The following is a 141,865-nucleotide window of genomic DNA, read 5'->3' as shown; positions in this document are numbered from 1 at the left end:
CTCTTTAATTGTCTCTTTAATTGTCTCTTTCACTGTCTCTTTAATTGTCTCTTTCACTGTCTCTTTAATTGTCTCTTTAATTGTCTTTTTCACTGTCTCTTTCACTGTCTCTTTAACTGTCTCTTTCACTGTCTCCTTAATTGTCTCTTTAACTGTCTCTTTCCCTGTCTCTTTAACTGTCTCTTTAACTGTTTCTTTCTCTTTCACTGTCTCTTTCACTGTCTCTTTAACTGTCTCTTTAATTGTCTCTTTCACTGTCTCTTTCACTGTCTCTTTCTCTTTCACTGTCTCTTTCACTGTCTCTTTCACTGTCTCCTTAATTGTCTCTTTAACTGTCTCTTTCCCTGTCTCTTTCACTGTCTCTTTCTCTTTCACTGTCTCTTTCACTGTCTCTTTCACTGTCTCTTTAACTGTTTCTTTTTCTTTCACTGTCTCTTTAACTGTCTCTTTCTCTTTCACTGTCTCTTTCACTGTCTCTTTAACGGTTTCTTTCTCTTTCACTGTCTCTTTAACTGTTTCTTTCTCTTTCACTGTCTCTTTTTCTTTCACTGTCTCTTTAACTGTCTCTTTCTCTTTCACTGTCTCTTTCACTGTCTCTTTAATTGTCTCTTTCACTGTTTCTTTCACTGTCTCTTTCACTGTCTCTTTCTCTTTCACTGTCTCTTTTACTGTCTCTTTCCCTGTCTCTTTCACTGTCTCCTTAATTGTCTCTTTCACTGTCTCTTTCACTGTCTCTTTAATTGTCTCTTTAATTGTCTTTTTCACTGTCTCTTTCACTGTCTCTTTAATTGTCTCTTTAATTGTCTTTTTCACTGTCTCTTTCACTGTCTCTTTCACTGTCTCTTTCCCTGTCTCTTTCCCTGTCTCTTTCCCTGTCTCTTTAATTGTCTCTTTAACTGTCTCTTTCACTGTATCTTTCACTGTCTCTTTCTCTTTCACTGTCTCTTTCACTGTCTCTTTCCCTGTCTCTTTAACTGTCTCTTTCACTGTCTCTTTAACTGTCTCTTTCACTATCTCTTTAATTGTCTCTTTCACTGTCTCTTTAATTGTCTCTTTAATTGTCTCTTTCACTGTCTCTTTAATTGTCTCTTTCACTGTCTCTTTAATTGTCTCTTTAACTGTCTCTTTCACTGTCTCTTTCACTGTCTCTTTCCCTGTCTCTTTAACTGTCTCTTTAACTGTCTCTTTCACTGTCTCTTTCTCTTTCACTGTCTCTTTCCCTGTCTCTTTAACTGTCTCTTTAACTGTCTCTTTCACTGTCTATTTCTCTGTCTCTTTCCCTGTCTCTTTAACTGTCTCTTTCACTGTCTCTTTAACTGTCTCTTTCACTGTCTCTTTCCCTGTCTCTTTCACTGTCTCCTTAATTGTCTCTTTAACTGTTTCTTTCTCTTTCACTGTCTCTTTAATTGTCTCTTTCTCTGTCTCTTTAATTGTCTCTTTCACTATCTCTTTAATTGTCTCTTTCACTGTCTCTTTAATTGTCTCTTTCACTGTCTCTTTAATTGTCTCTTTAATTGTCTCTTTCACTGTCTCTTTAATTGTCTCTTTAATTGTCTCTTTCACTGTCTCATTAATTGTCTCTTTCACTGTCTCTTTAATTGTCTCTTTAATTGTCTTTTTCACTGTCTCTTTCACTGTCTCTTTAACTGTCTCTTTCACTGTCTCTTTCACTGTCTCTTTCCCTGTCTCTTTCACTGTCTCCTTAATTGTCTCTTTAACTGTCTCTTTCCCTGTCTCTTTAACTGTCTCTTTCTCTTTCACTGTCTCTTTAACTGTCTCTTTCACTGTCTCTTTCACTGTCTCTTTAACTGTCTCTTTCTCTTTAACTGTCTCTTTCACTGTCTCTTTCACTGTCTCTTTAACTGTCTATTTCACTGTCTCTTTCACTGTCTCTTTAACTGTCTCTTTCTCTGTCTCTTTCTCTGTCTCTTTCTCTTTAACTGTCTCTTTAATTGTCTCTTTCTCTTTAACTGTCTCTGTCTTTTTCACTGTCTCTTTAACTGTCTCTTTCCCTGTCTATTTCTCTGTCTCTTTCACTGTCTCTTTCTCTGTCTCTTTCTCTGTCTCTTTAACTGTCTCTTTCACTGTCTCTTTCACTGTCTCTTTCCCTGTCTCTTTCTCTGTCTCTTTAATTGTCTCTTTCACTGTCTCTTTCTCTTTCACTGTCTCTTTCACTGTCTCTTTCACTGTCTCTTTCCCTGTCTCTTTCCCTGTCTCTTTCCCTGTCTCTTTAATTGTCTCTTTCACTGTCTCTTTCACTGTCTCTTTAACTGTCTCTTTCACTGTCTCTTTCACTGTCTCTTTCTCTTTCACTGTCTCTTTCACTGTCTCTTTCCCTGTCTCTTTAACTGTCTCTTTCACTGTCTCTTTAACTGTCTCTTTCACTATCTCTTTAATTGTCTCTTTCACTGTCTCTTTAATTGTCTCTTTAATTGTCTCTTTCACTGTCTCTTTAATTGTCTCTTTCACTGTCTCTTTAATTGTCTCTTTAACTGTCTCTTTCACTGTCTCTTTCTCTTTCACTGTCTCTTTCCCTGTCTCTTTAACTGTCTCTTTCACTGTCTCTTTCACTGTCTCTTTCCCTGTCTCTTTAACTGTCTCTTTAACTGTTTCTTTCTCTTTCACTGTCTCTTTAATTGTCTCTTTCTCTGTCTCTTTAATTGTCTCTTTAACTGTCTCTTTCCCTGTCTCTTTAACTGTCTCTTTAACTGTTTCTTTCTCTTTCACTGTCTCTTTAATTGTCTCTTTCTCTGTCTCTTTAATTGTCTCTTTAACTGTCTCTTTCCCTGTCTCTTTAACTGTCTCTTTAACTGTTTCTTTCTCTTTCACTGTCTCTTTAATTGTCTCTTTCTCTGTCTCTTTAATTGTCTCTTTAATTGTCTCTTTCACTATCTCTTTAATTGTCTCTTTCACTGTCTCTTTAATTGTCTCTTTCACTGTCTCTTTAATTGTCTCTTTAATTGTCTTTTTCACTGTCTCTTTCACTGTCTCTTTAACTGTCTCTTTCACTGTCTCTTTCACTGTCTCTTTCCCTGTCTCTTTCACTGTCTCCTTAATTGTCTCTTTAACTGTCTCTTTCCCTGTCTCTTTAACTGTCTCTTTAACTGTTTCTTTCTCTTTCACTATCTCTTTAATTGTCTCTTTCACTGTCTCTTTAATTGTCTCTTTCACTGTCTCTTTAATTGTCTCTTTAATTGTCTCTTTCACTGTCTCTTTAATTGTCTCTTTCACTGTCTCTTTAATTGTCTCTTTAATTGTCTTTTTCACTGTCTCTTTCACTGTCTCTTTAACTGTCTCTTTCACTGTCTCCTTAATTGTCTCTTTAACTGTCTCTTTCCCTGTCTCTTTAACTGTCTCTTTAACTGTTTCTTTCTCTTTCACTGTCTCTTTCACTGTCTCTTTAACTGTCTCTTTAATTGTCTCTTTCACTGTCTCTTTCACTGTCTCTTTCTCTTTCACTGTCTCTTTCACTGTCTCTTTCACTGTCTCCTTAATTGTCTCTTTAACTGTCTCTTTCCCTGTCTCTTTCACTGTCTCTTTCTCTTTCACTGTCTCTTTCACTGTCTCTTTCACTGTCTCTTTAACTGTTTCTTTTTCTTTCACTGTCTCTTTAACTGTCTCTTTCTCTTTCACTGTCTCTTTCACTGTCTCTTTAACGGTTTCTTTCTCTTTCACTGTCTCTTTAACTGTTTCTTTCTCTTTCACTGTCTCTTTTTCTTTCACTGTCTCTTTAACTGTCTCTTTCTCTTTCACTGTCTCTTTCACTGTCTCTTTAATTGTCTCTTTCACTGTTTCTTTCACTGTCTCTTTCACTGTCTCTTTCTCTTTCACTGTCTCTTTTACTGTCTCTTTCCCTGTCTCTTTCACTGTCTCCTTAATTGTCTCTTTCACTGTCTCTTTCACTGTCTCTTTAATTGTCTCTTTAATTGTCTTTTTCACTGTCTCTTTCACTGTCTCTTTAATTGTCTCTTTAATTGTCTTTTTCACTGTCTCTTTCACTGTCTCTTTCACTGTCTCTTTCCCTGTCTCTTTCCCTGTCTCTTTCCCTGTCTCTTTAATTGTCTCTTTAACTGTCTCTTTCACTGTATCTTTCACTGTCTCTTTCTCTTTCACTGTCTCTTTCACTGTCTCTTTCCCTGTCTCTTTAACTGTCTCTTTCACTGTCTCTTTAACTGTCTCTTTCACTATCTCTTTAATTGTCTCTTTCACTGTCTCTTTAATTGTCTCTTTAATTGTCTCTTTCACTGTCTCTTTAATTGTCTCTTTCACTGTCTCTTTAATTGTCTCTTTAACTGTCTCTTTCACTGTCTCTTTCACTGTCTCTTTCCCTGTCTCTTTAACTGTCTCTTTAACTGTCTCTTTCACTGTCTATTTCTCTGTCTCTTTCCCTGTCTCTTTAACTGTCTCTTTCACTGTCTCTTTAACTGTCTCTTTCACTGTCTCTTTCCCTGTCTCTTTCACTGTCTCCTTAATTGTCTCTTTAACTGTTTCTTTCTCTTTCACTGTCTCTTTAATTGTCTCTTTCTCTGTCTCTTTAATTGTCTCTTTCACTATCTCTTTAATTGTCTCTTTCACTGTCTCTTTAATTGTCTCTTTCACTGTCTCTTTAATTGTCTCTTTAATTGTCTCTTTCACTGTCTCTTTAATTGTCTCTTTAATTGTCTCTTTCACTGTCTCATTAATTGTCTCTTTCACTGTCTCTTTAATTGTCTCTTTAATTGTCTTTTTCACTGTCTCTTTCACTGTCTCTTTAACTGTCTCTTTCACTGTCTCTTTCACTGTCTCTTTCCCTGTCTCTTTCACTGTCTCCTTAATTGTCTCTTTAACTGTCTCTTTCCCTGTCTCTTTAACTGTCTCTTTCTCTTTCACTGTCTCTTTAACTGTCTCTTTCACTGTCTCTTTCACTGTCTCTTTAACTGTCTCTTTCTCTTTAACTGTCTATTTCACTGTCTCTTTCACTGTCTCTTTAACTGTCTCTTTCTCTGTCTCTTTCTCTGTCTCTTTCTCTTTAACTGTCTCTTTAATTGTCTCTTTCTCTTTAACTGTCTCTGTCTTTTTCACTGTCTCTTTAACTGTCTCTTTCCCTGTCTATTTCTCTGTCTCTTTCACTGTCTCTTTCTCTGTCTCTTTCTCTGTCTCTTTAACTGTCTCTTTCACTGTCTCTTTCACTGTCTCTTTCCCTGTCTCTTTCTCTGTCTCTTTAATTGTCTCTTTCACTGTCTCTTTCTCTTTCACTGTCTCTTTCACTGTCTCTTTCACTGTCTCTTTCCCTGTCTCTTTCCCTGTCTCTTTCCCTGTCTCTTTAATTGTCTCTTTCACTGTCTCTTTCACTGTCTCTTTAACTGTCTCTTTCACTGTCTCTTTCACTGTCTCTTTCTCTTTCACTGTCTCTTTCACTGTCTCTTTCACTGTCTCCTTAATTGTCTCTTTAACTGTCTCTTTCCCTGTCTCTTTCACTGTCTCTTTCTCTTTCACTGTCTCTTTCACTGTCTCTTTCACTGTCTCTTTAACTGTTTCTTTTTCTTTCACTGTCTCTTTAACTGTCTCTTTCTCTTTCACTGTCTCTTTCACTGTCTCTTTAACGGTTTCTTTCTCTTTCACTGTCTCTTTAACTGTTTCTTTCTCTTTCACTGTCTCTTTTTCTTTCACTGTCTCTTTAACTGTCTCTTTCTCTTTCACTGTCTCTTTCACTGTCTCTTTAATTGTCTCTTTCACTGTTTCTTTCACTGTCTCTTTCACTGTCTCTTTCTCTTTCACTGTCTCTTTTACTGTCTCTTTCCCTGTCTCTTTCACTGTCTCCTTAATTGTCTCTTTCACTGTCTCTTTCACTGTCTCTTTAATTGTCTCTTTAATTGTCTTTTTCACTGTCTCTTTCACTGTCTCTTTAATTGTCTCTTTAATTGTCTTTTTCACTGTCTCTTTCACTGTCTCTTTCACTGTCTCTTTCCCTGTCTCTTTCCCTGTCTCTTTCCCTGTCTCTTTAATTGTCTCTTTAACTGTCTCTTTCACTGTATCTTTCACTGTCTCTTTCTCTTTCACTGTCTCTTTCACTGTCTCTTTCCCTGTCTCTTTAACTGTCTCTTTCACTGTCTCTTTAACTGTCTCTTTCACTATCTCTTTAATTGTCTCTTTCACTGTCTCTTTAATTGTCTCTTTAATTGTCTCTTTCACTGTCTCTTTAATTGTCTCTTTCACTGTCTCTTTAATTGTCTCTTTAACTGTCTCTTTCACTGTCTCTTTCACTGTCTCTTTCCCTGTCTCTTTAACTGTCTCTTTAACTGTCTCTTTCACTGTCTATTTCTCTGTCTCTTTCCCTGTCTCTTTAACTGTCTCTTTCACTGTCTCTTTAACTGTCTCTTTCACTGTCTCTTTCCCTGTCTCTTTCACTGTCTCCTTAATTGTCTCTTTAACTGTTTCTTTCTCTTTCACTGTCTCTTTAATTGTCTCTTTCTCTGTCTCTTTAATTGTCTCTTTCACTATCTCTTTAATTGTCTCTTTCACTGTCTCTTTAATTGTCTCTTTCACTGTCTCTTTAATTGTCTCTTTAATTGTCTCTTTCACTGTCTCTTTAATTGTCTCTTTAATTGTCTCTTTCACTGTCTCATTAATTGTCTCTTTCACTGTCTCTTTAATTGTCTCTTTAATTGTCTTTTTCACTGTCTCTTTCACTGTCTCTTTAACTGTCTCTTTCACTGTCTCTTTCACTGTCTCTTTCCCTGTCTCTTTCACTGTCTCCTTAATTGTCTCTTTAACTGTCTCTTTCCCTGTCTCTTTAACTGTCTCTTTCTCTTTCACTGTCTCTTTAACTGTCTCTTTCACTGTCTCTTTCACTGTCTCTTTAACTGTCTCTTTCTCTTTAACTGTCTATTTCACTGTCTCTTTCACTGTCTCTTTAACTGTCTCTTTCTCTGTCTCTTTCTCTGTCTCTTTCTCTTTAACTGTCTCTTTAATTGTCTCTTTCTCTTTAACTGTCTCTGTCTTTTTCACTGTCTCTTTAACTGTCTCTTTCCCTGTCTATTTCTCTGTCTCTTTCACTGTCTCTTTCTCTGTCTCTTTCTCTGTCTCTTTAACTGTCTCTTTCACTGTCTCTTTCACTGTCTCTTTCCCTGTCTCTTTCTCTGTCTCTTTAATTGTCTCTTTCACTGTCTCTTTCTCTTTCACTGTCTCTTTCACTGTCTCTTTCACTGTCTCTTTCCCTGTCTCTTTCCCTGTCTCTTTCCCTGTCTCTTTAATTGTCTCTTTCACTGTCTCTTTCACTGTCTCTTTAACTGTCTCTTTCACTGTCTCTTTCACTGTCTCTTTCTCTTTCACTGTCTCTTTCACTGTCTCTTTCCCTGTCTCTTTAACTGTCTCTTTCACTGTCTCTTTAACTGTCTCTTTCACTATCTCTTTAATTGTCTCTTTCACTGTCTCTTTAATTGTCTCTTTAATTGTCTCTTTCACTGTCTCCTTAATTGTCTCTTTAACTGTCTCTTTCCCTGTCTCTTTAACTGTCTCTTTCTCTTTCACTGTCTCTTTAACTGTCTCTTTCACTGTCTCTTTCACTGTCTCTTTAACTGTCTCTTTCTCTTTAACTGTCTATTTCACTGTCTCTTTCACTGTCTCTTTAACTGTCTCTTTCTCTGTCTCTTTCTCTGTCTCTTTCTCTTTAACTGTCTCTTTAATTGTCTCTTTCTCTTTAACTGTCTCTGTCTTTTTCACTGTCTCTTTAACTGTCTCTTTCCCTGTCTATTTCTCTGTCTCTTTCACTGTCTCTTTCTCTGTCTCTTTCTCTGTCTCTTTAACTGTCTCTTTCACTGTCTCTTTCACTGTCTCTTTCCCTGTCTCTTTCTCTGTCTCTTTAATTGTCTCTTTCACTGTCTCTTTCTCTTTCACTGTCTCTTTCACTGTCTCTTTCACTGTCTCTTTCCCTGTCTCTTTCCCTGTCTCTTTCCCTGTCTCTTTAATTGTCTCTTTCACTGTCTCTTTCACTGTCTCTTTAACTGTCTCTTTCACTGTCTCTTTCACTGTCTCTTTCTCTTTCACTGTCTCTTTCACTGTCTCTTTCACTGTCTCCTTAATTGTCTCTTTAACTGTCTCTTTCCCTGTCTCTTTCACTGTCTCTTTCTCTTTCACTGTCTCTTTCACTGTCTCTTTCACTGTCTCTTTAACTGTTTCTTTTTCTTTCACTGTCTCTTTAACTGTCTCTTTCTCTTTCACTGTCTCTTTCACTGTCTCTTTAACGGTTTCTTTCTCTTTCACTGTCTCTTTAACTGTTTCTTTCTCTTTCACTGTCTCTTTTTCTTTCACTGTCTCTTTAACTGTCTCTTTCTCTTTCACTGTCTCTTTCACTGTCTCTTTAATTGTCTCTTTCACTGTTTCTTTCACTGTCTCTTTCACTGTCTCTTTCTCTTTCACTGTCTCTTTTACTGTCTCTTTCCCTGTCTCTTTCACTGTCTCCTTAATTGTCTCTTTCACTGTCTCTTTCACTGTCTCTTTAATTGTCTCTTTAATTGTCTTTTTCACTGTCTCTTTCACTGTCTCTTTAATTGTCTCTTTAATTGTCTTTTTCACTGTCTCTTTCACTGTCTCTTTCACTGTCTCTTTCCCTGTCTCTTTCCCTGTCTCTTTCCCTGTCTCTTTAATTGTCTCTTTAACTGTCTCTTTCACTGTATCTTTCACTGTCTCTTTCTCTTTCACTGTCTCTTTCACTGTCTCTTTCCCTGTCTCTTTAACTGTCTCTTTCACTGTCTCTTTAACTGTCTCTTTCACTATCTCTTTAATTGTCTCTTTCACTGTCTCTTTAATTGTCTCTTTAATTGTCTCTTTCACTGTCTCTTTAATTGTCTCTTTCACTGTCTCTTTAATTGTCTCTTTAACTGTCTCTTTCACTGTCTCTTTCACTGTCTCTTTCCCTGTCTCTTTAACTGTCTCTTTAACTGTCTCTTTCACTGTCTATTTCTCTGTCTCTTTCCCTGTCTCTTTAACTGTCTCTTTCACTGTCTCTTTAACTGTCTCTTTCACTGTCTCTTTCCCTGTCTCTTTCACTGTCTCCTTAATTGTCTCTTTAACTGTTTCTTTCTCTTTCACTGTCTCTTTAATTGTCTCTTTCTCTGTCTCTTTAATTGTCTCTTTCACTATCTCTTTAATTGTCTCTTTCACTGTCTCTTTAATTGTCTCTTTCACTGTCTCTTTAATTGTCTCTTTAATTGTCTCTTTCACTGTCTCTTTAATTGTCTCTTTAATTGTCTCTTTCACTGTCTCATTAATTGTCTCTTTCACTGTCTCTTTAATTGTCTCTTTAATTGTCTTTTTCACTGTCTCTTTCACTGTCTCTTTAACTGTCTCTTTCACTGTCTCTTTCACTGTCTCTTTCCCTGTCTCTTTCACTGTCTCCTTAATTGTCTCTTTAACTGTCTCTTTCCCTGTCTCTTTAACTGTCTCTTTCTCTTTCACTGTCTCTTTAACTGTCTCTTTCACTGTCTCTTTCACTGTCTCTTTAACTGTCTCTTTCTCTTTAACTGTCTATTTCACTGTCTCTTTCACTGTCTCTTTAACTGTCTCTTTCTCTGTCTCTTTCTCTGTCTCTTTCTCTTTAACTGTCTCTTTAATTGTCTCTTTCTCTTTAACTGTCTCTGTCTTTTTCACTGTCTCTTTAACTGTCTCTTTCCCTGTCTATTTCTCTGTCTCTTTCACTGTCTCTTTCTCTGTCTCTTTCTCTGTCTCTTTAACTGTCTCTTTCACTGTCTCTTTCACTGTCTCTTTCCCTGTCTCTTTCTCTGTCTCTTTAATTGTCTCTTTCACTGTCTCTTTCTCTTTCACTGTCTCTTTCACTGTCTCTTTCACTGTCTCTTTCCCTGTCTCTTTCCCTGTCTCTTTCCCTGTCTCTTTAATTGTCTCTTTCACTGTCTCTTTCACTGTCTCTTTAACTGTCTCTTTCACTGTCTCTTTCACTGTCTCTTTCTCTTTCACTGTCTCTTTCACTGTCTCTTTCCCTGTCTCTTTAACTGTCTCTTTCACTGTCTCTTTAACTGTCTCTTTCACTATCTCTTTAATTGTCTCTTTCACTGTCTCTTTAATTGTCTCTTTAATTGTCTCTTTCACTGTCTCTTTAATTGTCTCTTTCACTGTCTCTTTAATTGTCTCTTTAACTGTCTCTTTCACTGTCTCTTTCTCTTTCACTGTCTCTTTCCCTGTCTCTTTAACTGTCTCTTTCACTGTCTCTTTCACTGTCTCTTTCCCTGTCTCTTTAACTGTCTCTTTAACTGTTTCTTTCTCTTTCACTGTCTCTTTAATTGTCTCTTTCTCTGTCTCTTTAATTGTCTCTTTAACTGTCTCTTTCCCTGTCTCTTTAACTGTCTCTTTAACTGTTTCTTTCTCTTTCACTGTCTCTTTAATTGTCTCTTTCTCTGTCTCTTTAATTGTCTCTTTAATTGTCTCTTTCACTATCTCTTTAATTGTCTCTTTCACTGTCTCTTTAATTGTCTCTTTCACTGTCTCTTTAATTGTCTCTTTAATTGTCTTTTTCACTGTCTCTTTCACTGTCTCTTTAACTGTCTCTTTCACTGTCTCTTTCACTGTCTCTTTCCCTGTCTCTTTCACTGTCTCCTTAATTGTCTCTTTAACTGTCTCTTTCCCTGTCTCTTTAACTGTCTCTTTAACTGTTTCTTTCTCTTTCACTATCTCTTTAATTGTCTCTTTCACTGTCTCTTTAATTGTCTCTTTCACTGTCTCTTTAATTGTCTCTTTAATTGTCTCTTTCACTGTCTCTTTAATTGTCTCTTTCACTGTCTCTTTAATTGTCTCTTTAATTGTCTTTTTCACTGTCTCTTTCACTGTCTCTTTAACTGTCTCTTTCACTGTCTCCTTAATTGTCTCTTTAACTGTCTCTTTCCCTGTCTCTTTAACTGTCTCTTTAACTGTTTCTTTCTCTTTCACTGTCTCTTTCACTGTCTCTTTAACTGTCTCTTTAATTGTCTCTTTCACTGTCTCTTTCACTGTCTCTTTCTCTTTCACTGTCTCTTTCACTGTCTCTTTCACTGTCTCCTTAATTGTCTCTTTAACTGTCTCTTTCCCTGTCTCTTTCACTGTCTCTTTCTCTTTCACTGTCTCTTTCACTGTCTCTTTCACTGTCTCTTTAACTGTTTCTTTTTCTTTCACTGTCTCTTTAACTGTCTCTTTCTCTTTCACTGTCTCTTTCACTGTCTCTTTAACGGTTTCTTTCTCTATCACTGTCTCTTTAACTGTTTCTTTCTCTTTCACTGTCTCTTTTTCTTTCACTGTCTCTTTAACTGTCTCTTTCTCTTTCACTGTCTCTTTCACTGTCTCTTTAATTGTCTCTTTCACTGTTTCTTTCACTGTCTCTTTCACTGTCTCTTTCTCTTTCACTGTCTCTTTTACTGTCTCTTTCCCTGTCTCTTTCACTGTCTCCTTAATTGTCTCTTTCACTGTCTCTTTCACTGTCTCTTTAATTGTCTCTTTAATTGTCTTTTTCACTGTCTCTTTCACTGTCTCTTTAATTGTCTCTTTAATTGTCTTTTTCACTGTCTCTTTCACTTTCTCTTTCACTGTCTCTTTCCCTGTCTCTTTCCCTGTCTCTTTCCCTGTCTCTTTAATTGTCTCTTTCACTGTCTCTTTCACTGTCTCTTTCTCTTTCACTGTCTCTTTCACTGTCTCTTTCCCTGTCTCTTTAACTGTCTCTTTCACTGTCTCTTTAACTGTCTCTTTCACTATCTCTTTAATTGTCTCTTTCACTGTCTCTTTAATTGTCTCTTTAATTGTCTCTTTCACTGTCTCTTTAATTGTCTCTTTCACTGTCTCTTTAATTGTCTCTTTAACTGTCTCTTTCACTGTCTCTTTCACTGTCTCTTTCCCTGTCTCTTTAACTGTCTCTTTCTCTTTCACTGTCTCTTTCCCTGTCTCTTTAACTGTCTCTTTAACTGTCTCTTTCACTGTCTATTTCTCTGTCTCTTTCCCTGTCTCTTTAACTGTCTCTTTCACTGTCTCTTTAACTGTCTCTTTCACTGTCTCTTTCCCTGTCTCTTTCACTGTCTCCTTAATTGTCTCTTTAACTGTTTCTTTCTCTTTCACTGTCTCTTTAATTGTCTCTTTCTCTGTCTCTTTAATTGTCTCTTTCACTATCTCTTTAATTGTCTCTTTCACTGTCTCTTTAATTGTCTCTTTCACTGTCTCTTTAATTGTCTCTTTAATTGTCTTTTTCACTTTCTCTTTCACTGTCTCTTTAACTGTCTCTTTCACTGTCTCTTTCACTGTCTCTTTCCCTGTCTCTTTCACTGTCTCCTTAATTGTCTCTTTAATTGTCTCTTTCCCTGTCTCTTTAACTGTCTCTTTAACTGTTTCTTTCTCTTTCACTGTCTCTTTCACTGTCTCTTTCCCTGTCTCTTTAATTGTCTCTTTCACTGTCTCTTTAATTGTCTCTTTCACTGTCTCTTTAATTGTCTCTTTAATTGTCTCTTTCACTGTCTCTTTAATTGTCTCTTTCACTGTCTCTTTAATTGTCTCTTTAATTGTCTTTTTCACTGTCTCTTTCACTGTCTCTTTAACTGTCTCTTTCACTGTCTCCTTAATTGTCTCTTTAACTGTCTCTTTCACTGTCTCTTTAACTGTCTCTTTAACTGTTTTTTTCTCTTTCACTGTCTCTTTCACTGTCTCTTTAATTGTCTCTTTAATTGTCTTTTTCACTGTCTCTTTAATTGTCTCTTTCACTGTCTCTTTAATTGTCTCTTTAATTGTCTTTTTCACTGTCTCTTTCACTGTCTCTTTAACTGTCTCTTTAACTGTCTCTTTAATTGTCTCTTTCACTGTCTCTTTCACTGTCTCTTTCTCTTTCACTGTCTCTTTCACTGTCTCTTTCCCTGTCTCTTTCACTGTCTCCTTAATTGTCTCTTTAACTGTCTCTTTCCCTGTCTCTTTCACTGTCTCTTTCTCTTTCATTGTCTCTTTCACTGTCTCTTTCACTGTCTCTTTAACTGTCTCTTTTTCTTTCACTGTCTCTTTAACTGTCTCTCTCTTTCACTGTCTCTTTCACTGTCTCTTTAACGGTTTCTTTCTCTTTCACTGTCTCTTTAACTGTTTCTTTCTCTTTCACTGTCTCTTTTTCTTTCACTGTCTCTTTAACTGTCTCTTTCTCTTTCACTGTCTCTTTAATTGTCTCTTTAATTGTCTCTTTCACTGTCTCTTTAATTGTGTCTTTCACTGTCTCTTTAATTGTCTCTTTAATTGTCTCTTTCACTGTCTCTTTAATTGTCTCTTTCACTGTCTCTTTAATTGTCTCTTTAATTGTCTCTTTCACTGTCTCTTTAACTGTCTCTTTCACTGTCTCTTTCTCTGTCTCTTTCCCTGTCTCTTTAACTGTCTCTTTCACTGTCTCTTTAACTGTCTCTTTCACTGTCTCTTTCCCTGTCTCTTTCACTGTCTCCTTAATTGTCTCTTTAACTGTCTCTTTCCCTGTCTCTTTAACTGTCTCTTTAACTGTTTCTTTCTCTTTCACTGTCTCTTTAATTGTCTCTTTCTCTGTCTCTTTAATTGTCTCTTTAATTGTCTCTTTCACTATCTCTTTAATTGTCTCTTTCACTATCTCTTTAATTGTCTCTTTCACTGTCTCTTTAATTGTCTCTTTAATTGTCTCTTTCACTGTCTCATTAATTGTCTCTTTCACTGTCTCTTTAATTGTCTCTTTAATTGTCTTTTTCACTGTCTCTTTCACTGTCTCTTTAACTGTCTCTTTCACTGTCTCTTTCACTGTCTCTTTCCCTGTCTCTTTCACTGTCTCCTTAATTGTCTCTTTAACTGTCTCTTTCCCTGTCTCTTTAACTGTCTCTTTCTCTTTCACTGTCTCTTTAACTGTCTCTTTCACTGTCTCTTTCTCTTTCACTGTCTCTTTAACTGTCTCTTTCTCTTTAACTGTCTCTTTCACTGTCTCTTTCACTGTCTCTTTAACTGTCTATTTCACTGTCTCTTTCACTGTCTCTTTAACTGTCTCTTTCTCTGTCTCTTTCTCTGTCTCTTTCTCTTTAACTGTCTCTTTAATTGTCTCTTTCTCTTTAACTGTCTCTGTCTTTTTCACTGTCTCTTTAACTGTCTCTTTCCCTGTCTATTTCTCTGTCTCTTTCACTGTCTCTTTCTCTGTCTCTTTCTCTGTCTCTTTAACTGTCTCTTTCACTGTCTCTTTCACTGTCTCTTTCCCTGTCTCTTTCTCTGTCTCTTTAATTGTCTCTTTCACTGTCTCTTTCTCTTTCACTGTCTCTTTCACTGTCTATTTCCCTGTCTCTTTCCCTGTCTCTTTCCCTGTCTCTTTAATTGTCTCTTTCACTGTCTCTTTCACTGTCTCTTTAACTGTCTCTTTCACTGTCTCTTTCACTGTCTCTTTCTCTTTCACTGTCTCTTTCACTGTCTCTTTCCCTGTCTCTTTAACTGTCTCTTTCACTGTCTCTTTAACTGTCTCTTTCACTATCTCTTTAATTGTCTCTTTCACTGTCTCTTTAATTGTCTCTTTAATTGTCTCTTTCACTGTCTCTTTAATTGTCTCTTTCACTGTCTCTTTAATTGTCTCTTTAACTGTCTCTTTCACTGTCTCTTTCTCTTTCACTGTCTCTTTCCCTGTCTCTTTAACTGTCTCTTTCACTGTCTCTTTCACTGTCTCTTTCCCTGTCTCTTTAACTGTCTCTTTAACTGTTTCTTTCTCTTTCACTGTCTCTTTAATTGTCTCTTTCTCTGTCTCTTTAATTGTCTCTTTCACTATCTCTTTAATTGTCTCTTTCACTGTCTCTTTAATTGTCTCTTTCTCTGTCTCTTTCTCTGTCTCTTTCTCTTTAACTGTCTCTTTAATTGTCTCTTTCTCTTTAACTGTCTCTGTCTTTTTCACTGTCTCTTTAACTGTCTCTTTCCCTGTCTATTTCTCTGTCTCTTTCACTGTCTCTTTCTCTGTCTCTTTCTCTGTCTCTTTAACTGTCTCTTTCACTGTCTCTTTCACTGTCTCTTTCCCTGTCTCTTTCTCTGTCTCTTTAATTGTCTCTTTCACTGTCTCTTTCTCTTTCACTGTCTCTTTCACTGTCTCTTTCACTGTCTATTTCCCTGTCTCTTTCCCTGTCTCTTTCCCTGTCTCTTTAATTGTCTCTTTCACTGTCTCTTTCACTGTCTCTTTAACTGTCTCTTTCACTGTCTCTTTCACTGTCTCTTTCTCTTTCACTGTCTCTTTCACTGTCTCTTTCCCTGTCTCTTTAACTGTCTCTTTCACTGTCTCTTTAACTGTCTCTTTCACTATCTCTTTAATTGTCTCTTTCACTGTCTCTTTAATTGTCTCTTTAATTGTCTCTTTCACTGTCTCTTTAATTGTCTCTTTCACTGTCTCTTTAATTGTCTCTTTAACTGTCTCTTTCACTGTCTCTTTCTCTTTCACTGTCTCTTTCCCTGTCTCTTTAACTGTCTCTTTCACTGTCTCTTTCACTGTCTCTTTCCCTGTCTCTTTAACTGTCTCTTTAACTGTTTCTTTCTCTTTCACTGTCTCTTTAATTGTCTCTTTCTCTGTCTCTTTAATTGTCTCTTTCACTATCTCTTTAATTGTCTCTTTCACTGTCTCTTTAATTGTCTCTTTCACTGTCTCTTTAATTGTCTCTTTAATTGTCTTTTTCACTTTCTCTTTCACTGTCTCTTTAACTGTCTCTTTCACTGTCTCTTTCACTGTCTCTTTCCCTGTCTCTTTCACTGTCTCCTTAATTGTCTCTTTAATTGTCTCTTTCCCTGTCTCTTTAACTGTCTCTTTAACTGTTTCTTTCTCTTTCACTGTCTCTTTCACTGTCTCTTTCCCTGTCTCTTTAATTGTCTCTTTCACTGTCTCTTTAATTGTCTCTTTCACTGTCTCTTTAATTGTCTCTTTAATTGTCTCTTTCACTGTCTCTTTAATTGTCTCTTTCACTGTCTCTTTAATTGTCTCTTTAATTGTCTTTTTCACTGTCTCTTTCACTGTCTCTTTAACTGTCTCTTTCACTGTCTCCTTAATTGTCTCTTTAACTGTCTCTTTCACTGTCTCTTTAACTGTCTCTTTAACTGTTTCTTTCTCTTTCACTGTCTCTTTCACTGTCTCTTTAATTGTCTCTTTAATTGTCTCTTTCACTGTCTCTTTAATTGTCTCTTTCACTGTCTCTTTAATTGTCTCTTTAATTGTCTTTTTCACTGTCTCTTTCACTGTCTCTTTAACTGTCTCTTTAACTGTCTCTTTAATTGTCTCTTTCACTGTCTCTTTCACTGTCTCTTTCTCTTTCACTGTCTCTTTCACTGTCTCTTTCCCTGTCTCTTTCACTGTATCCTTAATTGTCTCTTTAACTGTCTCTTTCCCTGTCTCTTTCACTGTCTCTTTCTCTTTCATTGTCTCTTTCACTGTCTCTTTCACTGTCTCTTTAACTGTCTCTTTTTCTTTCACTGTCTCTTTAACTGTCTCTCTCTTTCACTGTCTCTTTCACTGTCTCTTTAACGGTTTCTTTCTCTTTCACTGTCTCTTTAACTGTTTCTTTCTCTTTCACTGTCTCTTTTTCTTTCACTGTCTCTTTAACTGTCTCTTTCTCTTTCACTGTCTCTTTAATTGTCTCTTTAATTGTCTCTTTCACTGTCTCTTTAATTGTGTCTTTCACTGTCTCTTTAATTGTCTCTTTAATTGTCTCTTTCACTGTCTCTTTAATTGTCTCTTTCACTGTCTCTTTAATTGTCTCTTTAATTGTCTCTTTCACTGTCTCTTTAACTGTCTCTTTCACTGTCTCTTTCTCTGTCTCTTTCCCTGTCTCTTTAACTGTCTCTTTCACTGTCTCTTTAACTGTCTCTTTCACTGTCTCTTTCCCTGTCTCTTTCACTGTCTCCTTAATTGTCTCTTTAACTGTCTCTTTCCCTGTCTCTTTAACTGTCTCTTTAACTGTTTCTTTCTCTTTCACTGTCTCTTTAATTGTCTCTTTCTCTGTCTCTTTAATTGTATCTTTAATTGTCTCTTTCACTATCTCTTTAATTGTCTCTTTCACTATCTCTTTAATTGTCTCTTTCACTGTCTCTTTAATTGTCTCTTTAATTGTCTCTTTCACTGTCTCATTAATTGTCTCTTTCACTGTCTCTTTAACTGTCTCTTTCACTGTCTCTTTCACTGTCTCTTTCCCTGTCTCTTTCACTGTCTCCTTAATTGTCTCTTTAACTGTCTCTTTCCCTGTCTCTTTAACTGTCTCTTTCTCTTTCACTGTCTCTTTAACTGTCTCTTTCACTGTCTCTTTCTCTTTCACTGTCTCTTTAACTGTCTCTTTCTCTTTAACTGTCTCTTTCACTGTCTCTTTCACTGTCTCTTTAACTGTCTATTTCACTGTCTCTTTCACTGTCTCTTTAACTGTCTCTTTCTCTGTCTCTTTCTCTGTCTCTTTCTCTTTAACTGTCTCTTTAATTGTCTCTTTCTCTTTAACTGTCTCTGTCTTTTTCACTGTCTCTTTAACTGTCTCTTTCCCTGTCTATTTCTCTGTCTCTTTCACTGTCTCTTTCTCTGTCTCTTTCTCTGTCTCTTTAACTGTCTCTTTCACTGTCTCTTTCACTGTCTCTTTCCCTGTCTCTTTCCCTGTCTCTTTAATTGTCTCTTTCACTGTCTCTTTCTCTTTCACTGTCTCTTTCACTGTCTCTTTCACTGTCTCTTTCCCTGTCTCTTTCCCTGTCTCTTTCCCTGTCTCTTTAATTGTCTCTTTCACTGTCTCTTTCACTGTCTCTTTAACTGTCTCTTTCACTGTCTCTTTCACTGTCTCTTTCTCTTTCACTGTCTCTTTCACTGTCTCTTTCCCTGTCTCTTTAACTGTCTCTTTCACTGTCTCTTTAACTGTCTCTTTCACTATCTCTTTAATTGTCTCTTTCACTGTCTCTTTAATTGTCTCTTTAATTGTCTCTTTCACTGTCTCTTTAATTGTCTCTTTCACTGTCTCTTTAATTGTCTCTTTAACTGTCTCTTTCACTGTCTCTTTCTCTTTCACTGTCTCTTTCCCTGTCTCTTTAACTGTCTCTTTCACTGTCTCTTTAATTGTCTCTTTAATTGTCTTTTTCACTGTCTCTTTCACTGTCTCTTTAACTGTCTCTTTCACTGTCTCCTTAATTGTCTCTTTAACTGTCTCTTTCACTGTCTCTTTAACTGTCTCTTTAACTGTTTCTTTCTCTTTCACTGTCTCTTTCACTGTCTCTTTAATTGTCTCTTTAATTGTCTCTTTCACTGTCTCTTTAATTGTCTCTTTCACTGTCTCTTTAATTGTCTCTTTAATTGTCTTTTTCACTGTCTCTTTCACTGTCTCTTTAACTGTCTCTTTAACTGTCTCTTTAATTGTCTCTTTCACTGTCTCTTTCACTGTCTCTTTCTCTTTCACTGTCTCTTTCACTGTCTCTTTCCCTGTCTCTTTCACTGTATCCTTAATTGTCTCTTTAACTGTCTCTTTCCCTGTCTCTTTCACTGTCTCTTTCTCTTTCATTGTCTCTTTCACTGTCTCTTTCACTGTCTCTTTAACTGTCTCTTTTTCTTTCACTGTCTCTTTAACTGTCTCTCTCTTTCACTGTCTCTTTCACTGTCTCTTTAACGGTTTCTTTCTCTTTCACTGTCTCTTTAACTGTTTCTTTCTCTTTCACTGTCTCTTTTTCTTTCACTGTCTCTTTAACTGTCTCTTTCTCTTTCACTGTCTCTTTAATTGTCTCTTTAATTGTCTCTTTCACTGTCTCTTTAATTGTGTCTTTCACTGTCTCTTTAATTGTCTCTTTAATTGTCTCTTTCACTGTCTCTTTAATTGTCTCTTTCACTGTCTCTTTAATTGTCTCTTTAATTGTCTCTTTCACTGTCTCTTTAACTGTCTCTTTCACTGTCTCTTTCTCTGTCTCTTTCCCTGTCTCTTTAACTGTCTCTTTCACTGTCTCTTTAACTGTCTCTTTCACTGTCTCTTTCCCTGTCTCTTTCACTGTCTCCTTAATTGTCTCTTTAACTGTCTCTTTCCCTGTCTCTTTAACTGTCTCTTTAACTGTTTCTTTCTCTTTCACTGTCTCTTTAATTGTCTCTTTCTCTGTCTCTTTAATTGTATCTTTAATTGTCTCTTTCACTATCTCTTTAATTGTCTCTTTCACTATCTCTTTAATTGTCTCTTTCACTGTCTCTTTAATTGTCTCTTTAATTGTCTCTTTCACTGTCTCATTAATTGTCTCTTTCACTGTCTCTTTAACTGTCTCTTTCACTGTCTCTTTCACTGTCTCTTTCCCTGTCTCTTTCACTGTCTCCTTAATTGTCTCTTTAACTGTCTCTTTCCCTGTCTCTTTAACTGTCTCTTTCTCTTTCACTGTCTCTTTAACTGTCTCTTTCACTGTCTCTTTCTCTTTCACTGTCTCTTTAACTGTCTCTTTCTCTTTAACTGTCTCTTTCACTGTCTCTTTCACTGTCTCTTTAACTGTCTATTTCACTGTCTCTTTCACTGTCTCTTTAACTGTCTCTTTCTCTGTCTCTTTCTCTGTCTCTTTCTCTTTAACTGTCTCTTTAATTGTCTCTTTCTCTTTAACTGTCTCTGTCTTTTTCACTGTCTCTTTAACTGTCTCTTTCCCTGTCTATTTCTCTGTCTCTTTCACTGTCTCTTTCTCTGTCTCTTTCTCTGTCTCTTTAACTGTCTCTTTCACTGTCTCTTTCACTGTCTCTTTCCCTGTCTCTTTCTCTGTCTCTTTAATTGTCTCTTTCACTGTCTCTTTCTCTTTCACTGTCTCTTTCACTGTCTCTTTCACTGTCTCTTTCCCTGTCTCTTTCCCTGTCTCTTTCCCTGTCTCTTTAATTGTCTCTTTCACTGTCTCTTTCACTGTCTCTTTCTCTTTCACTGTCTCTTTCACTGTCTCTTTCCCTGTCTCTTTAACTGTCTCTTTCACTGTCTCTTTAACTGTCTCTTTCACTATCTCTTTAATTGTCTCTTTCACTGTCTCTTTAATTGTCTCTTTAATTGTCTCTTTCACTGTCTCTTTAATTGTCTCTTTCACTGTCTCTTTAATTGTCTCTTTAACTGTCTCTTTCACTGTCTCTTTCTCTTTCACTGTCTCTTTCCCTGTCTCTTTAACTGTCTCTTTCACTGTCTCTTTCACTGTCTCTTTCCCTGTCTCTTTAACTGTCTCTTTAACTGTTTCTTTCTCTTTCACTGTCTCTTTAATTGTCTCTTTCTCTGTCTCTTTAATTGTCTCTTTAATTGTCTCTTTCACTATCTCTTTAACTGTCTCTTTAATTGTCTCTTTCACTGTCTCTTTCACTGTCTCTTTCCCTTTCCCTGTCTCTTTCACTGTCTCCTTAATTGTCTCTTTAACTGTCTCTTTCCCTGTCTCTTTAACTGTCTCTTTAACTGTTTCTTTCTCTTTCACTATCTCTTTAATTGTCTCTTTCACTGTCTCTTTAATTGTCTCTTTCACTGTCTCTTTAATTGTCTCTTTAATTGTCTCTTTCACTGTCTCTTTAATTGTCTCTTTCACTGTCTCTTTAATTGTCTCTTTAATTGTCTTTTTCACTGTCTCTTTCACTGTCTCTTTAACTGTCTCTTTCACTGTCTCCTTAATTGTCTCTTTAACTGTCTCTTTCCCTGTCTCTTTAACTGTCTCTTTAACTGTTTCTTTCTCTTTCACTGTCTCTTTCACTGTCTCTTTAACTGTCTCTTTCTCTTTCACTGTCTCTTTAACTGTCTCTTTCACTGTCTCTTTCTCTTTCACTGTCTCTTTAACTGTCTCTTTCTCTTTAACTGTCTCTTTCACTGTCTCTTTCACTGTCTCTTTAACTGTCTATTTCACTGTCTCTTTCACTGTCTCTTTAACTGTCTCTTTCTCTGTCTCTTTCTCTGTCTCTTTCTCTTTAACTGTCTCTTTAATTGTCTCTTTCTCTTTAACTGTCTCTGTCTTTTTCACTGTCTCTTTAACTGTCTCTTTCCCTGTCTATTTCTCTGTCTCTTTCACTGTCTCTTTCTCTGTCTCTTTCTCTGTCTCTTTAACTGTCTCTTTCACTGTCTCTTTCACTGTCTCTTTCCCTGTCTCTTTCTCTGTCTCTTTAATTGTCTCTTTCACTGTCTCTTTCTCTTTCACTGTCTCTTTCACTGTCTCTTTCACTGTCTCTTTCCCTGTCTCTTTCCCTGTCTCTTTCCCTGTCTCTTTAATTGTCTCTTTCACTGTCTCTTTCACTGTCTCTTTAACTGTCTCTTTCACTGTCTCTTTCACTGTCTCTTTCTCTTTCACTGTCTCTTTCACTGTCTCTTTCCCTGTCTCTTTAACTGTCTCTTTCACTGTCTCTTTAACTGTCTCTTTCACTATCTCTTTAATTGTCTCTTTCACTGTCTCTTTAATTGTCTCTTTAATTGTCTCTTTCACTGTCTCTTTAATTGTCTCTTTCACTGTCTCTTTCTCTTTCACTGTCTCTTTCCCTGTCTCTTTAACTGTCTCTTTCACTGTCTCTTTCACTGTCTCTTTCCCTGTCTCTTTAACTGTCTCTTTAACTGTTTCTTTCTCTTTCACTGTCTCTTTAATTGTCTCTTTCTCTGTCTCTTTAATTGTCTCTTTAATTGTCTCTTTCACTATCTCTTTAACTGTCTCTTTAATTGTCTCTTTCACTGTCTCTTTCACTGTCTCTTTCCCTTTCCCTGTCTCTTTCACTGTCTCCTTAATTGTCTCTTTAACTGTCTCTTTCCCTGTCTCTTTAACTGTCTCTTTAACTGTTTCTTTCTCTTTCACTATCTCTTTAATTGTCTCTTTCACTGTCTCTTTAATTGTCTCTTTCACTGTCTCTTTAATTGTCTCTTTAATTGTCTCTTTCACTGTCTCTTTAATTGTCTCTTTCACTGTCTCTTTAATTGTCTCTTTAATTGTCTTTTTCACTGTCTCTTTCACTGTCTCTTTAACTGTCTCTTTCACTGTCTCCTTAATTGTCTCTTTAACTGTCTCTTTCCCTGTCTCTTTAACTGTCTCTTTAACTGTTTCTTTCTCTTTCACTGTCTCTTTCACTGTCTCTTTAACTGTCTCTTTAATTGTCTCTTTCACTGTCTCTTTCACTGTCTCTTTCTCTTTCACTGTCTCTTTCACTGTCTCTTTCACTGTCTCCTTAATTGTCTCTTTAACTGTCTCTTTCCCTGTCTCTTTCACTGTCTCTTTCTCTTTCACTGTCTCTTTCACTGTCTCTTTCACTGTCTCTTTAACTGTTTCTTTTTCTTTCACTGTCTCTTTAACTGTCTCTTTCTCTTTCACTGTCTCTTTCACTGTCTCTTTAACGGTTTCTTTCTCTTTCACTGTCTCTTTAACTGTTTCTTTCTCTGTCACTGTCACTTTTTCTTTCACTGTTTCTTTAACTGTCTCTTTCTCTTTCACTGTCTCTTTCACTGTCTCTTTAATTGTCTCTTTCACTGTTTCTTTCACTGTCTCTTTCACTGTCTCTTTCTCTTTCACTGTCTCTTTTACTGTCTCTTTCCCTGTCTCTTTCACTGTCTCCTTAATTGTCTCTTTAACTGTCTCTTTCCCTGTCTCTTTAACTGTCTCTTTAACTGTTTCTTTCTCTTTCACTGTCTCTTTCACTGTCTCTTTAATTGTCTCTTTCACTGTTTTTTTCACTGTCTCTTTCACTGTCTCTTTCACTGTCTCTTTCACTGTCTCTTTCACTGTTTCTTTCTTTTTCACTGTCTCTTTTTCTTTCACTGTCTCTTTAACTGCCTCTTTCTCTTTCACTGTCTCTATCACTGTCTCTTTCACTGTCTCTTTCACTGTCTCTTTAACTGTTTCTTTCTCTTTCACTGTCACTTTTTCTTTCACTGTCTCTTTAACTGTCTCTTTCTCTTTCACTGTCTCTTTCACTGTCTCTTTAATTGTCTCTTTCACTGTTTCTTTCACTGTCTCTTTCACTGTCTCTTTAACTGTCTCCTTCTCTTTCACTGTCTCTTTAATTGTCTCTTTCACTGTCTCTTTAATTGTCTCTTTCACTGTCTCTTTCACTGTCTCTTTTACTGTCTCTTTCTCTTTCACTGTCTCTTTAATTGTCTCTTTCACTGTCTCTTTCACTGTCTCTTTTACTGTCTCTTTCACTGTCTCTTTAACTGTCTCTTTAATTGTCTCTTTCACTGTCTCTTTCACTGTCTCTTTAACTGTCTCTTTAACTGTCTCTTTAATTGTCTCTTTCACTGTCTCTTTCACTGTCTCTTTAACTGTTTCTTTCTCTTTCACTGTCTCTTTCACTGTCTCTTTAACTGTCTCTTTAATTGTCTCTTTCACTGTCTCTTTCACTGTCTCTTTAACTGTCTCTTTCACTGTCTCTTTCACTGTCTCTTTCCCTGTCTCTTTCACTGTCTCCTTAATTGTCTCTTTAACTGTCTCTTTCCCTGTCTCTTTAACTGTCTCTTTCTCTTTCACTGTCTCTTTAACTGTCTCTTTCACTGTCTCTTTCTCTTTCACTGTCTCTTTAACTGTCTCTTTCTCTTTAACTGTCTCTTTCACTGTCTCTTTAACTGTCTCTTTCTCTGTCTCTTTCTGTCTCTTTCTCTTTAACTGTCTCTTTAATTGTCTCTTTCTCTTTAACTGTCTCTGTCTTTTTCACTGTCTCTTTAACTGTCTCTTTCCCTGTCTATTTCTCTGTCTCTTTCACTGTCTCTTTCTCTGTCTCTTTCTCTGTCTCTTTAACTGTCTCTTTCACTGTCTCTTTCCCTGTCTCTTTCTCTGTCTCTTTAATTGTCTCTTTCACTGTCTCTTTCTCTTTCACTGTCTCTTTCACTGTCTCTTTCACTGTCTCTTTCCCTGTCTCTTTCCCTGTCTCTTTCCCTGTCTCTTTAATTGTCTCTTTCACTGTCTCTTTCACTGTCTCTTTAACTGTCTCTTTCACTGTCTCTTTCACTGTCTCTTTCTCTTTCACTGTCTCTTTCACTGTCTCTTTCCCTGTCTCTTTAACTGTCTCTTTCACTGTCTCTTTAACTGTCTCTTTCACTATCTCTTTAATTGTCTCTTTCACTGTCTCTTTAATTGTCTCTTTAATTGTCTCTTTCACTGTCTCTTTAATTGTCTCTTTCACTGTCTCTTTAATTGTCTCTTTCACTGTCTCTTTAATTGTCTCTTTAATTGTCTCTTTCACTGTCTCTTTAATTGTCTCTTTAATTGTCTTTTTCACTGTCTCTTTCACTGTCTCTTTAACTGTCTCTTTCACTGTCTCCTTAATTGTCTCTTTAACTGTCTCTTTCCCTGTCTCTTTAACTGTCTCTTTAACTGTTTCTTTCTCTTTCACTGTCTCTTTCACTGTCTCTTTAACTGTCTCTTTCTCTTTCACTGTCTCTTTAACTGTCTCTTTCACTGTCTCTTTCTCTTTCACTGTCTCTTTAACTGTCTCTTTCTCTTTAACTGTCTCTTTCACTGTCTCTTTCACTGTCTCTTTAACTGTCTATTTCACTGTCTCTTTCACTGTCTCTTTAACTGTCTCTTTCTCTGTCTCTTTCTCTGTCTCTTTCTCTTTAACTGTCTCTTTAATTGTCTCTTTCTCTTTAACTGTCTCTGTCTTTTTCACTGTCTCTTTAACTGTCTCTTTCCCTGTCTATTTCTCTGTCTCTTTCACTGTCTCTTTCTCTGTCTCTTTCTCTGTCTCTTTAACTGTCTCTTTCACTGTCTCTTTCACTGTCTCTTTCCCTGTCTCTTTCTCTGTCTCTTTAATTGTCTCTTTCACTGTCTCTTTCTCTTTCACTGTCTCTTTCACTGTCTCTTTCACTGTCTCTTTCCCTGTCTCTTTCCCTGTCTCTTTCCCTGTCTCTTTAATTGTCTCTTTCACTGTCTCTTTCACTGTCTCTTTAACTGTCTCTTTCACTGTCTCTTTCACTGTCTCTTTCTCTTTCACTGTCTCTTTCACTGTCTCTTTCCCTGTCTCTTTAACTGTCTCTTTCACTGTCTCTTTAACTGTCTCTTTCACTATCTCTTTAATTGTCTCTTTCACTGTCTCTTTAATTGTCTCTTTAATTGTCTCTTTCACTGTCTCTTTAATTGTCTCTTTCACTGTCTCTTTAATTGTCTCTTTAACTGTCTCTTTCACTGTCTCTTTCTCTTTCACTGTCTCTTTCCCTGTCTCTTTAACTGTCTCTTTCACTGTCTCTTTCACTGTCTCTTTCCCTGTCTCTTTAACTGTCTCTTTAACTGTTTCTTTCTCTTTCACTGTCTCTTTAATTGTCTCTTTCTCTGTCTCTTTAATTGTCTCTTTAATTGTCTCTTTCACTATCTCTTTAACTGTCTCTTTAATTGTCTCTTTCACTGTCTCTTTCACTGTCTCTTTCCCTTTCCCTGTCTCTTTCACTGTCTCCTTAATTGTCTCTTTAACTGTCTCTTTCCCTGTCTCTTTAACTGTCTCTTTAACTGTTTCTTTCTCTTTCACTATCTCTTTAATTGTCTCTTTCACTGTCTCTTTAATTGTCTCTTTCACTGTCTCTTTAATTGTCTCTTTAATTGTCTCTTTCACTGTCTCTTTAATTGTCTCTTTCTCTGTCTCTTTAATTGTCTCTTTAATTGTCTTTTTCACTGTCTCTTTCACTGTCTCTTTAACTGTCTCTTTCACTGTCTCCTTAATTGTCTCTTTAACTGTCTCTTTCCCTGTCTCTTTAACTGTCTCTTTAACTGTTTCTTTCTCTTTCACTGTCTCTTTCACTGTCTCTTTAACTGTCTCTTTAATTGTCTCTTTCACTGTCTCTTTCACTGTCTCTTTCTCTTTCACTGTCTCTTTCACTGTCTCTTTCACTGTCTCCTTAATTGTCTCTTTAACTGTCTCTTTCCCTGTCTCTTTCACTGTCTCTTTCTCTTTCACTGTCTCTTTCACTGTCTCTTTCACTGTCTCTTTAACTGTTTCTTTTTCTTTCACTGTCTCTTTAACTGTCTCTTTCTCTTTCACTGTCTCTTTCACTGTCTCTTTAACGGTTTCTTTCTCTTTCACTGTCTCTTTAACTGTTTCTTTCTCTTTCACTGTCACTTTTTCTTTCACTGTTTCTTTAACTGTCTCTTTCTCTTTCACTGTCTCTTTCACTGTCTCTTTAATTGTCTCTTTCACTGTTTCTTTCACTGTCTCTTTCACTGTCTCTTTCTCTTTCACTGTCTCTTTTACTGTCTCTTTCCCTGTCTCTTTCACTGTCTCCTTAATTGTCTCTTTAACTGTCTCTTTCCCTGTCTCTTTAACTGTCTCTTTAACTGTTTCTTTCTCTTTCACTGTCTCTTTCACTGTCTCTTTAATTGTCTCTTTCACTGTTTTTTTCACTGTCTCTTTCACTGTCTCTTTCACTGTCTCTTTCACTGTCTCTTTCACTGTTTCTTTCTTTTTCACTGTCTCTTTTTCTTTCACTGTCTCTTTAACTGCCTCTTTCTCTTTCACTGTCTCTATCACTGTCTCTTTCACTGTCTCTTTCACTGTCTCTTTAACTGTTTCTTTCTCTTTCACTGTCACTTTTTCTTTCACTGTCTCTTTAACTGTCTCTTTCTCTTTCACTGTCTCTTTCACTGTCTGTTTAATTGTCTCTTTCACTGTTTCTTTCACTGTCTCTTTCACTGTCTCTTTAACTGTCTCCTTCTCTTTCACTGTCTCTTTAATTGTCTCTTTCACTGTCTCTTTAATTGTCTCTTTCACTGTCTCTTTCACTGTCTCTTTTACTGTCTCTTTCTCTTTCACTGTCTCTTTAATTGTCTCTTTCACTGTCTCTTTCACTGTCTCTTTTACTGTCTCTTTCACTGTCTCTTTAACTGTCTCTTTAATTGTCTCTTTCACTGTCTCTTTCACTGTCTCTTTAACTGTCTCTTTAACTGTCTCTTTAATTGTCTCTTTCACTGTCTCTTTCACTGTCTCTTTAACTGTTTCTTTCTCTTTCACTGTCTCTTTCACTGTCTCTTTAACTGTCTCTTTAATTGTCTCTTTCACTGTCTCTTTCACTGTCTCTTTAACTGTCTCTTTCACTGTCTCTTTCACTGTCTCTTTCCCTGTCTCTTTCACTGTCTCCTTAATTGTCTCTTTAACTGTCTCTTTCCCTGTCTCTTTAACTGTCTCTTTCTCTTTCACTGTCTCTTTAACTGTCTCTTTCACTGTCTCTTTCTCTTTCACTGTCTCTTTAACTGTCTCTTTCTCTTTAACTGTCTCTTTCACTGTCTCTTTCACTGTCTCTTTAACTGTCTATTTCACTGTCTCTTTCACTGTCTCTTTAACTGTCTCTTTCTCTGTCTCTTTCTCTGTCTCTTTCTCTTTAACTGTCTCTTTAATTGTCTCTTTCTCTTTAACTGTCTCTGTCTTTTTCACTGTCTCTTTAACTGTCTCTTTCCCTGTCTATTTCTCTGTCTCTTTCACTGTCTCTTTCTCTGTCTCTTTCTCTGTCTCTTTAACTGTCTCTTTCACTGTCTCTTTCACTGTCTCTTTCCCTGTCTCTTTCTCTGTCTCTTTAATTGTCTCTTTCACTGTCTCTTTCTCTTTCACTGTCTCTTTCACTGTCTCTTTCACTGTCTCTTTCCCTGTCTCTTTCCCTGTCTCTTTCCCTGTCTCTTTAATTGTCTCTTTCACTGTCTCTTTCACTGTCTCTTTAACTGTCTCTTTCACTGTCTCTTTCACTGTCTCTTTCTCTTTCACTGTCTCTTTCACTGTCTCTTTCCCTGTCTCTTTAACTGTCTCTTTCACTGTCTCTTTAACTGTCTCTTTCACTATCTCTTTAATTGTCTCTTTCACTGTCTCTTTAATTGTCTCTTTAATTGTCTCTTTCACTGTCTCTTTAATTGTCTCTTTCACTGTCTCTTTAATTGTCTCTTTAACTGTCTCTTTCACTGTCTCTTTCTCTTTCACTGTCTCTTTCCCTGTCTCTTTAATTGTCTCTTTCACTGTCTCTTTAATTGTCTCTTTAATTGTCTCTTTCACTGTCTCTTTAATTGTCTCTTTCCTGTCTCTTTAATTGTCTCTTTAACTGTCTCTTTCACTGTCTCTTTCTCTTTCACTGTCTCTTTCCCTGTCTCTTTAACTGTCTCTTTCACTGTCTCTTTCACTGTCTCTTTCCCTGTCTCTTTCACTGTCTCCTTAATTGTCTCTTTAACTGTCTCTTTCCCTGTCTCTTTAACTGTCTCTTTAACTGTTTCTTTCTCTTTCACTGTCTCTTTAATTGTCTCTTTCTCTGTCTCTTTAATTGTCTCTTTAATTGTCTCTTTCACTATCTCTTTAACTGTCTCTTTAATTGTCTCTTTCACTGTCTCTTTCACTGTCTCTTTCCCTTTCCCTGTCTCTTTCACTGTCTCCTTAATTGTCTCTTTAACTGTCTCTTTCCCTGTCTCTTTAACTGTCTCTTTAACTGTTTCTTTCTCTTTCACTATCTCTTTAATTGTCTCTTTCACTGTCTCTTTAATTGTCTCTTTCACTGTCTCTTTAATTGTCTCTTTAATTGTCTCTTTCACTGTCTCTTTAATTGTCTCTTTCACTGTCTCTTTAATTGTCTCTTTAATTGTCTTTTTCACTGTCTCTTTCACTGTCTCTTTAACTGTCTCTTTCACTGTCTCCTTAATTGTCTCTTTAACTGTCTCTTTCCCTGTCTCTTTAACTGTCTCTTTAACTGTTTCTTTCTCTTTCACTGTCTCTTTCTCTTTCACTGTCTCTTTCACTGTCTCTTTCCCTGTCTCTTTAACTGTTTCTTTTTCTTTCACTGTCTCTTTAACTGTCTCTTTCTCTTTCACTGTCTCTTTCACTGTCTCTTTAACAGTTTCTTTCTCTTTCACTGTCTCTTTAACTGTTTCTTTCTCTTTCACTGTCACTTTTTCTTTCACTGTTTCTTTAACTGTCTCTTTCTCTTTCACTGTCTCTTTCACTGTCTCTTTAATTGTCTCTTTCACTGTTTCTTTCACTGTCTCTTTAATTGTCTCTTTCTCTTTAACTGTCTCTGTCTTTTTCACTGTCTCTTTAACTGTCTCTTTCCCTGTCTATTTCTCTGTCTCTTTCACTGTCTCTTTCTCTGTCTCTTTCTCTGTCTCTTTAACTGTCTCTTTCACTGTCTCTTTCACTGTCTCTTTCCCTGTCTCTTTCTCTGTCTCTTTAATTGTCTCTTTCACTGTCTCTTTCTCTTTCACTGTCTCTTTCACTGTCTCTTTCACTGTCTCTTTCCCTGTCTCTTTCCCTGTCTCTTTCCCTGTCTCTTTAATTGTCTCTTTCACTGTCTCTTTCACTGTCTCTTTAACTGTCTCTTTCACTGTCTCTTTCACTGTCTCTTTCTCTTTCACTGTCTCTTTCACTGTCTCTTTCCCTGTCTCTTTAACTGTCTCTTTCACTGTCTCTTTAACTGTCTCTTTCACTATCTCTTTAATTGTCTCTTTCACTGTCTCTTTAATTGTCTCTTTAATTGTCTCTTTCACTGTCTCTTTAATTGTCTCTTTCACTGTCTCTTTAATTGTCTCTTTAACTGTCTCTTTCACTGTCTCTTTCTCTTTCACTGTCTCTTTCCCTGTCTCTTTAACTGTCTCTTTCACTGTCTCTTTCACTGTCTCTTTCCCTGTCTCTTTCACTGTCTCCTTAATTGTCTCTTTAACTGTCTCTTTCCCTGTCTCTTTAACTGTCTCTTTAACTGTTTCTTTCTCTTTCACTGTCTCTTTAATTGTCTCTTTCTCTGTCTCTTTAATTGTCTCTTTAATTGTCTCTTTCACTATCTCTTTAACTGTCTCTTTAATTGTCTCTTTCACTGTCTCTTTCACTGTCTCTTTCCCTTTCCCTGTCTCTTTCACTGTCTCCTTAATTGTCTCTTTAACTGTCTCTTTCCCTGTCTCTTTAACTGTCTCTTTAACTGTTTCTTTCTCTTTCACTATCTCTTTAATTGTCTCTTTCACTGTCTCTTTAATTGTCTCTTTCACTGTCTCTTTAATTGTCTCTTTAATTGTCTCTTTCACTGTCTCTTTAATTGTCTCTTTCACTGTCTCTTTAATTGTCTCTTTAATTGTCTTTTTCACTGTCTCTTTCACTGTCTCTTTAACTGTCTCTTTCACTGTCTCCTTAATTGTCTCTTTAACTGTCTCTTTCCCTGTCTCTTTAACTGTCTCTTTAACTGTTTCTTTCTCTTTCACTGTCTCTTTCACTGTCTCTTTAACTGTCTCTTTAATTGTCTCTTTCACTGTCTCTTTCACTGTCTCTTTCTCTTTCACTGTCTCTTTCACTGTCTCTTTCACTGTCTCCTTAATTGTCTCTTTAACTGTCTCTTTCCCTGTCTCTTTCACTGTCTCTTTCTCTTTCACTGTCTCTTTCACTGTCTCTTTCACTGTCTCTTTAACTGTTTCTTTTTCTTTCACTGTCTCTTTAACTGTCTCTTTCTCTTTCACTGTCTCTTTCACTGTCTCTTTAACGGTTTCTTTCTCTTTCACTGTCTCTTTAACTGTTTCTTTCTCTTTCACTGTCACTTAACTGTCTCTTTAACTGTTTCTTTCTCTTTCACTGTCTCTTTCACTGTCTCTTTAACTGTCTCTTTAATTGTCTCTTTCACTGTCTCTTTCACTGTCTCTTTCTCTTTCACTGTCTCTTTCACTGTCTCTTTCACTGTCTCCTTAATTGTCTCTTTAACTGTCTCTTTCCCTGTCTCTTTCACTGTCTCTTTCTCTTTCACTGTCTCTTTCACTGTCTCTTTCACTGTCTCTTTAACTGTTTCTTTTTCTTTCACTGTCTCTTTAACTGTCTCTTTCTCTTTCACTGTCTCTTTCACTGTCTCTTTAACGGTTTCTTTCTCTTTCACTGTCTCTTTAACTGTTTCTTTCTCTTTCACTGTCACTTTTTCTTTCACTGTTTCTTTAACTGTCTCTTTCTCTTTCACTGTCTCTTCCACTGTCTCTTTAATTGTCTCTTTCACTGTTTCTTTCACTGTCTCTTTTACTGTCTCTTTCCCTGTCTCTTTCACTGTCTCCTTAATTGTCTCTTTAACTGTCTCTTTCCCTGTCTCTTTAACTGTCTCTTTAACTGTTTCTTTCTCTTTCACTGTCTCTTTCACTGTCTCTTTAATTGTCTCTTTCACTGTTTTTTTCACTGTCTCTTTCTCTTTCACTGTCTCTTTCACTGTCTCTTTCACTGTCTCTTTCACTGTCTCTTTCACTGTTTCTTTCTTTTTCACTGTCTCTTTTTCTTTCACTGTCTCTTTAACTGCCTCTTTCTCTTTCACTGTCTCTATCACTGTCTCTTTCACTGTCTCTTTCACTGTCTCTTTAACTGTTTCTTTCTCTTTCACTGTCTCTTTTTCTTTCACTGTCTCTTTAACTGTCTCTTTCTCTTTCACTTTCTCTTTCACTGTCTCTTTAATTGTCTCTTTCACTGTTTCTTTCACTGTCTCTTTCACTGTCTCTTTAACTGTCTCTTTCTCTTTCACTGTCTCTTTAATTGTCTCTTTCACTGTCTCTTTAATTGTCTCTTTCACTGTCTCTTTCACTGTCTCTTTTACTGTCTCTTTCTCTTTCACTGTCTCTTTAATTGTCTCTTTCACTGTCTCTTTCACTGTCTCTTTTACTGTCTCTTTCACTGTCTCTTTAACTGTCTCTTTAATTGTCTCTTTCACTGTCTCTTTCACTGTCTCTTTAACTGTCTCTTTAACTGTCTCTTTAATTGTCTCTTTCACTGTCTCTTTCACTGTCTCTTTAACTGTTTCTTTCTCTTTCACTGTCTCTTTCACTGTCTCTTTAACTGTCTCTTTAATTGTCTCTTTCACTGTCTCTTTCACTGTCTCTTTTACTGTCTCTTTCACCATCTCTTTAACTGTCTCTTTAATTGTCTCTTTCACTGTCTCTTTAACTGTCTCTTTAATTGTCTCTTTCACTGTCTCTTTCACTGTCTCTTTAACTGTCTCTTTAACTGTCTCTTTAATTGTCTCTTTCACTGTCTCTTTCACTGTCTCTTTAACTGTCTCTTTCTCTTTCACTGTCTCTTTAATTGTCTCTTTCACTGTCTCTTTAATTGTCTCTTTCACTGTCTCTTTCACTGTCTCTTTTACTGTCTCTTTCTCTTTCACTGTCTCTTTAATTGTCTCTTTCACTGTCTCTTTCACTGTCTCTTTTACTGTCTCTTTCACCATCTCTTTAACTGTCTCTTTAATTGTCTCTTTCACTGTCTCTTTAATTGTCTCTTTAATTGTCTTTTTCACTGTCTCTTTCACTGTCTCTTTAACTGTCTCTTTCACTGTCTCCTTAATTGTCTCTTTAACTGTCTCTTTCCCTGTCTCTTTAACTGTCTCTTTAACTGTTTCTTTCTCTTTCACTGTCTCTTTCACTGTCTCTTTCTCTTTCACTGTCTCTTTCACTGTCTCTTTCACTGTCTCCTTAATTGTCTCTTTAACTGTCTCTTTCCCTGTCTCTTTCACTGTCTCTTTCTCTTTCACTGTCTCTTTCACTGTCTCTTTCACTGTCTCTTTAACTGTTTCTTTTTCTTTCACTGTCTCTTTAACTGTCTCTTTCTCTTTCACTGTCTCTTTCACTGTCTCTTTAACGGTTTCTTTCTCTTTCACTGTCTCTTTAACTGTTTCTTTCTCTTTCACTGTCACTTTTTCTTTCACTGTTTCTTTAACTGTCTCTTTCTCTTTCACTGTCTCTTTCACTGTCTCTTTAATTGTCTCTTTCACTGTTTCTTTCACTGTCTCTTTCACTGTCTCTTTCTCTTTCACTGTCTCTTTTACTGTCTCTTTCCCTGTCTCCTTCACTGTCTCCTTAATTGTCTCTTTAACTGTCTCTTTCCCTGTCTCTTTAACTGTCTCTTTAACTGTTTCTTTCTCTTTCACTGTCTCTTTCACTGTCTCTTTAATTGTCTCTTTCACTGTTTTTTTCACTGTCTCTTTCTCTTTCACTGTCTCTTTCACTGTCTCTTTCACTGTCTCTTTCACTGTCTCTTTCACTGTTTCTTTCTTTTTCACTGTTTCTTTTTCTTTCACTGTCTCTTTAACTGCCTCTTTCTCTTTCACTGTCTCTATCACTGTCTCTTTCACTGTCTCTTTCACTGTCTCTTTAACTGTTTCTTTCTCTTTCACTGTCTCTTTTTCTTTCACTGTCTCTTTAACTGCCTCTTTCTCTTTCACTGTCTCTATCACTGTCTCTTTCACTGTCTCTTTCACTGTCTCCTTAATTGTCTCTTTAACTGTCTCTTTCCCTGTCTCTTTAACTGTCTCTTTAACTGTTTCTTTCTCTTTCACTGTCTCTTTCACTGTCTCTTTAATTGTCTCTTTCACTGTTTTTTTCACTGTCTCTTTCTCTTTCACTGTCTCTTTCACTGTCTCTTTCACTGTCTCTTTCACTGTCTCTTTAACTGTTTCTTTTTCTTTCACTGTCTCTTTAACTGTCTCTTTCTCTTTCACTGTCTCTTTCACTGTCTCTTTAACGGTTTCTTTCTCTTTCACTGTCTCTTTAACTGTTTCTTTCTCTTTCACTGTCACTTTTTCTTTCACTGTTTCTTTAACTGTCTCTTTCTCTTTCACTGTCTCTTTCACTGTCTCTTTAATTGTCTCTTTCACTGTTTCTTTCACTGTCTCTTTTACTGTCTCTTTCCCTGTCTCTTTCACTGTCTCCTTAATTGTCTCTTTAACTGTCTCTTTCCCTGTCTCTTTAACTGTCTCTTTAACTGTTTCTTTCTCTTTCACTGTCTCTTTCACTGTCTCTTTAATTGTCTCTTTCACTGTTTTTTTCACTGTCTCTTTCTCTTTCACTGTCTCTTTCACTGTCTCTTTCACTGTCTCTTTCACTGTCTCTTTCACTGTTTCTTTCTTTTTCACTGTCTCTTTTTCTTTCACTGTCTCTTTAACTGCCTCTTTCTCTTTCACTGTCTCTATCACTGTCTCTTTCACTGTCTCTTTCACTGTCTCTTTAACTGTTTCTTTCTCTTTCACTGTCTCTTTTTCTTTCACTGTCTCTTTAACTGTCTCTTTCTCTTTCACTTTCTCTTTCACTGTCTCTTTAATTGTCTCTTTCACTGTTTCTTTCACTGTCTCTTTCACTGTCTCTTTAACTGTCTCTTTCTCTTTCACTGTCTCTTTAATTGTCTCTTTCACTGTCTCTTTAATTGTCTCTTTCACTGTCTCTTTCACTGTCTCTTTTACTGTCTCTTTCTCTTTCACTGTCTCTTTAATTGTCTCTTTCACTGTCTCTTTCACTGTCTCTTTTACTGTCTCTTTCACTGTCTCTTTAACTGTCTCTTTAATTGTCTCTTTCACTGTCTCTTTCACTGTCTCTTTAACTGTCTCTTTAACTGTCTCTTTAATTGTCTCTTTCACTGTCTCTTTCACTGTCTCTTTAACTGTTTCTTTCTCTTTCACTGTCTCTTTCACTGTCTCTTTAACTGTCTCTTTAATTGTCTCTTTCACTGTCTCTTTCACTGTCTCTTTTACTGTCTCTTTCACCATCTCTTTAACTGTCTCTTTAATTGTCTCTTTCACTGTCTCTTTAACTGTCTCTTTAATTGTCTCTTTCACTGTCTCTTTCACTGTCTCTTTAACTGTCTCTTTAACTGTCTCTTTAATTGTCTCTTTCACTGTCTCTTTCACTGTCTCTTTAACTGTCTCTTTCTCTTTCACTGTCTCTTTAATTGTCTCTTTCACTGTCTCTTTAATTGTCTCTTTCACTGTCTCTTTCACTGTCTCTTTTACTGTCTCTTTCTCTTTCACTGTCTCTTTAATTGTCTCTTTCACTGTCTCTTTCACTGTCTCTTTTACTGTCTCTTTCACCATCTCTTTAACTGTCTCTTTAATTGTCTCTTTCACTGTCTCTTTAATTGTCTCTTTAATTGTCTTTTTCACTGTCTCTTTCACTGTCTCTTTAACTGTCTCTTTCACTGTCTCCTTAATTGTCTCTTTAACTGTCTCTTTCCCTGTCTCTTTAACTGTCTCTTTAACTGTTTCTTTCTCTTTCACTGTCTCTTTCACTGTCTCTTTCTCTTTCACTGTCTCTTTCACTGTCTCTTTCACTGTCTCCTTAATTGTCTCTTTAACTGTCTCTTTCCCTGTCTCTTTCACTGTCTCTTTCTCTTTCACTGTCTCTTTCACTGTCTCTTTCACTGTCTCTTTAACTGTTTCTTTTTCTTTCACTGTCTCTTTAACTGTCTCTTTCTCTTTCACTGTCTCTTTCACTGTCTCTTTAACGGTTTCTTTCTCTTTCACTGTCTCTTTAACTGTTTCTTTCTCTTTCACTGTCACTTTTTCTTTCACTGTTTCTTTAACTGTCTCTTTCTCTTTCACTGTCTCTTTCACTGTCTCTTTAATTGTCTCTTTCACTGTTTCTTTCACTGTCTCTTTCACTGTCTCTTTCTCTTTCACTGTCTCTTTTACTGTCTCTTTCCCTGTCTCCTTCACTGTCTCCTTAATTGTCTCTTTAACTGTCTCTTTCCCTGTCTCTTTAACTGTCTCTTTAACTGTTTCTTTCTCTTTCACTGTCTCTTTCACTGTCTCTTTAATTGTCTCTTTCACTGTTTTTTTCACTGTCTCTTTCTCTTTCACTGTCTCTTTCACTGTCTCTTTCACTGTCTCTTTCACTGTCTCTTTCACTGTTTCTTTCTTTTTCACTGTTTCTTTTTCTTTCACTGTCTCTTTAACTGCCTCTTTCTCTTTCACTGTCTCTATCACTGTCTCTTTCACTGTCTCTTTCACTGTCTCTTTAACTGTTTCTTTCTCTTTCACTGTCTCTTTTTCTTTCACTGTCTCTTTAACTGCCTCTTTCTCTTTCACTGTCTCTATCACTGTCTCTTTCACTGTCTCTTTCACTGTCTCCTTAATTGTCTCTTTAACTGTCTCTTTCCCTGTCTCTTTAACTGTCTCTTTAACTGTTTCTTTCTCTTTCACTGTCTCTTTCACTGTCTCTTTAATTGTCTCTTTCACTGTTTTTTTCACTGTCTCTTTCTCTTTCACTGTCTCTTTCACTGTCTCTTTCACTGTCTCTTTCACTGTCTCTTTAACTGTTTCTTTTTCTTTCACTGTCTCTTTAACTGTCTCTTTCTCTTTCACTGTCTCTTTCACTGTCTCTTTAACGGTTTCTTTCTCTTTCACTGTCTCTTTAACTGTTTCTTTCTCTTTCACTGTCACTTTTTCTTTCACTGTTTCTTTAACTGTCTCTTTCTCTTTCACTGTCTCTTTCACTGTCTCTTTAATTGTCTCTTTCACTGTTTCTTTCACTGTCTCTTTTACTGTCTCTTTCCCTGTCTCTTTCACTGTCTCCTTAATTGTCTCTTTAACTGTCTCTTTCCCTGTCTCTTTAACTGTCTCTTTAACTGTTTCTTTCTCTTTCACTGTCTCTTTCACTGTCTCTTTAATTGTCTCTTTCACTGTTTTTTTCACTGTCTCTTTCTCTTTCACTGTCTCTTTCACTGTCTCTTTCACTGTCTCTTTCACTGTCTCTTTCACTGTTTCTTTCTTTTTCACTGTCTCTTTTTCTTTCACTGTCTCTTTAACTGCCTCTTTCTCTTTCACTGTCTCTATCACTGTCTCTTTCACTGTCTCTTTCACTGTCTCTTTAACTGTTTCTTTCTCTTTCACTGTCTCTTTTTCTTTCACTGTCTCTTTAACTGTCTCTTTCTCTTTCTCTTTCACTGTCTCTTTAAATGTCTCTTTCACTGTTTCTTTCACTGTCTCTTTCACTGTCTCTTTAACTGTCTCTTTCTCTTTCACTGTCTCTTTAATTGTCTCTTTCACTGTCTCTTTAATTGTCTCTTTCACTGTCTCTTTCACTGTCTTTTTTACTGTCTCTTTCTCTTTCACTGTCTCTTTAATTGTCTCTTTCACTGTCTCTTTCACTGTCTCTTTTACTGTCTCTTTCACTGTCTCTTTAACTGTCTCTTTAATTGTCTCTTTCACTGTCTCTTTCACTGTCTCTTTAACTGTCTCTTTAACTGTCTCTTTAATTGTCTCTTTCACTGTCTCTTTCACTGTCTCTTTAACTGTTTCTTTCTCTTTCACTGTCTCTTTCACTGTCTCTTTAACTGTCTCTTTAATTGTCTCTTTCACTGTCTCTTTCACTGTCTCTTTTACTGTCTCTTTCACCATCTCTTTAACTGTCTCTTTAATTGTCTCTTTCACTGTCTCTTTAACTGTCTCTTTAATTGTCTCTTTCACTGTCTCTTTCACTGTCTCTTTAACTGTCTCTTTAACTGTCTCTTTAATTGTCTCTTTCACTGTCTCTTTCACTGTCTCTTTAACTGTCTCTTTCTCTTTCACTGTCTCTTTAATTGTCTCTTTCACTGTCTCTTTAATTGTCTCTTTCACTGTCTCTTTCACTGTCTCTTTTACTGTCTCTTTCTCTTTCACTGTCTCTTTAATTGTCTCTTTCACTGTCTCTTTCACTGTCTCTTTTACTGTCTCTTTCACCATCTCTTTAACTGTCTCTTTAATTGTCTCTTTCACTGTCTCTTTCACTGTCTCTTTAACTGTCTCTTTAATTGTCTCTTTCACTGTCTCTTTAATTGTCTCTTTAATTGTCTTTTTCACTGTCTCCTTAATTGTCTCTTTAACTGTCTCTTTCCCTGTCTCTTTAACTGTCTCTTTAACTGTTTCTTTCTCTTTCACTGTCTCTTTCACTGTCTCTTTCTCTTTCACTGTCTCTTTCACTGTCTCTTTCACTGTCTCCTTAATTGTCTCTTTAACTGTCTCTTTCCCTGTCTCTTTCACTGTCTCTTTCTCTTTCACTGTCTCTTTCACTGTCTCTTTCACTGTCTCTTTAACTGTTTCTTTTTCTTTCACTGTCTCTTTAACTGTCTCTTTCTCTTTCACTGTCTCTTTCACTGTCTCTTTAACGGTTTCTTTCTCTTTCACTGTCTCTTTAACTGTTTCTTTCTCTTTCACTGTCACTTTTTCTTTCACTGTTTCTTTAACTGTCTCTTTCTCTTTCACTGTCTCTTTCACTGTCTCTTTAATTGTCTCTTTCACTGTTTCTTTCACTGTCTCTTTCACTGTCTCTTTCTCTTTCACTGTCTCTTTTACTGTCTCTTTCCCTGTCTCCTTCACTGTCTCCTTAATTGTCTCTTTAACTGTCTCTTTCCCTGTCTCTTTAACTGTCTCTTTAACTGTTTCTTTCTCTTTCACTGTCTCTTTCACTGTCTCTTTAATTGTCTCTTTCACTGTTTTTTTCACTGTCTCTTTCTCTTTCACTGTCTCTTTCACTGTCTCTTTCACTGTCTCTTTCACTGTCTCTTTCACTGTTTCTTTCTTTTTCACTGTTTCTTTTTCTTTCACTGTCTCTTTAACTGCCTCTTTCTCTTTCACTGTCTCTATCACTGTCTCTTTCACTGTCTCTTTCACTGTCTCTTTAACTGTTTCTTTCTCTTTCACTGTCTCTTTTTCTTTCACTGTCTCTTTAACTGCCTCTTTCTCTTTCACTGTCTCTATCACTGTCTCTTTCACTGTCTCTTTCACTGTCTCCTTAATTGTCTCTTTAACTGTCTCTTTCCCTGTCTCTTTAACTGTCTCTTTAACTGTTTCTTTCTCTTTCACTGTCTCTTTCACTGTCTCTTTAATTGTCTCTTTCACTGTTTTTTTCACTGTCTCTTTCTCTTTCACTGTCTCTTTCACTGTCTCTTTCACTGTCTCTTTCACTGTCTCTTTAACTGTTTCTTTCTCTTTCACTGTCTCTTTTTCTTTCACTGTCTCTTTAACTGTCTCTTTCTCTTTCACTGTCTCTTTCACTGTCTCTTTAATTGTCTCTTTCACTGTTTCTTTCACTGTCTCTTTCACTGTCTCTTTAACTGTCTCTTTCTCTTTCACTGTCTCTTTCACTGTCTCTTTAATTGTCTCTTTCACTGTTTCTTTCACTGTCTCTTTCACTGTCTCTTTAACTGTCTCTTTCTCTTTCACTGTCTCTTTAATTGTCTCTTTCACTGTCTCTTTAATTGTCTCTTTCACTGTCTCTTTCACTGTCTCTTTTACTGTCTCTTTCTCTTTCACTGTCTCTTTAATTGTCTCTTTCACTGTCTCTTTCACTGTCTCTTTTACTGTCTCTTTCACTGTCTCTTTAACTGTCTCTTTAATTGTCTCTTTCACTGTCTCTTTCACTGTATCTTTAACTGTCTCTTTAACTGTCTCTTTAATTGTCTCTTTCACTGTCTCTTTCACTGTCTCTTTAACTGTTTCTTTCTCTTTCACTGTCTCTTTCACTGTCTCTTTAACTGTCTCTTTAATTGTCTCTTTCACTGTCTCTTTCACTGTCTCTTTTACTGTCTCTTTCACCATCTCTTTAACTGTCTCTTTAATTGTCTCTTTCACTGTCTCTTTCACTGTCTCTTTAACTGTCTCTTTAATTGTCTCTTTCACTGTCTCTTTCACTGTCTCTTTAACTGTCTCTTTAATTGTCTCTTTCACTGTCTCTTTCACTGTCTCTTTAACTGTCTCCTTAACTGTCTCTTTAATTGTCTCTTTCACTGTCTCTTTCACTGTCTCTTTAACTGTCTCTTTCTCTTTCACTGTCTCTTTAATTGTCTCTTTCACTGTCTCTTTAATTGTCTCTTTCACTGTCTCTTTCACTGTCTCTTTTACTGTCTCTTTCTCTTTCACTGTCTCTTTAATTGTCTCTTACACTGTCTCTTTCACTGTCTCTTTTACTGTCTCTTTCACCATCTCTTTAACTGTCTCTTTAATTGTCTCTTTCACTGTCTCTTTCACTGTCTCTTTAACTGTCTCTTTAATTGTCTCTTTCACTGTCTCTTTAATTGTCTCTTTAATTGTCTTTTTCACTGTCTCTTTCACTGTTTCTTTCTCTTTCACTGTCACTTTTTCTTTCACTGTTTCTTTAACTGTCTCTTTCTCTTTCACTGTCTCTTTCACTGTCTCTTTAATTGTCTCTTTCACTGTTTCTTTCACTGTCTCTTTCACTGTCTCTTTCTCTTTAACTGTCTCTTTCCCTGTCTCTTTAACTGTCTCTTTAACTGTTTCTTTCTCTTTCACTGTCTCTTTCACTGTCTCTTTAACTGTCTCTTTAATTGTCTCTTTCACTGTCTCTTTCACTGTCTCTTTCTCTTTCACTGTCTCTTTCACTGTCTCTTTCACTGTCTCCTTAATTGTCTCTTTAACTGTCTCTTTCCCTGTCTCTTTCACTGTCTCTTTCTCTTTCACTGTCTCTTTCACTGTCTCTTTCACTGTCTCTTTAACTGTTTCTTTTTCTTTCACTGTCTCTTTAACTGTCTCTTTCTCTTTCACTGTCTCTTTCACTGTCTCTTTAACGGTTTCTTTCTCTTTCACTGTCTCTTTAACTGTTTCTTTCTCTTTCACTGTCACTTTTTCTTTCACTGTTTCTTTAACTGTCTCTTTCTCTTTCACTGTCTCTTTCACTGTCTCTTTAATTGTCTCTTTCACTGTTTCTTTCACTGTCTCTTTCACTGTCTCTTTCTCTTTCACTGTCTCTTTTACTGTCTCTTTCCCTGTCTCTTTCACTGTCTCCTTAATTGTCTCTTTAACTGTCTCTTTCCCTGTCTCTTTAACTGTCTCTTTAACTGTTTCTTTCTCTTTCACTGTGTCTCTTTCACTGTCTCTTTAATTGTCTCTTTCACTGTTTTTTTCACTGTCTCTTTCTCTTTCACTGTCTCTTTCACTGTCTCTTTCACTGTCTCTTTCACTGTCTCTTTCACTGTTTCTTTCTTTTTCACTGTCTCTTTTTCTTTCACTGTCTCTTTAACTGCCTCTTTCTCTTTCACTGTCTCTATCACTGTCTCTTTCACTGTCTCTTTCACTGTCTCTTTAACTGTTTCTTTCTCTTTCACTGTCTCTTTTTCTTTCACTGTCTCTTTAACTGTCTCTTTCTCTTTCACTGTCTCTTTCACTGTCTCTTTAATTGTCTCTTTCACTGTTTCTTTCACTGTCTCTTTCACTGTCTCTTTAACTGTCTCTTTCTCTTTCACTGTCTCTTTAATTGTCTCTTTCACTGTCTCTTTAATTGTCTCTTTCACTGTCTCTTTCACTGTCTCTTTTACTGTCTCTTTCTCTTTCACTGTCTCTTTAATTGTCTCTTTCACTGTCTCTTTCACTGTCTCTTTTACTGTCTCTTTCACTGTCTCTTTAACTGTCTCTTTAATTGTCTCTTTCACTGTCTCTTTCACTGTCTCTTTAACTGTCTCTTTAACTGTGTCTTTAATTGTCTCTTTCACTGTCTCTTTCACTGTCTGTTTAACTGTTTCTTTCTCTTTCACTGTCTCTTTCACTGTCTCTTTAACTGTCTCTTAAATTGTCTCTTTCACTGTCTCTTTCACTGTCTCTTTTACTGTCTCTTTCACCATCTCTTTAACTGTCTCTTTAATTGTCTCTTTCACTGTCTCTTTCACTGTCTCTTTAACTGTCTCTTTAATTGTCTCTTTCACTGTCTCTTTCACTGTCTCTTTAACTGTCTCTTTAATTGTCTCTTTCACTGTCTCTTTCACTGTCTCTTTAACTGTCTCTTTAACTGTCTCTTTAATTGTCTCTTTCACTGTCTCTTTCACTGTCTCTTTAACTGTCTCTTTCTCTTTCACTGTCTCTTTAATTGTCTCTTTCACTGTCTCTTTAATTGTCTCTTTCACTGTCTCTTTCACTGTCTCTTTAATTGTCTCTTTCACTGTCTCTTTCACTGTCTCTTTTACTGTCTCTTTCACCATCTCTTTAACTGTCTCTTTAATTGTCTCTTTCACTGTCTCTTTCACTGTCTCTTTAACTGTCTCTTTAATTGTCTCTTTCACTGTCTCTTTAATTGTCTCTTTAATTGTCTTTTTCACTGTCTCTTTCACTGTCTCTTTAACTGTCTCTTTCACTGTCTCCTTAATTGTCTCTTTAACTGTCTCTTTCCCTGTCTCTTTAACTGTCTCTTTAACTGTTTCTTTCTCTTTCACTGTCTCTTTCACTGTCTCTTTAACTGTCTCTTTAATTGTCTCTTTCACTGTCTCTTTCACTGTCTCTTTCTCTTTCACTGTCTCTTTCACTGTCTCTTTCACTGTCTCCTTAATTGTCTCTTTAACTGTCTCTTTCCCTGTCTCTTTCACTGTCTCTTTCTCTTTCACTGTCTCTTTCACTGTCTCTTTCACTGTCTCTTTAACTGTTTCTTTTTCTTTCACTGTCTCTTTCACTGTCTCTTTAACTGTCTCTTTCTCTTTCACTGTCTCTTTTTCTTTCACTGTCTCTTTAACTGTTTCTTTCTCTTTCACTGTCTCTTTCACTGTCTCTTTAATTGTCTCTTTCACTGTTTCTTTCACTGTCTCTTTCACTGTCTCTTTCTCTTTCACTGTCTCTTTTACTGTCTCTTTCCCTGTCTCTTTCACTGTCTCCTTAATTGTCTCTTTAACTGTCTCTTTCCCTGTCTCTTTCACTGTCTCTTTTACTGTCTCTTTCTCTTTCACTGTCTCTTTAATTGTCTCTTTCACTGTCTCTTTCACTGTCTCTTTTACTGTCTCTTTCACCATCTCTTTAACTGTCTCTTTAATTGTCTCTTTCACTGTCTCTTTCACTGTCTCTTTAGCTGTCTCTTTAATTGTCTCTTTCACTGTCTCTTTAATTGTCTCTTTAATTGTCTTTTTCACTGTCTCTTTCACTGTCTCTTTAACTGTCTCTTTCACTGTCTCCTTAATTGTCTCTTTAACTGTCTCTTTCCCTGTCTCTTTAACTGTCTCTTTAACTGTTTCTTTCTCTTTCACTGTCTCTTTAATTGTCTCTTTCACTGTCTCTTTAATTGTCTCTTTCACTGTCTCTTTCACTGTCTCTTTTACTGTCTCTTTCTCTTTCACTGTCTCTTTAATTGTCTCTTTCACTGTCTCTTTCACTGTCTCTTTCACCATCTCTTTAACTGTCTCTTTAATTGTCTCTTTCACTGTCTCTTTCACTGTCTCTTTAACTGTCTCTTTAATTGTCTCTTTCACTGTCTCTTTAATTGTCTCTTTAATTGTCTTTTTCACTGTCTCTTTCACTGTCTCTTTAACTGTCTCTTTCACTGTCTCCTTAATTGTCTCTTTAACTGTCTCTTTCCCTGTCTCTTTAACTGTCTCTTTAACTGTTTCTTTCTCTTTCACTGTCTCTTTCACTGTCTCTTTAACTGTCTCTTTAATTGTCTTTTTCACTGTCTCTTTCACTGTCTCTTTCTCTTTCACTGTCTCTTTCACTGTCTCTTTCACTGTCTCCTTAATTGTCTCTTTAACTGTCTCTTTCCCTGTCTCTTTCACTGTCTCTTTCTCTTTCACTGTCTCTTTCACTGTCTCTTTCACTGTCTCTTTAACTGTTTCTTTTTCTTTCCCTGTCTCTTTCACTGTCTCTTTCTCTTTCACTGTCTCTTTCACTGTCTCTTTCACTGTCTCTTTAACTGTTTCTTTTTCTTTCCCTGTCTCTTTCACTGTCTCTTTCTCTTTCACTGTCTCTTTCACTGTCTCTTTCACTGTCTCTTTAACTGTTTCTTTTTCTTTCACTGTCTCTTTAACTGTTTCTTTCTCTTTCACTGTCTCTTTTTCTTTCACTGTCTCTTTCACTGTCTCTTTTTCTTTCATTGTCTCTTTAACGGTTTCTTTCTCTTTCACTGTCTCTTTAACTGTCTCTTTTACTGTCTCTTTCCCTGTCTCTTTCACTGTCTCCTTAATTGTCTCTTTAACTGTCTCTTTCCCTGTCTCTTTAACTGTCTCTTTAACTGTTTCTTTCTCTTTCACTGTCTCTTTCACTGTCTCTTTAATTGTCTCTTTCACTGTTTTTTTCACTGTCTCTTTCTCTTTCACTGTCTCTTTCACTGTCTCTTTCACTGTCTCTTTCACTGTCTCTTTCACTGTTTCTTTCTCTTTCACTGTCTCTTTTTCTTTCACTGTCTCTTTAACTGTCTCTTTCTCTTTCACTGTCTCTTTCACTGTCTCTTTAATTGTCTCTTTCACTGTCTCTTTCTCTTTCACTGTCTCTTTCACTGTCTCTTTAACTGTCTCTTTCTCTTTCACTGTCTCTTTAACGGTTTCTTTCTCTTTCACTGTCTCTTTAACTGTTTCTTTTTCTTTCACTGTCTCTTTAACTGTCTCTTTCTCTTTCACTGTCTCTTTCACTGTCTCTTTAATTGTCTCTTTCACTGTTTCTTTCACTGTCTCTTTCACTGTCTCTTTAACTGTCTCTTTCTCTTTCACTGTCTCTTTAATTGTCTCTTTCACTGTCTCTTTAATTGTCTCTTTCACTGTCTCTTTCACTGTCTCTTTTACTGTCTCTTTCTCTTTCACTGTCTCTTTAATTGTCTCTTTCACTGTCTCTTTCACTGTCTCTTTTACTGTCTCTTTAATTGTCTCTTTCACTGTCTCTTTCACTGTCTCTTTTACTGTCTCTTTCTCTTTCACTGTCTCTTTAATTGTCTCTTTCACTGTCTCTTTCACCATCTCTTTAACTGTCTCTTTAATTGTCTCTTTCACTGTCTCTTTCACTGTCTCTTTAACTGTCTCTTTAATTGTCTCTTTCACTGTCTCTTTCACTGTCTCTTTAACTGTCTCTGTAATTGTCTCTTTCACTGTCTCTTTCACTGTCTCTTTAACTGTCTCTTTAACTGTCTCTTTAATTGTCTCTTTCACTGTCTCTTTCACTGTCTCTTTAACTGTCTCAGTTTCTCTTGTCCTAATTGTTCTTTTCATCATTCATTTGTTCAGCTAATTGTTCCTGATGTATTTTATGGAAGCCATTTTTACAGTCTCAGGTCTCTCCGGGTCTTTAGACCAGATTTACTGTGGACCTAAGGGGAAAAGTAGCTTTTTAAATTAAAGATTTACACCATTGATTGAATCTCACTAACCTGATATGCATTACGGAATTACTTTTTCAATACATCATGTTTCTGTGTCACAACATAGAGAGAGTGAAACTGTATTACTGGTAGTCTGTTTACAACTTACACTAATGACAGTAGTGATTTACCAAGAAGCCAGCGGTACCATTCACTCTCTCATTCACTGTCTCAGTTTCTCTTGTCCTAATTGTTCTGTCAAAGGACCTGATGTATTACAGACGCCAGTTTCACAGCGGGGACTTTTGGCCTGAAGTCTCAGGTCTCTAAGGGTCTTTAGATTTACAATGGCCCTAAGGGGCAAAGTAGCTTTGAAATCAAATATTTAAACCAGTAATTGAATCTTACTAATATTACAAAATGGCCTTTCAATATATTTTCTGTTTAACCAATATGTAATATAGGGATGAGGGAAACTGTATGACTAGTGGTGTTTACTTACTTACACCAATCACATTGTAGGATTTTTTATGAATTTATTTGCAAATTATGGTGGAAAATAAGTATTTGGTCAATAACAAAATTATCTCAATAATTTGTTATATACCCTTTGTTGGCAATGACAGAGGTCAAACGTTTTCTGTAAGTCTTCACAAGGTTTTCACACACTGTTGCTGGTATTTTGGCCCATTCCTCCATGCAGATCTCCTCTAGAGCAGTGATGTTTTGGGGCTGTTGCTGGGCAACACGGACTTTCAACTCCCTCCAAAGATTTTCTATGGGGTTGAGATCTGGAGACTGGCTAGGCCACTCCAGGACGTTGAAATGCTTCTTACGAAGGCACTCCTTCATTGCCCGGGCGGTGTGTTTGGGATCATTGTCATGCTGAAAGACTCAGCCACGTTTCATCTTCAATGCCCATGCTGAGGGAAGGAGGTTTTCACTCAAAATCTCATGATACATGGCCCCATTCATTCTTTCCTTTACATGGATCAGACGTCCTGGTCCCGTTGCAGAAAAACAGCCCCAAAGCATGATGTTTCCACCCCCATGCTTCACAGTAGGTATGGTGTTCTTTGGATGCAACTCAGCATTCTTTGTCCTCCAAACACGACGAGTTGACTTTTTACCAAAAAGTTATATTTTGGTTTCATCTGACCATATGACATTCTCCCAATCTTCTTCTGGATCATCCAAATGCTCTCTAGCAAACTTCAGACGGGCCTGGACATGTACTGGCTTAAGCAGGGGGACACGTCTGGCACTGCAGGATTTGAGTCCCTGGCGGCGTAGTGTGTTACTGATGGTAGGCTTTGTTACTTTGGTCCCAACTCTCTGCAGGTCAATCACTAGGTCCCCCCGTGTGGTTCTGGGATTTTTGCTCACCGTTCTTGTGATAATTTTGGCCCCACGGGGTGAGATCTTGCGTGGAGCCCCAGATCGAGGGAGATTATCAGTGGTCTTGTATGTCTTCCATTTCCTAATAATTGCTCCCACAGTTGATTTCTTCAAACCAAGCTGCTTACCTATTGCAGATTCAGTCTTCCCAGCCTGGTGCAGGTCTACAATTTTGTTTCTGGTGTCCTTTGGCAGCTCTTTGGTCTTGGCCATAGTGGAGTTTGGAGTGTGACTGTTTGAGGTTGTGGACAGGTGTCTTTTATACTGATAACAAGTTCAAACAGGTGCCATTAATACAGGTAACGAGTGGAGGACAGAAGAGCCTCTTAAAGAAGAAGTTACAGGTCTGTGAGAGCCATAAATCTTGCTTGTTTGTTGTAGACCAAATACTTATTTTCCACCATCATTTGCAAATAAATTCATTAAAAATCCTACAATGTGATTTTCTGTATTTTTTTCCTCATTTTGTCTGTCATAGTTGAAGTGTACCTATGATGAAAATTACAGGCCTCTCTCATCTTTTTAAGTGGGAGAACTTGCACAATTGGTGGCTGACTAAATACTTTTTTGCCCCACTGTATCTCCCCACTGCCACATGTACAAACGCCAGTTTTATCACCATGCTCCTCATGCCCAGTAGTCCTGCTCGGAGCTAGAGCTGCACATTGGAAGGGAAAAAAAATAAAAAGAATTCTTGAAATAATTATTGAGCTGTGTGGCTGGCTTAATCTGTGGCACAGCAAGGCCTCCTCCTCCTCCTCCTGACACACCACACACACACTCACTGGGGCATGTCGTAAATAAACATGAGTGGAGCTGCCCACTGCCCAGACTGTGGGTAAACAAGTCAGACTGGACTCGGACTGCAGATGAGACTTCAACGCCACATAGTCCATGAAGGGTGTTAGTTCAATACCACACGGACTCTTCCTGAGAAAAATAACTGCGATACAATAATAATGTAAAAAGTGGCAGTAAAGTAATATTCTACACTTACCACTGATTGCATAATCTCCATTCATCAAGGTATTCCTTGAAGAATATAATGTGCAGGTATACGAATCTCAAGTGAAACTGACAGACTGACAGCACAGCACTGTCTTCAGTCCATTTAACTCTAATGTGTTATCCTGAAACCTTTAAAAGCTTTCTCCCCTACAGAGCTCATCTTGTTGAAGTGCCCTGGAAATGTCCCATTCTCAGTCTGGCATTAGATAATGCTGTGTCTGAAACAGCTCTCAGGATGCTGCTGGTCACTTCATTGTTATTTCATGAGGTTTTAAGGACTGTGAATCAGTTTTATCTACTCTCTAACTACGGAAAACCAGGGCTTTTGGAGCTCTAATGGACAGTAAAAGGCACATACCCTATAACCAGTCTCGAGCGCTGTCATTCTAACCCAATTCTTAACAAGAATGAAATGGTGATGTCTGTAAGAGGGGAGACTACACAACGGCCTGCTAACCAAAGTCAAGACCAGTGGTGGTCGGTGTCGTTCAAGATGAGGGAGGGCGATTTTGTTTTTTTGTATGAGCATGGCCTTATTTCTATTACAGCATATTGGATGACTGTCGTCTCGTCGTTGTTGGTAATCAAGCCTACCACTGTAGTGTTGTCTGCAAACTTGATGATTGAGTTGGAGGCATGCATGGCCACACAGTCATGGGTGAACAGGGAGTACAGGCCCCTTGTGGGCCCCAGTGTTGACGATCAGCGGGGTGGAGATGTTGTTTCCTACCCTCACCACCTGGGGGCGGCCTGTCAGAAAGTCCTGGACCCAGTTGAACAGGGCGGGGTCGAGACCCAGGGTCTCGAGCTTAATGACAAGTTTGGAGGGTACTATGGTGTTAAATGCTGAGCTGTAATCGATGAACAGCATTCTTACATCCTCTTGTCCAGATGGGTTAGGGCAGTGTGGACAGTTTGATTTCACAGAAGTGTGATTGACTTGGGAGTTACATTGTGTTGTTTAAGTGTTCCCTTTATTTTTTGAGCAGTGTATATCCCTGGCATATTACATAATTTATGCAACAGCATACAATACATTTTTGGACTAAACTTGTTGTGCTCACTTGAACAGGAAGGTGATGCGGCGGTCCTTCCTGTAGGATCTAGAAAGAGGCCCGAGTTCCCGACTTGGAAATCCCGAGTTGGATGACTGTTAGAAATTATTTTCTGTATTTTCCCAGTAGTCTTGAACTCACTGAAGTCTGAGATTTCCCAGTTCCGAGTTTCCTGTTGTTTTGAACGCGGCTGAACACACAGAGCACGACGAGATAAGGACATCCTGGCTGGCCAAACCCTCCCCTAACCTGGTCGACGCTGGGCCAAATGTGCGTGGTCCAATGGGCCTCCCGGTCACAGCTGGCTGTGACACAGCCTGGGATCGAACCTGAGGCTTAAGTCGAGGCTCAGCAACTCATTGTTGAATTTGGGATTTTCAACTTGTTGTGTAATGTTTGTGTCCAATGGCCGATGAGCACTGCTACATTTTATCTATAATTTCTCTTCATATGACAAGGATTGAAAAGGATTTGCCAGTAGATTGTTGACTTGATTCATGATGACTGCTTATCTAGCTTGCTAGCTAAGATTTTGACAATCAATCCAATCAAACCTACTGTAGATGATTTGACGTTATTTTATCTGTGGCCAATGACCTTGAGCCTTCTTGGATGGGCACTCCTAATGTAAGTCTATGGCAGCACCCAATCACGGCACAACTAGAGAACATAACCAACCCCTACGCTCCGTATTTTCCACTGGCTGCCCCACCACCCCAGAAAGCACTGAGCTAGGCTGAAACACCTGCATTTTGGACCTGGCTTACTCAAGAAAGCAAAACAGAAACCGTGTTTGTATGCAAATGTATTAACTCAATTAGTATATATTTGTTTACATTGTTTGCAAACTGATCTGTGACACGTATTAATGCCAAAATAACATGCCAAACAGCCCCCCCCAAAACAATTGTCATTCTCATATCTGATTTTCAAACTTATCATCTGGTTCTATACTGTTATCTATCCACCAGAGATCTTGGTCAGCAGACTGGGTCATTAGTGTGTGTCATTACCGTGTTCGTCATCAGAGTCATTACTGTGTTCGTCAGAGTCACATCCATCCATCCTCTCCTTATCAAGCTCATTATGATCATGTTATTTACTGCTCATTTGGAAATGGCAGGATGTGGTCTGAGTTATAAGTTGTTGTGGTGGTGAAGACTATGGTAGTGGTGATGATGATGGTGGAGATGATGGTGGTGGTGAAGATGATGGTGGTGGTGGTGGAGATGATGGTGGTGGTGAAGATGATGGTGGTGGTGGTGGAGATGATGGTGGTGGTGAAGATGATGGTGGAGATGAATGATGGTGGTGGAGATGATGGTGTTGGTTATGATGATGGTGGTGGTTGTGGTGGTGGTGGAGATGAATGGTGGTGGTGGTGGTGGAGATGAATGATGGTGGTGGTGGTGAAGATGAATGATGGTGGTGCAGATGATGGTGTTGGTTATGATGATGGTGGTGGTTGTGGTGGTGGAGATGAATGGTGATGGTGGTGGAGATGAATGATGGTGGTGGAGATGAATGGTGGTGGTGGTGGTGGAGATGAATGATGGTGGTGGAGATGACGGTGGTGGTGGTGGTGGTGGAGATGAATGATGGTGGTGGAGATGATGGTGGTGGTGGTGGAGATGAATGATGGTGGTGGTGGTGGTGGTGGAGATGAATGGTGGTGGTGGTGGAGATGACGGTGGTGGTGGTGGAGATGAATGGTGGTGGTGGTGGTGGAGATGACGGTGGTGGTGGTGGAGATGAATGATGGTGGTGGAGATGATGGTGGTGGTGGTGGAGAAGAATGATGGTGGTGGTGGTGGAGATGGTGGTTTTTGTGATGGAGATGATAGTGGTGGTAATGATGATGATGGTAATGATGGTGATGATGATGGTGGTGGTGATGATGGTGGTGGTTGTGTTGGAGATGATGGTGGTAATGATGATGATGGTAATGATGTTGATGATGGTGGTAATGATGATGATAGTGGTAATGATGATGATGGTGGTAATGATGGTGGTGGTGATGGTGATGATGATGATGGTGGTAATGATGATGATGATGGTGGTAATGATGGTGGTGGTGATGGTGATGATGATGATGGTGGTAATGATGATGATGATGGTGGTAATGATGATGATGGTGGTGGCACTAAAAAAAGAGCCAGTTCATTCATGAAAGAAAAGTGGTGTGTGAGCACCCCCTGGCAGCGAGGATGAAAATTACAGTACTTGTGTATTAACCAGCCATTACATTACTAGTCACTTGAATTAGTCAAGTCATCTACCTATGTGTTGAGTAAAGGACATTCATTCAGTATGATCTGGTTGAAGAACCCAGAGCTGTGGCATCCAGTGTACAGTAACACCACAGGTGCCCTATAGAAACATCGTAAGGGTTATTATGGTGAATGGACAGTGAGCAATATCCTTAAAAATATATATATATTTTTTACACATCTGTTTAAAAACTGAGTACACAATTCAATTCAATTCAATTCAATTAAATTCAATTCAATTGGGGTTAGCTTAGTTTCTCCTCTGTAGTTCTTCTGTGTGGAGCTGTTTCAGTTAAGAAGGCGCTACACATATCTGTCTATTGTTGATCATGTCTCTGTCCTGTTCTTTCACTACTTTCTCCTTGTATCTCCTAAAGCCTACCTCCTAAACTCTACATCCTACGATATCTCCTAAAGCCTACCTCCTAAACTCTACATCCTACGATACCTCCCAAAGCCTACCTCCCAGGATACCTCCTAAAGCCTACCTCCTAGGATACCTCCTAAAGCCTACCTCCCAGGATACCTCCTAAAGCCTACCTCCTAGGATACCTCCTAAAGCCTACCTCCTATGATACCTCCTAAAGCCTACCTCCTAGGATACCTCCTAAAGCCTACCTCCTAGGATACCTCCTAAAGCCTACCTCCTAGGATACCTCCTAAAGCCTACCTCCCAGGATACCTCCTAAAGCCTACCTCCTAGGATACCTCCTAAAGCTTTCCTCCCAGGATACCTCCTAAAGCCTACCTCCCAGGATACCTCCTAAAGCCACCTCCTAGGATACCTCCTAAAGCCTACCTCCTAGGATACCTCCTAAAGCCTACCTCCTAGGATACCTCCTAAAGCCTACCTCCCAGGATACCTCCTAAAGCCTACCTCCTAGGATACCTCCTAAAGCCTACCTCCCAGGATACCTCCTAAAGCCTACCTCCCAGGATACCTCCTAAAGCCTACCTCCTAGGATACCTCCTAAAGCCTACCTCCCAGGATACCTCCTAAAGCCTACCTCCTAGGATACCTCCTAAAGCCTACCTCCTAGGATACCTCCTAAAGCCTACCTCCTAGGATACCTCCTAAAGCCTACCTCCCAGGATACCTCCTAAAGCCTACCTCCTAGGATACCTCCTAAAGCCTACCTCCCAGGATACCTCCTAAAGCCTACCTCCTAGGATACCTCCTAAAGCCTACCTCCCAGGATACCTCCTAAAGCCTACCTCCTAGGATACCTCCTAAAGCCTACCTCCCAGGATACCTCCTAAAGCCTACCTCCTAGGATACCTCCTAAAGCCTACCTCCCAGGATACCTCCTAAAGGCTACCTCCCAGGATACCTCCTAAAGCCTACCTCCTAGGATACCTCCTAAAGCCTACCTCCCAGGATACCTCCTAAAGCCTACCTCCTAGGATACCTCCTAAAGCCTACCTCCCAGGATACCTCCTAAAGCCTACCTCCTAAAGCCTACCTCCCAGGATACCTCCTAAAGCCTACCTCCTAAAGCCTACCTCCCAGGATACCTCCTAAAGCCTACCTCCCAGGATACCTCCTAAAGCCTACCTCCTAGGATACCTCCTAAAGCCTACCTCCAAGGATACCTCCTAAAGCCTACCTCCTAAAGGCTAAAGACACATGCACAAACCAAAAGGTAAAAAAGGTGAATAAGATTGCAAGTTGAAACTTTTATTAATGATATAATAATACAATGATATTTTGTGCAACAGTTTGGTGGGGCGTGGACCTGTACATTATCAACAACAAAACTGTATAAACTCAACGCCATGGCAACCTGCAAGCAGAACATCACATGACTTGTACTAGCCTGGGTCCCAGTCTGTTTGTACTCTATTGCCAACTTACTCATTGTCATGTCACAGAGCACAAACCGACTGGCACTCAGGCTAGACATGTATAGTTTGGCCATGGTTGTGTCAAAGTGAAAACCGATAGATGTCATCTAGATATACCTACCGTGTCATTAAATCCATATACACATAGCTTCCACTAGCATACATTTAATTGCTTGTACTGTATAAGACTACATATGTATATAAAGTGCAAAAAGAAATTAAAACACTTACAGTGAACGCTTGGCCCTGAAGTGCTGTTCGGATGAGTGTGCAAAACCTCCATGTGCCCAAATGTAAGCCATCATCGGCACACGGCCAGGTGGCTTGGCAAACAAATGGCTGATTCCTACTACAGGGCCGAGCCGATCCGTACTGAGACGGCCTGGTTACACATCCTCTACTGAACCATGCTAGAAAAGGACAATGTGAAAATTAAAATATCCAAGCCAGAACGGTTCGGGTCAGCCCTACAGCGTGAATCAGACAACAGGGTATCTGTGGTCATGTTCAATAGGACACAGAATGCAAAAAAAAAAAATCAAAACAGAAAATGAAAATGTCCCTCTCCGTGTTTCAGGGTAAATCAGGCCACAGATGGGCAATATGTATTACAAACTTTATATTGCCCTTCAAGCTCACAGATAATATGATACAACGTATGAAAGGGTTTGTCAATCTGTGCAATATATGGAGCTATAATCAATATGAACAACAAGCTGAGAAGAGAAGAAAATGCTTTTTTTTTAAATTCCCTTTCTTTCTTTTTACAATAAAAAATATACATTTTGTATCACTGCTACTTGTTCCTTCACCGAGCTTAGCACCACTGGGTCTCAAGTAGGGTACAGTAATTCTAGTAACTCGCAAAATTCCCAGGTTTTCCAGAAATCCTGGTTGGAGTATGTGGGATTTCATGCACATTCCAGAAATCTTCCAACCGGGAATCCTGGAAATACAGGGATTTTTTTATATTTTTTAAAGGTTACCAGAATTTTGCAACCCCTATCTCAAGGTTTCAAGCATCGAAATATGAAATTACCTGAACAAATATAAAACTGAGCCTTAGTTATAAAGGAATAATAAGGCATATCTGTATGTTATTTAAAATATAACAAAATATAAGCACTGTTAGTTACACTAGATTAGATGCTTTTTTTAATATATAGTTCATAGTTGTTGTTTTGTCTTAAAATGTGTGTAGTCCTGTCTATATGGTTATAAAAGCAAGAGTATTCCGCATCACAGTTAAGTCTCGTTGATTTGACAGGTAAGCAGAAAGAAAAATAGTAACTGGCCTGGTTCCAGATCTGTTTTGTGCCTTCTTATAGGCCAATGACAATAGGAAGCTGGATATACAGCAACAACAAAAAAAAACTGATCTGGGAGCAGGCTAGAGAGATAGTGGGTTTGCCAGATTGGTCGGTCAGTTCACTTCTGACCTCTCCACGCCAAACACATGTCTGGAGGTCATAGGTCATCTAGGGCTGCTGGGACCCCTGAGGAGAGAAGGGGAGAGAGGTGAAGGTTAAACAGTGAAGACCTTACAAAAGTTGTCACTATTTGCCAGTAGTTGGATTTTTGGCACAGCTGTCTCACCAACTACTCCTAGATGTACATGGCATCACATTGAGCTACAGAAAAACTAGAAGTGTAAAATATTTAAAAAATACTCATCTCATCAAGTATTGTATCCAGAGAGGATTTGGGCATTTACAAAAATCAAGATGGGATCAAAAATGTACTGTATATATATATCGCTATAACAGTGTCATGCATAAAAGTCCTTCCTTACGGAGTTGGTTCTCTTGCGTTTCCAGCAGTCAGGGTTGAGTCTCTTCTGCTCGTCAGCCAGAGCCTTGGCCTCCACGGTGTACATCCTCCTCTCCTCGTTCTTCATCTTCTTCCACTTCTCACCCAGGATCACGCTGATGGCTCTGCATAGGGGATACAAGGACATACTTTTCAGCAATGTCATTTATTCCATCATTCATTCACAATTCATGTGTGTGTGTGTGTGTGTGTGTCAATACTGAAAACGGACAGTTTGTGTATTCTATAAGAGACAACACACTCTTTAGGTCTAACACGTAAGAACAATCGTGAGGCAGACAAGCCTTCAGTTACCGGTGATGTGATCCTGCATGTGGCTACCGTGGTCTACTCAAGAGACATTCCTAACATAGAACTCCTTCCATTTTGTAAACAGCGTATCAGAACAGTACAGACAGTACTACTGACACACACACACACACACACACACCCTGATGGTTCCCTGATCCTAGTTCCAGTCCCATAATAGTGCCTGACGTCATATGGGAAGGTTTTATGGAGGGGGCCACAATAATAGAGACATTTAATGGCAGGAGACATTCTAAACGTATCTAGAATTTTGCTCAGGGCAGAAAGTCATTTTCTGCACACAAGCACGCACACAAATGCACACAGGTTTGGTCCTCCTACTCACCTGTTATCCTTCCCAGGGTACATCTGTGTGTACTCCATCCTGTACTTCTTAGCGAAGAGCATGAAGGCGTTCATTGGCCGTTTGCATTTGGTGGGTGTGGCCCCGCCGGGGACCGTCCCTGAGGTATTGCTCCTGTTTGATTTGCTGGCAGAGGAGGAGTGGGGGGAGCCGGAGAGTTTCTCTGGGTCGGGGGAGACAGCGCCACTACTGGACTGGGAGGTCCTACGCTGTCTGGCCATGCTGCTCAGAACATACACAGCTGACGAGTCCAGAGGAGTGAAATCATAACTGGGGAGGGAGGGAGGGAGGGAAAGAGGGAGGGAGGGAGGGAGGGAGGGAGGGAGGGAGGGAGGGAGGGAGGGAGGGAGGGAGGGAGGGAGGGAGGGAGGGAGGGAGGGAGGGAGGGAGGGAGGGAGGGAGGGAGGGAAAGAAGATGAATACCTTTGAAATCATTACACCATACATCTTATCTACAGAGTCAGACTGTGGCTTGACATTTTCCAAATAAACTAAAAGCACTTGGGAACATATAGCAGATGTTCAACAGTGATATATTATTATGTACCTCCTGAAGGTGTCCAAGACATCAGAGTCATCACAGTTGATGGTGTCCCTGTGTCCCGGGGGAAGACACAGGTCCCCAACCTGAATCTCATAGCAGGGGATACCATGCTGCACCACCGTCAGGCTAGGGTAGAATGAGGACCAACCTGGGACAGGAAGAGATATGAAGATGTTAACTAGACCACCGTCAGGCTAGGGTAGAATGAGGACCAACCTGGGACAGGAAGAGATATGAAGATGTTAACTAGACCACCGTCAGGCTAGGGTAGAATGAGGACCAACCTGGGACAGGAAGAGATATGAAGATGTTAACTAGACCACCGTCAGGCTAGGGTAGAATGAGGACCAACCTGGGACAGGAAGAGATATGAAGATGTTAACTAGACCACCGTCAGGCTAGGGTAGAATGAGGACCAACCTGGGACAGGAAGAGATATGAAGATGTTAACTAGACCACCGTCAGGCTAGGGTAGAATGAGGACCAACCTGGGACAGGAAGAGATATGAAGATGTTAACTAGCAGGGAATACCATGCTGCACCATTGTCAGGCTGGGACAGGAAGAGATATGAAGATGTTAACATACATAGAAATACATAGACCAAGATGTGAACCTGTCCAAGATGTGAATCTGTCCAAGATGTGAACCTGTCCAAGACGTGAATCTGTCCAAGACGTGAACCTGTCCAAGACGTGAATCTGGGCTGTTCTATAAGGCACGTCATGCAGTTTCAAAGATTATTCTACCAATAGGCCTATCCGCTTCCATGGAAAATCAGGCAAGAACTGAACATTTCCTTAATCAATCTCTTATGACAGAACTTTCGGACTTCCGACCAATAGTGCCCGCATGCAGTTCCAGTACACCACGTTCCCTTAAAAAAACATTGAGTTATTTGTTTACACTGGAATAACATTTTGTCTTTGTTTACCTTTGTTTTTCACAAAGAAGGGGTGATCAAATCTGCACTCTGCTGTTAACAGGCCTTCTTCTGGCGAGCCGGGGTCAAAGGTGAGTTTGAGGACGGCCTGGCCGTAGGACACATTGTCCTCATGGGCCACTAACTTCAGACCTTCAGAACCATAGCTCTGTAAACCAATCAACAACCGGAGAGAAAGTTGTCACAGAGGAAACCCAGCCAATCATATCAGATCTGACGATTAGCAGGGTGTGTTCATAACGCATCAAACAGAGTGAAAAACAAAACTGTGAGGGATTAGCTGGACGTTTAGCTACCTTGAGGGAGGTGAACGGCATCCTTCTCTCATCATCTGACTCGTCATCAGAGTCCCCCAGGTCTTCAGCCTCCTGCCACTCCTTGTTAAGGCCCCTGTGGAACCGAAGGCGGGTGCCTGGATAGGAAGATAAGAATCAGTAAAACATTCCGTTACAAATGAGAGAAAGAGAGAGAGAAATAAAGAGAGACAGAGAGAGAGATACAGAGAGAGACAGAAAGACAGAGAGAGACAGAGAGAGAGATACAGAAAGACAGAGAGAGACAGAGAGACAGAGAGAGAGAGAGAGAAAGAGACACAGAGAGAGAGAGATACAGAAAGACAGAGAGAGATACAGACAGAGAGAGAGAGAAAGAGAGACAGGGAGAGACAGAAATACAGAGAGAGAGAGATACAGAAAGACAGAGAGAGAGATACAAAAAGACAGAGAGAGAGATACAGAAAGACAGAGAGAGACAGAGAGAGAGAAAGAAAGAGAGAGAGAGAGATACAGAAAGACAGAGAGAGACAGAGAGAGACAGAGAGGGAGAGAAAGAAAGAGAGACAGAGAGAGATACAGAAAGACAGAGAGAGACAGAGAGAGAGATACAGAAAGACAGAGAGACAGAGAGAGAGATACAGAAAGACAGAGAGACAGAGAGAGAGATACAGAAAGACAGAGAGAGACAGAGAGAGAGATACAGAGAGAGAGATACAGAAAGACAGAGAGAGACAGAGAGAGACAGAAAGACAGAGAGAGACAGAGAGAGACAGAAAGACAGAGAGAGAGACAGAGAGAGAGATACAGAAAGACAGAGAGAGAGAGAGAGAGAGACAGAGAGACAGAGAGAGAGATACAGAAAGACAGAGACAGAGAAAGAGACAGAAAGACAGAGAGAGACAGAGAGAGAGATACAGAAAGACAGAGAGAGACAGATAGAGACAGAGAGAGAGATACAGAAAGACAGAAAGAGACAGAGAGAGACAGAGAGAGACAGAGAGAGAGAGACAGAAAGACAGAGAGAGACAGAGAGACAGATACAGAAAGACAGAGAGAGAGATACAGAGAGACAGAGAGAGAGATACAGAAAGACAGAGAGAGACAGAGAGAGACAGAGAGAGAGAGAAAGAAAGAGACAGAGAGAGACAGAGAGAGAGATACAGAAAGACAGAGAGAGACAGAGAGAGACAGAGAGAGAGAGAAAGAAAGAGAGATAGATACAGAAAGACAGAGAGAGACAGAGAGAGATACAGAAAGACAGAGAGAGACAGAGAGAGAGATACAGAAAGACAGAGAGAGACAGAGAGAGAGATACAGAAAGACAGAGAGAGACAGAGAGAGACAGAGAGAGATACAGAAAGACAGAGAGAGACAGAGAGAGAGATACAGAAAGACAGAGAGAGACAGAGAGAGAGAGAAAGAAAGAGAGACAGAGAGAGACAGAGAGAGACAGAGAGAGAGATACAGAAAGACAGAGAGAGACAGAGAGAGAGATACAGAAAGACAGAGAGAGACAGAGAGAGAGATACAGAAAGACAGAGAGAGACAGAGAGAGAGATACAGAAAGACAGAGAGAGACAGAGAGAGAGATACAGAAAGACAGAGAGAGACAGAGAGAGAGATACAGAAAGACAGAGAGAGACAGAGAGAGAGATACAGAAAGACAGAGAGAGACAGAGAGAGAGATACAGAAAAACAGAGAGAGACAGAGAGAGAGATACAGAAAGACAGAGAGAGACAGAGAGAGAGATACAGAAAGACAGAGAGAGATACAGAAAGACAGAGAGAGACAGAGAGAGATACAGAAAGACAGAGAGAGACAGAGAGACAGAGACCGAGAGAGAGACAGAGAGAAACAGAGAGAGAGATACAGAAAGACAGAGAGAGACAGAGAGAGACATACAGAAAGACAGAGAGAGACAGAGAGAGAGATACAGAAAGACAGAGAGAGACAGAGAGAGACAGAGAGAGAGATACAGAAAGACAGAGAGAGACAGAGAGAGAGATACAGAAAGACAGAGAGAGACAGAGAAAGAAAGAGACAGAGAGAGACAGAGAAAGAAAGAGACAGAGAGAGACAGAGAAAGAAAGAGACAGAGAGAGACAGAGAAAGAAAGAGACAGAGAGAGAGAGAAAGAAAGAGACAGAGAGAGACAGAGAAAGAAAGAGAGAGAGAGACAGAGAAAGAAAGAGACAGAGAGAGACAGAGAAAGAAAGAGAGAGAGAGACAGAGAAAGAAAGAGACAGAGAGAGACAGAGAAAGAAAGAGAGAGAGACAGAGAAAGAAAGAGACAGAGAGAGACAGAGAAAGAAAGAGACAGAGAGAGACAGAGAAAGAAAGAGACAGAGAGAGACAGAGAAAGAAAGAGAGAGAGAGACAGAGAAAGAAAGAGACAGAGAAAGAAAGAGACGGAGAGAGAGACAGAGAGAGAGACAGAGACAGAGAGAGACAGAGAGAGAGATACAGAAAGACAGAGATTTATTGTTTATTTAACTTCTGTTTACTATCTACTTCACGTTGTCACGGCACTACTTCACGTTGTCACGGCACTACTTCACGTTGTCACGGCACTACTTCACGTTGTCACGGCACTACTTCACGTTGTCACGGCACTACTTCACGTTGTCACGGCACTAGCCCTTTCAGTGAATCGGCTAGCAGAGATGTGAACAACCCCCCTTGTATGGAGGGGAGGGGGGGCAGTTTTATGACTTCACAACCGTCATCATTTCCTTACAGACTCTTGTCTCTCTGACCATGCAGTACGGGAGAGAGAGGGTCACAGTAGAACAAAGGAAAACTCCCGGCCAAATACTCCTACCTCCCCAAATTAGAGGATTAAACATTGTTCCTAATTTAGAGAATGTGGAAAAGGTCAGTGGAGAAGCCAGCTACGACCCGGTCTGTTTTGTTTCATATTTGTGACCTCAAGGAAAGACAATACAGCCACATTACACTAACTCTTGTTTATACAGGTTCCTCAGTTATGAGACTTGCATCTGAATGTTGGATAAAATGTTTGACAAAGTTTAAGAATACTTTTGAAAAGATAATGTGATTCGGTCTTCTAAAATTAAAAGTGTTTTGTTTTATGATAATGTGTGCTCAGTCAGTGGCCCCACCTAAGTGAATAGACATTGGAAATTAAGAGTATCAACCTCATTTCATTGTGGCATAGTTTTCAAAAATCTATCAGAAATATTTTACAAACCCTTTTCCAACTCTAGAATTAAAGCCCCCGTGACGAAAAGTCACCTCAGTTCCAAATACCATGAGGACTAGTCCGTTCTAATTTCAACTCCACGGGCCAGAAAACATGAGAGCTTGCGCCTTACGAGAAATGGTATGAACTCTGAACTACTGATCACTCTTGAAGAAGTGAGTCGTAGATTACAGCCTAACAGACTGTAGCTGGAAAGGTAGCAAATCAAGTAAGAACATTGACCGACGCAGAAAACCACAACATCTCACTCCACGACAACCCGGAAGAATCCATAAAGGACAATGGCGACCTCGACTGGGCAAACCAGAGCCTCACACCACCAGCTCAACTATTTAAGCCAGCTTCACGTAAATACAATGCATTACCTTTCTCAGAACGAACGATCAATCGTTAGAGGCATATTTATTTATGTGAGAATAGCTTCCCATGTCCGACAGAGTTTACATTGCAAACTTGCTTTGGCAATGTAAACATGTTTCCTATGCCAATAAAGCCCCTTGAATTGAATTGAGCGCGAGAGAGGGGAGCGAGGGGGGAGACAAAAAGACAGAGACAGACAGCTGGACCTACAGGAAGTGAGAGATACAGACTGAGACAGAGACTTCTGATGCACTTTATTGAGCCATCCTCACTTACAACACAGAGAAGAAGTACAAACGGACTTCTACTATACTGACCTGATTAGGTTAGCAACTAACACTTAGGAAACAAGGATCATTTAGACAGAGTAAACACAGGCTTAACAGGATCTGTGTCCGTTTTCTGTTGCCTGATCCAGTCCTGACTACACAGGCAATTTGTTATCAATGTTATCTAGTTTTTTTCCATAAGGTAAAACTTCTCAAGGCCATAATTATAGGAAAAGGTCATCATTTCTGTGTGTACATGTGTGCCTGTGTGTCCATACCTTTCAGGAAGCAGTGCCAGGCTGTAGAGGGCCAGGAGTGTGACCAGCCCATGTCCTCATCATCAGAGAAGGAGGCCATAGAGAAAACACCAGACTCTGACTCACTGCTGGCCTGAATGGGCAACGTTCAAGCAGAGACGAACATGTTATAAAACAGTTGAATTGTACTTATTGAATTGAACAACCCCATGCAGAGTTAGGCTACATTTCATTTAGATTCAGTCAGTTCATGAAGTCAACTGAAAAATCCTCAATGAAGTTCAAGTACATTGAAAAAAAAAAAAAATGGAACTGGGAGGTCAGTTTACTTCCTGAACTTAACTAGCCTTGACTTTGACTAGCCTTGACCGCTGTGCTGAACTGTAATGGAATTCACCACAACCATGATGCTCATCCATCACCTCATAGTAGCCAATCACTAGGCTTACAGGGGCAGAGGGTGACAGGGTCCACAGTAAACCCTATGACCTACAGGAAGTGAAAGGTTAAAAGGTCATACCCTGACACGTCTGCTGCGTTCCCTGAGGTGACCTCTAGAGGGGCTGGGTGCACTGCTGGCCAGGGGGGGGCGGGCGTAGGAATGTAAACTACGATTGGTGGAAAAGATGTGCACAGGAGATGACCTGAGGAGAGGAATACAGAGAAATACATATCAATCATTTCTTCATAATTGTATTTGTATTTTAATGTGTGTGTGTGTGTGTGTGTGTGTGTGTGTGTGTGTGTGTGCGTGTGTGTGTGTGTGTGTGCCATGAGCACGTCCATGTATGTGCGACGTCAACACCGATACACAACAGACCTCTCGATGGGAGCAGCTTCCTGCAGCAGGGGGCTCTGAGGGCTGGTAGCGATGATAGCCAGCTCAGTCAGCCAGTTAGTATGAGGGGAACCAGCTATACACTCCTGACGGGACACACCAGCCCCCACATGGAGCAGGACTGGAGAGGACGAGCTCTCGTCCAACTCCTGCAGCTCTGGCAGGTCATCTGGTGAGTAGGGAGAGACAAGATTGTTGATCAGTTCTACAGTACAGAGAACAACAATACATGTATTTCATATCTCTGTGACAGTGTACATTTTTCAAAGGTAACTAAGACTTTATTATGTAATAAGCTGGTAGGCTATCTTGTGTGTAGGCTAGCTGGTAGGCTATCACATATGTGGCACAGCGGTCTGCATCTCAGTGCCTGAGGTGTCACTACAGACACCCTGGTTCGATTCCAGGCTGTATCACAAACGGCCGTGATTGGGAGTCCCATAGGGCGGCGCACAATTGACCCAGCGTTGTCCAGGTTTGGCCGGTGTAGGCCGTCATTGTAAATAAGAATTTGTTCTTAACTGACTTGCCTAGTTAAATAAAGGTTACATTTGAGAGAAAAAAATATGTATATATATATATTTTTTTTAAATAGGCATATTACATGGCTACCTACTATATAAGAACAGATATTTACCATACTCCATGGGAGTGGAGGGACAGTCACGTGAGGAGGGCAGAGCCTTTAGACGATCAAATGAGTCCTCCATTCTATTAGCATCCATCTTTGGTTCCTCTACTCGTTCAGTCTAAACTGGACTGTAAACACTGGAGACACAATGATAAATTACAATACCAGAATCTGACCAAAACAGAGGCATGAATGTAAAATATACAAAATCATATTATTTGTCTTTTTAATTAGGTGACTATTTAAACGCTAGACTTATATAGTGTATATTTGCATTGTATATTTATAGGAGATTAATCAAAGAAAATGCATTGGTTACATGTTTTATATATTTCAACTGCAACTACGGTCATCCATTTTTTTTTTTTTTTTATCTAATTTGCAGGTAAGATCATTTCAATAATAAAAGTCCATTGTCTGTGTGGACTACATAAAGAGCTGTCATGTGACCCATATGCATGCAGTAAAGGCATGCAGTCCTGGCTCGTTTATAAACTTTGGTAACTTCGCGCATGCGCAACAGAGCTCATTCATTCATAACTGCGTAACAATTGTCAATAACACTGTTACGTTCGTACAAACATTACACAACATATCATTCGGGGGAAGAAAAAAAAACAGTCGCAATTAATAGTTTAAATAGATTTGTGATGGAATTGAAACGTTAACGATTACTATAACGCCATTTGAATTATGTAACTGCTAGCGTTACATTTGTATCACATAGAAGGTGCTGAAGACAATAACAAAGACGCTTTCTGCTACTCCGTCACCTTAGCTAGAAATGGCTGAATGGTACGTAGCCAATTTGTAACGTTATTGTTTAGACATAAATTGTATCCTATTTGTAACGTTGAGACTAGATCTAGCATGCGAATGAATGGCCCGATCATAAATATTGCGCAATATATTTATTGACATTTTGATTCCTGGAAAACTAGCTAGATGACACTTTGAAATGTGAAAACAGATCTTTGTCCAATGACTTTCATTGTAAACAGGTGTCTCTCTTGCTGTTTTGAGCATTGTCGGGAGGGGATTTGCCTCCCTGACAGCTAACGGTAGCTAGAAAGGAACAAACTCACTTGTAAACAAAAGAATGTCAACAAGTTCAGACACGACAAAAACGCTGTGATCGAAATTGTCTAATGAATGAAGCGAAAACGATACAAGATGTAAGTTGGAAGTTGTTTTTTTGTTCTTGACCAAAACCTTTTTTCTCCTCCACATTAGTCTCTCTACTTTTGGAAGTGGGCTCTTTTTTGTTTTGTTTTTTTTGTTTTTTTGTCACTATCTTGACGAATAGCTAACAAGCTGCTAGCCTAGCATGCTAATGTTACAACCAAAACAACAAACGTCACAATGAAAAAAAATGTGTGTAGAATAAGTTGTCATTCGACATCGAACGGTTGAATGAAAACCGTTAAATTACACAAAACGACACGCACCGAATAAATTACATTACACTGCTTATTTTTCTAGGTGAGTTAGTCTTTTGTTTCTGAGAAATCTATTCAACTCACCAAACATGTCGCCATCAAGTAACTCTCTGGCAATTACTGAAGGGGTGGGAACGAATACTTCCAAACACGGTCGTCTATTGGACGATAATAACGTCAATAAAGCGAATCTCTAATCGTGATTGGTGAGTTCTTGAGGGTACTGTAAATGGGCATGGTTTGGTTTGTTGATCAAACGCCCATTGGCTGAATGTGCACGTCCGTTATATCACAGGAACAGCTCATTGGTCATAACAAGTAGAAGACGAGATATTCCTTTGTTATTGAAACTCACACGAATCCCTTATATTATACTTGTCGAATAACAACGTAATATCAACGTTGTCTGAGTCCATTTGACAAAGCCTTGTCCATGTTATAATAATAAATATTGACATTATTACATGGTCAGGTACAGCTAATTACAGTTACATAATGTGACATACTGTACAACTGTGACTGAGGTTGTGGTACAATTGTGTAATTACAATCTAAAACATTTTTACATTATGTAACAATTCATTACAATCAACTGCTGTACACACTGTACCTACCTAGACTTGTCCGTGTAAAATGGGACCCAGTTGTGCACCTGTTGATGCTCACCATAGCAGTTGCAACACAGAGATGCAACATGTAGATGCATATAATAGAGATTTTCATTATTAATATTTTCACTTTGAATGAAGTTAGTGTCTAAAGAAAATAAGCATAGCAGCTTCTTAATACAAAACTGTTCTTTATTGTACTGAAAAGTGAGATATAACCAACAACAGCCAATAATACTGGATTTCCTCCTCAGATATATCCACAGTTCCAGTCTGTCGTGAACCTTATTCACAAAACTGCACTGCCAAAAAAACAAATTGTATAATACCTCATGTATAAGCCATTTTGTTCACAGACTAAGGGAACCAAAAACACAATGGAAAGCAAACAATGGAAAATTCAACCACTGGAGGTGCTATTGAGAAAGAGAGAGAGGGGGGGAGAGGTTGGTATTGAGAGAAAGGGAGAGAGAGAAGTTGCTATTGAGAAAGAGAGGTTGCTATTGAGAGAGAGCAAGAGAGAGAGAGAAGTTGCTATTGAGAGAGAAAAAGAGAGGTTGCTATTGAGAGAGATAGAGAAGTTGCTATTGAGAGAGCAGGGGTCCATTGTGAACTACTTCTTAAAAGGTATAAAGGTGTTATTTATCATTTAGAGGTAGACAGCAATACATATAATAATGCCTGTGTCCCGAATGGCACCCGATTCCCTATGTAGTGCACTACCTTTGATCAGGGCCCATAGTAGGGAATAGGATGCCATTTAGGACACACTTTATCAATATCCTTTGACGTCGTTGCTAAAGCTTCATATTATTATGTTTTACTGGCACATGAGAACAGTTTAATTTAATACTTAAAAATGTACATTTAAGATGAGAAACACATGGGAATAGACTACATGGCAAAAAGTATGTGGACACCTGCTCGTCAAACATCTCATTCCAAAATCATGGGCATTAATATGGACTTGGTCCCCCCTTTGCTGCTATAACAGCCTCCACTCTTCGGGGAAGGCTTTCCACTAGATGTTGGAACATTGCTGCGGGGACTTGCTTCCATTCAGCCACAAGAGCATTAGTGAGGTCGGGCACTGATGTTGGGCGATAAGCCTGGCTCGCAGTCGGCATTCCAATTCATCCCAAAGGTGTTCGATGGAGTTGAGGTCAGGGCTCTGTGCAGGCCAGTCAAGTTCTTCCACACCGATCTTGACAAACCGTTTCTGTATGGACCTCGCTTTGTGCACGGGGGTATTTGTCATGCTGAAACAGGAAAGGGCCTAACCCAACCTGTTGCCACAAAGTTGGAAGTACAGAATCATCTGGAATGTCATTGTATGCTGTAACGTTAAGTTTTCCCTTCACTGGAACTAAGGGGCCTAGCCTGAACAATGAAAAACAGCCCCAGACCATTATTCCTCCTCCACCAAACTTTAACATTGGCACTATGCATTTGGGTAGGTAGCGTTCTCCTGGCATCCGCTAAACCCAGATTAGTCTGTCAGATTGCCAGATGGTGAAGCGTGATTCATCACTCCAGAGACAAGTTTCCACTGCTCCAGAATCCAATGATGATGAGATTTACACCACTCCAGCCAACACTTGGCTGTGTGATCTTAGGCTTCTGTACGGCAGCTCGGCCATGGAAACCCATTTCATGAAGTTCCCAACGGACAGTTCTTGTGCTTCCGTTGCTTCCAGAGGCAATTTGGAACACGGTAGAGTGTTGCAACCGAGGACAGATGATTTTTACATGCTACGAGCTACAGCACTCGGCGGTCCCGGTCTGTCAGCTTGTGTGGCCTACCACTTCGTGGCTGAGCCCTTGTTGCTCCTAGACGTTTACACTTCACAATAACAACACTTATAGTTGACCGGGGCATCTCTAGCAGGGCAGAAATATGACAAAATTACTTGTTGGATAGGGGGCATCCTATGACGGTGCCACGTTGAAAGTCACTGAGGTCTTCAGTACGGGCCATTCTTGTGCCAATGTTTGTCTATGGAGATTGCATGGCTGTGTCCTCGATGTTATACACCTGTCAGCAACGGGTGTGGCTGAAATAGCCGAATCCACTAATCTGAAGGGTTGTCCACATACTTTTTTTGCAAACTATGTAGTGTAAACTAGCTCAAGAACACAATAATGTGGTCAAATACAATTATTACAGTGGTTAGTGTCTAATGCTGCAGTACTGAGGAACAAAGAACTTGAAGACAATAAAGTGGTCAAATACCATTATTATAGTGGTGAATGTCTAATGCTATAGTACTGAGGAATCAAGAGCTTGAAAGTGTGTAATACTTGGTCAGCCAACTGTTTTCAAAACTATCTTTTTTAATAACTTCTTAAAACCTCTACAGGATTGGTGGGTCCCCCGCGGGACGGTTGAGCTAACGTAGGCTAATGCGATTAGCATGAGGTTGTAAGTAACAAGAACATTTCCCAGGACATAGACATATCTGATTTTTACAGAAAGCTTAAATGCTTGTTAATCTAACTGCACTGTCCAATTTACAGTAGCTGTTACAGTGAAAGAATACCATGCTAATGTTTAATGAGAGTGCACAGTTATGAACTTGAAAATGTATTAATAAGCCAATTAGGCACATTTGGGCAGTCTTGATACAACATTTTGAACAGAAATGCAATGGTTCATTGGATCAGTCTAAAACGTTGCACATACACTGCTGCCATCTAGTGGCCAACATCTAAATCGCACCTGGGCTGGAATAATACATTATGGCCTTTCTCTTGCATTTCAAAGATGATGGTACAAAAAAAAAAAAGTTTTTTTCTTTGTATTATCTTTTACCAGATCTAATGTGTTATATTCTCCTACATTCATTTCACATTTCCACATGGTATCAAGAATATGCATATCCTTGCTTCAGGTCCTGAGCTACAGGCTTTGGGTATTTCATTTTATGGCGAAAATATAAGATTCTTAACTCTGTAAACACCACGACAGCCATACCAGAGTGCAACGATAGGAAATCACATTGTTCAATTCATCCCTTTCATTTTATGGCACTATTTGTTGGTACAACTGTTCAACATGGTTGTTGAAGCCAGAAAGGACATAGTTCCCCTGGGTATCCCCTAGCCTACAATGTACAGTATGAACCAACACCTTTACTGAAAATTATGTCAACATGAAAATATCAAATTATGAACACTTTAATGTGCAAGGTATATTGGTGATTTGTGTACACGCTCATAATCTAGTAAGGATGTAATGACCTTTGGCACAAGATTTTAGAAGAAATATGACATTATCAGAGAATCTGAAAAGGCCAATTTATATTTTACATGACATAATAGTGATCAATAATATACAAAACAAGTGACTTAAAATGTCTTTGATAAATTCAATAAAATGTACATTTGTAAAAAAAAAATAATAATAATAAAATAAATCAAAAAAGGAAAGTTGTGAGGACAGAACTTATGAACATTTACGTTTTTGAATAACACAGATATCTTAGCTTCAATAAAAAATATTACTCCTAAGTCAACGATCCTTCAAAAACCATTGTATGTTATCTGGAATCGATCCTGTACCTATCTAACATACCCAGTTTCCTATTTTGTGAAAGAAAACAATACTTGACAAAGGTAGATCATGGAAAAGTTACACACAAAGTGACAAGACTTTTCCCACTTCCCACTAACCAATTTATGACATCGTCATCATGCATCTCACTGTCTTTTTCCCCCTTCTGGTTTTCATGGGTTTATCTCCTCAATGTCAGTGGTGCTACATTCAAACAGAGTAACCAGCTGCTCTTCGTAATTTGCAATGTTTCTCTTCATGATGTCCATGCAGGGGCCCAGCAACCTCTCAAACGCCTGCACGTCCATAACTGGTCAACACAAGAGGAGAGGTGTCAATACACAGGATGGGAGGCCATAACTAGTAAACATAAGAGGAGAGGTGTCAATACACAGGATGGGAAGCCACAACTGGTAAACACAAGAGGAGAGGTGTCAATACACAGGATGGGAAGCCACAACTGGTAAACACAAGAGGAGAGGTGTCAACACACAGGATGGGAAGCCATAACTAGTAAACACAAGAAGAGAGGTGTCAATACACAGGATGGGAAGCCATAACTAGTAAACACAAGAGGAGAGGTGTCAACAAACAGGATGGGAATCCACAACTGGTAAACACAAGAGGAGAGGTGTCAACACACAGGATGGGAAGCCATAACTAGTAAACACAAGAGGAGAGGTGTCAATACACAGGATGGGAAGCCATAACTAGTAAACACAAGAGGAGAGGTGTCAACAAACAGGATGGGAATCCACAACTGGTAAACACAAGAGGAGAGGTGTCAACACCCAGGATGGGAAGCGGTGTGATTGTAAGCAGAGCTGTCCTCACATCACATGTACAGGTCCTAAAAAGGATCCACATGAACAACAACTCCACTTTGTTATCATGTTATAATACCCCCCTCTATTCCATGCTGTAATGTCAAGTGTTACCATGTCACAACAAGTGAATGGCAGAGAAGGCTTCTGTTGGCTTTTACCTAAATACAGAAGTGCTTCTCTCAAAAGCTGATGCTTTCACTAAGACAGTTATATCATGGACTGAAACAGGAAGTCAAACAGTTATGTCATGGACTGAAACAGGAAATCAAACAGAACATACGGTGTAGTGAATGCCGTACCTAAACACTTGACACTTCCCACAGCATAAGCTGAAGCAGCTCTGGGTTTGTTGGTGACGAGGGCCAGTTCTCCAAAGTACTGCCCCCTGGAGCATGTAGCTATATCCACATCCTCTTGGTCCTTTTTCGTCTAGAGAGAAGACATAAGAAAAGCAACATAAACAACATTAAATCCCACAAATCTGTCCAAAGTAAACATTTATTTTGATGGTGCACACATGACCTACTTTTATGTAATTTTTTAAATCATCACAGAACAATGTAAAACTTACCCTGGTTCTCTTCATGGTGATTCTAACTTGACCAGATTCAACTATATAAAAACAATCTGCTAGATCGCCCTGTAACAGAATATACAGGATTATGTTCAAAGTTGAGAATAACAAATACATAACAAAGAATGACTGAAAGAAGCCCGTTCTAGTTAGGGAACATTTAACACGAACATAACATACACGATGCATACAAACGGTGGAATCATGTAGAACGAATACCTGAGAGATAATCTGTTCTCCATCGCAGAAGGCTCTAGAAGACAACACATCCACCACCTTCATTCTCTCTGAAAGCTGTGGGGGGGGAAAAAAGTGGGTTTGAGATTGGTTTCAAATTGGTTTAAAATGGATCAGTTGGTTTAACTTTAAAATACACTTTCGATTCTACTGGTAAAGAGAAAGAAAGTAGCAAAGTCTCATACCTGCCGTCTTGCCAACTCCTATGGACATTGTCATGCTAAACAACCATAGGAGTTGGCTAAACAGCACAAACAGGTCTCGGACCAGGCTATACATAACAAACATCTATACTGTACCTCTAATGATGTTAACAGTGGAAGTGATTCAATGAACTCCTCGTACAGTCTCCTCTTCAACGCGTTGTTCTTCACGATGATCCTCCTGAATGTCAGACGATCCTGCAGACAACAGAGGATCAATCATTTCTAATGGTAGGATAAAAACAACAGAGGATCAATCATTTCTAATGGTAGGATTTCTAATGGTAGGATGAAAACAGAGTAGATCAATCATTTCTAATGGTAGGATAAAAACAACAAGAGTAGATCAATCATTTCTAATGGTAAGATGAAAACAACATTTCTAATGGTAGGATGAAAACAACATTTCTAATGGTAGGATGAAAACAACATTTCTAATGGTAGGATGAAAACAACAAGTCATGTCGATGTCTGGCATTGGTGAAAGATACACTGAGTTTACCAAACATTAGGAACACATTCCTAATATTGAGTTGCATGAGGGTCATGGACCCTACAAGGTGTTGAAGGCGTTCCACAGGGATGCTGGCCCATGTTGACTCCAATGCTTCCCACAGTTGTGTCAAGTTGGCTGGATGTCCTTTGGGTGGTGGACCATTCTTGATACACAAGGGAAACTTGAGCGTGAAAAACCCAGCAACGTTGCAGTTCTTCACACAAAATGGTGCGCCTGACACCTACTACCATACGCCATTCAAAGGCACTTAAAAACTTTGTTTTTTCCACTCAAACTCTGATTGACACATATACACAATACATGACTCAACGGTCTCAAGACTTAAAACTCCTTCTTTAACCTGTCCCCTCCTTTTCATCTACACTGATTGAAGCAGATTTAACAAGTTACATCAATAAGGGACAATAGCTTTCACCTGGATTCACCTGGTCAGTCTGTGTCATGGAAATATTCATGTTTTGTGTCTCAGTATATATTCAAGACACACACAGTCAAACAACTTGTGATTGTTTTGTTTACTAGTACAGTACTCCATTACCACTCCTAGAGTATCTATAAACATTTTGTCCCTGTGTCCAACATAATATTGTCCAGCAGAGGGAGCTTTATCATTAAACACATGTCATGATTTCTCACAAAAAAAGCAGCAGAAGTATTATTATATCATGTCATTAAATATCACGGTCTGTGAGCATCTGGGAAAGGACACATGTGCTGCTCATGTACAGTTCAATGCTCTCCGCTCAGAGAGTACAGATTATAGGAAGCACTTTGTACAAAACAGTTATTTTACCTCACTGAGCTTTCTCAGCTGTTTCTCCACAACTAAATACATAGAGGCAGAATTCTGGCTATGTACCCATCGGAGCATAATGTACCTATAAGCAACTTACAACAGAGGGAGTCCATATAAAGTGAACGTGATCCCTGACACATTGACGACTGAGCCATTCATCACGATGCCAGTTTCTCCCCGAAAACTGTCAGACACCTGCTACCCCATAATAGAATATGCACGGTTCAGTACTGTCTGGCACTGCATGTACTATGGGAACAGAAGAGCATCCACTCACCAGGCACCAGAGGGCTCCGGGCGAGGTGGAGATGATGGTAGCAGCCCTGGGGGTGTTGTACATCAGGGCCAGCTCCCCAAAGCTCCCCTTGTTATCATAGGCTCCCACGGTCTTCTCTACACCATCAACCCTCATATAGATGTCAAAGGTCCCTCTGAGAGAGAGAGAGAGAGAGAGAGAGAGAGAGAGAGAGAGAGAGAGAAGGAAAAGAGTAAGAGAAAAAGATATGGAAAGGAAAGAGAGAGCGAGACGGAGGGGGAGACAGATGGAGGGGGAAGAGGGAGAGGGAGAGAGATGGAGGGGAAGAGGGAGAGTGAGAGATGGAAAGGGAGAGTGAGAGAGATGGAGGGGAAGAGGGAGAGAGATGGAGATTAAGAGGGAGAGAGAGAGAGAAATGGAGGGGGAAGAGGGAGAGAGAGAGTACGAGACAGAGAGAGAGAGAGAGAGAAGGAAGAGAGTAAGAAAAAAATATATGGAAAGGAAAGAGAGCGAGATGGAGAGGGAGAGAGATGGAGGGGGAAGAGGGAGAGGGAGAGAGATGGAGGGGAAGAGGGAGAGGGAGAGAGATGGAGGGGAAGAGGGAGAGGGAGAGAGGTGGAGGGGAAGAGGGAGAGAGAAAAATGGAAAGGGAGAGTGAGAGAGATGGAGGGGAAGAGTGAGAGAGATGGAGATTAAGAGGGAGAGAGAGAGAAATTAAGGGGGAAGAGGGAGAGAGAGAGATGGAGGGGAAGAGAGAGAGAGATGGAGATTAAGAGGGAGAGAGAGAGAGAGATGGAGGGGAAGGGAGAGAGAGAGAGAGCGCGAGACAGAGAGAGAGAGGAGGGGAAGGGAGAGAGAGAGATGGAGGGGAAGGGAGAGAGAGAGAGAGAGCGCGAGATGGAGAGAGCCAGTTGGATCATATAACAGTCCTTTCAAGACAACTACTGTGATCTTTATTGGACCTTGTTTTGACCAGGTTAGTCTCATTGAGATTAACAAATCTCTTTTACAAGAGAGACCTGGCCAAAATAGCAGCGCACAAGGTTTCAAACCATTTACAACATAAAGCACAAAGCTCTACAGTTTAAAATATACATTTACACACTGAGCACAAGATGGTTTGGGGAAGTGTGGTGCAACTGGCACTTCTCCATCATAGTGTTTACCCTAGCTGAAATGATTAACTGAAAGGAAACTATTGCCAAATACACTGTGATGTAATGTAGCAAATTTGGGAAGTAACCCCGGCTGTCAGTCCAGTATGAAGGAAGCTAGTAGTTTCGCAAGCCAATGCTAACTAGCGTTAGCACAATAACTGGAAGTCTATGAGTATCTGCTAGCATGCTAAACTACCTCTAACTTCCTTCCTACTGGACCCAGAGACATAAAGTCTAATCTGAAGTAGATAAAGGGTATCATTGCTAACATCCCAAAGTATCCCATTTAACCGTTGAGCCAAGAGATCCAAACCTCTTGACGAGGTTGCTGCTACAGCATGTCAGGGTTTACCTTTCAATGACGTAGAAATTGTCGCCATCGTCGTCTTCATCTATGATGTGTTCTCCTACTTCAAGGAACTTCTCAAACATGGCGTCCAGTACTTGGGAAAATTGTTCCTGTGATATTGGGAAAACAAACAAACAAATAACAATATCAAACTGAAACAAAGACCCGTGGATTATATTAAACTAGATGTATATTCAATTAGAAAACCAACATTGTATTGGGTATTTGTTACAGTAAGGCCACATTACCCACTACATATGCCACAGCATCATCACAGTACAATATGTAGGATAAATGAATACTTGAACTTGATTCCTCTCTACATTCTGTTACAGTATTTCAAAATATCTAGCAAAAAAAAAATCCCACAGTGCACCGGGCCATGACAAAGTTACAGGCCCCGGGCTACGGTCTGTTATTTTTTCTGTGTACAGTTAGTGTGTGTGTGCATACATGTGCCAAGTGTGTGTGTGTGTGTGTGTGTGTGTGTGTGTACAGAGTACGTCAGTCCATTGACTAACAGCAGCCAGTGGGTGGAGGGGCAGAGAGGCCCACTCAGCCTAAAATGAAGGAATATTTCTTCAGTTTACCGGGTCCAGGTTTTTGAACAGCAGAATGTCTCTGCAAGCCTCCTGTAGTCTCTGCCTCTGTTCGTCTGTTTTAGGATGGGTGACCTGGGAAAACACACACGCCACTCGCGTTATTCACAGAGAGACATTAAGAGAGGAAACGTCATTAACATGATGCCACCGTAACTCATTCATACCCCGTGCACTTCCTCCAATACCAAGTACAATATCAAGTGGAATCCAGATCCTGTATCCTGTAGTTCTTCTGTAATGCTTTTCATTTGAACAGTAGCACTATTTTTGAAGTGGTACAGTCACTCCTCTGTCACTCCTCTGTCACTCCTCTGTCACTCCTCTGTCACTCCTCTGTCTGTCTGAGCCATCTTACCCTCTCTTCTTTGTCTTCCTCGTCTTCATCAGGGTTGAACGCCTCGGCACAAACTGTGTGATAGAAGTGATGAATGAAAGTTAGTGCAAGACATTCACATTCACTTAAAATACAACACAGTAAAGCAGACATGTTAAACGACATAGTCATACAAACGGTAAACAAAACAATCTAAGATAGTCCCTGTTAAAGATCCACGACTATATGGGGGGAGAGTGAGATTCTGGGAGTTTTAGCAGGATTTCTACCATGATCCCACTTATCCCAGTCATATAAACAACTGTCTAATTGTGCTGAGATTAAGAGTCTTTGTGATATACCACACCATTGTTTAAAAAAAAAAGGTTTCATCAACGTGACATTTGTATAAACATCTAGATATGATCTCCTTCCTATAAACTTACTCAATGCTCCGTGACATCACAGGGAGATTCAGTAGGACATGTTTAAGACTCACACTTTAAAACAGATCAGAAAGAGTTTTTATACCCAACTGAACCAGAGCTCAGTCCTTCTACTTGAGAATGACAAAGCACATATCTATTGTTTACACGTAGCCTATATTGTATTTGGCGACTAGACCTTAATTATACTTTTCCATTCGAAAGGAATCACACTATAATTTTTTATTATGTAAAATAAATATGTTTTTTTTATATTCTGTCTGAAGACTTTTTTTTGCAATGTCTGGACAGCACTGACCGTACATCTCCTGTACCATACAAAAACTACACAGGTATCTTGACCCCAACCTCCTCTGAAGACCTCTTACACTCCCTTACTGCTGGCATGAGTCAGTATGGTTGACCAGCCCATCAGAGAGGCCAGTGAGCGCAGCGGTCAGTATGGTTGACCAGCCCATCAGAGAGGCCAGTGAGCTGTATAAGATCCTCAACTGACTGACTGACTGACTGACTGACTGTCTGTCTGTCTGTCTGTCTGTCTGTCTGTCTGTCTGTCTGTCTGTCTGTCTGTCTGTCTGTCTGTCTGTCTGTCTGTCTGTGTCTGTCTAACCTCATCCTCCCACACAGGAGACTAGGATAGATCCTCATCTCAACACGGTCTGTCTGTCTGTCTGTATAACCTCAACCTCCCACACAGGAGACTAGGATAGATCCTCATCTCAACACTGCCTGCCTGTCTGTCTGTCTGTCTGTCTAACCTCATCCTCCCACACAGGAGACTAGGATAGATCCTCATCTCAACACTGTCTGTCTGTCTGTCTGTCTAACCTCATCCTCCCACACAGGAGACTAGGATAGATCCTCATCTCAACACTGCCTGCCTGTCTGTCTGTCTGTCTGTCTAACCTCATCCTCCCACACAGGAGACTAGGATAGATCCTCATCTCAACACTGTCCTCCTGCACCTGGTTTGAACTCATGTCACCCTACATCATCCACTGATGCATTTCCTTCCTGTTCTTCGCTAATGGAAGATAGAGATGAATTACCACCGTTGTCTCTACTGTAAGCAGAGGCCAAATGAAACACCGTGGAGAAACAGTTATGATTAATGACCTCCGTGTTTTAATGCCTCACATTTTTCCATATCAGTTATATATATAAAAAATAAAGTGTAGCCTGACTGTCAGTGTAACTTCAAAAGGTATCCTTGATAAGAGATTTAACGGTTTGTTTTATAGGTAGACTGCTGACTGAATGACTGCTGACTGAATGACTGCTGACTGAATGACTGCTGACTGAATGACTGCTGACTGAATGACTGCTGACTGAATGACTGCTGACTGAATGACTGAATGACTGCTGACTGCTGACTGAATGACTGCTGACTGCAGACTGAATGACTGCTGACTGAATGACTGAATGACTGCTGACTGAACGAAGAGGCCAGACAGAGTTAGTGCTGTACTGTATAAGACTGTGAAGATTCCTGGTAAAAGCATGTCAGTTATTGAAATGGTGGCAAGTGGTTCTACAAACAGACAATGGGGTGCTGACTGAATGACTGCTGACTGAATGACTGCTGACTGAATGACTGCTGACTGAATGACTGCTGACTGAATGACTGCTGACTGAATGACTGAATGACTGCTGACTGAAGACTGAATGACTGCTGACTGAACAAAGAGGCCAGACAGAGTTAGTGCTGTACTGTATAAGACTGTGAAGATTCCTGGTAAAAGCATGTCAGTTATTGAAATGGTGGCAAGTGGTTCTACAAACAGACAATGGGGTGCTGACTGAATGACTGCTGACTGAATGACTGCTGACTGAATGACTGCTGACTGAATGACTGAATGACTGCTGACTGAATGACTGCTGACTGAATGACTGCGGACTGAATGACTGCTGACTGCTGACTGCATGACTACTGACTGAATGACTGCTGACTGAATGACTGCTGACTGAATGACTGCTGACTGAATGACTGCTGACTGAATGACTGAATGACTGCTGACTGAATGACTGAATGACTGCTGACTGCTGACTGAATGACTGCTGACTGAATGACTGCTGACTGAATGACTGCATGACTGCTGACTGAATGACTGAATGACTGCTGACTGAATGACTGCTGACTGAATGACTGCTGACTGAATGACTGCTGACTGAATGACCTCTCTGGGAATGGGTATCTCCCGGTTGAGAAGCTAAACCTACTACAGCAAAAGGCTTTTGTTCCAGCCCAGTAGTAATACACCTGCAGTGGTGTAAAGTACTTCAGTAAAAATACTTTAAAGTACTACTTAAGTAGTTTTTGTTGGGTATCTGTACTTGACTTTACTATTTATATGTTTGACAACTTTTACTTCACTACATTCCTAAAGAAAATAATGTACACTACTGTTCAAAAGTTTGGGGTCACTTAGAAATGTCCTTTTTAAAAAAAAGAAAAGCACATTTTTGTCCATATAAATAACATCAAATTAATCAGAAATACAGTGTAGACATTGTTAATGTTGTAAATGTCTATTGTAGCTGGAAATGGAAGATTTTCAATGGAATATCTACATAGTCGTACAGAGGCCCATTATCAGCAACCATCACTCCTGTGTTCCAGTGGCACGTTTTGTTAGCTAATCCAAGTGGAAAACATGAGAATAAAGGAGAACCGTCATTACCAACGTTTCGACAGCCAGGCTGTCTTCCACAGATGAAGACAGCTTGCCTGTCGAAACGTTGGACATTACATTTTTGCATTTCAGCTCCTAGAGTGTGAGGCTCTCCTTTATTTTCAAGCTAATCCAAGTTTATCATTTTAAAAGGCTAATTGATCATTAGAAAACCCTTTTGCAATTATGTTAGCTGAAAATTGTTGTTCTGATTAAAGAAGCAATAAAACTGGCCTTCTTTAGACTCGTTGAGTATCTGGAGCATCAGCATTTGTGGGTTTGATTACCGGCTCAAAATGGCCAGAAACAATACCTTTTTTTCTAAAACTGTCAGTCTAGTCTTGTTCTGAGAAATGAAGGCCATTCCGTGTGAGAAATTGCCAAGAAACTGAAGATCTCGTACAACTCTGTGTACAGAACAGCTCAAACTGGCTCTAACCAGCACAGTTTGAGAAACAGACGCCTCACAAGTCCTCAACTGGCAGCTTCATTAAATAGTACCCGCAAAACACCAGTCTCAACGTGAAGAGGTGACTGGCCTTCTTGGCAGAGTTCCTCTTTCCAGAGTCTGTGTTCTTTTGCCCATCTTAATCTTTTATTTTTATTGGCCAGTCTGAGATATGGCTTTTTATTTGCAACTCTTCCTAGAAGGCCAACATCCCGGAGTCGCCTCTTCACTGTTGACGTTGAGACTGGTGTTTTGCGGGTACTATTTAATGAAGCTGCCAGTTGAGTACGAGATCTTCAGTTTCTTGGCAATTTCTCACATGAAATGGCCTTCATTTCTCAGAACAAGAATAGACTGACGAGTTTCAGAAATGCTGATGCTCCACATACTCAACTAGTCTAAAGAAGGCCAGTTTTATTGTATTTATTATTATGTTTTGTATTTCTTTTATTATTTTAGCTAACACAACGCGCCACTGGAACACAGGAGTGATGGTTGCTGATAATGGGCCTCTGTACTCCTATGTAGATATTCCATTAAAAACCTGCCGTTTCCAGCTACAATAGTCATTTACAACATTAACCATGTCTACACTGTGTTTCTGATCAAGTTGATGTTATTTTAATGGACAAAAAATGTGCTTAAGTATATTTTAGCAATTACATTTATTTTTGATACTTAAGTATATTTAAAACCAAATACTTTTACGCTTTTACTCAAGTAGTATTTTATTGGGTAACTTTCACTTAAGTCATTTTCTATTACTGTATCTCTACTTGTACACAAGTACGACAATTGGGTACTTTTTCCACCACTGCACACCTGACATAACAACAGATGTAACACACTCACCTGATGCTCTTCTAATGAATCGACTCATCACTGGAGCTGAAATAAGAGGAAAGCAAAATGTTAGGTGATCATATAGGATTCATTTGGGGATTCGTATTGGATTCAAATCGGATTCATATCGGATTACATCCCGTTAAGGCCAAAGAAAGAGGACTTCCAATATTGCAGTGATATCATACAGAGGAATGTATCAACGCTGTGATATCACACAGAGGAACGGATCAACGCAGCGATATCATACAGAGGAACGGATCAACGCAGTGATATCATACAGAGGAACGGATCAACGCAGTGATATCATACAGAGGAATGGATCAACGCAGTGATATCATACAGAGGAACGTATCAACGCTGTGATATCATACAGAGGAATGGATCAACGCAGTGATATCATACAGAGGAACGGATCAACGCAGCGATATCATACAGAGGAATGTATCAACGCTGCGATATCATACAGAGGAATGGATCAACGCAGCGATATCATACAGAGGAATGGATCAACGCAGCGATATCATACAGAGGAATGGATCAACGCAGTGATATCATACAGAGGAATGGATCAACGCAGCGATATCATACAGAGGAATGGATCAACGCAGTGATATCATACAGAGGAACGGATCAACGCAGCGATATCATACAGAGGAACGGATCAACACAGTGATATCATACAGAGGAACGTATCAACACAGTGATATCATACAGAGGAACGGATCAACGCAGCGATATCATACAGAGGAACGTATCAACACAGTGATATCATACAGAGGAACGGATCAACGCAGCGATATCATACAGAGGAACGTATCAACGCTGTGATATCATACAGAGGAACGTATCAACGCAGTGATATCATACAGAGGAATGGATCAACGCAGCGATATCATACAGAGGAATGTATCAACGCAGTGATATCATACAGAGGAACGGATCAACGCAGTGATATCATACAGAGGAATGGATCAACGCAGTGATATCATACAGAGGAACGGATCAACGCAGTGATATCATACAGAGGAATGGATCAACGCAGTGATATCATACAGAGGAACGGATCAACGCAGTGATATCATACAGAGGAATGGATCAACGCAGTGACATCATTCAGAGGAACGGATCAACGCAGTGATATCATTCAGAGGAACGTATCAACGCAGCGATATCATTCAGAGGAACGTATCAACGCAGGCAACTGAATAATGGGTGAAAAGGACATTTGAGCCACTGGGGATTGTTATAACAACATGCTAATAACAGATGTGACCTAATGCTTTAATGCATATCCTCTCTCTTTGATAACGTCATCAAACCAGGTAAACCATAACTGCTATTGGTCAATATTGCCCATGCAGAGCTAACATGGCTGCCGTAGAATTGGTGGTGTTATGTAAATGCATCGTAACACTTCAAACGGCACAAACTCCCTCTACTATATCTTTGGCTCTACATAAAACCAGGTATGCACGCACCCTTTGCTGAGCTAAAACTCCTAACAGGGAACAGCTGCTGAGTCCTTTGAATTGCATTTTGCTTCTCTGGACAAAATTTAATTGAGAATGAATTTAAAGCGTCAATGAACCAAAGCAATTTAAAACACTTTGCACTAGAACAATACCTCCACATGAAAAATACATTAGGTAAGAGGTCTCATCTCATCCATGAATACCTAGTTAGCCAGCCTCTCTCTCTCTTCCCCTCTCTCTCTCTCTCATCTAAATAGAATTATGAGCCGAGGGCCTGGGTTGGTTGTGTTGTGTAAGGGGGAATTATAGGTCCTCTCACGGGCCATGAAAAGTGCAGTCAAGGCTTGCCAGTAACAGGAAGATTAAATGCACCTGACTGCACCGGTCCTGAAACAACCATCTCTCAGGGTTTGTACCATAGCTACATTACTAATTGTTTATAAAATAATAATCAGACGCAGACACGTGATGGGTTGAAGCGAGATGGAACTCAGTCTGTGATGAGCTCAGACTGTTTACTTTAGATTCACTGACTACGGAAACCCAGGAGGGACAACTTCCCACAATACCATATGCATGTCGCACCAACATACATTTACAAAGGCATCGCTGTATGTCAGAGATAATCAACTAGTTTCAGCCACAAGACAATTTTTTTTTAAGTGGTTGGTCAGGGGGACGGAACATAATTACAAATCATTTATAGGACTGCAAATTGACCGCAAGAAGCCCAAACAGATATAATATTTGACTAAAACATAATCATTTCAGACTTTGCTTACATTTGTATACGATATCACGATATCACATATCACACATCTATTATACATGGGAATACTTTGGACCAAAGATTTCCAAAATTAAAATCACTTGGAGCTGATTCGCTGGTGTTTTCACAGTCTTTTATGTCCAACAATAAAACAAAAATATATGTATTTTTTTGCTCAGAAAATAAAACCATCCGCGGGCCACCAAGTGGGGAACCCTGACATGTGTTGTCGTTACACTATTATAACAAACTGGAACGGAACATTGTGGTGATACTGTGTCAGGGCCAAGGGCTCATGGGAATAATGTGACGTTGGCTGCATGTAGCATTTCTGCATCAGCCAAGGTCTTATCTTCTCTCTTCTAGTCTATTCTATTCTACTCTATTCCATCTGCAAGCAGTAATCGTGCATGGAGCTTGTTCTATTCCATCTGCAAGCAGTAATCGTGCATGGGGCTTGTTCTATTCCATCTGCAAGCAGTAATCGTGCATGGAGCTTGTTCTATTCCATCTGCAAGCAGTAATCGTGCATGGAGCTTGTTCTATTCCATCTGCAAGCAGTAATCGTGCATGGGGCTTGTTCCATATTCTATATACATGTGTTACATAAAATGTATAAACAGAGAATGTAGGCCAAGGCCTGTTGCAGCCTTGCCTGACGTTCCACTGCTCTACTGTTCGCTTCAGCCTGAGACTGCCATCACAGAAGTCGTTTGTAGTGAAGTAAAAAATGAGGGGGCGTTGTACAAAACAAAGTAATCAGCGATTGGATCATCTCTAACCAATCAGATTATCAAAGCCAATGTTGAATCTTCAAAACATCACTTTACCCATGTGTGTTATTTTCTGGCTCTGGTCCAACCCATTGGTTTCGGAGACCAATCAGACGGTCTAGAATGGATTTTCATTCCAGGAATCTTCAAAGAGATACTCAGATCCCTAATCAATGAGGGGGTTCGATTGATCTGGCCCGGGCTACACCGAGCTATGGCCCATCACGTCATCGAGAAAGTGGGGAGGGAACGAGCCTTTCTCAAATCAAACAATAATCTGCACCACTCCACCATGTTGTCAACAAGGCAGCGTGGGGCATTGTTCAGAAAAATACATTTATTTTCCTTAAAATAAAATGTTAGAATTTTCAAACTACATAAATTTCATTGAGAAGGCAGATAAAGCGTTTTTATCAAAAGCAATCACTTTTGCATGTGAAAACAAAGAATCCTACTCATTACTACACGTGCATAATTACATCACTTTTGTTTTGACACGGACAGAGCCGGACAGAGCCTGGTTCGCGCCCGGGAGGCAACCTGGCTCGCGCCCGAGAGGCAACCTGGTTCCAAATTGAATGCAATCAACTTTCAGCCGGTGCAAAACACACCTACACGGGCGACCAGGCGAGATTAATCGCACCCCCTCATTGGGGAGAAGAAACTAACGTCCGTGGGCGTGACGTAACGTTTGGCCAGAGGAAGGAGTTTGGGTAGCCAGGCAAATTGCAGCCCTGGGTGGCCTATCCTCCTAATAGCAGGCATCCAGACTTCCTCTTCAGTCAGGCTCCACAACCACTGAGTAATGGAATGCTAACCTGTCACAAACACTCCTCCACCCCCAACTGCTTTACTTTCAGACCTACAGAGCTGTACAATGCCAATAACATACTGTTGCATATGAAATGTAAAGGCCTATGCGATTCTTATCACGAGGACTGTATAGGCTCTTGTTCCCTCTGTAGTAACTTGGCCTACAAGCACTGTATAGCCCTAATGATGTCAAACGAAATCAGGATACGCTGTCGGTTAGAGATCAAAGGCTACACAGCTATACTGTATGTTCATTAGTATGCACATCAATCAGCCACCATGGCATGACCATATATGGGCAATACCAGCCCAGACAAAATAAATGCCATGGTGTTAGAATGTGGCAAGCAATTGCTAATCACACACCACTGGCTATATTCTCTCTAGGAGGCAAACATATTGCAAATGTAGGATTCCAATTCCAATATTCCATTGGCTGCAGAATATAATATACACATGATTATTATTCTTTACCAATGAATTCCTCTTCGTCACTCTCCTCTTCCTCTCCATTTTCAGAATCGATCTGCATGGCTTCGTCGTTGAAATTGACCGCTTTCCCACTGGGTCGCGAAGCCGAATGTTGGTCATTGCCGAACGCGGCCCCGGTAGTCTCACTGTCCTTCAGTTGGGTGAAATACTGCAACGCGAACTCGAGCAAATCTCCCGGCTGATTCCGTAACACTTCCACGGTAAAGCTCTGCAACAGCTCCGTCAATCCTTCAGGAATTTCTATACTCATTCCTGATGTCAAATCTATGAGAAATACGAAATAAAATGTATAATTAATGTGCTTCCCAAATAACGAAAGAATTCTATTTAATTATAAATACAAGAGACTGGAAAAAGTGAAACGAAAAATGAAAAACGCTTAATTGCCCGGTGAATGTTTTATAATCCACGTGCAATGTAGAGAATCCTTTCAGTATGTTGAATGAAAATGGCATCTTTTGCTGCTCTCACTGGCTACAGGAAACCCACGCACGTGACCCGAGAAACCATGGCAACCACCCACCCAGGGATTGCGTATGAGAAGCGAGCTGCAGCAATGCATAGGATAGATAGCATAGGATGGCAAAAACTGCAGTGGCATGTTGTGAGCGTTAACTCATTTAATGTAACCAAATATAATAGCCTAGTCAGAGATGGACATAGCAAAAATGTGTAAGATTTGTATATATCTATATAAAATATATATATATATTTTTTTTAAAATATGTATATATATATATATATATATATATATATATATATATATATATAAGGAATACCATTATGGCACTATGCATAAAGTATCTGGTAGTTGCTTCAGGCTATTCTATTGTAGTCTGTTCTGTTTACAGTCATTGGTTCAAATTCAAGCTGGACAAATGGTCACATTTTACAGTAAATGGCCTATATTCTGTGTATTTTCCAACTATGTGTTAAATGATGTGAAGATAATTCCAGTTAAAAGCTAAAAAAAAAAAAAAAAAAGGGGGAGTACATTTAGACTGGCACTTCCTGTTCTGACCCACTTCCTTTCTGTCTTTAGGGAGGAAACATAATAAATCAGTCAGACTGGGTTATTGTCAAGGGACTAGGTTTCTGTGCTGAGCAGAGGACCAGCTTTTTTTCTTTCCCTCTCAGATCCATTTTTACTGAAGATCGTTAAGGGACCTGTGGCCACTTTGCTGTAAAGGACTAGCCTGGTCCCAGATCTGTTTGTGCTTTTTTTGCTAACTCCTATGGTCCTTTTCACACCAATGACTATAGTGGATAGTGGTTGGTAAAATGCTGCAAACAGATCTGGGACCAGTCACACAAATGCATGGTGGTTTTCCCTCTTAATATACATTCTGTGTGTGTGTCCATCATCCTCACACAGTCAATTTTCATACGTAGTATTCAAGTAACAAACAATAGTTTGTATGTAATTCAAACCATGATGTATTGTTGTAATCCCAGCAAGGCAGTGTTCCCAAACTGTTGCAGATGTGACTGACTGTGCCCTCCTGGCCTTGTGGTTGGCAGCAGCCATCCAGTCTTTTCCTCGGCAGATTTGGATGGAAGAATGTGGTATTAGTGGAATATCAGTGTGAGAACATTTGATACCAACCAACTCTAGGTGTGTAAAACATAGGGAGGGAGACATATATGTGTTTTGACACAGTATTACAACAGTTTGATTTAAAATGTAATACAATGTGGACACAATAGTACTAGAGCATTTCAGACTTGAGGGTTTTGAGAGAGTATTCTGTTTCCTGTTTATTAACAGATCGAGAGACATTATAGTTATAAGAAAACACTAACAAAAGAACCCACCTGTGTGTTTTCCTGTAGGCTTACTCCCTGATACCCTCACTATACAGCAGTCTACACAACACCAACACCATCATCACCAACACCAGCCCAACCATCAACACTATCCCAACCATCATCATTACCACCATCAACACCATAATCACCACCATCATCAGCATCCCCAGCATCAACACCACAACCATCAACATCCCCACCATCACCATCAACATCCCCACCATCAACACCACCATCCCCACCATCAACACCACCATCCCCACCATCAACACCACCATCAACATCACCACCATCACCATCAACATCCCCACCATCAACATCACCACCATCACCATCAACATCCCCACCAACATCCCCACCATCAACACCACCATCCCCACCATCAACACCACCATCCCTACCATCAACACCACCATCCCCACCATCAACACCACCATCCCCACCATCAACACCACAATCCCTACCATCAACACCACCATCCCCACCATCAACACCACCATCCCTACCATCAACACCACCATCCCCACCATCAACACCACCATCCCCACCATCAACACCACAATCCCCACCATCAACACCACCATCCCCACCATCAACACCACCATCCCCACCATCAACACCACCATCCCAACCATCAACACCACCATCCCCACCACCAACACCATCAACACCACCATCCCCACCATCAACACCATCAACACAACCATCAACACCACCATCCCCACCATCAACACCACCATCCCCACCATCAACACCACCATCCCAACCATCAACACCACCATCCCCACCATCAACACCATCAACACAACCATCAACACCACCATCAACACCACCATCCCCACCATCAACACTACCATCAACACCACCATCAACACTACCATCAACACAACCATCAACACCACCATCCCCACCATCAACACCACCATCCCCACCATCAACACCACCACCATCAACACCACCACCATCAACACCACACAGTCAATTTTCATACGTAGTATTCAAGTAACAAACAATAGTTTGTATGTAATTCAAACCATGATGTATTGTTGTAATCCCAGCAAGGCAGTGTTCCCAAACTGTTGCAGATGTGACTGACTGTGCCCTCCTGGCCTTGTGGTTGGCAGCAGCCATCCAGTCTTTTCCCCAGTAGATTTGGATGGAAGAATGTGGTATTAGTGGAATATCATTGTGAGAACATTTGATACCAACCAACTCTAGGTGTGTAAAACATAGGGATGGAGACATACAGTGCCTTGCGAAAGTATTCGTCCCCCTTGAACTTTGCAACCTTTTGCTACATTTCAGGCTTCAAACATAAAGATATAAAACTGTATTTTTTTGTGAAGAATCAACAACAAGTGGGACACAATCATGAAGTGGAACGACATTTATTGGATATTTCAAACTTTTTTAACAAATCAAAAACTGAAAAATTGGGCGTGCAAAATTATTCAGCCCCTTTACTTTCAGTGCAGCAAACTCTCTCCAGAAGTTCAGTGAGGATCTCGGAATGATCCAATGTTGACCTAAATGACTAATGATGATAAATACAATCCACCTGTGTGTAATCAAGTCTCCGTATAAATGCACCTGCACTGTGATAGTCTCAGAGCTCCGTCAAAAGCGCAGAGAGCATCATGAAGAACAAGGAACACATCAGGCAGGTCCGAGATACTGTTGTGAAGAAGTTTAAAGCCGGATTTGGATACAAAAAGATTTCCCAAGCTTTAAACATCCCAAGGAGCACTGTGCAAGCGATAATATTGAAATGGAAGGGGTATCAGACCACTGCAAATCTACCAAGACCTGGCCGTCCCTCTAAACTTTCAGCTCATACAAGGAGAAGACTGATCAGAGATGCAGCCAAGAGGCCCATGATCACTCTGGATGAACTGCAGAGATCTACAGCTGAGTTGGGAGACTCTGTCCATAGGACAACAATCAGTCGTATATTGCACAAATCTGGCCTTTATGGAAGAGTGGCAAGAAGAAAGCCATTTCTTAAAGACATCCATAAAAAGTGTTGTTTAAAGTTTGCCACAAGCCACCTGGGAGACACACCAAACATGTGGAAGAAGGTGCTCTGGTCAGATGAAACCAAAATTGAACTTTTTGGCAACAATGCAAAACGTTATGTTTGGCGTAAAAGCAACACAGCTGAACACACCATCCCCACTGTCAAACATGGTGGTGGCAGCATCATGGTTTGGGCCTGCTTTTCTTCAGCAGGGACAGGGAAGATGGTTAAAATTGATGGGAAGATGGATGGAGCCAAATACAGGACCATTCTGGAAGAAAACCTGATGGAGTCTGCAAAAGACCTGAGACTGGGACGGAGATTTGTCTTCCAACAAGACAATGATCCAAAACATAAAGCAAAATCTACAATGGAATGGTTCAAAAATAAACATATCCAGGTGTTAGAATGGCCAAGTCAAAGTCCAGACCTGAATCCAATCGAGAATCTGTGGAAAGAACTGAAAACTGCTGTTCACAAATGCTCTCCATCCAACCTCACTGAGCTCGAGCTGTTTTGCAAGGAGGAATGGGAAAAAATTTCAGTCTCTCGATGTGCAAAACTGATAGAGACATACCCCAAGCGACTTACAGCTGTAATCGCAGCAAAAGGTGGCGCTACAAAGTATTAACTTAAGGGGGCTGAATAATTTTGCACGCCCAATTTTTCCGTTTTTGATTTGTTAAAAAAGTTTGAAATATCCAATAAATGTCGTTCCACTTCATGATTGTGTCTCACTTGTTGTTGATTCTTCACAAAAAAATACAGTTTTATATATTTATGTTTGAAGCCTGAAATGTGGCAAAAGGTTGCAAAGTTCAAGGGGGCCGAATACTTTCGCAAGGCACTGTATATATGTTTTGACACAGTATTACAACAGTTTGATTTAAAATGTAATACAATGTGGACACAATAGTACTAGAGCATTTCAGACTGGAGGGTTTTGAGAGAGTATTCTGTTTCCTGTTTATTAACAGATCGAGAGACATTATAGTTATAAGAAAACACTAACAAGGGAACCCACCTGTGTGTTTTCCTGTAGGCTTACTCCCTGATACCCTCACTATACAGCAGTCTACACAACACCAACACCAACACAACCACATCCATCATCACCACCAACACCACCACCATCAACACCACCATAACAACCACCCCATCAACACCACCATAACAACCACCCCATCAACACCACCATAACAATAGTTATACCTGCATTGCTTGCTGTTTGGGGTTTTAGGCTGTGTTTCTGTACAGCACTTTGAGATATCAGCTGATGTACGAAGGGCTATATAAATACATTTGATTTGATTTGATTTGATGATGACAACCACCCCATCAACACCACCTCTGTGCCTCTGCTCTGTGCTGCCTGCCAGGCTCGGGACCCTATTGTAGACCCCTCCCCCTTCTGTGACTGGCCAATATATCTTGTGGATGTGTGTTCCTGCTCAGGTGAGGCATGGAGCAGAGCGAGGGAACAGAACAGTCTCATGGAGCACAACACAGGCACTGCTGCTCATCAGCTGCTACCACTCCCACAACATCACTCATTCAAGCCAAAAAACATTGAAATAAGTTATTTTATTTTATTCTATTCTGTACTGTTTTACTCTATTTTAGTCAAATATAGTCTATTGTATTTGGCTGTATTCTGAACATACACGGCCAGTGGGCTACATTATCTTCTCTATAGTCTGCACAATACTGGGTGAAAGGATGAATCATGATGTCACATGGTCTGACAGCAGGGCATGCCATGGGTGGTGTGGGTAGTGTGGGCAGTGGGGCAGTGTGGCAGTGGGCAGTGGGGCAGTGTGGGTAGTGGGGCAGTGTGGCTGTAGGCAGTGTGGCAGTGGCTAGTGGTTCTCACAGCCCCGTTTAGTGTGGGAGCATCACCAGGGTCCAAGTAGTTTATCTGGAACAGCCACCCCCACAAAAACCGACCTATGGGCGGTGTGACATTTTATGACAGTGGAATTCCACTACTTGCTTTTCACCACGTGTTATGACATATGTTTTGGTGTGTGTGTGTGTGTGAGAGAGAGTGTGTGTAGAAAATGGTGGTGTGTGTTGTGAGTCTTAGAAATGGCTGTGAGTGTTATTGGGGGTTCATTCAGGTGGTGTTTGGTTCCTGTAGGTGGTCACACATTCATATTACCCACCTTTTGGTTCTTTGATCTGTGGATGTTTGGTATGTGGATCTTTGATATGTGGATGTTTTATCTGTGGATATTTGATCTGTGGATCTGTGGATGTTTGATCTGTGGATCTTTGATATGTGGATCTGTGGATGTTTTATCTGTGGATCTTTGATCTGTGGATCTGTGGATGTTTGATCTGTGGATCTGTGGATGTTTTATCTGTGTATCTTTGATATGTGGATGTTTGATCTGTGGATCTGTGGATGTTTTATCTGTGGATGTTTAATCTGTGGATCTGTGGATGTTTGATCTGTGGATGTGTGGATGTTTGATCTGTGGTTCTTTGATCTGTGGATATTTGATCTGTGGATCTTTGATCTGTGGATGTTTGATCTGTGGATCTGTGGATGTTTGATCTGTGGATCTTTGATATGTGGATATTTGATCTGTGGATGTTTGATCTGTGGATCTGTGGATGTTTGTTTCTTCTAATCTATGGGTCAAGACACCCCCACGTGTTTTTATGGCAGGTCAACTAATTAACTTGTCCACAAACCAGGCAGTTCGTTCAGGCTTGTTGAGTAGAACCAGGTAAACCCAGTCAAACAACTGCCATGGAGCTTGACAGACCAGTGAAATCTAGCAATATGTGGGCGTCGCCAAGAGGATCCAGTTGAATGTTGAAGACACAGTGATTTTGGGGGGTACCCGAGAAGCCAATGAAGAGTTAGCCGTGTATTCCTCAACAACATGGAGAAACATCAAAACAGTATGATGGCATTGGAAGAGAGTTGTTACCGCCGGGTGACAAAGATTAATTAAAAGTGTGACTGCGGGGGCGTGGCACGAATGGTACGGGCCCCGCCTCGGAACATCCCGGATCAATGATTTTAAAACAGGGGGACATGGAATAGACAAACTGACGCCATCGCTTTGAAGAGAATGTCTCAAGGATATAGTGACTTGGCGTTGTGAGGCCTTAGGTGACAATGCAAGGACCTGCTATCCTGACTCATACCTAAAGGTATTTATGTACTTTTTTTGGTTGCTGTTGGTGCTATTGCTCTGTCTGTGTGCTACACCAGTGGTTCCCAACCCTGATCCTCCAGTACCCCCAACAGTACACATGTGTGTTGTAGCCCTGGAAAAACACACCTATATGTATATAATGGTTTGTATAGACAGTATATGAATAGAAAAGGTGTACAGCAGTAGTTATAGTGGATGAGCCATGACCTAGAATACAGTGTATACATATAAAGTGGGTTAAACCCATATGTAAACATTATTAAAGGGACCAGTATTCAATGACTATGTACATAGGGCAGCAGTCTAGAGTACTCTGTGGTCGCCGCTAGTAACAGTGACTAAGGTTCAGGGCAGGGTACTGGGTGGAGGCCGGCTAGTGGTGACTATTTAACAGTCTGATGGCCTGGAGATAGAGTCTGGAAAACATATTCTGTGTCTCAGCTTTGATGTACCTGTGCTGTCTCCGCCTTCTAGATGGTAGCGGGGTGTGGCTCGGGTGGCTGAGGTCCTTGATGATCTTCTTGGCCTTCCTGTGACAACAGGTGCTGTAGATGTCCTGGCGAGCAGGCAGTGTGCCCGCTGGTGATGCGTTGGGCTGACCACACCACCCTCTAGAGAGCCCTTTGGTTGTGGACAGTGCAATTGCCATACCAGGCATTGATTACAGCCCGACAGGATGCGCTCAGTGGTATATCTGTAATTTGTGAGAGGGAGTACAGCTGATGATTGGCAGGAATTAATGTCTGATGTTCTTGATTTAACTGATACTCTGTACAACTTGTTCTGTAAGCTTTTAACTTAATTTTCTAATAATGACACTGAAACTTTAAAAATTAGTAATATATTGTGTTTGTTTATTTATGCAACATATCTTTGTGTGTCAAAAATGCAAGGTAATGAAACTGTGGATGTAGACAGTGTTTCTAAAATGATTTCGTACTCGACAGAAATGTAAATGTGTGTGTGTATCTTGTCTGAGGTTTTTGCTAGATTACGGAGACCTAATTTATAGATCTGCAGGTAAGGGTGCTCTCGAGCGGCTAGATGTTCTTTACCATTCGGCCATTAGATTAGCCACCGATGCTCCTTATAGGACACATCACTGCACTCTATACTCCTCTGTAAACTGGTCATCTCTGTATACCCGGCGCAAGACCCACTGGTTGATGCTTATTTATAAAACCCTCTTAGGCCTCACTCCCCCCTATCTGAGATACCTACTACAGCTCTCATCCTCCACATACAACACCCGTTCTGCCAGTCACATTCTGTTAAAGGTCCCCAAAGCACACACATCTCTCGGTCGCTCCTCTTTTCAGAGGCTGCAGCTAGAGACTGGAACGAGCTGCAACAAACACTCAAACGGGACAGTTTTATCTCCATCTCTTCATTCAAAGACTCAATCATGGACACGCTCTTACTGACAGTTGTGGCTGCTTCTCATGCTGTATTGTTGTCTCTACCTTCTTGCCCTTTGTGCTGTTGTCTGTGCCCAATAATATTTGTACCATGTTTTGTGCTGCTACCATGTTGTGTTGCTACCATGTTGTTGTCATGTGGTGTTGCTACCATTCTATGTTGTCATGTTGTGTTGCTACCATGCTATGTTGTCATGTTGTGTTGCTACCATGCTATGTTGTCTTAGGTCTCTCTTTATGTAGTGTTATGGTCGCTCTCAAATCAAACTATTTATCACATGCGCCGAATACAACAAGTGTAGACTTTACCGTGAAATGCTTCCTTTACAAGCCCTTAACCAACAGTGCAGTTCAAGAAGTTAAGAAAATATTTACCATTTAGGTGGTGGTGAAGTGACTGACTGTCCTCTCTTGTTGTGATGTGTGCTTTGTCCTATATTTGTATTTGTAAATGTAATCCCAGCCCCTGTACCAGCAGGAGGCCTTTTGCCTTCTGGTAGGCCGTCATTGTAAATACGAATTTGTTCTTAACTGACTTGCCTAGTTAAATAAAAGTTACAAATAAATATTGTCCTGAGCTCACTTAGACACCCTTAACGGGCTCAAATACAGTAACTTCCACTGTTCCTTCAGCTAGGTTTACACTAGTGTTTGCTCCCTGTACTGCCCTGGTCTCTGTTTGCTCCCTATACTGATCAAATCAAATCCAATTTATTTATATAGCCCTTCTTACATCAGCTGATATCTCAAAGTGCTGAACCGAAAACCCCAAACAGCAAGCATTGCAGGTGTAGAAGCACGGTGGCTAGGAAAAACTCCCTAGAAAGGCCAAAACCTAGGAAGAAACCTAGAGAGGAACCAGGCTATGAGGGGTGGCCAGTCCTCTTCTGGCTGTGCCGGGTGGAGATTATAACAGAACATGGCCAAGATGTTCAAATGTTCATAGATGACCAACATTAGAACAGAACATGGCCAAGATGTTCAAATGTTCATAGATGACCATAAATGACTGGTCAAATAGTAATAATCACAGTAGTTGTCGAGGGTGCAACAAGTCAGCACATTGGGAGTAAATGTAATTTAGCTTTTCATAGCCGATCATTAAGAGTATCTCTACCGCTCCTGCTGTCTCTAGAGAGTTGAAAACAGCAGGTCTGGGACAGGTAGCACGTCCGGTGAACAGGTCAGGGTTCCATAGCCGCAGGCAGGACAACTGGAGCATTAGCACGGCCAGGTGAACTGGGGACGGCAAGGAGTCATCATGCCAGGTAGTCCTGAGGCATGGTCCTAGGGCTCAGGTCCTCGTTATTAGCGTGCACCACCGCTAACTAGATAGCTATTTCACATTGGTTACACCTACATAAAGCTGTCCCAACAGCAGAGTCCAAACACATCAGTCCTAAAACCTTACCACTGCTACTCCTGGTTATCAGCAGAGCTTTGTCTGGCAGTGAAACAGTTAATTCAGGCTCATTTACTGCCTTTAAAAACACATAGCTGATATGGCTGACTTGCTTAAACAAATGTGGTTTCTACTGACAATTGAGATGTACAAACTATGGCAGAATGGGACAATGAGTGGATGAGAGGCAATCCATCATTTTGATTAAGACATTAATGAGTGAGCTAGGACGGCCGTACAGCAGTCAATATAACTATTTGTTCAGCACTTTTTGAAATGTACAGCGACAGAATTCAGAACATGGACCGTTCTTACAGTATTCTCCCTGTACACCAAGTCAGAACTGCAGGATAAGTAAAGGGGGCATATAGACAATGAAAGCTCTTACAATATTTGATTACATTTCCTTAACACAGGCTATAGGCTACATGTGCACCACCAAGTCAGAACAGTAGTCGAAATTAAGAACGGAAAAGGGACCTAATTATTAGGGTGAGGCACATGGGCTACTAACAGCTTATTACACAACATTAACAACACTTAATATTACTTTCTTGGCTACAGTATTCATATCTCCCTGGCATATTACATTCTGGACTAGCCATGTTTTGCTTGTGCTGCACGGCGGTCCTTTGTGGGTAAATTTTGTCATCAAACTTTGTACTTTGTCATCATAGTCTGGCATTCTCAGGATTTATGGTGTTTTCAAGACAACTGGGAACTTGGGGGAAACAAACATAGCCGAGAAAAGAGGCCTGAGTTCCCTACTTGCAATTTCGAGTTGGATGACCGTTCAAAACGTATTTTCCCAGTCGGCGCTAGTTTTTTTTTCCAAGTTCCCAGTTGTCTTGAACTCACTGAAGTCAGATTTTCCAGTTCTGAGTTCCCAGTTGTTTTGAGGACGGCAGAAGTCATGCTGGATTGACATCATGGCAAATGTTGAATGTTTATCCTTTTAAGCTTGGAAAAGAGACCCTTAAACCCAGACTTGGGACCACACATCCACTCCACTGAATAGCAGGCTAGTGATTGCATTGCAATGCTTGCAGTTAGCCACCTATTGTTGAATTTGTGATTTCTAACTTGTTGTGTAATGTTTATGTCCAATAGTCGATGAGTACTTCATATGACAATATTTATTTTCCGCTGGCTGCCCCAGCAACACAGAAAGCACCGAGCTAGGCTGAAACACCTGCATTTTGTAGTTGCCTTACTCAAGAAAGCAAAAAAGAGACTACGTTTGTATGCAGATTTATTAATGCAATTTTTTTTTTTTTTTACATTGTTTGCAAACTGATATGTGACACATAGTAATGTCAAAATATCATGCAAAACAGGAAACACTCCCGAATATATGTATATATATCTAGCTCTGCCCCACCTGCGCTGAATGATGGGTTGCCACTGTATGTCCTTTATGTGAGAAAAACAAAGGGAGCATTATGTGAGAAAAACAAAGGGACACAATAAGTACAATATCTTAGCTCTGAGGCCAGCCTGGATAATAGGCAAGAATCCTTGTAACGTGTGTCCCCAACATTCCTAAGTACATAGTCTACCTCCATGTATTTGTACCAAAGAGTATCTATTATATTGACAAGATGGTCGACGGACCGCTCTAACAATGGAAACGCATATCTGCAAAGGCAAAAGGAAGGCGGGAGGAGACGAGATCAGGTGGGAAATGTTTTGCCAATGAGAGGGCAGATACGCATGTGAACAACGGGTCACAACTCAGTACATTCGAAACCTAGGCGTTATGGAGTTCATATTCGATCAAATTAAGCCTCACGTATCAAACTAGAAATCCACTTTTAGTTTGACCAAATTCGACTATATCTCATTGCCCCCAATACAATAACTCCTCACTTGGTATGCTTAATGTTTATTTTCGAGCGGACAGATTTTAGGCGGAGTCAACCCTCTCGCTTCGCCTCTTCATCTCTGTTTGTACTTTAGATTCGACAGCGCGTGGCTTAGTGTCCCCGCCCTTCAGCAATCAGATTTTACAATCACGAGGGGAACATGGAGCACGGAGACTTCAATTTCCTGCTGGCTACGGATTCATACAAGGTGAGTGACATTATACACTGGGTTTACGCACTAGTTAGCGACAGTACCTAGGATTATGTTTCGTGAAATTATGTTTTAAGTGTGTGGTGGTTCTAATTGATTGTAATATATTTGAAGGTATAATGCAAGAACAGCCAGCTAAGCCAAATCGTCTATGATAAACATACACTTTCTTGCTATTACGTTACAATAGCTACGGTATTATATCTGAGTTCTATGGTCGCCTTCTATGGTCACCTGAAGTCTGAATAATATTATTGGAGCCCATTATATTGAAAGTTTAAAATAATGGTATCTCTTCATCAGAAATGAAAATGAAAGTAATTCCTATAGCTTTCTGTTTACAGTGAAACATGAACATTTCAAGCCGCAATGAGTCATTGAACCCAGCTCAGATCAACATTTTATCTGTGTGTTTAAAAAAAATAATATTCTTTAGTGTTTTTCTTGCCATGTCTTTTAACATAGTGGAATCAGTACGTTTAATTAATGTCATCCGTGGTGGAAAGTAAAGGTAAAGACACCTTAATAGAAAATGACTCAAGTAAAAGTGAAAGGCACCCAGTGAATTACTACTTGAGTAAAATTCTATAAGTAATTGGTTTTAAATATACTTAATTATCAAAAGTAAATGTTATTGCTAAAATATACTTAAGTATCAAAAGGAAAAGTATAAATAATGTCAAATTCCTTATATTACATGTTTCTTTTTTTTACGGATAGCCAGGGGCAGGCACTTAGACATTATTTACAAATGAATCATGTGTTTAGTGAGTCCGCCAGATCAGAGGCAGTAGGGACGACCAGGGATGTTCTCTTGATAAGTGTGTGAATTAGACCATTTTCCTGTCCTGCTATAAGCATTCAAAATGTAACGCATACTTCTGAGTGTCGGGGGAAAATGTATGGAGTAAAAAGTACATCATTTCCTTTAGGAATGTAGTGAAGTAAATGTAAAAGTTGTCAAAAAATATAAATAGTAAAGTAAAGTAAAGTACAAAGTACAGTAAAGTACCCCCCCCCAAAACACCTAAATAGTACTTTCAAGTATTTTTACTGAAGTACTTTACACAACTGTATGTTGTGGGGCGGCAGGGTAGCCTAGTGGTTAGAGCGTTGGACTAGTGACCGGAAGGTTACAAGTTCAAATCCCCGAGCTGACAAGGTACAAATCTGTCGTTCTGCCCCTGAACAGGCAGCCACAGCCAACACCCACTGTTCCTAGGCTGTCATTGAAAATAAGAATTTGTTCTTAACTGACTTGCCTAGTTAAATAAAGGTCAAATAAATAAAAAGTAAAAGGATCCGGCTGCAGATGCACCAGTGTATTGTAACACAGGACACGCTAGATAAACTAGTAATATCATCAACCATGTGTAGTTAACTAGTGATTATGATTGATTGATTGTTTTTTATAAGATAAGTTTAATGCTAGCTAGCAACTTACCTTGGCTTACTGCATTACAGGCAGTCTCCTCGTGGAGTGCAATGTAATCAGGTGGTTAGAGCGTTGGACTAGTTAACTGTAAGCAGGAACCACACCCAGCCACATAGCTTATAGATATGGGGATACATTGGTATTAGTATTAGAGGTCGACCGATTAATCGGAATGGCCGATTTCAAGTTTTCATAACAATCAGAAATCTGTATTTTTGGACACCTTTATTTCATCTTTGTTTAACCAGGCAGTTAAAGAACACATTCTTAATTTCAATGACTGCCTCGTTCAGGGGCAGAACGACAGATTTTTACCTTGTCAGCTCGGGGGATTCAATCTTGCAACCTTACAGTTAACTAGTCCAACGCTCTAACCACCTGATTACATTGCACTCCACGAGGAGACTGCCTGTTACGCGAATGCAGTAAGCCAAGGTAAGTTGCTAGCTAGCATTAAACTTATCTTATAAAAAACAATCAATCAATCATAATCACTAGTTAACTACACATGGTTGATGATATTACTAGTTTATCTAGCGTGTCCTGCGTTGCATATAATCAATGTGGTGCGTATCGTTGCTCCAATGTGTACCTAACCATAAACATCAATGCCTTTCTTAAAATCAATACACAGAAGTATATATTTTTAAACCTGCATAGTTAGCTAAAAGAAATACAGGTTAGCAGGCAATATTAACCAGGTGAAATTGTGTCACTTCTCTTGCGTTCATTGCACGCAGAGTCAGTGTATGTGCAACAGTTTGGGCCGCCTAATTTGCCAGAATTTTACGTAATTATGACATAACATTGAAGGTTGTGCAATGTAACAGGAATATTTAGATTTATGGATGCCACCCGTTAGATAAAATACGGAACGGTTCCGTATTTCACTGAAAGAATAAACATTTTGTTTTCGAGAAGATAGTTTCCGGATTCGACCATATTAATGACCTAAGGCTCATATTTCTGTGTGTTATCATGTTATAATTTAGTCTATGATTTGATAGAGTAGTCTGACCGAGCGATGGTAGGCACCAGCAGGCTCGTAAGCATTCATTCAAACAGCACTTTCGTGCGTTTGCCAGCAGCTGTTTATGACTTCAAGCCTATCAACTCCCAAGATTAGGCTGGTGTAACCGATGTGAAATGGCTAGCTAGTTAGCGGGGTACGCGCTAATAGCGTTTCAAACGTCACTCGCTCTGAGACTTAGAGTGGTTGTTCCCCTTGCTCTGCATGGGTAACGCTGCTTCGAGGGTGGCTGTTGTCGATGTCTTCCTGGTTCGAGCCCAGGGAGGAGCGAGGAGAGCGACGGAAGCTATACTGTTACACTGGCAATACTAAAGTGCCTATAAGAACATCCAATAGTCAAAGGTATATGAAATACAAATGTTATAGAGATAAATAGTCCTATAATTCCTATAATAACTACAACCTAAAACTTCTTACCTGGGAATATTGAAGACTCATGTTAAAAGGAACCACCAGCTTTCATATGTTCTCATATGTTCTCATGTTCTGAGCAAGGAACTTAAACGGAAAAGCTTTCTTACATGGCACATATTGTACTTTTACTTTCTTCTCCAACACTTTGTTTTTGTATTATTTAAACCAAATTGAACATGTTTCATTATTTATTTGAGGCTAAATTGATTTTATTGATGTAATATATATTAAGTTAAAATAAGTGTTCATTCAGTATTGTTGTAATTGTCATTATTGCAGATACAAAAAACAAATCAGCCGATTAATCGCTATCGGCTTTTTTTGGGTCCTCCAATAATCGCTATCGGCTTTTTTTTGGGTCCTCCAATAATCGCTATCGGCTTTTTTTTGGGTCCTCCAATAATCGCTATCGGCTTTTTTTTGGGTCCTCCAATAATCGCTATCGGCTTTTTTTTGGGTCCTCCAATAATCGCTATCGGCTTTTTTTTGGGTCCTCCAATAATCGCTATCGGCTTTTTTTTGGGTCCTCCAATAATCGCTATCGGCTTTTTTTTGGGTCCTCCAATAATCGCTATCGGCTTTTTTTTGGGTCCTCCAATAATCGCTATCGGCTTTTTTTTGGGTCCTCCAATAATCGCTATCGGCTTTTTTTTGGGTCCTCCAATAATCGCTATCGGCTTTTTTTTGGGTCCTCCAATAATCGCTATCAGCTTTTTTTGGGTCCTCCAATAATCGGTATCGGCTTTTTTTTGGGTCCTCCAATAATCGCTATCGGCTTTTTTTTGGGTCCTCCAATAATCGCTATCGGCTTTTTTTTGGGTCCTCCAATAATCGCTATCGGCTTTTTTTGGGTCCTCCAATAATCGCTATCAGCTTTTTTTTGGGTCCTCCAATAATCGCTATCGGCTTTTTTTTGGGTCCTCCAATAATCGCTATCGGCTTTTTTTTGGGTCCTCCAATAATCGCTATCGGCTTTTTTTTGGGTCCTCCAATAATCGCTATCGGCTTTTTTTTGGGTCCTCCAATAATCGCTATCGGCTTTTTTTTGGGTCCTCCAATAATCGCTATCGGCTTTTTTTTGGGTCCTCCAATAATCGCTATCGGCTTTTTTTTGGGTCCTCCAATAATCGCTATCGGCTTTTTTTTGGGTCCTCCAATAATCGCTATCGGCTTTTTTTTGGGTCCTCCAATAATCGCTATCGGCTTTTTTTTGGGTCCTCCAATAATCGCTATCGGCTTTTTTTTGGGTCCTCCAATAATCTCTATCGGCTTTTTTTTGGGTCCTCCAATAATCTCTATCGGCTTTTTTTTGGGTCCTCCAATAATCGCTATCAGCTTTTTTTTGGGTCCTCCAATAATCGCTATCGGCTTTTTTTTGGGTCCTCCAATAATCGCTATCGGCTTTTTTTTGGGTCCTCCAATAATCGCTATCGGCTTTTTTTTGGGTCCTCCAATAATCGCTATCGGCTTTTTTTTGGGTCCTCCAATAATCGCTATCGGCTTTTTTTTGGGTCCTCCAATAATCGCTATCGGCTTTTTTTTGGGTCCTCCAATAATCGCTATCGGCTTTTTTTTGGGTCCTCCAATAATCGCTATCGGCTTTTTTTTGGGTCCTCCAATAATCGCTATCGGCTTTTTTTTGGGTCCTCCAATAATCGCTATCGGCTTTTTTTTGGGTCCTCCAATAATCGCTATCGGCTTTTTTTTGGGTCCTCCAATAATCGCTATCGGCTTTTTTTTGGGTCCTCCAATAATCGCTATCGGCTTTTTTTTGGGTCCTCCAATAATCTCTATCGGCTTTTTTTTGGGTCCTCCAATAATCGCTATCGGCTTTTTTTTGGGTCCTCCAATAATCGGTATCGGCTTTTTTTGGGTCCTCCAATAATCGCTATCAGCTTTTTTTTGGGTCCTCCAATAATCGGTATCGGCTTTTTTTTGGGTCCTCCAATAATCGGTATCGGCTTTTTTTTGGGTCCTCCAATAATCGGTATCGGCTTTTTTTTGGGTCCTCCAATAATCGGTATCGGCTTTTTTTTGGGTCCTCCAATAATCGCTATCGGCTTTTTTTTGGGTCCTCCAATAATCGGTATCGGCTTTTTTTTGGGTCCTCCAATAATCGCTATCGGCGTTGAAAAATCATAATCGGTCGACCTCTAATTGGTATGACCTGATGTTGGCTATAATTGTTATAGTTGATGAACCATATGCTCAGATAGATTATTCAATATCCGTTTAGACTTGTTGCCATTTGAGTACAAGGATTTAATCAGCCCTTGGATTTCAAGGCCTGATATGCTGACGGTACTGTTTTAGAGCTGCCAGACAGGAAACTGGGAGTGCCTTAATGAGAAGTTTATTTCCAAAACAAACACTTTTTATTGATGACCGTCAGATAGAAGTTGGCTTGGCAACAGACTTATTAATATAAACTACTCAAACTACTGTGACTCCTGAAAGAAGCTCTTGTACTTTTTTGAAAGGATTAAAGGAGACGTGTCCAGACAGCAAATCAATTCCTCATCCTCGTTGTGTACTATTGAAGCCGCCGCAAAAAAAAAAACATGAAAAAAGGCTCCAAAAACAACGTCATTTTAGAACAGACAAAGCTCTCAGTATTGCTATGCAGACATTTTGTCCTTCCCAACTTGATCCGCAACGTTATATTCCATTTTTGTTTAGACACGAGCGAATTACCTCTCCCCGTCCATTCTTCTTTTATATTTCTGCCAAAATAAAGGAAACACTGGAGTAAATGAAGAATACAGAGTATATTGAAAGTATGGAGTGCTTTCACACAGGAAGCACATTGAAGCTGTTCTGGCGGCTTGTGGTGGTGGCCCAACGTTCTATTAAGACACTTTATGTAGTTGTTTCCGTTATTTTGGCAGTTACCTGTAGCAGCAGGCTACACTGTGTATGGAACAGCTGGATAGGGGAAACGTGTTGGGCAAAAGGGAATAAAACATTGCGGATAAAGTTCCATGTGTACAACATCTGAAGACCTTGCTGTTGTTAAAAGGACGTATTTGGGTGTTTTGGAGTGTTTTCCGTGGGGTCCCCACACTACACAACAAGGATGAGGAAGTGATTTGCTAAAAGGATGTATTTGGGTGTTTTGGAGCATGTTTTTTTCGTGGGGTCCCCACACTACACAACAAGGATGAGGAAGTGATTTGCTGTTTGGTTGTAAGTTTCTTAAAAACATTTCAAATCACAAAAAAGGTGTCTGGGCCTTTCTATAAGAAAAAAAACATGTATAAAAGGAAACTTCTCCTTTAAGAAGTGAACACAATGGTCTCCACAGTTCACCTCATTTACAATAAATGCTGTTGCTTTTGGAGCTGCTGGTCAGAAACAATTCGTTTTGGAGAGAACATCTCTGACTATATATATTATAAATAGCGCGCAGACAGTTTGTTATTAATCATTTTCTCACAGCAGGAAAATAATCATGCAGCAACAGGAAATGTGAATTATTGTGTAGATTATAGTTAATGGACAATTTAGTAGGGGTCGATACATTTTTAATTAGGGCAAATCAAGTCTGAATTTTTCAAGTGGAAATTACAAGCCTTTAGAAGCCTTTTTTTTATAAACATTGAATATACACTAGAAGTTTTCATTTCCAAATTTCCTGCAACAACTGGGTGATCAAATTAAGATCCTACATCTGTTCTATCACATAGACTTCACCAACAAGAATGTTGTCATGTTGTCAATAATTTTTAGTTCCTGTCTTGCGTTTGTTTAATGCATTTGTTTTGACAGTACTCAGTCAGAGCAGAAGCAGAGTAGGTCAGAGTAGGTCAGAGACCGGGTGTAAACTGGGTGACATTTAGAGTTTAAATTCGTCAGGGTGAAGAGAAGGATAGGACAGTTGGTGCCAGTGATATCAAAGGTCACGAGCACAGAGCATGCAGAGGAAGAGTGGGATGGGTTATTTAATAAAACAAATATCATAACATCATCTTTACCAGTTTATTTAACCAACAGTAAAGTTATTTTTCTGGAAACTGCAGATTTTTGATGACAAGACCCCAAACAATCTCAGTAGCAAATATGACTTATCCGCTTCCTGTTTATTATACACCTGTACAGATATCTGCATGTCTTCTTCTGACTGTACATTTCTACAGAATGTAAAGCAGATTGTAGGGACACTTGATGTTAAATGGGTGTGAGACCATGAAGTTTCAGTATTGTCAAATTACCTTGGAAATAACGGACGACGTCCGCCTCGTCCTTTTGCAGAGTACATATTTCCAAGGTAATGTACAGAATGTTTATCCCGCTTATACCACAGTTACCAAAGAAAACATTTTTGTATTTTTTTATAAGCTAAATCATACTTTTCATCACCAGTCGTTCTATTTAATTTAACTAGGCAAGTCAGTTAAAAACAAATTATTATTTATAATGACGGCCTACCCCAGCCAATTGTGTGCTATCCTATGGGACTGTATATCACAGCTGGATGTGATGCAGTCTGGATTCGAACCAGGGACTGCAATGACGCCTCTAGCACTGAGATGCAGTGTCTTAGACCGCTGTGCCACTCGGGAGCCCCATTCTTCATCATTGGACCTGTGTTTACAATGTATCCTATTTCAGTTTGTGTGGTTGTTGGTTTAGCTTTCTGTAACTTTGTAGCAAGTATGGTCTGCATGTGTAGGTGCATATTGCGTCATGATTGCAAGGTGTCCCGATATATTTTTCCAACTGTTCTGTTATCTGGTTTTAATGTCCATTCTAGAATGCTTTTCTAGCCAATCAGAAATTAGTATTCAACAACGCTGTGGTATAATTAAGCAATAAGGCCCGAGGGGGTGTGTTATGTGGCCAAAATGCCACGGCTAAGGGTCCTTATGCACGACGCAACGTGGAGTGCCTGGATACAGCCCATGGCTATGGTATATTGGCCATATACTACAAACCCCCAGAGGTGCCTTATTGCTATTATAAACTGGTTACCAACGTAATTAGAGCAGTGTTTTGTCATATATGTGGTACACGGTCTGGAATACCACGTCTGTCAGCCAATCAGCATTCAGGGCTCCAACCACCCGTTTATAATTGTCATTAACTGTATTTGTATAATCTCATTTCAGGTCACACATTACAAGCAGTACCCTCCCAACACCACCAAGGTTTACTCCTACTTCGAGTGTCGGGCAAAGAAAACTGAATCCACTAAGATTCAGAAAGTGAAATATGATAAAACTGTATTTTATGGACTTCAGTATATCCTTCATAAGTATCTGAAAGGTATGACAAATATCATTTTTATTATTACTAAATTGACCATTTGGCTCGAAGGACCATGAAAAAGAGCAGCACCTAGAACGCCATTAGAACGCCACTAGAACGCCATTAGAACATCACTAGAACGCCATTAGAACGCCACTAGAACGCCATTAGAATGCCACTAGAACGCCACTAGAACGAAACTAGAACGCCATTAGAACATCACTAGAACGCCATTAGAACGCCATTAGAATGCCACTAGAATGCCACTAGAACGCCATTAGAACGCCACTAGAACAAAACTAGAACGCCATTAGATCATTAGAACGAAACTAGAATGCCACTAGAACGCCATTAGAACGCCACTAGAACGCCACTAGAACATTATTAGAACGAAACTAGAACGCCACTAGAACGCCATTAGAACGCCACTAGAACGAAACTAGAACGCCACTAGAACGAAACTAGAACGCCATTAGAACGTCGCTAGAACGCCACTACTACACACCTAGTACAACACTAATATACACCTAGTACACACCTAGTACAACACTAGTACACACCTAGTACAACACCTAGTACATTACTTTTACAATTTATAATGTCTTATTATTAACTTACATTTTTTGGGGTCCCAGCTTCCACGCACAATTCCACGTTTTCCATCTTTCCCACATCCTTCATGTGTCGACCTCCCATATCTGTCATCTCTCACCTTCCCAGGGAAAGTGGTGACTCCACAGAAGATCACAGAAGCAAAGGAAGTTTACCGTGAACACTTTCAGGATGATGTGTTCAACGAAAAGGGCTGGGAGTACATACTGGAGGTATAAGGGCAGCAGAGGGTTTTTTGTGTGTATTGCATTTTAAAGGAGCTAGATGTCATATTTTTGTTAATAGTTTAGATTTCCAGTTTTTTATTTTTAAGGACTCTGCTTATAAATGTTCGTACTCTATCATAACCCAAAACCATCTCATTATTCTGTGGTCTAATCATGCTACAGTACGGATCCCTGAGTTTTTGTGTTTCAGAAGTATGACGGCCACCTGCCCATTGAAATCAAGGCTGTTCCCGAGGGTAGTGTGATCCCCAGAGGTAATGTCCTCTTCACCGTGGAGAGTACTGACCCAGAATGCTACTGGCTCACCAACTGGGTAGAGGTTAGTTAGAAATGTTTGATTGTTTATTTCACTTTTGTTTATTATCTATTTCACTTGCTTTGGCAATGTTAACATATGTTTCCCATGCCATTAAAGCCCCTTGAATTGAATTTTATATGGCTGGTCTCAGATCTATCTTTGCTGTCTTGCCAACTCCTCATGCGACAGTGACCATAGGAGTTGGCAAGAGGGCGCAAACAGATCTGGGATCAGGCCTCTAGTCGGTGCCTAAACCCCCCTTTTCACTATGACATTACCATAGCATCGTTGAGTCATGCTTCAGCACTGTTATTATATCTGCCACATGTCCTTAGGATACAAACGTCATTTGAACAGATGCTTTGCGCATTGTTGTCTATTTATATCTTGCTCGTGGTAGAAAGTGTCAGGGCAGAGGCTCCTTAATAACAACAACAATAAGATGCATGGTTTCTAAAAGAGCCTGGGGCCATACTTCAAACATAAGCACGCATTTAAAGTATCCACCAATTTAAAATAGACGATTCACTTGCATGTAACCTCACCAAGTGACAGTGATTACATCCTGGCACAACATCTGCTTCAGCCTATCAAAGATAATGGATTTTCAATCCACCAACCAATGGCATTTCTTAAAATATTTGTAACCTACAAATTCAAGGTTTTACCATTGGGTCTGTAACAAAATGTTGTGTGGCAATATTGCACTGATGCATAATTTACTAGGCTACTTGAAGCAGGAAGCACCAGTGACCAGATCAATAAAAAAAAAAGTGGTCAGAGGAAGCAGATGCTAAACAACAGGACTGTTTTGCTAGCACAGACTGGAACATGTTCCGGGATTCCTCTGATGGCATTGAGGAGTACACCACATCAGTCATTGGCTTCATCAATAAGTGCATCGATGACGTCGTCCCCACAGTGACCGCACGTACATACTCCAACCAGAAGCCATGGATAACAGGCATCATCCGCACTGAGATAAAGGCTAGAGTTTATAAGAAATCCCACTATGCCCTCCGACGAACCATCAAACAGGCAAAGCGTTAATACAGGGCTAAGATTGAATCCTACTACACCGGCTCTGATGCTCGTCGGATATGGCAGGGCTTGCAAACCATTACAGACTACAAAGGGAAGCACAGCCGAGAGCTTCCCAGTGACACGAGCCTACCAGACAAGCGAAACTACTTCTATGCTCGCTTCAAGGCAAATAACACTGAAACATGCATGAGAGCACCAGCTGTTCCGGAAGACTGTGTGATCACGCTCTCGGCAGCGATGTAAGACCTTTAAACAGGTCAACATTCACAAGGCCTACCGACCTCAATTTCCAATCCCCCATATATTTTTGGGGTAAATACACACACACACACACACACACACATACACACGCTGGCCTTCTAGGCAGAGTTGCAAAGAAAAATACATATCTCAGACTGGCCAATAAAAAGAAAAGATTAAGATGGGCAAACAGACACTGGACAGAGGAACTCTTGCCTAGAAGGCCAGCATCCCAGAGTCACCTGGTGTTTTGCGGGTACTATTTAATAAAGCTGCTAGTTGAGGACTTGTGAGGCGTCTGTTTGTGAAGGGAGTAGTACACAGCGTTGTACGAGATCTTCAGTTTCTTGGCAATTTCTCACACGGAATGGCCTTCATTTCTCAGAACAAGACTAGACTGACGAGTTTTTAAAAAAAGGTCTTGTTTCTGGCCATTTTGAGCCTGTAATCAAACCCACAAATGCTGATGCTCCAGATACTCAACTAGTCTAAATTGCTTCTTTAATCAGCACAACAGTTTTCAGTTGTGCAAACATAATTGCAAAATGGTTTTCTAATGATCAATTAGCCTTTTAAAATGATACACTTGGATAAGCTAACACAACGTGCCATTGGAACACAGGAGTGAGGGTTGCTGATAATGGGCCTCTGTACGCCTATGTAGATATTCCATTGAAAATCAGCCGTTTCCAGCTACAATAGTCATTGACAACATTAACAATGTCTACTCTGTATTTCTGATGAATTTGATGTTATTTTAATGGCCAAAAATGTGCTTTTCTTTCAAAAACAAGGACATTTCTAAGTGACCCCAAACTTTTCAACGGTAGTGTACATATACACACTTTAAAATAAAATAAAAACATTATTATTCCCCGCAGACCCTACCACCCTTCCCCCAATTGGAGTAAACTAATAAACAATAACACTTAGGTTTCCACCATCAGTTTATACATATTATACACATTTTACAGACACAATCTATTTTACAATAGTTATATTTAGTTTGTTTTTATTCCTTCCTCTATATCTGATGTTCATCCAGTTTGAATTCTATTTGTAACTGTGCTATTTCACAACATTTCTGAACCTATATAGTGTATATAGTGTTTTTTAACCGTGATTTCGAGCCCACCTTGTATCAAGCTTCTTTTGTTGAGGAAAAAACGGTTTAATGCCGGTCCTTGATGCTCGATTCAAAACGCATGTGAGAAAGTGGATTATTATAATAATGCAGGCAATAGCAGTGTGTTTGTGTGCAAGGATGTAATTCAATTCCTTTTTCATTTTCAAGCTGTTGGCTGTAGGCTACGTCCCTTTCCAACACACACATTTCTACATTTCAAAGGGTGGGGTGGGAGGGCTCATCTGAGATTCGAACCCTATTGTGATCTGTGACAATTACATGGTCTATGAACTTCACAAAGGGAACAATTTGACCAGTCAGTCAAATACACGTTGCTCTGATGATTAGAACGTGCTGTTGGACTGAGGTATGTTAAGGACGCGTCCAACTACGTCCAACGATTTTAATTGCCTGCAGAAGTTGTATCAGGATGTAATCACTGCCAGCCGGTGAGGTTAGCAAAGGCCTACCGTGCCATTTTATCTGATGGGAACAGCTAAAATGTCAATTTATGTCACATGCAAATAAATCAACAATTTTAATTAGCTGATATGCATTTTGTGCGTGTGAACTTGTTTAATTTTAAATTCTTGCTTAAATCCGCAAGTATGGTCCACATCGTTTACTTGTTGTATAGTAGGTAGCGCTGATTCATGTCCATGATGTACTAAAGAGACCCAGCATCACTAACGCTTTCCTCACTTCCTCTCTCAGACCATGCTGGTACTAACCAGCTCCTCTCTACCAGACCGTTTACACTGCTAACCTGTCTTCTTCTCTTCTTTATTTAAATAGGCAAGTCAGTTAAGAACAAAATCTTATTTTCAATGACAGCCTAGGAACAGTGGGTTAACTGCCTGTTCAGGGGCAGAACGACAGATTTGTACCTTGTCAGCTCGGGGATTTGAACTTGCAACCTTTCGGTTACTAGTCCAACACTCTAACCACAAGGTGCCGCCCCTTTCTCCTTCTTTACCAGATTGTTTACACCACTAACCCCCTCTCGTCTTCTTCTTCTCTACCAGATCGTTTACACCACTAACCTCCTCTCTTCGTCTCCTTCTCTACCAGATCGTTTACACCACTAACCCCCTCTCTTCTTCTCCTTCTCTACCAGATCGTTTACACCACTAACCTCCTCTCTTCTTCTCCTTCTCTACCAGATTGTTCTCCTCTCTTCTTCTTCTTCTCTATCAGATCGTTTACACCACTAACCTCCTCTCTTCTTCTCCTTCTCTACCAGATTGTTCTCCTCTCTTCTTCTCCTTCTCTACCAGATTGTTCTCCTCTCTTCTTCTTCTTCTCTATCAGATCGTTTACACCACTAACCTCCTCTCTTCTTCTCCTTCTCTACCAGATTGTTCTCCTCTCTTCTTCTCCTTCTCTACCAGATTGTTCTCCTCTCTTCTTCTCCTTCTCTACCAGATTGTTCTCCTCTCTTCTTCTCCTTCTCTACCAGATTGTTCTCCTCTCTTCTTCTTCTTCTCTATCAGATCGTTTACACCACTAACCTCCTCTCTTCTTCTCCTTCTCTACCAGATTGTTCTCCTCTCTTCTTCTCCTTCTCTACCAGATTGTTCTCCTCTCTTCTTCTTCTTCTCTATCAGATCGTTTACACCACTAACCCCCTCTCTTCTTTTCCTTCTCTATCAGATCGTTTAAACCACTAACCCCCTCTCTCCTTCTCTACCAGATTGTTCTCCTCTCTTCTTCTCCTTCTCTACCAGATTGTTCTCCTCTCTTCTTCTCCTTCTCTACCAGATTGTTCTCCTCTCTTCTTCTCCTTCTCTACCAGATTGTTCTCCTCTCTTCTTCTCCTTCTCTACCAGATCGTTTACACCGCTAACCTCCTCTCTTCTTCTCCTTCTCTACCAGATTGTTCTCCTCTCTTCTTCTTCTTCTCTATCAGATCGTTTACACCGCTAACCTCTCTTCTTCTTCTTCCTAACAGACAATCCTGGTGCAGATCTGGTACCCCATCACAGTAGCTACTAACTCCAGAGAGCAGAAGAAGATCCTAGCCAGGTATCTACTGGAGACATCAGGGAACCAGGACAAACTGGAGTATAAGCTGCATGACTTTGGCTACAGGGGAGTCTCATCTCAAGAGGTACTTACTGTAATGGACGATAATAATGATAATAGTGTTGGATTCATCATACTGTGCATACAACATACATGGATAGCTTAGCGCAACAGGTCAACCTGGGGTCAAACAAAGGCCCCTTCCCAAACCTGTCCATGTATTTGATCTATTCATCAAGCTCTTGACTAGGTACGTCAGGTGGGATAATTCAGGGCTAAAACAAAAATTGTAAAATGTCTCAGGGTCCCAGAGTAAAAGTTTGAGAAACACTACTCTATGCCAACGTTTCCCAAACTTAGACCTGGGCTTTGATTATTTGTATCAGCTGTGTAGTGTTTGGACAACAAAAAACAAAACAAAAAGTTCACCTAAGGGGGCCCCGGGACCCAGTTTAGGAAACCTTCCTCTTCTCAAAAACTCTTTGGGTGCGTTCATAAATACCCTCTTGCTATCTACTCCCATTTCAAAATTGCAGAATTATATTTTATTTTAAATATAACCTTTATTTAATTAGGCAAGTCAGTTAAGAATAAATTCTTATTTACAATGACGGCCTACTGGGGAACAGTGGGTTAATTGCCTTGTTCAGGGGCAGAACAACATATTTTTACCTCATCAGCTCGTGGATTCGATCACAGCAACCTTTCGGTTACTGGCCCAACGCTCTAACCACTAGGCTATCTGCCACCACAAAATAATAGATACATTTTTGAACGCGCAACACCCATTGAATATGACCGGTGTTACCCTGTCAAAAATGTGATTAAATTGTTGCCAGCAGCACAGTTACAGTCACCAACGCACGAGACAACATGAACAGCCTAACCAGCTCTGCTAGGGCGAGTAAAACGGTCAGAGTGAGGTGTTCTCTCATTATGTGTCTGGAAGTAGCTAGAAAGCTAGCCAACGTTAGCCAGTTAGCTTGGGTGCTTGACTGCCGTTGTGAGTTCAGAACGCTCGGATCAACCCTACTCCTCGACCAGAGCGTCCAGTGGGTGCTCTGAACGCTCCGAAAGCAAAACGCTCTGAATTTACTAATAGACAATCTGACAACACTCTTGAGTTTACGAACGCCCAGAGCGCACTCTAAGCACACTCTGCCACTCCATAGTGAATTTACAAACACGCCCTTTGTAATCAAAAAACCTGTTCAGTTTCTCATCTTCTATACATACACCACTAGTACACAGCCGTACTATGTAGTTGTTCCCGTCACGTGATGGTTTTTGTCTGGTTTCAGACTGCTGGCATCGGAGCATCTGCCCACCTGGTGAACTTTAAAGGCACAGACACGGTGGCTGGTATCTGTGTCATTAAGAAGTACTACGGCACCAAAGACCCTGTGCCCGGCTTCTCTGTGCCAGCCGCAGAGCACAGGTAACACAGACACACAGGTAGACACGGCGGGTAGAGCACATTGAGCACAGATTAGAGCTAAAGCAAGCAATCACACTGTAGAAAATTGACTGATTTTGTATGTACATGGCCGTCAACATTTGTACAACGTTTGTATTGTACTACTGTTCCTCTGTGTTTATTTTAAACCCATTTAAGTCATGCTTTTGGTTTTTGTGATTTCTTGCTCTACCAAATATACTGTATTGCTTACCTACGAATAAATATATTATTACCAGCACCATCACCGCCTGGGGTAAGGACCACGAGAAAGATGCCTTTGAGCACATTGTGAGGCAGTTCCCCAACGTGCCCGTGTCCATCGTCAGCGACAGCTACGATATCTACAACGCCTGTGAGAAGATATGGGGAGAGGACCTCAGGAGCCTCATCGAGTCCCGCAGCGCTGACGCACCCTTGGTCATCAGGCCAGACTCAGGAGACCCATTAGATACTGTCCTCAAGGTAAAGAAGGATAGATAAATCAGCACCTAGCGTTAGTAGTTTTACAACAGTCCATTGGTGGTGGAAACACATGGATGAACCACCAGTCATGGTTCTGTTTAGTGCACTTTTTGGCCTCGTTTTTTCCCTCTGGTTCTAATGGAGAAAGGGGATGAGTCTCACTGGCAGTATCACTGACACTGTGTAGGACCAGTATGATGTTTTAGTCTTCTGACTACAGCTCATTATAAATACATTCAAATCTTTTAAAGAGAGAGTAGGACTGTGAACATGTCTACCACCATCTTGCCGATTCCAAGGTGTTGGAGATTTTAGGGAGGAAGTTCTGCACCACAGAGAACAGCAGAGGATACAAGGTGCTACCCCCTTACATCCGAGTCATTCAGGGGGATGGTGTGGACATCAACACTCTGCAGGAGGTAGGTTCACTGTACTCACCCGCCTACCTGATCCTCCTACCTTCTTAACTTCTTACCCACTGGTGTCCAATCCTACCTGTTGTTCCAAGGTTTTATTGTAAACAGTCTCATTGTAACCAGTCTCATTGTAACCAGTCTCATTGCAATCATTGTAACCAGTCTCAATGTAACCAGTCTCAATGTAACCAGTCTCAATGTAACCAGTCTCAATGTAACCAGTCTCATTGTAACCAGTCTCATTGTAACCAGTCTCATTGTAACCAGTCTCATTGTAACCAGTCTCAATGTAACCAGTCTCAATGTAACCAGTCTCAATGTAACCAGTCTCATTGTAACCAGTCTCATTGCAATCATTGTAACCAGTCTCAATGTAACCAGTCTCATTGTAACCAGTCTCATTGTAACCAGTCTCATTGCAATCATTGTAACCAGTCTCAATGTAACCAGTCTCATTGTAACCAGTCTCATTGTAACCAGTCTCATTGTAACCAGTCTCATTGTAACCAGTCTCATTGTAACCAGTCTCAATGTAACCAGTCTCAATGTAACCAGTCTCATTGTAACCAGTCTCATTGTAACCAGTCTCATTGTAACCAGTCTCATTGTAACCAGTCAGCCACACACTTGATTCAACTAATCAAAGTATTGACTGGAGAGACTAGGATTAGTTGAATCCGTTGTGTGACTCACTTGATGGAAGCTTTGAACCACTCCAGGTTTTTCCGGCTAAGATCGGAATAGATTCCATCCTCTGCTCTTAAATGAACAGCATTAGTAAGGCTTGGTTCAGTAAAATGACCTTGGAACTCACCCCTCGGGTGTTCTGTCGTTTTCAGATCGTGGCGGGGATGAAGAAACACAGGTGGAGTATAGAGAACGTGGGCTTTGGGTCGGGCGGTGCCCTACTCCAAAAACTGACCCGGGACCTGCTCAGCTGCTGCTTCAAGTGTAGCTTTGTGGTGACCAACGGACTGGGGGTGAGTCAGTGAACATCCAGTCATTTTCACGAGAGGACGTTGTTGTGAATTCATGTCTCTTTCTCAATTCATCTGTTCTCAATTCCTTGTTTCCTCTCTCCTTGCTTCCTTCTGAAAAAGCATTGGAGGAGAGGATCCAGGGTCCCTCCCCTCGGTCCTTCTCATCCAATACTTTTTCGAGGAGGCTAGGAGAGAGTAGGAGAGGAGGAGAGGAAAGATGAATTGGGAAAGAGCCCGAGTCTGTTAATACTTTATATAAAGCTGCTCTAATCCCTGTGTAATAACACTGTAATTCATTATTTTATTTTATTTTTATTTCACCTTTATTTAACCAGGTAGGCTAGTTGAGAACAAGTTCTCATTTACAACTGCGACCTGGCCAAGATAAAGCATAGCAGTGTGAACAGACAACACAGAGTTACACATGGAGTAAACAATTAACAAGTCAATAACACAGTAGAAAAAAAAAGAGAGTCTATATACATTGTGTGCAAAATGCATGAGGAGGTAGGCGAATAATTATTACTATTGTAGTGGGCAATATCTTATATGTAAGCATGTTATATATACACATCACATGGCGATCTGTAATAAACACTAAGCAATTAGACTATCAATATGAACGATCTGACTCCATAAGATAAATAGCAACATGCAAGAACACTAGCCTTAAATCATGTATTAATACATTTAGTTGACTAAGGTCAATGAATGGTCATAAGAATGGAATTCTATATACAAGTGTATTTAATAAAATATCATTCACTGTTATCATTCACGTTGTAAAATTAAGTTGTTACAAAGCATTACAAGGCATTATTCTAAACATGGTCAGAGTGGGAGAGAGATGAAGAAACCCTGGCTTGTGCCATGGCACATTTTTCACAGGAGAGAGAGAGAGACAGAGAGACCTTGAGACGGAGACAGACAGACAGACAGACAGACAGACAGACAGACAGACAGACAGACAGATCAGATCAGATCAGATCTCAGACCTACATGATGTAATCACAACAGATCGGATGGCTCAGATGACCGTGTCAGCAGTAACGTAGCAGGCGTAAAAGAAACCTACAGCAAACTTAATACTGTGAAATTTGTAAACTTTTAAAACCATGACTAGATAGATAGAAGAAGAAAAATCTGAAAGGTAGATCTCTGCATTTTGACTCTGGACTGAGAAAGTGATCTGGACTGAGAAAGTGATCTGGACTCGGGAAGTGATCTGGACTCGGGAAGTGATCTGGACTCGGGAAGTGATCTGGACTCGGGAAGTGATCTGGACTCGGGAAGTGATCTGGTGACCACTGTTGTATTTATGTTATTTTGATTACAGCTGAATGTGTTCAAGGACCCTGTTGCTGACCCTAACAAAAGATCAAAGAAGGGTCGTCTGTCGCTCCACAGAACACCAACAGGAGACTTTGTGACACTGGAAGAAGGGAAGGGGAGCCTGGAGGAAAACGGTCCAGTAAGTCATTTAAACAAGTAGTAGTCCTAAAACCATATATATAAGTATTTTTATTACTCTCTGAGGCTTGAACAGAAATAAATATTGGGACTAATATGGAGTTCTTTTAAAAGTCATATTGGGGCAGCAATAGTGGTTAGAGCGTTGGGCCAGTAACATAATCTATTGTTCTGCACCCTCTGAACAAGGCAGTTTTACCCACTGTTCCCTAGTAGGCTGTCATTGTAAATACGAATTTGTTCTTAATTAACTGATTCGCCTGGTTAAATAATTTTTTTAAAAGGTAAAGTTTTCTCCCGCTCTTCTTTCCCCAGGATCTGCTTCACACCGTTTTCAGAAACGGAGTGATACTGAAGACATATACATTCGATGAGGTCAGAGACAACGCTAAGATCAGGGACTGTGATCTGGAAGAGTCTGTAGACTGAGGCCTGTACATGTTCCAACACACTACGCAGAAAGGACTGGATCCCTTCTACCTCCCTGTACAGCACTGACCACCAAGGATGATAATAAACAACACTCAACATTGTCCTGAGAGAGAGAGAGAGAGAGAGAGAGACTTAATTAGCACAACGGTACAAATATATAAACTAAGAAACTATGTATTTTCGACATGTAGGATCATGTACATGTATGATTGAGAAATTATATAAAAATAACATTTTATTGACATGAATTAAACTTGAATCTTTTGATTTTATTATGTATATTTTTATGAAATCTCATTTCATATCGTCTCTGTCTCTGGTTTGAAGTCGGGGAAGGCAGGCTTCTGTGTTCACGAAGCCATATGTCCAGGATATTCTTCACATTCTCAAAAATTATTTGTAAGAACTAAACAACCGTTCATTGAAGATGGACAAAATGATCCAGAAAAAACATCAGGCAGATTCATTTAAAATGTTATGGATAAACAACTAAATGACTTTTCCATCTAGATTTAAATGAGCCAGTTTAAAAGGGGATAGTGTGTGTTATCAAATGTAACAGGCCACATGGTCTTCAAAGTACCTAACGGTCTGTGAGGGCTGCAGCTCACTCTTTTCAGGTATAAAGTTACGTTACTTGAACATACTAGCAGCAGTGTAGCCAACAAAAAAGCGACTAGCGACAAATCTAGCGACTTTTTCTGGTGTTATTGGAGACTGTTGGAGACTGACGTGAAAGCACGCATCGTTCTTGCGCTTCTCAACGAGCAGCTGGTGCTGCCGTGGGCCCCCATCCCAAAGCACTCACAGGCGGCCCAGTCCTCGCACAGCAGTCCCTCCCAGCTGCAGTCAGAGCAGGAGATGTTCACCCCTCCACGTCCAGACTGCAAATGAATCGCGCATGCGGGAAGCCGCCGCTGGCTGATCCCGCCCTGGCTTACATTTAAATAAAAAATATATAATTTAAACCTGAACTAGGGCCAGACTAGTTACCATCATTTTCTCACATTGCCATTGACAGATGTTTCTATTGTCTCTTTTTGGTCCATTTAGATTGTTAATGTAGATTGTATACAAAAACAATGTTTAAAAAGTTATGGTTAAAAATGTTCATGTTTTACTGTGACTTGTTGTAGGCTCCTAAGTGGACCATAAGGTTAAAAACCTAACCAAATTAAGAAATAAATAAATAAATAAAACTAAGTTACTCCGCCAGTGTGTCTCTTTTGGGTCACTTTAGCCGGTCCCAAGCCCGGATAAAGGAGGAGGTTTGGAATTGTGACATAAAAAAAAAAAAAGAATCGACAGAAGAAAGTTAATTTGTAGTTCTAAACATATTTAGGGTGGGTTTTTTTTAAACTCACTTTTTTTGTCTCTCCCACGACGTTATTCCTCTCTCCTACAGAGTCCATCACAATTACATGCACATGGCCAATTATGCAAATTAGGCGATGACGTCATTCGGGGACTTTTAGGACAGCCAAAAAAATTACAAAAAAGACAGCCAATAGCTGCTTTCCTTACTGAGGAGGTGGCAACACTGACTAGCGCTGGCAGGAAGCGTCTTTGGTTCGGTCTAGCAGCAGGAAGGGTAATGATGCCCCAACCTCGAGTAGATTTTGCACTTGTTAATTAAAGAACCGATTGTCTTCATCAAATTCTTGGAATCTTTAGAATATTTTATTTGTTATTATCGGTCATATTGACTGAATAGCAAACCGAGTGTTTCACGTTTTGTCATCTGAATTTAAGTTTTAACCACGGCCTTCGCTTTTGGGAGCTGTAGTGGCTGACGTTACTGTGGAAGAAATATTGTGTCAATTTCTTGCGGGGAGGAAACAAGAGAAACTTTGATCGAAGGTTATATACCTGAAGGGATAAAGCTATCTGTATGTTCTAGTAATGTCCCTGACAGAGGGTAGTTAGTAGCCTGTCTGTATGTTCTAGTAATGTCCCTGACAGAGGGTAGCTAGTAGCCTGTCTGTATGTTCTAGTAATGTAGCTAGTAACCTGTCTGCATGTTCTAGTAATGTCCCTGACAAAGGGTAGCTAGTAGCCTGTCTGTATGTTCTAGTAATGTCCCCGACAGAGGGTAGCAAATAGCCTATCTGTGTGTTATATTAATATCCCTGACAGAGGGTAGCTAGTAGCCTGTCTGTATGTTCTAGTAATGTCCCTGACAGAGGGTAGCTAGTAACCTGTCTGTATGTGTAACAGTATAACGCGAACCAGGGACCCTCTGCACACATCAACAACAGTCACCCTCGAAGCATGGTTACCCATCGCTCCACCAAAGCCGCGGTCCTTGCAGAGCAAGGGGAACTACTGTTTCATGGTCTCAGAGCAAGTGACGTCACCGATTGAAACGCTATTTAGTGCGCACCACCGCTAACTAAGCTAGCAGTTTCACATCCGTTACCACCAGCACCGCTAACTAAGCTAGCGTTTCACATCCGTTACATATGTTCTAGTAATGTCCCTGACAGAGGGTAGCTAGTAGCCTGTCTGTATGTTCTAGTAATGTCCCCGACAGAGGGTAGCAAATAGCCTATCTGTGTGTTATATTAATATCCCTGACAGAGGGTAGCTAGTAGCCTCACCATAGTTTGTGCTGTCTTGCCAACTTGCACAATAAAGAGGAGCTGGAAAGACGGCACAAACAGATCTGGGACCAAGCTCATCAGGTTAATGGGTTTAGACCGAAATCCTTTGGTAAATGCTTAGTCTCAACCTGCTGTAGGCTTGTTTGAACAATACTGTTAATGTCCTCTAATGCATTTGTATACATTTGTTTTAGTTTTCCAGTAATGATTGTTCATTTGAATAGCCCTTTGAGGACTTCTATACCCCCCCCCCCCTGGTTAAGGTGCTACTGGTGTAATCGTACTATACCAGAGACTCACCTGATTGGGGGCCTTTGCCTTCTCAGCTGAGTTCATTGTGAGCATCACCATCATGGCCTTCATGTACCGTATGGGGACTGTACCGTATCGTATGGGGACCGTATCGTATGGGGACTGTACCGTACCGTATGGGGACTGTACCGTATGGGGACTGTAGCGTATGGGGACTGTAGCGTATCGTATGGGGACTGTAGCGTATCGTATGGGGACTGTAGCGTATCGTATGGGGACTGTAGCGTATCGTATGGGGACTGTACCGTATCGTATGGGGACTGTACCGTATCGTATGGGGACTGTACCGTATCGTATGGGGACCGTACCGTATGGGGACTGTACCGTATGGGGACTGTACCGTATGGGGACTGTAGCGTATCGTATGGGGACTGTACCGTATCGTATGGGGACTGTACCGTATCGTATGGGGACTGTACCGTATCGTATGGGGACTGTAGCGTATCGTATGGGGACTGTAGCGTATCGTATGGGGACTGTACCGTATCGTATGGGGACTGTACCGTATCGTATGGGGACTGTACCGTATCGTATGGGGACTGTACCGTATTGTATGGGGACTGTACCGTATCGTATGGGGACTGCTGGTCTATGTGAGTTACATGAACACACCACTCTGGGACGAAACAGTGAATAATAGCATCACGTTAATACATTGTGGTCATTTAGCAGACACTTATCCAGAGACTTATAGTCAGTGCATTTTACTAAGGTAGGTGAGTCAACCACACTAGATAGTACTAGTCATTGTGTGCATATCGTTGTCACACTGGTAATACATATTGGAATCAGGCTACTGCATGGTCAGCTGATGGTTAAGCTTTCTGAGTATTTATATTTAAGACACATAAACAGCAGACCAGGGCTGGCTTCAGGCCACTAGAGGGACCCTGACTCTTACATGTTGTCGTCCCCCAGCCTCTCCGTGTGTGTCTCCTTCCTTCCATTCTGGCAGAACATTGTGGTGATCGTGCTCTTTGCCATCCTGTGGTTGAAGAGTGTGTCGTCATGGGCCAGGGGTCTACAGAGTGTACCCTGGCACAGTGCCGAGGACAGGGCATGGTCTCAACATGTCTGTGGTGAGAGAATGTCTTTTCTCAGTCCATGTTTTTTTTCTCTCTCTCTATTTCCCCACTGATCTAAAAAATAAACTGATCGAGTGAAAACCAGCCTAATGATGAGCTTCCACCATATTGTTTTCACATGTCAATCTTTTCCGGGTCAGTGCAGATGGAGGCAGAGCCAAGGAGAGGACAGATTTCGAAGAAATTGAGAAAAAGCCTAACAGTCCTCTCTCTCTCTCTCTCTCTCTCAGATCTGTGGTTCCCTGAACGTGGTTCTGTGGGTGGGCAACACCTGGGTCCCCGATAAAGAGACCCCATGGCACGACATGGACAGACTGCCCTGCACCAGAGCCTAGGGATTGAGCACAGGTCATATGGGGGGCCTTATATGAGCCCCCCTTCGCCATCCACTGATGCCCTCATTAGCAACAGTGCCCGCAGAGGAGAGGTGGTATGGAGCTCTTGCAGGGACAAACTTTTTTTTTTTTTTACTTCCTCTGTGTTTCTCTTGTCACATTAACTTTTTGTTTTGTGTCTGTAAACAGTTATTATTCTATTACTGTATCTGTTTCCTTCAACCTTTAGCTTTTTAATCACAATGTTGCTTTCTGTCCGTCCACTGACATGTAATATGCTTTGGTCATTTAGAATCTTTGGTCACTTGGAATCTTTGGTCACTTGGAATCTTTGGTCACTTGGAATATTCTTTCATGTACAATACTGAATGTATTAGATATTATTATTATTGTGTTTGTATCTCTCTCAGGACAATCCCAGACAATGAATTGCCTTGATGAAGTCTGTGACGTCTTTGGTGTATTCTTGTGAATATTTAAGCTAATTGAGACTGGACCCCGATTCAATTCCTTTTTAGGCTATAATAGAGCCACATCAGGCTGGTTACAGTAGTAAGGAGACAGGCTGTGTGTTGAATTCAGTCAAATCACTTTTCTCAAACACATATGTTAAAAATGCTCAATTTCAACAGCCTATAAATTAAACCACGTGAACATGTTTTGCTCTGTCCTCTAGCCTGGTTCCAGATTTGTTTGTGCTGTTTTATCAACTCATATGGTCCTTTACTGACAGCGCAAACAAATGTGGGGCCAGGCTATCTCCCCTCTACCACACACAGCAACCCAGTACTCAGTCACAGGGTGGTGGTTAAATTGCTTCAAAATCGTGATGTATTATGGGTAAATTGTGACTGACCTAATCTAAAAAAAAAAATATTGAGTAGATATTTATGATACAAGGTGATTTATTTGTAGATCAGTCAGTCTTGACTCGACTTCAAATTTGGCTGCAATGTGGATTGTGTTGTTTGCTTGTCTACTCCCTGCGATTGAAATGATCACGGATGCTTCTCTTCCCAGGAGTGTCTGAAGAACAACTGTGTCATTCGTATGACTGCTGAGAACTTCCATGCGTGAAAAGGGCCTGACCAATGATGAAGGGTCTGACTGTAGTGCCCAACTGTTAGTTGATGTCCTGTGGAGGACCGGTCTTTTAACATTGAAAAAGTAGATTATAGCAACCTTCTTTGCAATTATGAAAATGTTATTTGATTATTTTCTGTGTGATTATACTTTTTTTCTCTCTGAGCATTTCAAAACATACCAAAAGACACAGTTATGGTAGAAAGAAGGGTGGCGGGATTAGTGTATCTTCAGTAGGACAGTTGGTTACACTTGACTTTGGTGAATGACGGCAACGATCTGTGTAACATAGCAACGCCAGAGCAGTTTTAATCTAGAGAAGCGTTGACAGGTTATATTTATTTGTCTGTTATCTTGATTTACAAAGCTGTTACCAGGTCATTTTATGACCCCGACCCAGCTTGTACTAATGTACAACGTATTTGAGTATCTCTGCACGTACGTTATCTTCACAAACGTTTACACAACTGTTGTAAAGGCTAAACATTTTTCCCAAATCAAAAATCCTATGCTTGACTATAATGATTTGAAAGATTTCGAAACACACAAGTAATGTATTATATGTCAGTGAGGAATCAGACTTCAGACATGTTGGGCCTTCCCCTAGTTGTCATGGGTACCATATCTAACTTTACGCCTCCTTCTGAAAGAGCAAACCGAGCAGACCTTGCAGACTGCCCTGACGTTTGTCTGCTCTGACTGGACCAGGGAGATCCTCTATCCTCTGTGGCCCTGCCTACTCCCTCACTCCTCATTTTTGATTGGCCAGTGCTAGCCCTCCCACTCCTAGCCTGTGATTGGGCAGAATGACCATGCTGACCATGAGGAATGACCATGCTGCTGCTCTCTGGCTGTATCATAGGGACAGACTCAGACACAGTGGTAACGTCCTTCCAGCGTCTGGCTCCAGACTTACTGTTGTACTCGTACACCCTCCCTGTGACTGAAAAATGTAAAAAAAAATATATATATATATATATAAAAAAAAAATTGCTAAAGGTCAGAATTAGGTTTTTATATCATCTCAGAACAGATAACAGGAAATGAGAGAAACTTACCAGGATCAACTTCCTCTCCATCAAATAACGTGTTGATCTTGATCACTTCCTGGAATAGAGAGAGCGTGTATATAGAGAGGACAGTCACCAACAATTGAATAGAGGTCCTAGAACATAGTGGCACTTTAACAGACTGTAGCCAGACTATAGGTAGACTCTTACCATTAATATTTCCCTCTTTGGAGGTGTTGGTTCTGGGATCCTATGTGACAGAAAAAATAAAATATATCATTAGTAATACATGAAATATACATTTCTGTTATTAACAATGTAACGATTCCCCCCCACGGCCATGTAACGATTCCCCCCCACGGCCATGTAACGATTACCCCCCCACGGCCATGTAACGATTACCCTCCACGGCCATGTAACGATTCCCCCTCACGGCCATGTAACGATTACCCTCCACGGCCATGTAACGATTCCCCCCCACGGCCATGTAACGATTACCCCCCACGGCCATGTAACGATTACCCTCCACGGCCATGTAACGATACCCCCCCACGGCCATGTAACGATTACCCTCCACGGCCATGTAACGATACCCCCCCACGGCCATGTAACGATTACCCTCCACGGCCATGTAACGATTCCCCTCCACGGCCATGTAACGATTCCCCCCCACGGCCATGTAAAGATTCCCCCACGGCCATGTAACGATTCCCCCACAGCTTGGCTCAGTAGGCAAAACTGGTTGAAAGGACATCAACAACATCATTTCAACCAGCTTTGCCTACTGGGAGATGTAGTATTTCAGTTAATACTCACAGTACTTCCTGGTCTTCCCGGGGCCTGGGTTCGCAGCAGGAGCAGTCACTGTGCTTAAGAGCCCTGTAGAGCTTCCCACAGAGGTGATACAGCAGGTATGAGAGTAAACCAAGTAGTAGCATGGTCCCCAGAGCAATGACAAACCATATATACCAGTCGTCAATGCTGTACATGTTCTCTCTGACGGTGATGTATGTTACACGAGGCTGCAAGGGAAAGGTTAACTGTGGTTGCGCTAGTCTGTGCTGTGAGGAAATTCACATCAACATTTGTTGTTCAGAGTAGATGTAGAAAAGAGGGAAATAGTTGTTATGGTAACACTACTAATGTCCTTATTCAAATCAAAATGTTATTTGTCACATGCGGCGAATACAATAGTGAAATGCTCACTTACAAGCCGCTTAAATCCAACAATGCAGTTTTAAGAAAATATTTACTACATAAACTAAAGTAAACCTTTTAAAAGTGTTTATTACACAATAAAATAACAATAATGAGGCTATATACAGGGGACCGTATAATGTGCCGGGGTTCAGGTTAGTCGGGTAATTTGTACATTGTATTTTTTACAATGCAAAAAAACTAAATGGCACAATTGGTTAGGAGTCCGAATAGTGGTTGGAGTGTAGGAGGTCCCTGAGCACAGCTCGGGTCTCCGTGACCAAAGGCAGCAACCGTAACCACTGCTTTAAGAAAGAAATGCCCCTGGGGGAGTGGTGATCTGACTTTACGCTAGGTTCATTAAAGTATAGAGATAAGGCTTACTATAGTTGTAGTGGTGACGGTGGTGAGGTCAGGGTCCACTACTAGGATATTGATGATGACTGTGCCGGTCTGGGTCAGACCTCTCGGCACAGACCCTGCAGACCGCAGGTTCCCATCAGAAGCCAGCACAGTCAGGCTGTATCCACCAACCATTCAACCATATAAAGTTACAAGGTAAGACTACATGTGACCATCACAGTCAGATAATTTCTCAGTTCAGAGTGCATTGTACAGTATCTGTTTGTCAGACTGATAGTTGTTCAGACTGATAAGAGCACCAATAGTAGTTGGCATATCTGACCTGTAGTACCAGACCCGGTCCAGGCCACTCTCATAGTGAAAGGGTTCCTTCAGGAAGAGTCTGGTGACGTTGGTGCCAGAGGAAGGTGAGAACACAAAATGGTTGTTCAGGTTGCTGGCCCCTATAGGGAAACATTTTTGGGGAAATATCAAGCTTATGATATCTTATATATTTATAAAAGTTAAGTATGTCAGACCAGTCTTCTAGGATCATATCTAGAGGTTTCTCAGTTAGCTCAGAGCTGGTATTTATAAAGCTTAGAGTAGGAGTAGCTAATTACATCTACAGGGCATTGGGGCGGCAGGGTAGCCTAGTGGTTAGAGCGTTGGACTAGTAACTGGAAGGTTGCAAGTTCAAACCCCCGAGCTGACAAGGTCGTTCTGCCCCTGAACAGGCAGTTCCTAGGCCGTCATTGAAAATAAGAATTTGTTCTGGTTCAATTAAATTCGGAAACTATTCAAACCCTTTGACTTTTTCCACATTTTGTTTACGTTACAGCCTTATTCTAAAATGGATTACATTGTAATCTTGTAGCGTCATACCCAAGAAGGCTCAAGGCTCTAATATCTGCCAAAGGTGCCTCAACAAAGTACTGAGTAAAGGGTCTGAATACTTATGTAAATGTAATATTTCATTTAAAAACATTTTTTTTACATTTGCAAAAATGTCTAAAAACCAGTTTTTGCTTTGTCATTATAAGGTATTGTGTAGATATTCATGAGGGGAAAAAAGGATTTAATCTATTTTAGAATAAGGCTGTAAGGTAACAAAAATGTGGAAAGTCAAGGGGTCTGAATACTTTCCCTAATGCACTGTACGTCATTTAGCAAACGCTCTTAGACAGTGCATACATTTTCATACTGGTCTCCCTGTGGGAATCGAACCCACAACGCCATGCTCTACCAACTGAGCCACAACAGACCAAGTCATCTCAAATTCAGTTTAGACTTTTGTGTCATATTAGATCATTTAGACGGAGGAACCTGATTCTAGATCAGCATTCGTACTGAAATGCTTTCTGAATACGGGCCTGGAGGCCGGCAGTACCCGAGATAGAGTAGATGAAGGAGGCTGAAGGGGAGTCCCTGTCTGAGCAGGTCATGATGAAGCCCTGGATGTTGGAGCCTGTCCTCAGGTCCTTGGGGACTATTAGATGTGTCTGGTTGGGGCCACACAGTGGAGGCTCGTCATTGGCCTCTGTGATGTTGATAGTGACCTAAACAAAACGCACAAATCACCATTACATGCATATTTATTTTTAATTACCAGGTAAGAACCATTGAAGATAAATACTCCTGTTGCTAGGGCAACCTGGAAGGCGAAAAAAAAAAGTGATTGGATAAAACAGGCACTGGACTGTGTTTACATCATTAGGAATAATGTCTTGTTATGTCAATATAAAGGTCACCAGGCCGTGGTACCGTAGTGGTGGCAATGAGCGGACTGATGGGGTCCCCATCCTCAGCTCTGATGACCAGGCTGTAGGTCTGGGTGGTCTCGTAGTCTGGCCGGGTCAGTAGGGCGAGACTCCCCAGCTTGGGGTCCAGGGAGAAGATGTTAGACAGGCCACTAGTTCCTCCACCAGAGATCAGGGAGTAACGGACACAGGTGGCAGGGAGGTCTCTGTCCGTAGCTTTCACTGATCCTATCACCGTCCCACCTGGTGGGAGAGGCCCAAACATATCAATGAGCTTGGTGTGGTGTAGTGTAGTTGTTATTGTTGTAGTGTAGTTGGAATAGGTGTGGTGTAGTGTAGTTGTTATTGTTGTAGTGTAGTTGGTATAGGTGTGGTGTAGTGTAGTTATTGTTCTAGTGTAGTTGGTATAGCTGTAGTGTAGTTGTTATTGTTGTAGTGTAGTTGGTATAGGTGTGGTGTAGTGTAGTTATTGTTGTAGTGTAGTCGGTATAGATGTGGTGTAGTGTAGTTATTGTTGTAGTGTAGTTGGTATAGGTGTGTTGTAGTTGGTATAGGTGTGGTGTAGTGTAGTTCTTATTGTTGTAGTGTAGTTGGTATAGGTGTGGTGTAGTTGTTATTGTTGTAGTGTAGTTGTTATTGTTGTAGTGTAGTTGGTGTAGTGTAGTTGGTATAGGTGTGGTGTAGTTGGTATTGTTGTAGTGTAGTTGGCATAGGTGTGGTGTAGTTGGTTTGTTGTAGTGTAGTTGGTATAGGTGAGGTGTAGTTGTTATTGTTGTAGTGTAGTTGGTATAGGTGTGGTGTAGTGTAGTTGTTATTGTTGTAGTGTAGTTATTAGGTGTAGTTGTTATTGTTGTAGTGTAGTTGGTATAGGTGTGGTGTAGTGTAGTTGTTATTGTTGTAGTGTAGTTGGTATAGGTGTAGTGTAGTTGTTATTGTTGTAGTGTAGTTGTTATTGTTGTAGTGTAGTTGGTATAGGTGTAGTGTAGTTGTTATTGTTGTAGTGTAGTTGTTATTGTTGTAGTGTAGTTGGTATAGGTGTAGTTGTTATTGTTGTAGTGTAGTTGGTATAGGTGTGGTGTACACCTGCAGCAAAGGTGGCAAGCAGTCATCAGTATCATTACTTTGGCTGTACCTGGTCCCAGATTGCATTGTGTCAAATCTGGGACCAGACAATGTTATAGTTGTTGCAGTTATAGTTGTAGTGTAGTTGCTGTAGTGTTGTTGTTATAGTTTTAGTGTAGTTGTTATAGTTGTAGTTGTTATTGTTTTAGTGTATTATTGTTTTAGTTTAGTTATTATATTTGTAGTTGTATAGTTGTGTAGCTGTTATTGTTGTAGTGTTGTTGCTGTAGTGTAGTTGTTATTGTTTTAGTGTAGTTATTATAGTTGTATTGTTGCTGTAGTGTAGTTATTATAGTTGTAGTATTGTTGCTGTAGTGTAGTTATCGTTGTAGTGTAGTTATTATAGTTGTAGTAACTTACGTCCAAGAAGCTCAGAGATTCTGTAGAAATACGATGGAGGGCTAAACACAGGGGGAAACTCATTCACAGGTGTCACCGTCACATAGATGTATGCACTACCTGCAAAGCACCATGGGAATCAGAATTCAAAATGAGTCTGAGTGGGAGGGGGGGGGGGAAATCACACTACTCTACTTTGTGATATACAATTGTGTTCAGTCTAGTCAGTCAGTCACCTAATAATAAAAAAAAAACAAGCAAACCAGCAAATAAACAGTCAGTCACCTACCTTTTAGGTTGGACTCATCCTTATCCTCAGCCACAGCCAACAGGCTGTATTCATTACCATCAGGCAGGTTACTGGGATCCTCAAGGTCTAGGTTTCCTTTGAGCTGTACGGGGACAGAATTGTAAACAACCTCATGTAAAGTATACGTTTGTGACTCTGTATGAATGGGATTCATTCAGTAATTTTATACTTTCATGTCACTGGTCAGGAAAAAACTCCTGTCCCTTTAAATATTAATATTCTGCTTACCACGATCTGATTGGATCCCGTGGGTTCCAGAGCAAAGCGGTTAGCGCAGCCCAGACAGGACAGGCCAGTGAACAGGAACTCTCTGAAGGCCGTGTCAACGTCATTATCTGTACACGTTACCGTGGTGATCAGGGCCCCAGGTTTTTCCGTCTCAGATACTGCCACCCTGGATCCAGTCAAAGGAAATGATGCAATGGATACATAGCAATAATGGCTGCTGCCTTCGTGCACATACTAGTGTCAGCATGGGTTCAAATCCAAGCCACATCTCTTCTGACACACACTCCTTTCCTACTTAACTGTGTCTATCTGTTGGATACAATACTGAAAAAAAAGGATAAACAACAGTATAAAAATATGACCTGTGTGCGTCTGGGGAGCAGACGGGAGGGTTGTCGTTAATGTCCGTGACGGTGATGGTCAGAGTGATGGTGTTGGTCAGAGTGATGGTGTTGGAGGGAGGAGCAGAAGGGCTGGAGGTGGCTGTCACAAGGACCGTTATTACGGGGTCCTCCCTGAGAGGAGCTGAGTCACGGTCCATCCTGTTGGCTATAGTCACCAGGCCGGTGTCTGAGACATGGGACAGGCCAAAACACAGGGGTGCGCGCGCACACACACACACACACACGCACAGTGAGCATTTACAAAAAAATCTAAATAATGTTGATTGTTTAAGAAAAAAAATCAATCAGGCTGTGAAGCTGAACTCATACTGTATGTCCACAGTCCATGTTTTTCTAAGTGTAGTGGGGACTGTTTGTTAAAACTGAAAATTACAATCTTCACTAATTGATCGCAGAACAAATTCCTTTTCAGTTCTTGTCAATTATCGATATTTTGTTGAAGTACGGTAAGCATGTAGAGGATGACTGAGCAGTGAACTCACATCTGTGTATAGCCAGGTAGTTGTTGGTGCCGATGCTGTAGATGATGTACAAGGACTCATCGGGCACCACTGCTGTGATGTTAGTCACGATAAACCCTGGACTCAGCTCCTCAGAGACTGTGAAGTCTGTGATTGTACTGCATAGGACATAAAACACACACAGATATACAGCTAAACAACAACAACAAAAATGGGTACGGTCATACAGGAATCGAAACAGCTAAATGAGAAAAGCACAATTTCAACCAGTGTGCTAATTACAACCGTTTATGACAGATATTTTTTTAAACTATAAACAAATTCACTTTTATAAACAATGTGTATGAGTATTTTCTAAAGTTAAGTGTTACTAAAGTAATCAACAGGAATACTGACTTTAGGAACTGAGGTTTATCATCGTTCCTGTTGACGATGTTGATGACCAGTGTTCTGGATACGCTGTTGTTTCCATCACTCACTGTCAGGTTGAAGGCATAGCTGCAGGACACAGAATGCACGACACAGAATGCACGACACAGAATGCACGACACAGAATGCAGGGCACAGAATGCACGACACAGAATGCACGACACAGAATGCACGACACAGAATGCACGACACAGAATGCACGACACATAAGAATTAGAATGTAACATTTACAAGACATCACTACACACTGACATAATGCTGTGGTATGCTGTTAGCGACATCGGTGGAGAGACATTTTCAACGGCACAGTACCCAATCCTCTGGTATAGAATATTATAATGTGATGTCTGTGTGCAGGAGACACATCTCTACCTTCTGGGGTCAGTCAGGTAGTTGAACTGTTTAGTTGTAGTCAGGAATCCTGAGCCAACGTCAATACGAAACTCTGTGTTTGACGGGGCCAGTGTAAACTAAAATACACAACAACATGTAAGTCAGATATTTCAACTAATAAACAGACAGTATATGTGTCAGGGTTGCACAGTAAATTAAACTTCAATATGGTGAATTTCAATTTACTTCCTAACTGAATTGACATTTACCCAACACCTGGTATGAGAGAGAGAGAGAGAGAGATAGGAAGTCATACAGTCACAGGCTGGTTCTCCGGATCAGAGACTGTTGGCCTGTAGATCGTTCCTGGTGGGGATTTCTCCAGAACATACAGGACATACTCTTGAGAGGATACAGGAACACACAGGAGGTTAAAATGGGCTGTGTAAGTCATAATAACCATAACACACACACACACACACACACACACACACACACACACACACACACACACACACACACACACACACACACACACAGTACCTTCATCTAGGAATACAGGGGGTTCGTTGACATCAGTTAGGATGACTGTGAGTCTCTGGAGAGCCAGGTCCTTCGTACTGTCCACAGCGAGGATTTGAAGGACAAAGTTGTTGGGTGACGTCTCAAAATCCAGGTTGGTAGTACCTGTTACTGTCACCTGTATTCAGAACAGAAAATGTATCATGAAGTCATCCACCTTCACTCTTACTTTGCAAGACATGGCGTTTCTTCTGGGAGGGGCTGTATCAGACCTGGGTTTAAACATAATTTGAAATCATTTTTAGATAAGTCTCGAAAGCACAAACCCCATCCAAATAGACAGGCTGAAAGAAATGCTCAAAGTATTTGATGATCTGGTACATATGAGGCCTTGCTAGAGTAGTATTGAGCAATGTCTCACCTGTGCTTTGTTAGTGTTGATCATAGACACAGTGAATTGGTTGGTGAGTGGGTCAGAGTTGAGTATCCTGGGGTATCCCGATGCCAAGCTGGCACCTGGGGACAGAGCCACCTGGAAGCTGTAGGTCACAGTGCCAGCCTTGCTGTTCTCTGCCAGTCTAGCTGTGCCTGGCAGGCCTATCAACGAAACCTCTGGAGCCGAGCCTGAAAGGATCCGCAGAGGAAATGAACACCAGTTAATGAGACCGAGGCAGTGGTCAGTAGGCACCAAACAGAATAAAATGCCACTAAATAACATTTAAAACAAGGAAGTGATGTCTGATTCTGAAAGTGTCCAAAAAAAAAAAAAAAAAATGCTTGTTTGTTTTTCATTGCAAAACGCTTTACTACGGTGTGCCTTAATGAACATGACCCAGGAAAAGTCATACAAAACCTATATTCAAAATGAGCAGCTCGAAAGTACAGTGTAAAGAAAACACTTTGACAGAGGACAGTCTGGATGTAGTGGTCTCACCTCGTATCAGCCACATGCCCAGGGTCAGGCTCAGTAGGAGTTTGAAATCCTTGTCCATTTCTCTCGTCAAGTATCCTCTCAAAAGCCTTATGCTACGCCAAAGTAAGTTTGAGTGTGTACTCTCTACTTGGGACTATCGCAGTTTGGTTTACTGGAAGGCTAGACTTTCTACTCTACTGTAGGCGGTGTTGCTAGAGTCCTGTTGTGTTGGTAGATACAGGAGTTTATGGTCTTTACCTTTTGATATGGGAGTCACACCAACTGTAAGTACGAGCCATTTCCTCTACCTTATGTTAAACTCAGAGGACAGAATTCTCCAACATATTTAAACAGAGCGGATTGTGATCCGACTCTGAACTAGTCCCTGTGTATACAACAGAGACCATGTTAGAGGAGAGGAGTGTCCACTGTTCACAAAGAGGATGTCTTGAGATATCTGCAACATTTTTCTGCACATGTAAAATTTGATTCACTAAAATGGAATATTGATCAGAGAATCTCTGAAAAGTCCTTTGTTTACAGCTGAACACAGTAATTAATAAACGTGATCGGATTCCTTAGATACTGTGAGTTAGTTTGGTATCTAGGGCTAGGCCACTAGAGTGGAATAACACCACTGGTCAATGACTAGAAGGAACAACCTTCCAATATAACCCCCCCCCCCCCCAACATAGGTTGACAAAACACCAGATGAGGTAGGTTTAAAATAAAGTTGACATTTAATTAGTTGAATAGTTTTACAGAGATCAGATCACATACTTGTGCTGTCAATATGGTGTGCATGCTGAAAGCAAAGCACAATTTTAGAAACTGTTCACACTTGTTAGTCCACTGGAACTTCATGCCAAAACCCTAAAAGATGCCAACATCAAAACGAGTCCAGACTAACTGTGCTAAAATGTTACTTACCCTTGTCTACAACCATATTTGCATAAATCCCTATGCATTTCAGGTGCCATAGATTTGAATGAGGAATCCCAGTCACTACTACATTTACGTTGAACTAGTCTTCAGCCTTGAAAAGCTAGAAACGCCACTAAAATGTGCAGACTGGTCTGAAACGTGTGTTTGTCTACAGCTTTTTGAGACCATTTACACCTTTTGAACAAGTCTTAAAAATGTGCAGAAAAGTTGTGTAGGCCACTGCTCTTGAACCATTAGAACTATAAAACACCCCCCCCCCCCCCAAAAAAATGACTAAACTTAAGATTGTGAACGTTATTTACTCTCAACTATAACCACATTAGTAGTGTGCATAAAAGCTCCATAGACTCCAAAATGTGGATTCACCGCCGTTCTTGAGCCGTTTCAGCGACAAACACCGACTCAACTTAGCAGGCATGGACGCTGAAAGAAACTATGAAGCCTGCGGTCAGTGGGCTAATATAGTAGACTACAGGGAGTGTATTAAAAGCCATGTGTTTTTTTTTAAGCTCTCAAAATGCTTTAGTTCTGAATGTTCAGTGGTGTAGTGCATTTCAGTTTTAAAATGCCTGTATTCTACCAAAATGCAATGAATAGGGCAACGACAGTAGCAACAGGATGGAGCAAAACAGCGGATTAATTGACCCACTAAAGCATTTAATTTTGTGCGTCTAAATCGCAGAGTCCATCTTTAAAACGGGAACGCCTCAACAGTATGTTCCGTCTTATTTGTAGACATGTCGCTTTATTCGATAAGTAGTATTTAGTTGGTGTAACTTCACCCGTACCAAGAGTCCAACTATATTCATCACATAGACAGTAGCCCCCTTTTTCAAGGACATATTTATTCAATGGGATCAAGGGACAGTGTCGATCACATCTTTTCCAGCTCAGTTAAATATTAACAAATTTACAATCATGAGGAATGTAACAAAAACAGAAACAAAAACACACCAGCCTTTCAAAAAGAATCTCATCCCTTCAGGACCCTCCACAGAGTGAGTAAAGTGTGGCCGATGGCCTCGATTTAGCCTGGTCCCAGATCCGTTGGGCAAGAGCACACAAACGGATGTGGGACCGGGCTAGTCTTGATTGGTGGCTGTTGGGTATCCTAGCCAGCAGGTGGTCTTGGCTAGACAGACCGAATCACACCGACATTTCACCATTGTTTTCACTTAACACAGATAATGGAGTAGAAACAAACATGAACGGAAGTGTCATTCTGTCTGGGTTTCCAGGTAGGACTTTGGCCTTTGTTGTGGCTCAGCTCCAGGATAGGTCCATCATGACACCCTTCCTCAGTTAGTGCTTTATAACTCATCTTTGTCAGTTGCCTGTTGGCCAGAGAGAGAGAGAGAGAGGTTGGTTAGTTGTAGTTTCACCGTCATTAACTAAATCCATGCAAAAACAAGGCATCGATTGAAACTATGAATATTCAAATTAGAACCTCTTCCCCAGCCTATTGGGCACAGCAGATGAGGCTGCAGGGAGGAGCTACAGGAGGATGGGCTCATTGTAATGGCACAGAGTCAAACATGTGGTTTCCATACGTTTGATACCGTTCCGGCTATGACAATGAGCCTGCTCTCCAATAGCTCCTCCTATCAGCCGCCTTTGGTGCACAGCACATATAAGCCTGGTATATCAATCATTCAAAGTTGGCCTTAGTGGGAGTGATCTCACGGTCTCGGCTAACCAAAGCCAAGTTTGACATGTTGGTCCACCAAACATTTGGGTGTTTGTGTCTGGGAAGGAAGTTATCGGAACTATAAAACCATGAATTAACATAATTTACCAACACCGAAACATGCGATCTGTGAGACTCACCGCTTCTTCATCTGGAATTTCCTCCTCTTCCTCAGTCGCTTCATCCTCTGCTGGCTCTTCAGGCTCCTCCTCCGGCTCCTCCTCTGGCTCTTCCTCAACCTACAAGGGGCAAAACAGGATTAGATGTAGTTTCCTCAGCATGTAAAAGCAGAGTAACACTGCATTTCCTTTTCAAACAGGTGGGATAAGCCCTGAGCAGCACCTTCCCTGTCTCCGGTCATCCAGTCCCCCCCACAGCACATGTAGCCCCAGACAAAAGACAAATTCAAGTCATTGAGGGCTTGATGATTGAGTCAGGTGTGCTTGGCAAGGGCTAAATCACTGTACTGGAGGGAAATGCTTGGCTACAGCACCACTCAGGTACAGAATTTAGGAGTTGATCAGGTCTTGTGTATTTTGCAAGGCTGTGACATGCCTGTTCGGTGAGGTCCACATTCATACTGAGCCGCAGCATGCGCTCAATCCGGTCCCCGTAGGCCTTGGTGTCTTGGAGCTGGTAGCCCGAGCGCAGCGTGGCTGTCTCAAACAGCACCATGGCCAGGTCTGAGGCAGTCTGGTCCTCGCCATCCGTCTGCCGGTGAGAGAAATAGAAGGGATGAGAATCGAACACTCAGCGATATGACGTTACCACAAGCAGCACTGCAGAGGAGCACAGACATCATTCAACTGACAGAAGAGAACATCCTCTAGCTTGATCCTCATTGGCTGCCCCCGAGAATCAAATATGACAGAAATGTCACAAGGTTTATGCATTATAGGTTATGCGAATACTTACAGAAACGCGTTTCAACATCTCCTTGATGAGAGGGTGCTTCGGGTTGATTTCCAATGTCTTCTTCTGGCTAGCATAATAACTGGAAACAGAGCGAGAGAATTAGGAAACCTGAAGCACAAGTAGGATCTTGAAATCAAAAATATCGATGATAACATTTGGATCCTTTCACAAAGTAGGAATGAGGAAGTGTTCGAGGTACTCAAACAGAAGCCTCAATGACCACTCACTTCGTGGAGATGTCTTTCCCAGTCTGGTAGGCCTGAGCCTTCATAATCCTCTCCATGTTACCAGACCAGCCGTACTGGCTGGCTACAAGAGCACAGGGGGACTTGGTCAGCCTCTGGGACAGGATGGCCTTCTCAATCTACAAGAGAACAAAGGACACATTGTAAAAAAATAATAAAAGGTTTTCCACAATATAATTTAGTCCAAAAACATTGGAGGGTCGGATTCTCATCTGAGAATGTTTTTTTTATTTCTCTCGAGTGGGCTGAAGTTGGGACCTTTTTCCTTCATGTTCAGTATGTTGAGCAGCTAACCGATCGCTGCAGCTGTACATAGTCTATCGGTAAATAGCCCACCCATTTTCACCTACCTCATCCCCATACTGTTTTTATTTATTTACTTTTCTGCTCTTTTGCACACCAATATCTCTACCTGTACATGACCATCTGATCATTTATCACTCCAGTGTTAATCTGCAAAATTGTAATTATTCGCCTACCTCCTCATGCCTTTTGCACACAATGTATAGACTTTTTAAATGTTTTTTTTTCTACTGTGTTATTGACTTGTTAATTGTTTACTCCATGTGTAACTGTGTTGTCTGTTCACACTGCTATGCCTTATCTTGGCCAGGTCGCAGTTGTAAATGAGAACTTGTTTTCAACTAGCCTACCTGGTTAAATAAAGGTGAAATTAAAAAAATAAAATGTTACCTTGTCCTTTAGGGCGCTGTCCTTCATCCAGGTGGTGAGAGGTTCATACTCCTTCTCCAGGGCCTCCCTTGTCTCCTTGGCCTTGTCACTCTCGTCAAACTTGATGCCCTCTTTGGCCACGTTCTGGAAGCGCTTGCCATCGAACTCTGGCAGAGCCTGGACACAGTACTCATCTACTGGCTCGGTCAGGTAGATGACCTCATAACCCTTCTTCAACAGACTCTCTACGAAGGGAGAAGACTCCGCCTGAGGGGAATGAGGACATTACACAAGGGAAGACTTAATGTTAGGAGGAACATTAACCTAAAATTACACTAGATTGCTTACACCTTACAGGTCTGCAAACATCTCAGGGGAAGGGGGTAGTGAGCAGATTGGAACCCGCTGCGTGGTTACATTCAGAGGTTAACTTAACGTCATTTGGAAAACAGTTAAAGATAAGAAACGGAGGGAAAGTCAAGGGAAAACCCAGAAAAGGATAGCGTTTAAATGAACCGAGTTTACGGTCAACTAGTCCCACCTCCTTTTAGCTAGTTCCAGACATGAAGTATATCTGGTACTGCTTCTCCATCTCTATGAATGGCCGCCGCCAACGCCAGGCCACCGCGGCAGCCTATGTGGCCTATACAGTGTACCACTACCCACCTCCTTGCGGCTGGTCCCGGCCATGAAGTAGATCTTGTCCTGCTTGTCCTTCATCCTCTCCACGTACTGCTCCAGGCTGGCCAGCACCGTGTCGCTGTTGGAGGTCTGGAAACGCAGCAGCTTAGCCAGACGGGTCCTGTTGGAGTGGTCCTCGATCACACCCAGCTTGATGTTGGTGCCAAACTCCTTCCAGAACTTGTCGTTGTACTGCTCTTCGGCGATCTTCTTGATCATGTCCAGGGTCTTACGCACCAGCTTCTTACGGATCACCTGGATGGAGGAACGTTGAGTTACTAAAGCTCACATCATTCTCTACGATGGTTATTAACCAAGTCATTCTGTTCAAATCGTATCTTCATTAGGCACCAAACTGACCCGAAACAGGTAACGTGTCTAATTGGAGAAGCTCACCTTGAGCAGCTTGTGTTGCTGCAGGGTTTCTCTAGACACGTTCAGGGGCAGGTCATCAGAGTCCACCTAATAAAACAATCATAAATCACTTAGAGAAAGTAATAACATGATTAAAATGAACAAACAGTCACTTTTAACTGTACAGCGGGGTCAGGGGTCAATTCCAAGTCAGAATACATTTTTAAAAACCCTGCTGTACCAAGTCTTAAATGAGTTATATAATGTAAGCTATGTAAGGCTCACTCACCACTCCCCTGACAAAGTTCAGGTATTTGGGCATCATGTCATTGAAGTCATCGGTGATGAAGACTCTACGGACAAACAGCTTGATGAAGTCGTTCTTCTTGGTTCCGTACTCGTCGAACATGCCCCTGGGGGCGGCAGCGGGGACAAACAGGATGGACTTGAAGGTGACCTCACCCTCGGCTGTGAAGTGGATGTGGGACAGGGGCTCGTCTGTGTCCTGGTGGGGGGGGGAGCGACAAAAATCAAATTAGAACACCAATCAAAAAAGGGTATTTGTAAAGCCCATGTCATGTCAACAGTTGTCAAAGGGTTTCACATGAACCCAGTCTTGCCCCCGAAGAGCAAACTAAAATGGATGCGTCGGCGAGGAAGAAGTCTCTGGAAGGAAGTCTGGGTCGCAGACTGCATACCTTGGAGAAGGTCTTGTAGAAAGCCTTGTACTCGTCTTCCTCTACTTCTTTGGCTGGTCTCGTCCAGATCGGCTTAATGTCGTTCATCAGCTCCCAGTCCCACACAGTCTTCTCAACCTGGACCAAAGGCATGGAAGTGGTTTTGGGTTTATAAAAATTCAACAAAAACATCCAAAATAAGACACCAATTGATAACTAAGTTGTATTTTGTTGTGTTAGCATTTGAATAGATAAAATAAATGGAACTGTACAGAAGGAGAAGTTTGGGAAACTAAAACTAGTCAAGCTGTTTGTTTTTACCTTCTTTGTCTTTGGCTTGTCCTCCTTCTCATCCTCCTCTTCTTCCACCTCTACCTCATCCTCAGTTGCATCTTTCTCCTCTGCCTCGGTGTCCTCATCAATGGGCTCCTCAACAGTCTCAGTCTGGGCAGGTGGAGGAGAAGGGGAAAAATGGCTAAATGTTATTCCTACAGCTCACTGCTACAATGGTTCACCATAGTTTGTTCCTTTGACAAACTGGTCTCAAACCCTTCCTCTCCTTTATCTATAATAAGCTCGATTCCACCATATTGTTTCAACCTGTAAATTATTTAGCCATCAGTGCAGATGGAGGGGGACAGGGAAAATAGTATAGTTCCACTCCCAATACCTTGCTGGACCAGACATAGATGGGGAAGTTGATGAACTGAGAGTACTTCCTGACCAGGTTCTTGATGGTCTCCAGCTCCAGGTAGTCTGTAGCCTCCTCCTTCATCACCAACCTGGACCAATCAGAAAGACAACCGGATAGAACCTCGTCAGTGTCAAAACACGAGTCAGTCAAAATAGATTTGACTCGGGGTCATGGTAGTTCGTGTTTTGAATTTCATTGAGGGATTTTGTCCTGTATTATCTTATAACGCTACACAAATTCATTTAATTCATGGCCACTGTATGAATAACCATAGCCTGGTATTCAAAAACTTTTAAATACGAGGAGCATTTGCTTGTGGCTGTCTAGGAATGGCAGTTTTCACTTTTGGAAGTACAAAAAAAATGAAGTACTTACTATGACTGATGTGTGGTTGTATCACCTAGCTGTAAGTCACTCTGGATAACCATCTGTTCAATGAATAAAATGTAACCATAACAAATGCACTCTGAGACTCACGTGATGGTGGTGCCCCTTCCTAGGGTGTCTCCACGGGGGTCCTCGATCACACTGAACTCATTGGAGTCGGACTCCCAGATGTGCTGCGTGCCGTTGTTGTGCTTCGAAGACACAATCACCTTGTCAGCAACCAGGAAGGCGGAGTAGAAGCCCACTCCGAACTGTCCAATCAGCTCCGAGGTGGACTGGCCCTCACTTTCAACCTCTGTCATCTTGTTCAGGAACTCGCTGGTGCCCGACTTGGCGATAGTACCCAGGTTTCTAATCAGGTCTTCTTTTGTCATGCCGACACCCGTGTCTGTGATGTGGAGCATGTTCTTCTCCTTGTCAGACTAGGGAGACCACGAAGAGAACAGGTGAGCTCAACCTCAGACGTCCTAATGGTATTTTATTAATCAAATCCTTGTCTTACTAAGCAGAATGATCAGTCAAATATCTTTCAGACTTAACCCTTCCTCCAATTAAAATCTCCTCCCGTCCTCTTAACAGCCTCAAAACACATTGGAGAAGGGCTAAGGGGAAGGACCTTGAACCATCTCCAGTACGATTGAGAAGAGCGCGAGGAATTGAGATTGAGGACGTGACCACGAAACACACCTTGATCTTGATGGTGAGCTCCTCGTTGGCTGCCAGCGCATCCTCATTGGTCAGAGACAACAGTCGGATCTTATCCAAAGCATCAGAGGCGTTGGAGATCAACTCCCTCAAGAAGATCTACAGACAAGAGGACAGGATGGTTACTGTGAACGTAAACCTCCGGGTTGGTTATGGTTGGATCCACTCAACTTCTACTGACTATACAATCTGGAGTCAAAATATTAACCGTCTCAAGAGCCAACACGCAGACAGGAGGACAAGGAAAGGATAGGGAAGTGTCGGGGAATCCTGCAACCCTAACGCCACTCACCTCCTTGTTCTTGTAGAGCGAGTTGATGATGAGTTTCATCATGCGGTTGACCTCTGCCTGGAAGACGTGTTTCTCTGACTTCTCTCTAATCTCTTTGATCTGAGCTGCGTTCAGCCCGTCCAGCTGGATAGACTCCTCCTCTCTGAGGACAGAGACATCAATTATATTCAACAGGTCAGTTGCAGTCACACCGAACTGGTCGTCACCTCTCTTTTCCCTGTAGACGACTTCTGTCATGTTTTACTTTAAGGTTCCCAAACAATTGTGTCGGATCTGTGCAACTACCAAACACACATCAGCAATGGAGGCTGGGACCGCCCCTCAAGAGTCTGGTTTCTCTTTAAAGTTTCTCCCTCTGACCTACCTCTGCACCACCTCGTCATCCGTCTTGGATCCATCTCTGCTCTTTCCCAGATCATCCTCCACAGCGCCGTCGATATCAAGCTCATCTTCTGCTCTCACAGATGCTGCATAGAAACACCACCCAAGTTAGCAGAGTAGGTGAATTCATGGAAAACTCCAACCCAAAAACTTTTAGTCTGTTGTGGAACTTTGCTTGAGTGCTGACAAAACATTTTTGGATCTTTCAAGATGGAACTCAACACTGAAATCATCCCGTTTGATACATTTGGCATCACGACGTAAAATACACGATACAGGGATGGTTGTCTGTATTTTGTGTGTTACACGTCTTGAAAGCTTGAGTGCTGACAAACAAAACACGTTGGGACTGTCAACAACGGCCTAATGAAATAATTTAGTTTCCCCGTTGAGTTACAAACTGAAGATGTTAGCTACATTGAATTTGAAACAATAAATCAAAAAGGAGTTGTGGCCTATTCAACCTGACAGAAACAAAATGGTATAATTCAGTCACGGGCTATATATATAGCTGTATTCCTTAGTTAACCAAAATGACAGGAAATACAGATATCACAAACTAGCTACGCTAGAGGGGATGAGCAAGCCAAGGCTAACGTTACCGTTAGCCGTTGTGATCTGTGGTTGCTAACTAGGGACAGGATGTTTGCTTAGCTTACAAGGAAACTTCCAGAAACGTGTGAAGCTGTAAGAAAATCTCCCAGAATCAAATGCAATTACTAAAACAAATGCTTTTTCTTTTTTTTAAATGTAAAAAGCCTAGTGGTTTCCGTATTTAACTATTTAAAAAAAAAAGGTGAAATACAAGCTCATGATTCAGATGGCTGGCTAGCAAGAAAAGGGAAATCAAGTTCAAATGCTAGCTCGTATGGATAGACACGGCTAATAGCGATGCTAATCAAATAAAAAAAACATCCTCGGATACTCACCGAATGCTAAAAGTGCACAAAGCAGCCCAATAAACCAAATCCGCTTCATTTTGTTACAATTATCTTCAGACAAAAGACGTGGGGTTAACAACCTATACCTCAGCCGTATAAAAGCGCACACACAACCGCCTTGACAAGGAAGAATGACAAGATCCAGCTCCCCAACAAAAGCACCCCTTTTAATAACCCCCCCAAGACGGACCAATCATAGGGCACCACGCACAAAACACAGCCAATAGCAGCAGGACATTTCACAAGCTACAGGACGTTTTCTCCCAATAGACGTGTTCCATGTAAAACTTAATACATGAAAATCGTGGCTTGTAACCATTGGCTAAAGAATTCTTCTTAGAGGTACATATTTGAGGCAACTACTCTAAAAGATTGCTCAACAAGCAATGTCTATGCGTTTTGTTTAATCAGTGGGTTTTAAATATTAAATTGTATTGATGTGATGATCATTTATCGATATTCTATTTGGTCACCAGAATGATAATGTTTTGTTTCTAGAAGCTGATAGGCTTCTATCGGTGTTGCTTGCCTCGAAGTGAGCATAGATGTAATTTAGGTCGTCCGATAGGCTATAATGCACAATAGACATTCATACTGCATAAGAAAACAAAGTTAATTTGTCACGTGCGCCGAATACAGTGAAATGCTTACTTACAGGCTCTAACCAATAGTGCAAAAAGGGTATTAGGTGAACAATAGGTAGATAAAGAAATAAAAAACAACAGTGAAAAATAACAGTAGCGAGGCTATATTCAGTTGCAAGTCTACATACAGACACCGGTTAGTCAGGCTGATTGAGGTAGTATGTACATGTAGATATGGTTAAAGTGACTATGCATATATGATGAACAGGGAGGAGCAGTAGCGTAAAATAGGGGTTGGTGGGTGGCTGGACACAGAACCGGTTAGCCAATGTACAGGGGCACTGGTTGGTCTGGCCAATTGAGGTAGTATGTATAGTTAAAGTGACTATGCATATATGACAAACAGAGTAGCAGCAGTGTAAAATAATGCAAATAGTCTGGGTAGCATTTGATGACCTGTTATGGCTTGGGGGTAAAAACTGTTGAGAAGCCTTTTTGTGACTTGGATGGCTGGAGTCTTTGACAATTTTTTAGGGCCTTCCTCTGACACCACCTGGTGTATAGGTCTTGGATGGCAGGAAGCTTGGCCTCAGTGACGTGGACACCAAGGAACGTGAAGCTCTCAACCTGCTCCACTACAGCCCCGTCGATGAGAATGGGGATGTGCTCGGTCCTCCTTTTCCTGTAGTCCACAATCATCTCCTTAGTCTTGGTTATGTTGAGGGATAGGTTGCTATTCTGGCACCACCCGACCAGGTCTCTGACCTCCTCCCTATAGGCTGTCTCGCCGTTGTCGGTGATCAGGCCTACCACTGTTGTGTCGTCTGCAAACTTAATGATGGTGTTGGAGTCGTGTCTGGCCATGTAGTCGTGGGTGAACAGGGAGTACAGGAGGGGACTGAGCACGCACACCTGAGGAGCTCCAGTGTTGAGGATCAGCGTGGCAGATGTGTTGCTACCTACCCTCACCACCTGGGGGCGGCCCATCAGGAAGTCCAGGATCCAGTTGCAGAGGGAGATGTTTAGTCTGGATCCTTAGCTTAGTGATGAGCTTTGAGGGTACTATGGTGTTGAACGCTGAGCTGTAGTCAATGAATAGCATTCTCACATAAGTGTTCCTTTTGTCCAGGTGGGAAAGGGCTGTGTGGAGTGTAATAGAGATTGCATCATCTGTGGATCTGTTTGGTCGGTACTCAAATTGGAGTGGGTGTAAGGGTTTCTGGGATAATGGTGTTGATGTGAGCCATTACCAGCCTTTCTAAGCACTTCATGGCTACGGACGTGAGTGCTACGGGCCTGTACTCATTTAGGTAGGTTGCCTTAGTGTTCTTGGGCACAGGGACTATGGTGGTCTGCTTGAAACATGTTGGTATTACAGACTCAATCAGGGACATGTTGAAAATATCAGTGAAGACACCTGCCAGTTGGTCAGCACATGCCCGGAGCACACGTCCTGGTAATCCGTCTGGTCCCGCGGCCTTGTGAATGTTGGCCTTTTTAAAGGTCTTACTCACGTCGGCTACGGAGAGCGTGATCACACAGTCGTCCGGAACAGTTGATGCTGACAGCTGATGCATGCCTTTAGCTCGTCTGGTAGGCTCGTGTCACTGGGCAGCTCACGGCTGTGCTTCCCTTTGTGGTCTGTAATAGTGTGCCAGCCCTGCCACATAAGACGAGCGTCGGAGCCGGTTTAGTATGATTCAATCTTAGCCCTTTATTAGCACTTTGCCTTTTTGATGGTTCGTCACAGGGCATAGCAGGATTTCTTGTAAGCTTCCGGGTTAGAGTCCCGCACCTTGAAAGCGGCAGCTCTACCCTTCAGCTCAGTGCGAATGTTGCCTGTAATCTGCGGCTTCTGGTTGGGTTATGTACATACAGTCACATCCTCGATGCACTTATTGATAAAGCCAGTGACTGATGTGGTGTATTCCTCAATGTCATCGGAAGAATCCCGGAACATATTCCAGTCTGTGACAGCAAAACAGTCCTGTGGTTTAGCATCTGCTTCATCTGACCAGTTTTTTATAGACAGAGTCACTGATGCTTCCCGCTTTAATTTTTGCTTGTAAGCAGGAATCAGGAGGATAGAGTTGTGGTCAGATTTACCAAATGGAAGGTGAGGGAGACCTTTGTATGTGTCTCTGTGTGTGGAGGACAGGTGATCTAGAATTGTTTTCCCTCTGGTTGCGCATTCAACATGTTGATAGAAATGAGGTAAAACTGATTTACGTTTCCCTGCATTAAAGACTCCGGCCACTAGGAGCGCCGCCTCCGTGTAAGCGGTTTCCTGTTTGCTTATTTCCTTATACAGCTGAGTGCGGTCTTAGTGCCAGCATCTCTCTGTGGTGGTAAATAAACAACCACAAAAATTATATATGAAAACTCTCTTGGCAAATAGTGTGGTCTACAGTTTATCATAAGATACTCTACTTCAGGCGAGCAAATTCTAGAGACTTCCTTAGATTTGGTGAGGGATACGATAACAGGGACAGGTAATAATAGGGACACATAATAAGCAGAGAGGTTTCAGAACATATATATATGTGTATATGTGTATATATGTGTATATATATATAGACCCTCTTTATAATAAGTATATGAATATGCAAGATCAGGAACAGACATGTACAATCATGTTTACAACAGTCAGCAGGATGTAGGTTATTGGGTTATAACCTGAAATATGTAATATGATTGGAATGATTTCTTCTGTACACAGAGACTGTTGGTGTACGTTCAACAGCCAACCACAAGGTGGAAGTCAGGAGTCATTGTAGTGATCATGGAACATTTGTAGGCTACTCGGAAGAAGAATATAAGCTCTGGATATGTAATTAAAACGATCATATTACATAGAAGCAAAATAATATGCGGATTTGTGGCAACTGGCAGCCTTTACTGTCTGTCAGTAAAGGCAACAGGGCCATCTTACTTTGAAAAGTGTAGTCCCAGAGTCGTGTATTTAGATACAGTACATGGCTCTGGTGTTAAGATACACAGCTCTTCTTGGGGACCTTGAATGCTGCAGAAATGTTTTGGTACCCTTCCACAGATCTGTGCCTCGACACAATCCTATATCAGAGCTCTACGGACAATTGCTTCGACCTCATGGCTTGGTATTTGCTCTGACATGCACTGTCAACTGTGGCACCTTATGTAGACAGGTGTGTGCCTTTCCAAATCATGTCCAATCAATTGAATTCACCACAGGTGCACTCATATCAAGTTGTAGAAACATCTCAAGGACAATCAATGGAAACAGGATGCACACAAGCTCAATTTTGAGTCTCATAGGGTCTGAATACTTATGAAAATAAGGTATTTCTGTTTTTTATTTGTAATACATTTGCAAAAATGTCTAAAAACCTGTTTTCACTTTGTCATTATGGGGTATTGTGTGTAGATTACTGAGGATTTAAAAAAATACATTTCAGAATAAGACTGTAAAATAACAAATTGTGGAAAAAGTAATGGGGTCTGAATACTTTCCAAAGGCACTGTATATAAAAGTATACAAGCACACTATTCCACACCGATCTGCACGTTAACGTGGAAATTATTTTTCTAGTTTAAACGATGTAGGAGGAATAACTTTCCAAATACACAATTATAATAACTAGAGAAGTACATTTCCTAAAGAAAATGTAGTGTGCTTACAATGTAGTGTGCTTACAATGTAGTGTGCTTAAAATTGTGTTGCATGTATAGTGGGCTCCTGGCCAATTATGCTATTTTGTGGGGGGTTTTCTGCTGATCTTAACTCTTCTTTTTTTTTTACATAATGTTTTCGCCATCTTTTCCTATGACCCGAAAATAGCTTCTGGACATCAGAATAGCGATCATTAACCTCACACCTGTAGCTGTGAAATGCTTTGAAGGGCTGGTCATGGCTAACATCATCATCCCAGACACCCTGAACCCACTCCAATTTGCATACCACCCCAACA

General features: G+C 40.7%; 6 protein-coding genes and 1 long non-coding RNA gene across 10 annotated transcripts; 2 read left to right on the top strand and 5 right to left on the bottom strand.

The window, feature by feature from the left end:
- Positions 1-51,991: 51,991 nt before the first annotated feature.
- On the bottom strand, positions 51,992-63,596 carry LOC110500485 (HMG box-containing protein 1). Of its 2 annotated transcripts, XM_036960053.2 has the most exons (11): positions 63,520-63,596; positions 62,003-62,133; positions 61,348-61,534; positions 61,048-61,171; positions 60,549-60,660; positions 56,439-56,554; positions 56,134-56,290; positions 55,204-55,348; positions 54,639-54,926; positions 53,967-54,108; positions 51,992-53,670 (listed from the first exon to the last, which is right to left on the bottom strand). In XM_036960053.2, the coding sequence occupies exons 2-11, from the start codon at positions 62,088-62,090 to the stop codon at positions 53,653-53,655; spliced, it is 1,377 nt and encodes a 458-aa protein (XP_036815948.1). In that variant the 5' UTR covers positions 62,091-62,133; positions 63,520-63,596; the 3' UTR covers positions 51,992-53,652. The 2 variants fall into 2 exon arrangements, with proteins under 2 accessions (XP_036815948.1, XP_090069384.1); XM_090213258.1 differs by lacking the exons at positions 51,992-53,670; positions 53,967-54,108; positions 54,639-54,926; positions 55,204-55,348 and adding an exon at positions 55,561-55,688.
- Positions 63,597-64,217: 621 nt separating this feature from the next.
- LOC110500475 (cAMP-dependent protein kinase type II-beta regulatory subunit) lies at positions 64,218-82,706 on the bottom strand. Its single transcript, XM_036960052.2, has 11 exons — positions 82,141-82,706; positions 77,846-77,881; positions 73,470-73,522; positions 73,103-73,186; positions 72,516-72,622; positions 71,028-71,181; positions 69,534-69,635; positions 69,217-69,291; positions 68,995-69,063; positions 68,723-68,852; positions 64,218-67,906 (listed from the first exon to the last, which is right to left on the bottom strand). Exons 1-11 carry the CDS (start codon positions 82,406-82,408, stop codon positions 67,770-67,772), a joined length of 1,215 nt encoding a protein of 404 aa, XP_036815947.1. The 5' UTR covers positions 82,409-82,706; the 3' UTR covers positions 64,218-67,769.
- A 10,970-nt stretch (positions 82,707-93,676) lies between these two features.
- LOC110500466 (nicotinamide phosphoribosyltransferase) lies at positions 93,677-113,212 on the top strand. Its single transcript, XM_021577854.3, has 11 exons — positions 93,677-94,050; positions 102,041-102,197; positions 102,900-103,003; positions 103,209-103,337; positions 107,678-107,836; positions 109,053-109,189; positions 109,447-109,672; positions 109,972-110,091; positions 110,928-111,068; positions 112,405-112,539; positions 112,854-113,212. The coding sequence occupies exons 1-11, from the start codon at positions 94,003-94,005 to the stop codon at positions 112,965-112,967; spliced, it is 1,470 nt and encodes a 489-aa protein (XP_021433529.1). The 5' UTR covers positions 93,677-94,002; the 3' UTR covers positions 112,968-113,212.
- Positions 113,213-114,473: 1,261 nt separating this feature from the next.
- Positions 114,474-117,747, top strand: LOC149985312 (uncharacterized). 3 transcript variants are annotated; one of them, XR_016490070.1, is made up of 3 exons: positions 114,474-114,561; positions 116,804-116,964; positions 117,201-117,747. It is a non-coding gene; the product is annotated as an uncharacterized LOC149985312 (long non-coding RNA). The 3 variants fall into 3 exon arrangements; XR_016490068.1 differs by having other exon boundaries at positions 114,496-114,830; XR_016490069.1 differs by having other exon boundaries at positions 114,526-114,859.
- Positions 117,748-118,694: 947 nt separating this feature from the next.
- On the bottom strand, positions 118,695-121,274 carry LOC149985311 (cadherin-related family member 3-like). Its single transcript, XM_090213259.1, has 5 exons — positions 120,980-121,274; positions 120,215-120,420; positions 119,609-119,648; positions 119,447-119,495; positions 118,695-119,331 (listed from the first exon to the last, which is right to left on the bottom strand). Exons 1-5 carry the CDS (start codon positions 121,130-121,132, stop codon positions 118,964-118,966), a joined length of 816 nt encoding a protein of 271 aa, XP_090069385.1. The 5' UTR covers positions 121,133-121,274; the 3' UTR covers positions 118,695-118,963.
- A 1,000-nt stretch (positions 121,275-122,274) lies between these two features.
- On the bottom strand, positions 122,275-127,837 carry LOC110502494 (cadherin-related family member 3). Its single transcript, XM_090215616.1, has 13 exons — positions 127,780-127,837; positions 127,267-127,469; positions 126,867-127,023; positions 126,640-126,725; positions 126,363-126,460; positions 125,958-126,059; positions 125,583-125,719; positions 125,082-125,266; positions 124,697-124,930; positions 124,448-124,550; positions 124,180-124,278; positions 122,702-122,940; positions 122,275-122,496 (listed from the first exon to the last, which is right to left on the bottom strand). The coding sequence occupies exons 1-13, from the start codon at positions 127,835-127,837 to the stop codon at positions 122,275-122,277; spliced, it is 1,923 nt and encodes a 640-aa protein (XP_090071742.1).
- Positions 127,838-129,531: 1,694 nt separating this feature from the next.
- On the bottom strand, positions 129,532-137,464 carry grp94 (94 kD glucose-regulated protein). The gene is given in 17 exon segments (NM_001195009.2): positions 129,532-130,037; positions 130,531-130,629; positions 130,946-131,101; positions 131,306-131,384; positions 131,533-131,669; positions 132,244-132,489; positions 132,889-133,158; positions 133,300-133,365; positions 133,547-133,762; positions 133,956-134,072; positions 134,256-134,378; positions 134,605-134,716; positions 135,106-135,437; positions 135,703-135,819; positions 136,013-136,154; positions 136,377-136,479; positions 137,323-137,464. Coding segments are annotated over 17 exon segments (2,388 nt in total). The 5' UTR covers positions 137,372-137,464; the 3' UTR covers positions 129,532-130,013.
- Between the last annotated feature and the right edge of the window lie 4,401 nt (positions 137,465-141,865).

This window comes from Oncorhynchus mykiss, chromosome 2, assembly GCF_057628025.1.
Source record: "Oncorhynchus mykiss isolate SJ-2025 chromosome 2, ASM5762802v1, whole genome shotgun sequence".
In the NCBI taxonomy this organism is placed as follows: Eukaryota; Metazoa; Chordata; class Actinopteri; order Salmoniformes; family Salmonidae; genus Oncorhynchus; species Oncorhynchus mykiss.
The sequence above is the reverse complement of the archived record's forward strand: the minus strand, read 5'-3'. Positions and strand labels throughout refer to the sequence as shown.

Coding starts and splice junctions, on each gene's coding strand:
- LOC149985311 (XM_090213259.1), bottom strand. CDS start 121,132: ATGGTTGGTGGATACAGCCTGACTGTGCTGGCTTCTGATGGGAACCTG. Junction 119,496..119,608: donor CAAAGAGGGAAATATTAATG/GTAAGAGTCTAC, acceptor TCTCTATTCCAG/GAAGTGATCAAGATCAACAC. Junction 119,332..119,446: donor TGGAGAGGAAGTTGATCCTG/GTAAGTTTCTCT, acceptor TACATTTTTCAG/TCACAGGGAGGGTGTACGAG.
- LOC110500466 (XM_021577854.3), top strand. CDS start 94,003: ATGGAGCACGGAGACTTCAATTTCCTGCTGGCTACGGATTCATACAAG. Junction 107,837..109,052: donor GGGGAGTCTCATCTCAAGAG/GTACTTACTGTA, acceptor GTCTGGTTTCAG/ACTGCTGGCATCGGAGCATC. Junction 112,540..112,853: donor GCCTGGAGGAAAACGGTCCA/GTAAGTCATTTA, acceptor TTCTTTCCCCAG/GATCTGCTTCACACCGTTTT.
- LOC110500475 (XM_036960052.2), bottom strand. CDS start 82,408: ATGAGTATAGAAATTCCTGAAGGATTGACGGAGCTGTTGCAGAGCTTT. Junction 72,623..73,102: donor TGTTCAAAAACCTGGACCCG/GTAAACTGAAGA, acceptor CCAATATCACAG/GAACAATTTTCCCAAGTACT. Junction 71,182..72,515: donor AATTTCTACGTCATTGAAAG/GTAAACCCTGAC, acceptor TCTCTCTCTCAG/AGGGACCTTTGACATCTATA.
- LOC110502494 (XM_090215616.1), bottom strand. CDS start 127,837: ATGGACAAGGATTTCAAACTCCTACTGAGCCTGACCCTGGGCATGTGG. Junction 127,024..127,266: donor TCAACACTAACAAAGCACAG/GTGAGACATTGC, acceptor TTCTGAATACAG/GTGACAGTAACAGGTACTAC. Junction 126,060..126,362: donor TACCTGACTGACCCCAGAAG/GTAGAGATGTGT, acceptor TGTGTCCTGCAG/CTATGCCTTCAACCTGACAG.
- LOC110500485 (XM_036960053.2), bottom strand. CDS start 62,090: ATGGATGCTAATAGAATGGAGGACTCATTTGATCGTCTAAAGGCTCTG. Junction 61,172..61,347: donor GAAGCTGCTCCCATCGAGAG/GTCTGTTGTGTA, acceptor TCCTCTCCTCAG/GTCATCTCCTGTGCACATCT. Junction 56,291..56,438: donor TGCCGTTCACCTCCCTCAAG/GTAGCTAAACGT, acceptor ATTGGTTTACAG/AGCTATGGTTCTGAAGGTCT.